General features: G+C 37.2%; 3 protein-coding genes across 3 annotated transcripts; all 3 read left to right on the top strand.

Moving 5' to 3' along the window:
* The first annotated feature begins 37,615 nt into the window (after positions 1-37,615).
* Positions 37,616-82,547, top strand: LOC150085253 (uncharacterized). Its single transcript, XM_090373116.1, has 6 exons — positions 37,616-38,099; positions 44,463-44,517; positions 44,685-44,766; positions 62,397-62,449; positions 80,769-80,887; positions 82,433-82,547. Exons 1-6 carry the CDS (start codon positions 37,707-37,709, stop codon positions 82,469-82,471), a joined length of 741 nt encoding a protein of 246 aa, XP_090229242.1. The 5' UTR covers positions 37,616-37,706; the 3' UTR covers positions 82,472-82,547.
* Positions 82,548-119,809: 37,262 nt separating this feature from the next.
* Positions 119,810-120,730, top strand: LOC150085254 (zinc transporter ZIP2-like). Its single transcript, XM_090374500.1, has one exon. The coding sequence runs from the start codon at positions 119,810-119,812 to the stop codon at positions 120,728-120,730; it is 921 nt and encodes a 306-aa protein (XP_090230626.1).
* Positions 120,731-135,993: 15,263 nt separating this feature from the next.
* LOC150085255 (zinc transporter ZIP1-like) lies at positions 135,994-136,953 on the top strand. The gene has a single exon (XM_090374501.1). It carries the CDS (start codon positions 135,994-135,996, stop codon positions 136,951-136,953), a length of 960 nt encoding a protein of 319 aa, XP_090230627.1.
* The last annotated feature ends 7,226 nt before the right edge of the window (positions 136,954-144,179 follow it).

Genomic DNA, 144,179 nt, shown 5'->3' on the forward strand with positions numbered 1-144,179 from the left:
ACAGAAAATCGACCAAAGAACACACGGAATTACAGAAAGTATACACGGAACAGGTATGGCCTTAGTTCCTGCTGCTCCTAAAAGAAAAAAAATAATAATAAATAAAATATTTGCGCCTGAAATGTAAGGTACCTCGTACATTTACTAACTTTTTTTCAGCCAATTAGGGAACCCCGAAAGCCGTTGTATCATAAAATAAAATTAATAGTCGTAAATTCATCTATTTTTATTGAGACTGTCTTACAAAACTTTTAAAAGTTGCTAAATTTTTTTTCTCTAAAAGGAGAAATTCTTTTTAGTCAATATTTTTTTTTTGTTTCTCATTCAGATTTTTCGGCTTACGTATCTCTTAATCCAGTATCAGCTTCCAAGACATGGTCGTGTGTGTAAGATAAGGTACATGTGTCGGGATGCCTTTCTCCTCCCCAAGGAAGAAGTGGCTGCACGTGCTGAAGTGCTTGTTTCTATCCAGCTGTGTGAGGTTCAACCGACAACTCCCCTAAAACCATTATTTAGTGCAGCAGTCAGCTAGAGCTTGTCGCTAACAACGGTTGTCTTGGAGACGTACAACTGTCTAATAGTCTGGCTTTCGAAGTCTTCTTTTATCGCAAGCAGCGAACTCAGTAAATCTTTCATCGTTTAGAGCAGTTGAACAGCTGCAAGGCTTCGTGTTTCTTTGAAACCTGATTAGGCTTCATGCTCGTGTAAAAGTGGGCAGAGGAAAGTTTAGGAGCAATCATATATTAAATTAGAACCAGCTGGATGGATATTTCTTCCACTAATCTAGACCAGTAAACGATAACAAAACCCAATCAATAGTCAGTTCTCCTTCTGTGGGTTTATTTTTCGGTCACTGACTATCCACTAACAATAAGTGCACCATTATTAATAATTGTGCACAATTTTTAATAATTGTTACCGTTTGAATCCAGTGGTTGGCGAAATTGGATGAATCATAAGTGCTACTCTTCGAGCGAAATTTTTTCTCTCCGTAAAAAGTTCTTTCATGCTTGTAACTACACTACTCGACAAAATTAACAGAACACGTCGAAAACATGGTGTAACTCGTGCAGCTTGTGATCAAGCGGGACAAAATTTGGTATGGTGGTGTACCATTAGAATAAGGATAAAATTAGGAGATGGCTATCTTCTTTTGGCGTTATAACCCAGTGTGGGGTCTTAGCCTTCTCAACGATGTTCCACAAATAAGCCCTCCCAGAAGTCAAACTTCTCCAACTTCTTATTTTCATGATCTTTAAGTCCTCTTCTACGTCATCCATCCATATTTTCTGTGGTCTTCCTCTTGTCCTCCTACCAGTAGTAAGAGGAAGACCACTTTCCATTTCATTATACTCTTAGTTGTCCTGGTGTCATCTATTCTCATAACATGTCCCAACCAGGAAAGTCTCTGGTTCTTCACAAATCTGACGATGTCCGCACCCTTAATTAGATTAAGTTCATGGTTCATTCTGATCCTCCAGGATCTATCGTCTCATTCGGACAGGTATAGGGAACATTTATAAGGGTTGTATAAGAATTACCAAAAAGGTCACGTTACAGAAGTCGATACAAGATCCCCGAAAATATGGCCATATGACATCAATACGGCTTATGATCTTCTCCAATGGCTAAATAGGCCTGACAGCGGTAAACGATGCTCAGTATGAGATTGTCTACAAGATTCTGTGGCAACATAATCTTATAGGCAACAAATCCCATTCTTCCACCTTAGGTTACCAAGTGACCGAGGACTTGGCTTTCGGCGTACAATGCAACGCCCAAGGGCGTCCTGCACATGTGCGATTTTATTTAAGTCTGTGATCGTGCTGGCAACAGCAGTCGTTGGATATCATCAGTTTCAATATTGTATTATCTCCAGTGGATGCGGGATTCTTTGTGGCCTTCACCACCGACGTAAATACAGGCGACTTCTGCACCCATACGACTTGCGCTTCGTCCTATGGGTGTTGGTCATAATACATTGTTTAGTACGTGTATAGTTGAGCCCGCCTCCTCGTGGTGTGGACGAGTACTGGAAAGCAGCCTTCGTAGTGTCATGCACCTTGCGCAAATATAGCACTACACTAATTTCTGGCCATTGTACAGGGTTTTGTTTATCATCACAGAGAACCATGGCAGAGTTGAACTAACGTTTAGGGGGCGCATAAGACAACACAAAAAAATATATATCATCAATTTCAAGGTTTTCATTTACCACTTGAGCTTGTCGTGCATGAAAAGAAAATCTTGGCCAATCGCACCCCTAAAAAAGTCTCACATAGTGTTCGAGGATCTGTTCTCAGTATCTCTGCGCAGTTACAGTACCGCTATCAAAACATGGAGGGGTGTGGTCGTTGATCATTATTCCGCCCCTCACGAGAACACTGCCTCCACTGTAAGTGTCCCTTTCTCTGATGTTGGAAGGATGGTACCGCATTCTGCGTTATCTCCAGATAAAATAACACCCAAGAACCACTTGCCAGACACAACTATAAATATACTTGTAGGCCCTTGCAGGAGACAGCAGTAAAACTGACAATAGCAATGCGGAGTAAAAATGGGTTGCCACATAAACAGTCGGTCTGTATGTGATATTTAACGGCACTGAAGATCCTTAGGTCGACGACGATTGGTGATGTGGTCTGCAAATGGAAGCGGACTGATGCTGAAGGAAAGTGACAGGAGAGCCCTGAAAAGAATCGTCCACTCGGAACTCAGGTCGACGTTTTCGCAGCACAAACAAGCCCTCAATGAGACGATTGGAACATTTTAGCACCAGTACCTTACGCAGGACGGTGCATAATATTGAATACTATGGTCGCGCTACCCTTATCTGAGTCCAACTGAGCCACCTGATTATACCAACCGTGCTACCCATGAGGACGCTGGGGAAGGCCCATACCTTTATCAGTAGGCATAACGCTCCAAATCGGACTGGTTTAACGACATGAGCATCGAAAGGTTGAAATGGCCAGTTGTGACCTCAATCCTTTAGAGAACCTCTGGGATGAATTTTAAAATGTACAAAAAACTGGTAGAGAATATGCTACGGAGACTAGAGGCTATCTTAAAGATTAAAGGTTTCAGCACTTTTTTTTTTCTTGTAAAAAAAGGTTATTTTAAGATATGCAGTTATAATCACCATCCTCTCCACACCGGTGGAAAATATCTGAATTCGAATCTCTTCAATTACGGGAGGAATTTTTATGGTTTTTTTTTTTTTTTTCAAACGTGGCTGAGTTAGTCTGTCTCAGGTGAGGGTAGCATGGTTTTTTTCCTTCCGGAAACTCGGGTTCGAGTCCCGTCAATGACGAAAGAAATTTTATGGACCTTTTTCACAACGTGGTGAGTTAATAGGTCTCAAGCGGCTGGCATGGTTTTTTTTTTCCCGGACACTGGAGTTTTTCGTCCAGAAAACAGCAAATCGACCACAGAAGAGACGCACTTTTAGAGACATTACATACGGCGCAATATGGCTTAGGTTGCTGATGCTCCTAAAGAAGCCCTTGTGGGTAGCACAGTTGGTAGAATCGCCGTCTTCCCTATATCAGGTGAAAAAGACTTGGGTTCGACTCCCGTCGATGACGTGAGGAATTTTTATGTGCATTTTTCAGTGTGGTTGAGCCAATCGGTCTCAGGCGAGGGCAGCATGGATTTTCATCCCGATAACTGAGGTTTTTCTTCCAGAAAACAAAATCCTTACAGAACACTTGCAGTTTGCAAAGAGTATATATGGAGCCATATGGCCTTAGTCGCTAATGCTCCTGACGAAAGCTGCTTTATTTTATCTGAAAGCATCTTGGACGAAAATCAAAACCGTTTAAATTTTTAAAATCGAACAGCTAGAACCGAAGTTATGAGCGATATAATGTTTTATGCTCACACCCACTACTTACTCTACCGAATCAACGTTAATGACTGAGTTAGCGTAATTTAGGAAGTTACGTCATTTCCGTCTCCCATTTTCTTTACCAATGGGTTTTACTTCAATTCGAAATATTAAGTATGAACGATGTAACGTTTTTATGCTCACTCCCGCTGCTTACTCTACCGTATTAAGATTAGTGACTGAGTTAGTGTCATTATGTGTATGTATTCATGTCTAGGGTGTGGGCAAGTGGAGCCGGACCTGGGTCTACTATACTGTCAGTGCATAATGCACTAAAATCCTGCTCCCGGATTGCCCAAACCTGGGAGCCAGCAAAAAAATAAATAATATATAAAATAATCCGCACTTAGGCATGTGAGGTAACCCCCTCAGGCCTTGAGTGCAGGAGAAAAAAATAAATAAAACTACTAAATTAAATAAATAATAAAATAAAAAAATTAAACCCGCATGAGTGACATATCCCGCCCTAGCCTACTGTGCTAATGCCCTGTAAAAAAAAATAGTGCGAGTTTAGTTACTGTTATTAGCGTCATTTGTGACGTGACGTCATTTCCGTCTCGCATTTTCGTTACCAGTCGGTTTTACTTCAGTCCGAAAATTTAGTAGATGCCGCAAAACGTATTTTCACATCAAAAAGATATGCGGTGTCCAGATATTAATGATAGGGTAGTGTATGTTTCTGTTTCCTACCTTGTCATCCATCTTTTCTTTGATGAATGACTATAGTTCTGATACAGACGATTTATTAGGGGCGTTCGTAGTTTATTAACCCTGCTCCTCATAAGATTGCCTTGTCACGTAGTCAAAAAAACATTTTATGAAAAAAGAAATATGCAAATTAATGAAAGTGTACTTGCAGTACTTGGAGATGCTTCAATGAGGAACCAATGCCTCTACCACATGTCCATTACAGAAATCTGGGACTGCACAAAGTAAATGAACCATTGGATTCGATAACGGAATATTGGAGTAATGATCGCCTCCATCCAGAGAGCGCACACATTGTACGCCCAGTGAATAATTCATTATTTTTCAATTTGACTCCCAGCGTTCCGAATGTTTCTTATGAACACCGCTGTACACGTAATTTAATGTCATCTTCGAATGACGAGAAATATTAAATTAATGAGACCCGTTTCCACGTGAGCCTTTCGTGTTTCGTGTTACAATGATTATATGTTTAATCAATCGAGTTGAAATTGCTTGATGGGAAAGAGGAGAAATCGAATTAAATTGAATATTACGCGGAATTTAATGGTGGAGAGATATCTTTAATTTTGTGGCCAGGATCTAGAATTAACATGAAGACGTAGTACCTGTTTTCTTGGTTAGAATATGTGGCTTATTTGTTTCCACTGCAGAGCATCCTGGAACTAGTGGTTTATCATTTGAAGAAAACATTCGAGTGGTGTTTGTAAAGTTCGTGGCTTGAGTCTGAAAGGATAGTGGTACAGTGTTAAAAGATTTCTGTACTTAATGTATAATACTTCAAATAGTAACCTACCAAGTTTCATGCAGTTAGTAGGTTATGTCAACAAAGTTGTGTTAATGAGGAAAGATGGACAAAATCAGTAGCCGTGTAGTCAAACAGTATTTGGGAAAAAAGGTACTGATGCCAAAGACAGTTCTTGAGAAGAAGGGTACAAAGTTGGGAGAAGGTGCCTCTTCTTATTCCATAGTTAATAAGTCAGCCAGAGACAAAGGAGCAGGCCAAACAGTGGAAACAATGCTCTTCTCTTTCTCTCTCTTCCAAAGAAACGAAATCGATTCCTTCTGCTGGCAAGGTAATGGCATCGGTTTTTGGGATACTGATGGGATGGGAAGGATTGTTTTCAGAAAGGGTAGACAGTCCCAGTGGCATAATACGCAGACCTTGTGAGGCGTTTTAAGCGTGTTGTTCCACCATGACAGTGCGCCTGCTCACAAATATGCGATCGCCATGACGACACTGCATGAGTGCATCTTTGAAATCGTGGACTATCCCCCATATTCATCAGATCTAGCACCACCCTCATTGCTGCGATGAATACATTTCTGGAGGCCCAAGACAAAACTTTTTAATAAAATTGAAACTTTATGGAATCCGTGAACCGCTGCATAGCTGGCTTAATTGTTTATGTTAACAATATTTTTTCCAGTATCTTCTCTTAAATGAAGAGTGTTCCAGTCAGAACATTTTCACCATCTTCAGAACAGTGGGTATGTCTTCCTCCTGACGCTAGTACCGCCACCACACGGCAAAACGTGGACTTTTATATGGCATCTCAACGTTACAGGAGACGCGTTGTACCAGGTCGCCAGGATTGCGTCCCGTAGATCTGCGATAGTCCATGGTGGAGGATCCAAACGCTGGATTTGTCGATCCAAGTAATCCCAGAGATGTTCTGTAGAATTCATACTGTTTACTATAATTACGAAACATCTTTCATGCAGCCGTCCTTTTTCAATTTAAGTGTATATTCCCCTTGTGTGGGTGTTGTCCGAGAAAGAGTAAGAATACCATCATCATTAAGTTTACTCAATCCATTTAAAGCCTTAAACACTTCAGTCAGGTCTTCTCGCAAGTGTGTTGTTTCCAAAATCTGCAATTTGCGTAACTGTAATCTTTTTCTTTGCGTTCTTCACTAATCTGGTTGCTCCTTTTCTTTGAACCCATTCCAATAGATCCACATCCTTCTTAAAGTCCTCGCGGGTAGTACACAACTCCAGATACAAGCACCGTCCTTTCCACATCGGCTAGAAAAAGGTCGGGGTTCGAATCCCGTCAATGACTAGGAGTTTTTATGGGTTATTTTCACCACGTAGCTGAGTTAGTCGGGCTCAGGCGACGGTTGCATGTTTTTTTATTCCAAAAAACTCGGGCTTTTCTCCCATCAAAACAGGCGCAGAAAAGACGCAATTCATTGACATAATACAATGGTGTGCAAAACTTAAGGACCAACACCATTTCTAAAGGTTACAACCACAAAATCTTTACTTAAGGTACTCTTTACTGATGAGAGTAGATTCAGTCTCAGCAGCGATTCTGGGGGTCAGCTAATCTGCCGAGAGGTTGGCACACTGTATCACCCGCAAACATCACTGAAAGGGATCGATATGGCGGTCGAGGTGTTCTCGTCTGGGGAGGCGTTATCCTGGATGGACGTACACAACTCCAGATAATGGAAGGCGGTACTGTAACCGGTGCACGCTACTATACTGAAGTAATCCTTTCCCCATGTGCGTCTATTCCCAAGTGTCATTGGCCCCGAGTTCGTGTTTATAGATGATAACATCATACCGCACTGCAACTGTTGATATGTTTTTGAAAAGTGAGGACATTGTTCGTATGGATTGGCCTGCCCGTTTACCGATCTAAATCCCATCGAACAGATATGGAACGCTCTGGGGAGACGCCTAGCGACACGTCCACATCCACCATAATGTTCACCAGCTGAAGATGGCGCTGACAGGAATGGACGATGTTACCGCAAGAACTTATCAACATCATTGTTCTAAGTATGGACAGACAGTGCAAAGCCTGCATCGACATTAGGAGTGGCCATATCTCCTATTGAGGACCACCTCTTCCCTTTGTTCCATCTTTGGCAGTGATGCATCTGTATCATGTTGTGTCGGTGTTGTTTCCTTCATGATTTCTGCACGTCACGAGGTTCCTTTGGTATGCTTTTCCCATATACAGGCCACTCCTATGAGAAGCTACAGGTGAAAACCTGTGTGGTCCTTAAATTTTGCACACCAATGTACATACAGTGCAGTGGTCTATCGTTGATGAGCCTAAAAGGCGCTTCCGTAGCCAGGTGGGAAGGAGCAGCAGTGCGTAGCACACGCTTCTTGATTAGACCGGGGTTCGAGCCCGTCACCACCAAATACGGAGGATGCGGAAAAGTCAGGGAATGACTACCGTATATCCCGGAGCAATATGGCCTTAGTTGCTAATGCTCCTAAAAACCAAAATAACAAATAACTGATGAGCCTAAAACCATATTATAACAACAATCCTTAAAATGAGGCTTCCATACCTGTATTCGGTACTCAAGATAATCGACTTTTCGATCTCCTCAATACAGCCCTGACCTTGACGCTAGTGTCTTGCACTTGTGGGTAGTACGGTTGGTAGGATCGCCGTCCTCCTCACACCGGGTGCAAAAGACCTGAGTTCGAATCCCTTCGATGGCCGGAGGAATTTTTATAGGTCTTTTTTCATAACGTGGCTGAGTTAGTCGTTTTCAGGCGAGGGTAGCATAGTTTTTTTCCCAGAAACTGGTTTTTTGTCCAGTAAAGAGAAAATCGACCTCACAACACATGCAATTTACAGATAATATGCATGGAGCAACATGGCTTTAGTGGCCGATGCTCCTAAACCCAATAACAACAATTAGTATCTTCGATTTGATTGGCTTACCTAATCACATGACAGCAAATGTTTTTCTGACGATGCGTGGTTGGCAAATGATGCATGTCACGAGTTATGCAACAGACGTCTCTTTATTCAGCAGCTTTTCAGAATTTGATAAAACCGTGGGAGTAGAAAATATATATTTTTAGTGATTATGTTGATAAATAAATGCAATTTTCAGGTCATCTTCCTGCTTGTATCTTTTTTTCCTTTCTCCTCTCTCTTTCTCAATGCCTCATTAACTCACCATATTGCGCCCTTGTTAGTGTCAACATGGATAAAAGATTATTCTTAGAATGTTAATAAATAGTCATCCTACATCTGGTGGCACATACTGGAACTATTTAGTAATGCAACTCTCACGTTGGTAGTTAAGGGACATCGAAGTTTCTCTTTCATTAAAGGTTAAGTTTTAACCATTTAGATGTGATTTCAATTCATGTATCGTACACCAGCAAATCATAGACTCAAATCATTCCCTCATCGCGTCCCGCTAAAATGTACGCCCCTATAGGCTAAAATGCCATCACTCCAATATTCTTTTTCCTTGAAATTTAAGTTATATTTAATAATTTAAATTTTTAATTTATTTGTGATTTTGCAGTTTTTGAAAATGTTATTGTAAAAATCATTTCATTTTATGACAAGTAAAAAGCATATCATCCTCCTGAAAAGTGAAAGGACCCGAGAATTTGTCTGATGTATTTAGGGATCGCAATGTACTGGGGTGGACCAGGATGCCAAGACAGTGCATTAATAAAATGTTTATTTTTTTAATTTATAGTTTGATTTATTAAATTATTTATTTAATTTTTTGTTATTTTATTTATGTAACTTTTTATTTCAAACAGTTCTCCATTTCAAAAATGTTTGATTCAACTCCACCGTGGTACTCAGTTGATATACAGAAATTCTGCAGAAAGGCCAAAAATGTGTGTAATACTGTGTTTATGTTGTTTAGTTGCTTCTGGCCTCTTGGCTACCAAGAAGCAACAAGCACCAGAGAGGTGCATCCTGAATCCCGTCTACGCCACAAGGAGGCGGGCCACAACTGAGCGCAAACCGCAGCAAACTTCGACTGTCACGTACTGAATGTCCAAACCATTCAAAATATGCGCAAATAAAATAAAATAATAAAGTAATAAAAATGTAAAAGTAAAAGGAATTGAAAAGTTTAAAAATGAATACACTTCGAGTCTTGGTATATTGTTAAATACATTCTCAATAATGTTGAGGAATCAAATCAGTATGCGAGGAATTGATAGTAATTCTCTCGTGGGTTGCACAGTTGGTAGGATCGACGTCCTCCTCACACCGGGTGGAAAGGACCCGAGTTCGAATCCAGTCGAAGACGCGAGGATTTCTATGGATCATTTCACAACGTGACTGAGTTAGTCGGTCTCAGGCGTGGACAGAATGGTTTTTCCTCCCGGAAGCTTGGGTTTTTCATTCAACAAACAGGAAACACCTGTTTGCCATATTGCACCACACATGTGGTGCAATATGGCAAACAGGTTCAGAGGGAGTGTTTGCTAATTTCGTTGTGTGAGGGGAATCATTCAAAACGAGAGATTTCATGTCTGCAAGGAAAGCAGTTAAGCTGTGTGATCAGTTGAAGAGCTCTTTTCAAATTGATGTCAGGTGACAAATCTGTTTAGTTCGAATGCGCAAGAAATACATTTCACTCCTCTGAAATTTGTCAGATACTATTTTAGAATTATTGTGGCTGGAAACGTGAGTACCAGGCATTTGTTAGTGGTGCCATCTTGTGGAATATATCCGAATGAAGTACGAGACTTGCGGCTGTGTTAAAAAGTACCTGTCTGTTCCTCCTTGATTTTTCAAAACTCTTTGCTGAGGCCTCATTTGCGGGTAGGTTATTTCAAGGTGTTCAAGAAAACTTAGGGGTCGTCCGAAATTTTTTTATGATTCAACAATATTACATCTTCTTGCCACTGCTTATTAAACTTCATGTACAGTGCTCTACGTATTATACAATAATAACGGATCGTACAAAATAAAAGCTGAATTTTCAACAAGAAGTGGTAGATCGCTTGACTCCTAGAATTTGAAACTCTTCAACAGAAGAAAATAGAATCAGTTTATTGATCTTTGGCCAGTGCACAGTCAGAAGTTAAGAAACACTGACATTAAGGATGCACTGAAATTATGAATATGAAAATAAACAAAAAATACATTTTCATATGCACTCGTGGGTAGCACGGTTGGTAGGATCGCTGTCCTCCCCACAATGGGTATTAAAGATGCGAGTTCGAATCCTATCGATGACGGGAGTAATTTTTATAGGTATTTTCACAACGTGGCTGAGTTAGTCGGTCTCAGGCGAGGGTTGCATAGTTTTTCCTCGTGGAAACTCATGTTTTTCATCCAGAAAATCGACCTCGGAACACACGCAATTTACAGACATTATACACGAAGCAATATGGCCTTCGCCGCTGATGCTCCTAAAACCCTCCAAAACAATATTTTCATATGATCAACGTATATGCTATTGATCCTATGACACGGTATTGTAAAAAGGTACGTGAAGAAAGTTACCGACTTTCTCAATTCCAAAGAGGTGAAATTGTTGGTGCACATTTATCAGGGGCATTGGTGACTAAAATTGCTGATTTAATGTATCCAGAGCAACTGTATCGAAAGTGGTGGTTGCATTCACCGAGTATGGAAACAAAATCTGGTTAGACAAATTGTGGCAAAAAAATCGAAGCAGACTGAAAGGACACTGAAAACGGATTCTAGCTTGAAAACAAAACTACTGCTTCAAAAATAACTGCAGAACTTAATGTGTTTCAGCAATCCAGTTTCTAGAAAAACAGTTCTGTGAGAACTTCATAAAGCTAAAATTTATGGCAGAGCCACTAATTAGTAATGGTAACACTAGAAAGAGGATGCTGTGGTGCAAGGAGCACAAAAACTGGATACTTGATGATTGGAAACATGTTATATTTTCAGACGAACCATCATTCATACTTTTCCAACGTCATAGAGAGTTTACTTTTGGCGAATTCCAAAGGAAGCGCATTATCCTGACTGTCTTGTGCCAACCATCAAAGATGGAGGAAGATCAACAATAGGTTTGGCAACTATCATCACCCTGACCGAGCGAATTACTGCCACTGATTACCTTGATATTCAGAATGATTAGGTTCATTCCACGGTGCAAACATTTTTTTTCTCACAAACAGTGCTGTATTTCAAGATGATAATGCTCCAGTACACGCATTCAGATGTGTCCCATGTTGATTTGAGGTGCAAGAAACTGAGGCTAAGCATCTCACATAGCCTGCAGAATCACCAGACTTAAACATCATTGAGCCACTTCTCCAAATATGGCCACAAATATGGCCATATTTGGAGAAGACAGTGAGAAGTTTCTTCCAACTTCATCACTCAAGGAGCTTGGAACGTTCCTCTTAAGACTTCTAAGTTCAAGATTTATTTGAATCTATTCTATGTAGAATACAAGTTGTTTTAAAACGAGTGGACTCCTCTCGTGTTGAAGATGTGGCTATGACTGTCGTGGATTTATCAAGTCAATCTCCATGTGATAGCGCAAGTGTGCCAGCTGTTTCTCGTGAACCGGACATGCCGTATTCCACTGTAAGGCTAGTAACGCGCCAGGTGTTGCAGTACTGTCCAAGATGCACATGCTACAGCAGCTAAAGCATGGCGATGCAAATATTCGTTTCACTTACGCACTTCAGTTTCTGGCGCGAATTACAGTGGATATCACTTGGCCATGGAACATCCTTTGGAGTGATGAAGCCCGCTTCTGCTTAAATAGACAAGTGAATACGCACACACAACTGTCGCATTTTTGGGCAATAGAAAACCCTCGCGTTATCCAAGAGGGCCCGTTGCATTCTCCAAAAGTGACAGTGTGGTGTGGATTTACGGCCACATTCATGATTGGGCCATATTTTTTTGGACAGGTAACACCGACTCGACCCTGCACCTGTTCCGTCACTGAACAGCGATATTATGAAATGTTGGAAAATTTCGCAATACCACAGCTGCAACAATGTGGCTGCCTTCAGGATACCATATTCATGCAAGATGGTGCGCCACCCCACATCCACCGTTGTATCCAAAGATTGCTAAGGCAACACTTTACAGAAGAACGGGTCATCAGCCGTTGTTTCCAGACATCTTGGGGTTTTTTGAAGAACCAGGTGTATCGGAAAGGATGTCAAACTCTGGCAGATCTGAAGGACAGCATTAGACGTCATGTGCTGGCTATTCAGTTGACATGTTACATTCTGCTGTAGAAAATGCTGTTCTTCGAATGGAAACTGTTGTTGGCCAAAATGGAGGACACATGGAATAATTGTATCGCTGTTCAAGTGATTTGTATTGCCACAGCGCCATATAGTGACAAATTTTGTAACTAATTTTTTTCCCCAATAAATGGCGAGCGCATTCTTTATTGTACCTGTTGTCCAAATTTCCCTTCAATACGAGCTTTAGAATTCGCTCCAGAGCCCTCTACATAGGGATACTTTAATTTTAACAACCCTGTATTATAAGTGCAATTAATGTTACATAACATAATTATACATATGGACTATTACAGAAATTTGGTTATTTCCTGACATCAATAATCAAGAATTATGTCCTGACCATTTTCAACTTATCAGGAGGGATAGAAATATAAAGAAACGTGAGGGAATAGCATTATTTATAAACAAAAACTTCATTATATTGGCACAATTGAATTTGGAGGATTTTGAGGGAATAAAGGTAAAATTGAATGTAGGTAAAAGTACTTTACTGTTGATGTTATTATATTTACCTCTACCTGTATTAGTTTCTACTTTAATCGAACTAGAGACATACATAGAGTCAATTATTAATTCTGTTAATATGGATATTAAAACAATAGTGATGGGAGATTTTAATGTAACTTTTCACTGGGACCCTAATAAAGGTATATTTGTTATGGAAAAATGTTATCAATGTAACCATCTACACTGGTGTGCAAAATTTAAGGACAAGTCAGGTTTTCACTGTAGCTTCTCAAGAGTGGCCTGGATATGGGAAAAGCATACCAAAGGAACCTCGTGAGGTACAGAAATTATGAAAGAAACAAAACTGTACAGAGGGACTTTATTCAAAAATGGCAACATAGCACTGGCTGCCATGATACAGGTGAATAACTGCCAAAGATGGAACAAAGGGAAGAGGTGGTCCTCAGTAGGAGATATGGCCACCCCTAATGTCGATGCAGACTTTTCACCGCCTGGCCATACTTAGAACAATGTTGTTGATAAGTTCTTACGGTAACATCGTCCATTCCTCTGTCAGCGCCATCTTCAGCTGGTGAACATTTTCTGGTGGGTGTGGATGTGCCGCTAGGCGTCTCCCCAGAGCGTCCCATATGTGTTCGATGGGATTTAGATCGGGGGAAACGGGTATGCCAATTCATACGAACAATATCCTCACTTTCCAAAAGCATATCAACAGCTGCAGTGCGATGGTATGTGGCGTTATCATCCGTAAACACGAACTCGGGGCCAATGTAGCATGCACCGGTTACAGTACCTCATTCTGGTATTTTGAATTGTGTACGTCCATCTAAGATAACGCCTCCCAGACGAGAACACTTCGACCTCCATATCGATCCCTTTCAGTGATGTTTGCGGGGTTGATACCTTGTGCCAACCTCTCCCCAGATTATCTGACGTCCAGAATCGCTGCTGAGACTGAATCTACTCTCATCAGTAAAGAGTACCTTAAGTAAAGATTTTGTGGTTGTAACCTTTAGAAATAGTGTTGGTCCTTAAATTTAAAAGACTTAATTTAATTCAAAGAAATACTCTCGCAACTAGAGGGAAAAACATATTAGATCTAGTATTTTCAAATTTTGATATTAATGTGAATTATGCAGAACATGATTATTTTAATTCTGATCATTTTGCGCTACATTTGGACTTAACATTGGAAATCGAGTCAAATAAATCTAAAGATATGAGTATTTTGACTTTAAAAATACTAACTGGAATATTTCTAGTATTACTATCTCTCATTTAGATTGGAACGAATTTTATGACATAAAAATGATAAACTATTAGATATCTTAACACATAATTTAACAAATATCTTAGAACAAACGGTTCCTATTAAGATAAAAAATGTTAAGAAACTCAGATACCCTATATGGTTTACTCATGATATAATAAAACTTTTGAGAATAAAGAAAAATTGCTTTAATAAATTCAAAATAATAGTTTAATAGATTACAGTAGATTTTCTTTTTTTTAGGAAAGAAGTGAAATATAGAATAAAAATAGCTTATAAAAAAATTTATCCTCAATAGAATTTTCACCTATTAAGAAAAATAATCTCAATCTATTTTGGAATCATTGGAACAGATATAAAAAGCAATCAAATATAGAAAAAAATACATCTTTTAATTTGAAAAATTATATTCATCAAATAACGATGTAAGTAATAATGAGGGAAATAATCATATCACTAATTTTGAAATTAGCCCAGATTGATTAATTGTAGTGATTATAGAAAATTAGTAAATTTTCTATAATCACTAAATTGGATAGTATACCAATGGGCTTTTGGAAAAATTGTTATTTTGTGTTAAGTAAACAACTGTTACACTTTATAAACACTATTTTCAAAACAGGGCATTTACCCAATAATCTCAAGGTCACTATTATTAGTCCCTTTTATAAGAAAGGCGATAAGAATAATCCTTCCTCTTTTAGATCAATCCACAAATCTAGCTCATGGGCTCACATCTGGTGAGTATGGGCTTGGCACACCCAGGGTCTTGAGCTGGATATCATCATTCCTCTCTTTTTTGGTGATTCCCTTCTATTTTTGACTCTCTCTCTCTCTCTCTCTCTCTCTCTCTCTCTCTCTCTCTCTCTCTCTCTCTCTCTCTCTCTCTCAGGGTAACTCGGGATTTTCTTTCTTTCTTTTTTTTTTTTTTGGCTGGTGCAGCATAAGCCTCAGGCTTCCTTGCACCATGTAGCTAATAATAATAATAATAATAAAGTTGTGGAATATATAGTTTATAGACAAACATGTTTTGTATTTATTTATAAATATTTAATTTTACTTTTATATGTGTATGTAATAATTGTATAGCAAACTGTAAATCACAAATGTAAGGCTTAATGCTGTTATTGTGATTAATAAAAAAAAAGAAAAAGAACATTAGTTCAACTGCACCATATGATGATACTTTTTCTGTATCATTTACATTCGTTGTATAATAAGCAGCAACTTTTATGCATGAGCCGAGGCATTTCGTTTCTGCGCATCCGCCATATTGTCATTTTCTCCAGTTAGGGCACGGCAACAAACATATAATATCCAGTGCTTCGGTATAATATCTGCTGGATTTCTGTTAGTCCGATTTAAGTAAATTTTGGAATGCCATTTCGATGGACGGATTAAGAAATAATGATTGCTATTTCTATTGGTCTGATTTTAATGAGGTTTAAGATAGCTCGACATTTTTTTACTAAAAGAGCTAAATATAAAATTTTATGAGAATCCATCCATTGAGGGTTGGTGGAAGGATGGATGGACATGGTGAAGACAATCGGTGCTTTATGCATATACGCTGTCGTGCCTAAAAATGTAACTTAACTTTCAGGCACCAAAGTGTTCTGTATTGTGAAAAGTATCCGAACACTCCTGGAATTTTTTAGAAAAATGAACCATACCTGCCATCCACATATCAGAATTAAGTATAAAACTAACTGTGTTAGCGTTATATCTAAGCAAAGCGAAGAATGAAGTAGATGAGTAACGGATAAGCCCAACTTTCGCCCGGATAAGAGCAGTCACACAGGGAGGCATTGAGTCCACTGGTTCACAAATCGTTCCACAGGTATTTCCATCCATACTTGCTGCACTGCTGTCTATAAATCTATCGCATTCCTGGGTGGAAGATCCAAAGCTCGAACGGATCTTTCAACGGCATCCCAAAGATACTCCACAGAGTTAATGTCCGGTGAACGGGTAGGTCATTCCATGGTGGTAAAATCAGCGGAATGCTCTTCTAACCATGTTCTAGTCACCACAGCTCTGCGGGAGGCGCATTGTCCTGCTGGAAGAGTCCATTGCCCTGTGGGTGCACGATGACCATGAAGGAATGCAGATGGTCTGCAAGGATGGACACGTAACCTTGCCCCTTTCAGAGATGTGTCTAGACGTACTAGAGGTCCATGTTCCTGAAACTAGTTAGCAACCTAACGGGCCTTATGGTATGGTGTCTTATTGTGATAGGCTCTGGATTTGTCCGCAGACACTGTCATCATGAAGAGGTGTACTTGGTCGGCGACGATAGAAAGGTAGACATTTCCATGGAGCAGTTGATTAACGGTAATCAGAAGACCTAGGACATGCCGCAAAAACAGTCCCGAAGCCACGCCTTTAGCCTGTCGAACACCAACGGAGCATCCAGGTGCCATGGCCTCATATTGCTTTCTCCAAATGCGCATACGCCCATCACTATGATAGAGTTGAAAACAAGATTCATCAGACCAAGCGACAGATTTCCACATGTCGGTGGTCTAGTGTTGGTGCTGATGTGCCCATGCAAGGAGCAATTTCTTGTGTTTTGCAGTGAGCATGTGTACCCATGACGACCGTTGACTGCCATAGCCTTTACGAGCTAATTTCCGACGCGTAGTCCATGTGGATACTGGTCTTTCTATTCCTATTTTATACTGGGTGGTTAGCTGAGCCATTGTGCTGAGTCGCTGCTGTGTCCCGTGACTTGACACAGGACGCTCACCACTGGCATCAACCACTCCTGCTGCCTACGTGTGATCTTTGGCTGGTTGTCCGACCGCTGTTCAGCCAGTCACGGTAGACTTGTGACACCACAGAGCGAAAGGACTGAACCATATTGGATGTTTTCGAGATACTGGCACTTTCACGTCTTTTCCTACAATCATTCCATGTTCGAAGTCGGAAATATCTCGACGCCGACCCATTCTTCTTCGCAGGCACTGAAAAATTGATCGCCACGTGTGCGAACTACAACCTTATATCAGACTTTGAGCCTTCACCAGTGTTACAGACCAGTCCATTCCTATAAAAGAGGGTGTTGCTAATGCAAAATGAACTGCGTGTATATTCTTAATAATATATCTACTACAGGAGTAGTAGTTCTTAATATTGTATGTATATTGAATGCACGTAAACATCGAAGTTAGCTTCAAATCGATCCAACTTTCTTTATTTTTTTCCCATAATAATGTACAGCCAATTGCAGTTATAATATTTAAACCTTAGAAATAGTTCAGTGTTTCTACCTTCAGATTTGATTTCGTGTGCAAATTATGTAATTAAATACCCGTGACCAAAGTAGATCGTTTATTATTGAGTCAAACCAGCCACACTTCAGTAATGTTGGTGTCATATTGCAAACCTTCGCACCGCGTGTGTACAGGCAACGAAAAGTGACTAAAAATATTCGACCTTCTTTCTATTCTAGAAGCGAACGCTATTTACATTTTCCGGTGTTGCTGTTTGTTTTATTATGCTACATCCCTTTGCATATTTTATAGTTCTTATAACTTGAAGGTTGACTGACATTAGAAATATGGCGTGTTTCGTATGGTGCTGCCCTCTAGTGTATTTAATTTTAAACAGGATACATTTATATTAAAAAAATAATAATTATAAATAAATAAAACCTTTGTTCGAAATTTTATGAGGCGTATTATTACTAACATATAGAAAGGTTAAAGAATTTGCTTTTTCATCGCTACTTTTCAAAATTTTTGAACTTCTTTGTCTGTTTTTTCCTGTTATTATTAATTAATATATTTAATAAAATAATAAATATAGTATTTGCAATAATATAGTCTGACGAACTTACAATAGGAATAATTGAAAGAACGCTTTAAATCTATTTGCGCTGTAAATTCTGCAGATATTAGTAAAAGTGGATTTCCTTGTAATACTTTTGTCGATAATTAAGTTTTATGATACATTTAAATGTTTTTCTTGGTCATTAGTTCATAGTTTCAATGCTGTAATCACACAAGTGTAACAGACTATTACATGTTGTTTATTTTTTCTCCTTATGGGATTTTTTCCACCACATGACTGCTCTGGTACTAAGTGCATGGGGGTGGTTTGTTATGTCCCGTTATTATTATTATTACTGTTGGTCGAGGAGCTCTCTGACTATCCTACACTTGTTCAGAATCGCAGATTTCTGGAGTTACAGTCAGCAGGGGCGGACTTTGGCCTAGGCAGACTGGGCAACTGCCTAGGTCCCGTAATTTTTTAGGGCCCGTAAAACGGTTTTATTATATATATTTTTATAGTATAAATTTTTATAGGCAAAGGACTCTTTTTAGCTTTCAACATAATATAAGATCTGTATTTTTATATTTAGTAATAGAAGACCTTTTTTAAACCATTCAACTGTGTCTTCCATTACAATTTCTGAACGCTGACAACCCTAGGTGGGGCCCGAAATGAGAATCTTGCCTAGGGCCCGATTTTTCCTTAGTCAGCGCCACTGCATATAAGTGTTCTCTGCAAGGCCTATTGCTGCTAGGTTCTTATGGAGACTCTTTGGAACCATGTCGATATTTGACACGGTAATCGGAATGATCCTTACTTCGTCTTGTAATACGGTACACGTTTTTTTTTTTTTTTTTTTTTTTTTCAACCGATATTTTTGCGATTATCCTTGCGTAATATTGATGTATTATTCTGGCGACTTGGTCGTGTCCGTAAGTATACTCCGTCTGGGTGATCACCCTGCACTTCGTAATGGTGTGCCGGATTATTTCTGGGACCAAGTGGCATCGTCCCCTTGTGTTGTCATCTGTAACTCCAGGGTTCTTAGCGATGTATTTCTTGTGATTGCTGGTCATGAATGACGAGCATGAATCCTTCAGTCACGGGAAAGAGCCTTCTGCTCATGAGCGGGAGACTCTTCCCCCGAGACCGACGATTATTATTATACTAATAATTACAGAGTAATAATAACTAGTTTGTAATAAAGAATTGAAATGATAAATTACCATACTCATTATATATTTGTTGGTCACTTTATTAGGCCCATTGAAATAAGGGGGGATTGTCTTGGTGTTAGTCAAACTGGTGTTCGCTTACGCTTATATTTTGCACGGCGACACACTTGCAATGTCGTCCTGTATCCTTCAGGATAGATGCAAAAACTAATTCATCAGACCACATTATCTTTCCCATTAGTCCTGAGTCCAGTCTTAGCACTCTTGACATCATTGCAGCTTTGGTTTTTCGATTCACTTCCAAGATCGACAACGTTCGTAGTGGTCTGACTGCTGTAATCCACTTTACTACAATGAATACTACAGTTATTAACAATTGCAATGTAATTACAATAAATTTGTTACAGGAAATTACATATATGCCAAACACTGCATATGTACATTGGTTAAACTCTGCAAACTAAATACAATACCTGTATTGAACTTTTGGGTGAATACATGAAAACAAAATAATAATAAAACATAGAACTTTGTTTCTACGTTCTTTATATTCTCAAAATTTTTGGACAGCCCCTCGTATTTCACGAAATACATAAAACCCGTAATACAAATTTAACACCTCTTCTAAAAATAGGTTTAATAGGTATTTCTCTTATTTATGCCTTCAAGGATTTTTATTTATGCGATAGAATATACAATGAATACTACAGTTATTAACAATTGCAATGTAATTACAATAAATTTGTTACAGGAAATTACATATATGCCAAATTGCAGTTATAATATTTAAACCTTAGAAATAGTTAGTGTTTCTACCTTCAGATTTGATTTCGTGTGCAAATTATGTAATTAAATACCCGTGACCAAAGTAGATCATTTATTATTGAGTCAAACCAGGAGACTTGGTTAAACTCTGCAAACTAAATATTAGCTGATAGGTTTTCTTTTACATATACAGTTTAAAAGAGTTTAAAGAAAGCACTACTGACTCCACCACCCTTCTGAGTGCACTCTGATTTCCTTTCAGTCAATTTCTGTGGTCTACTCTAACGTCTTCCTCTTTTCGTTGCACCATAATTTACATTTGGTGAATACGATAGCCACCGTTGATCTTGGGTGTTGGAATTTTACTGCAAGGAACAGATGACTTCGGTAGTACAGTGGATATAATCACTATCCTTCAACACTTTATAGCCACTGCATAGCATTGCACTTCCCCTGCAAAGAAAACCAGTTCGATTCCTTCTACTGGTAAGGTGGTGGTATCGGTTTTTGGGATACTGATGGAGTGTTGCTCGTAAATTGCCTTCACAAAGGCGAGACAGCCCCATTGGCATATTACACAGACTTTATGAGGTATTTAAAATACCACCTAAATGACTGCCATTTTCTCTCCGACAGTGACGTCATTGCTGAAGTGAATGCATTCCTGGAAGCCTAAGAGAAAGCTCTCCCCACAGCTGAAATCAATGGATGACGGCATCGATGGCAAAGATGTATTGTGACTACAAAGGGGTCTAAGTTGAAAAGTAATATGTTATGACGCTTCAAATAAACTTTTCGTACTCAGGCCACGAACTTTTCAAGCGCCCCCCGTAATAACAGGGTGGTTAGACACGTTCTCAAGAGGAGGAAAGACCAAAGACCTTGCCGAAACTTGAAGAAGATATGCAAGTTCTTAAATTTAGAATTTTAAAACTTAAAAAAAGACAGTATATTTCAAAACCGGATTTTCAAGGAATTTTTAGACCTGCACTGTGGGTACAGTATAGAAATAAATATTTTAGAACGCCAGAAATACTTTTAGAATTTTGCAAATCAAAGATTTCCTGCCACAACAACAAGTGCTTTTCTTTCATTTAAGTGTCATTTTTGCTACATCTTTCTTTAATTATAGACAGACTGGAAGATTCTTGTAAATTAAATTAAAAAATAAATCAATGTAAGATACAGAATCACCTTACATTTAAAAATATAAATCAAAATAATGTATAGAATCACCCTGTATTAAGGTCACAGACATAACATGCACCTTACGTGAAACTCAATGGAGCAATACTAAATGTTTCAGAAGTCTAACTTTGAAAATTCTGCTAGGATCAGTGCTCAGAATACAATTACGTTAGATTTTTCATAGCTTAATACTACTGTACTGGTGTTTCCTTACTCTTACAAAGAATTGGTTTCTACTACCCTCAACGACACAACAGAAGCCTTCCCTTAAGATTGATTAATGACAGTAAATTGGACATTTCCTGGACTGGAACTGTTTAATAAGGAAATAAGGCACTTTTACCATTCCACCTTGGAAGGCTGATGCGATTTTTGTTGCGTTACCCATATATTATAATAACATCATTTTAATATAGCTTGTAATCTTAACTACTTATAATCTCAGTAATCATAGATTAGTAACTCTTAATTAGGAGTTGCTGGGTAATCCTGTGTTACAGTAATTGAAAAACGTTTAATTTTTTTCTATTTCAGCCTACTCCTTTAAGTGCGATGCAACTTGGGCATTACCATGTGATTGAAAATAAATTATATTTTATTCTATGTATATTTTTATTAATTGTATTATATGTTGTTAATTTTTATTTTGTTTACTTTGCTTTGAAGTATCTCCATATGGTGTAATGCTAAAAATAGAATAATCGGAACTGATTCACTGAATTACTGGTGGTTTGGCAATGGTATATGGCATACTGGTGGTTTGGCAAATGACGTCATTCCATGATCAAGCAATTGTACCTTAAAACCCAACACCCATATACCAATGCCCGGTTTTGTACAGTACGAGATGTTTGCAAGGTATTCCCTTAATATATATATATGCAAAGTTTTAAGTTTCTAGATTTCATAGTGCTCGAGCGGTGGACCGGACATACCTTTATTTTATTATCATAGATTATTATTATTATATACATTGTATAATTAATTGTATAAAATAAATATAATATACATTGTTTCTTCAAAACGTTCTGGTTATTATTTACAAACCATTTCCTAAATCAATTATTTTTTATAATACTTCATATTTCAAAATACAGTAGTAATAACTGTGCGTATAATAATTTAATTGTGAACCTAATTACACTTTGTTTCATATAAACTGGCTATTCTCATGTATGTTTGATTATCCGAACTATTTCCGAACCAACCTTGGTCCCAATCAGTTGGGATAATCAACAGTTCTACTATGCTCAGTCAGGTCCTTTCTTTTAAAGTATCGATAGTGGTAAACTTTTAATAACCAACAATATTGAATTCGTTTTGCAAGTTAAAATGAGTGGTTTAAATGAAACATTGAAATGTTTTTAAGGGGACTTTCAAAAAAAGATTATGCACAGGCACTGTAGATGTACATTTTCTTCTGGATGCCTTTTATATAGATACTTCCATGGCCCCTGTTCTTCTGAACTGGCATTTGTGGTTGCCCCCTCTATCTTTCAAACCTGTTCGAACAGGTGCAACAACCAGTCAACGTCCCAACTTCAAACTCACAGAACCAACTTTTATTCTCCCTCATCTGGAACAACCTCCCTTCACACGTATCTACAGAGATCTAATATTGAAGTCTAATGTCAACAAGTATCTTTAATTTTCTTAACCTTCAACCCTTTCATGGGACTAAATATTACAGGTTCCAACACCTTTCGTGTTTGGGAGTTTCATAAAAAACAAAATCCAAACCGAGAGATTGGAATCTATGGCATTGTAACTGTTGCGCTGTTGAATCGACTGCAAGGAAAAAAGTTACAATGAAGTGTAGTGTTCTGCCATCGGTTGGAATATAAACAGAAATTTTAAATAAATATAGAATTGAATTAACTCTTTAGTACGGGTTAACAGTATAAAAAATAAAAGCGAAAACTTTTCAATTAATGAAAAATGCTTTAGTTCTCGTATCTGAATAATTTAATTAAGCAGCACAGCCTTAGCTACATCGAAACTCACCTCATAATCTGTGAGATACGTGGAGAATTGAAATAAAAGTTGACAATTAAATGCTAATATTTAAAATGATTGGAAGGAAAGAAATAGATGGCTAATCGTAACAACAGCCATCTACTAAGCGAAGAAGTTCCTATTAACTTTACTAATGAATATAATTACCTTGGCTAAACTCTTTCTCTCCTCTCCATGATCATCAGAAACTTGAAGTAGAAACCAAAATAACTTCTTAAACTAACCTAGAATTCTGGATTCTAGGTTACTTTGTGAAGAGTGAGACGTCAGTGTGCTTCAAGAGAGTCCTGGTGGATAGCACAGTTGGTATAATCACTGTCCTCACCACACCGAATGGAAAAGACAAGTTCGAATCACGTCAATGACGCGAGAAATTTTTATGGGTCTTTTTCACAACGTGGCTAAGTTCGTTGGTCTCAGGCAAGGGTTGCATGCTTTTGTTCTTCCCGAAACTCGGATTTTCGTCCAGCAAATAGAAAATCAACCACAGAACACACGCAGTTTACAGAGATATTATATACGGCCCCATGTATAATATCTAAGGATGCGCCTAAAACCCTACAACAACAACAACAGACTCAAGAGAGAGAACTCTTACGAAAATGTGTACAAACCCAGTCCTAACGTATGGACCAGGATTTTTGTCCCTCACAAAGAAACAGGAAGAAAAACTAAGAATATGTCAAAGATCCATGGAGAGAAGCAAAACTAAGAATATGTCAAAGATCCATGGAGAGAAGCACGTTGACCTTGTCGAGACAAGAACGAATCGGAAACGAAAAATTAAGAAGAAACACAGGAATTGAGAACATTGTCACCAAAGGCAAGAATTGGAACTGGAAAGGACATATAATGAGACGTGATAACACTTGGAGTAGAATAACCATGGACTCTATATCACTAAATGGACACGAAAGCAGAGGAAGACAGAAGGAGACGGACAGGTAAGATTAGAAAATTCACAGGACTCAGTTGGCCATAAAACAGTGCAGGCTAATAGAAGATGCAGGATTTTGGGAGAAGCTTTTGCCCAGCAGTGAAGCACCAATGGCTAGAACAACAATTTAAAATAACTTCTCTTTTTTAAAAAAAAAAAAGTGCACAATTCAATTCAGGTTCATTAAAATAATAAAACTAAAAAAAAAAAAAAAAAAAAAGTGGAAGGAGTTAAAATACCTTTAATCATTTGAATGCCATCTTATTTAATATGAAAATGCTTATAATAAAGAATAGAATGATATTAAAGAATATATTTGTGCTGACCAAATATATCCTTTCAGAGGCGGATTAGTAATTATAAGGAAATCCTGGAAATATTTTGAGGAAGTCTCCTAATTATTTATTTTTTTTTTTTTAAACTATAATCCTCCTCGTTTCCATTCCGTAACCAATAGCAGTATGGGTCACGGAATGTAAACTCTTACGAATGGCAGGTACATAAAACACTGGAAACGAGGAGAGGGACAGGATTGTTCAAGGAGAGTTGGAAAAATTCAGAAACGCAATTTTCGGTTTTTAGAACACTAGAAATAGAAAAAACTTATCCATTAACCCAGAAAGAAAACATTTTTACGAGACGTAATGCACTGTAAGATGATGGAATGGATTCATTGATGAGGCATTAGCAAAGGCACATGATGCAAGAAAGCAAGCTTATATAGCATCAGCCAAAAAAAAAAAAAAAAAAACCTTATTTTACCCATCCACTCGCTCCAAATGTTTGTCAAGTTCTGCCTTGAATCTATTTAAGCTATCAACTTCTACAACAACAGATGGAAGTTTGTTCCAACAATCAACCACCCGCTGGCTAAAGGCAAACTTCCGCAACTGTTCCACAACTGTCTTTCCTCAATTTGAATTTATGCCCTCTCAGGCGATTATTCTGAGAGAGGAAGAATCCCATCAGCATTGAGCATGTTCAAACCATTCAAGGCTTTATACATCTCAGTCAGATCACCTCGCAGGTGCCTGGTCTCCAGACACTGTAATTCGCAAAACTTAAGCCTTTCTTCGTAAGAGCAACCCTTTGTTCCATTCATTAATCTTGTTGCCTTCTCTGTACTCGTTCCAACAGCTCTATATCCTTCTTAAAATCAAGGTGTGGCCTGACCTAGGGGTGCAAGCAGCTGGATGTCGAGAAGGTAGACGCGATGGAGCTCATTCATGAGAATAATTTGTTTATAGAGTTCTATAAAGTAATTAGACGGTATACAGTCAAAGCTTTTAGTCCTCACAACATACAAATCAGCCAGTGAACACACACATGCACAAATAATACACCATTAACCAAGTGTCACCGCACTTGGACTGGAACGGTGAGTGTGCCAGAAGACCTCAAAACACAAACGACCGTAGTAAATGTATCTTTTTACCATTTTCTTCTTGAAATTCAGAATAATGTAAGATAGGAAAGTTTGAAATTTGTGAAATTATATATCCACTAGGTTTTCTTGCTCGGGGTCCAGGGACAGGAAGCCCAGGGTCCCGCGGCCCATTTCGTGCCTCAATATGATGCACTGGTGCTCTGTTTGTACTAGAATTATAGGTTGTGGGTTTAGTTTCTAATTTGCAGTCATGGCTGGTGCTAGTGTTTGTGGCGCCTAATTTTATACGTATCTTAAAACGCATGTATATGCAGTAGCGTATTTAGCAGTGCCTATTTTAGGTGGCACCTGTGGCAAGTGCCTCACTTGCGAACCCCTAGCCCCGGCTTTTGTTTTTTAAAAAAAGATATATAAATTTTGATATACACATATTTGCAAAAAAAAAATATTTTCGAAAAGAGAATCTGTAAATGCCTTCATTTTCATTAGTGCCTTAAATAAGTTCTGAATAATAATATTTAAAATTTAATTAATAAAGTTTTCCGAACTAATAATTTTGGTTGCTTATTATATTTTAGAATTTATCTTGACATTGAGACTGTTTAGTTCGTTGCTTTTTTAAAATTAATCAGTTCATTGGAAGAAGCCCTCGTGTACAGAACTGGTGCAGGAAAATCACCGTCCTGCACACCCCATGCGAGAAAGACCTAAATTCAAATTCCCTCGATGAAGTGAGGAATTTTTGAGCTTTTTTTTTTTTTTTTACAACGTGGCTCAGTCAGTCGGTCTCAGGCGAGGGTAGCATGGCTTTTTCTCCCGAAAAGTTTGGTTCTTGCCCAACGAACAGGAAATCGGCCACAGAACATATAATTACATACAAAACAATATCCTAAGTCGCTGATGACCCTGAAACAACAGTATATTGCAAGGTAATGCGCTACACGAGTAAAAAGAAACAAATCTTGTTTAACACTGTTAAATTAGCTTTTTATTATAGCATTATACTGAACGGAATAGCACGTGTTCGCTTATGTGAACTCATATAGAATAGTTGGGGTTTCAGGAGCATCAACGACTAAGGCCATATTGCTCTGTGTGTATTGTCTGTAAATTGCGTGTGTTCTGAGGTCGGTTTTCTGTTTACCGGGCGAAAAACCCGAGTTTCCTGAGAAAAAACCTTGCTACTCTCGCTTAAGACCGACTAACTCAGTAAGAGTAGGTAGTTTGCATCGGTCTTTACTGACGAAAGACCATGTTGAGAAGAAGCTGTGGGAGTGAGGCTGAGCCACATGTAAGTAGTGATTTCGCAATTACAGATGGCTGTTTATTAGAAAAACTTTTGTGCATAAAGACAAGTAAGGCCCCCAAAGTTGACAGCATATACCCGGTAATTTTGAGGAAGACCGTTAGGGTGTAAGGTGTGTTGAAGGTCTAACGGATCCTGGGGTTTCTCACATCTCCGCGTATGTTCTACGTTTCGGGAAAGCCTGAGATTTTTAACAAAGTGTATGGTTTATGTGGTGTGGTGTGGTGTGTTGTGCCCTTTATTCATCCGGCCTATTAGCCACCGGTCCCCCAATAATACCCGACGTTTCCACACCCTGCCACGGGGAGGCTGGCCAGGTGTACCTAGTGACATGTAGACATGTATAGTATCTTATGTAGGACGGCACCTGAACGAAAGTTCAACTCCGTCTTTGTACACCGTGATGGTTACAAAGCACTGTAACAGGCCAGAAATGTGTGTAACGTTATGTTCGTGCAGTGTGTGTGTTGTTGTGTTGTTTAGTTGTTTCTGGCCGTTTTGTCACCAGGCAGGCGATCACCTGGAAAGCCTGCCCAGTGTCCGTCTACACCACGGGGAGGTAGGCCACAACTGCGCATGTACCATGGCCAACCTCAACAGTCACGCACTGAATGTCCAAAGAGGATTTGGAGCCATTCAAAAGAACCCCGTGCCGGCAACAGCGCGCGCGCACACACACACACACACATTCCCAGGAGACAGGACAGCAGAAGACGAATAAATAAGGATGAGAATAGCATAAAGTAAAAATAAATAAATAAAATAAAATAAAATAATAATAATAATAATAAAAATAAAAAAAAAAATAAAAAAAAAAATATATATATATATATATATAAAACATAGAAATAAATGATAAAGGACATAGTAAGATGGGAAAGTTATTAACAACAACGTGCCATGCCTAATGGAAGATATGAGAAGAAAAGAATGTTAAGATCCTAATGAATTAAGTGGAAAAATTGGCTGAATTGATAAGCCAAATCATATTTACAAAAGCTAGAAAAAAGTGGTAATTAATGCATATTAAAAAGTAGTAATAAATAGAAATGAAATAGAAAAAAAAAAAAAAAAAATTTTTTTTTTTAGCTATCATTAATGATAACGTCCTTCTGGACTACTATGAAAATCTATTCATGTGTGCTTATAAGTCATTGTATCCATATGGTTTAAACAATAAATTTTTTAACAAAATTTTATTCAGTAATGGTTGTTTAAACACCAGCCACTGCATTTACAATCTATTCCATCTTAGTCATTTTTTCAATAATAAATGCAGACACAAACGTGGGAATAAGTCAAATAAACTTTTCCGACATACTCGGCATAATTTTCATGATATTATTTGCTCATGGGACAATACCATTCTCGATGTACATAAAATTTCTCTTTTTCTTTTCAACATCAAAAACTCTATACTAAAAGCCTTAACTTTGTATATTAATAATTTCAAATTCAAAAATATCCAACTTAAACACATCATTTCAGATATCTCTCTTTTTAGACTAGGCTCCATTACTACATATAGTAATGAATACTGTATTATTAAATTTACACATAAATGGTTTGACAAAATTCCTTGGCATCATTTGCTAAATCATCATAACAATCTCCTCCCATTTTATAATAATTTCAAGTTTAACATCCAGCACCGTTTCAATTATGAGTCTCCTATCGGACTCAAAATTTGCAACTATAAAACTATAGCCACCAATTTAGGCAATTTGAAACTTTCGGATCTTCCATGTCACTGTAATGATTCTATATATGCTCCTTTCAAAAACCAACATCATGGGCACATAATCACTGGCAATTTGGATATTGTCAAGAACATCCCCCTCAAATTGGCCATGGAAAAAGGATTCAAATTCAGACCTATTCATAAAGCCTATCTAAGAAATATATATAAGGACTTATATATTAATATCTTAAATTTCTGCAACAAATTAGCTCAAAAATATACGATACCCCATGAGGCATTCTATAACTGGATAAATGTGGTTTATCAAGATATTATAAAATCAGTTTCAAAATGTCACAACTTGTATAATAATTCACATATTAAACACTCTAATCTCAAAAATGCCATCTCAGATCTACAAGGAAAATTTATCATCACCCCTGTAGATAAAGCTTCTAACAACTTCGCAATCTTTTGTAAGCAGTTCTACTATACTACTCTTAAAAAGGAAGTCGACAGCAGTACCACATTTTTACGCTGTAATCTTGGCATTAATACGACCATCAAAAAACTTATAGCTTTGCATAAAAAACTACATACCAAAATGCGCAATTCTACATTACCATTCCTATATATGATTGCCAAGTTCCACAAAGATCCTGTTGGCTTTAGATTCATCACTAGTGCCAAAAAAAGCGGTTGTTATCTTCCAGGTAAACAATTTTTTAAACTACTAACTACCATCTTCATTAATATTCCATCAACCTGGATCATTAATAATAACCACAACATCATTAAAATCTTCAATTCTAATGCCAAAATCTTTAGTATCGAAACCTATGACTTTACTAATTTATTTACTTCCTTACCACATCATTTAATTATCTCTGTACTCAATCAATTATATCTTAAATACAAGCACGTTCTACCCGTGGATGAGATTGTCTGGAATAATTATATCAACTTATGTATTCTTAATAACTATATTTACGATGGCAGTAATACCTATAGACAATCAATAGGAGTTCCCATGGGCTCACCAATTTCCAGTATAGTTTCCAACTTATTTCTACATTACTACGAAGATCTTTATACTAATAACAATCCAAACCTTAATTTCTTCGCATTTAGATATGTTGATGATATCTTGATTTTAAATTATCATTTTGAAAATATTGCTAAATTGATATATCCTACTGAACTTACCTTAAACAAAGAAAATAATGGTAACCAACACGCAAACTTTCTCGATTTAAGCATTACTTTAAATAATTCACCTCTTCGTAATACCTTGGAAGTATTTGATAAAAGAAGTCAATTTAATTTCAACATTATTTATTTAACAAATTGGAACTCTAATATTTCCATTACAGTTCATAAAAATATCATCCATACACAAATTTTACGTCTTGCGTATCTTAGCAGCAATCAAACACTTTTTATCAAAGCTTTAAACGGCCTATATACCAAATTATGTTTAAATGATATTCCTATTAATTTTATAAATCGTATTATTAAAAATCTTTCTAACTTCATTAAACATAAATTCGGTTTCACTATATCTCATTTTGATTAGGGTTAACATGATAATTTGTACAGATGTATAGTTGTAAATTTAAATGGTGTATTCCCACCACTTTGAAAGTGATCACATCATATGACTTCTATTCTGAACGATGCTCATGTCTTTTCACTTTCTAAGTTACCTTTTAAGTTTTATCTATTTAATTTTTTCCATTATTTTATTTTAATTATTTTTGCTTAATTATTTTTAATTATTATTCGGACCTTTTCCTCACTTTTAACTATAGAGGGCGTCCATTATTATTTTTCTACTAAGCAACCTCTCCTTGTTTGTATTCTATTTATTAATCATGTTTATTATGCATTTTACTAATTGATCCTACATAATTTTACTAATTGACGCTACATAATTCTACTAATTGATGCTACATAATTTTAAAGGTATGTAATTTTATACTAATTTTTTTTTTTACATGTGACATTAACAAAATATTTCACAGGCTAGCAGTATTAATTTTCCTCTTCTACTAACACCTTCACAGCCAAGGCCCTCTCTAAGAGGTTGGGTACTTACGAACCCAGCTTGCCTAGTATCTTTAAAATCTTTTCCTTCTCTTTACGTCTTTATACTTTCTATTCTGCTTTTTCCGTCCGTTGAACTATTAGTGCAATACGAGGGCGATTCGGACATTCCTTCTTTTCTTATTCTCGCTATTTTCGCCTCCTTTTTTTACTACTATCTTTTTTCCCACCCATACCTTGTATTACTTCCCTTTTCTATGCTGCTGCCTGGTACACCTTTTAATTACACCTTTTAATTTAACGGTTCACTTAAAATATACACACTGCGTTGGGGCTACCTCACTCATGTCTATGAAGGTTTCAAAAAATTTTAATTTTTATTTTTTTATTATTTTATTTATTTTTTTTTTTTTTTAAATTTATTGCTACCTCCATCGGCATGGGTTTGTATAGAAACGCAGTATTTTGGTACATGATCGGGTGTAGTCCCCTGATGAATTACCTGATCTATGTACCAATTGTTATTTTCATTATTTTCATTTCTATTTATTACTACTTTTTAATATGCATTAATTACCACTTTTTTCTAGCTTTTGTAAATATGATTTGGCTTATCAATTCAGCCAATTTTTCCACTTAATTCATTAGGATCTTAACATTCTTTTCTTCTCATATCTTCCATTAGGCATGGCACGTTGTTGTTAATAACTTTCCCATCTTACTATGTCCTTTATCATTTATTTCTATGTTTTATTTTATAGTTGTATCCTGTTCTGTAGCCTTGCGCGTCCAGGTACATCTATTCTCTATTTTCTTTTTCTTTTCCTTTCTTTACCTTTTTCTTCTCCTTTCTTTACCTTTTTCACCTGTTTTATATACTATATATATATATATATATATATATATATATATATAGAAAATATATGTATTAAAAAAAAAAAAAAAGTAAAATAAAATCTTTATCCATTTCTTGCCCACATCTTTATGCAGTGCTGCCCAAAGTGGTCCACAAAGAGAAAAGGTGTATTGTCAAACAGAAGTAGTAATGTCATTCAATCATGATCGGCAGGAACAAATTCTAGATATAATTCTGAATTCTGTTAAACTGGAGTGGTGTCAGAAGTCTCTGGTAGATGACGGTATCACTGAACAGAGGTTTAGTTGAAGAGAGTCTTGATAAAGGATGAGTCAGAGAAGTGCAGCATCTGTTAAAATCTTTGCGAGGTCTTGAAAGCCACAACAATTTTGTATATGACGTCATCAGGACGACGAAGCAGCGCACAGTTGTATTATGATTTATGATGCATTTTCAGTTTGAAATCTTGAATTAACATTGAGGTTGAGAGACTTCCTGCGATTAAAAGCAGCATTGCAGAAGGTTTGAAGGGCCTGGAAATTGTTGACAGAAATGAGTATCTTCTCACCTTCGGGACACAAGTTTGGTATTGTTGCCTTAAGAGCCGATCTTAGATCCTCGTAAATGGAGCATTCAAAAAGTACGTGAGGAGAGTGTTCCGGTAGTCCACATCGACAGGAGACTGTATTGGAAAGTCTGAATTGGTAGAGTTTTGCGTTAAGCGAACCATGCCCAGTTAGTATGTAGGAGGTAAACATTGAGGGTGAAAACCATTTTCTGGTGGATGATGAGAGTAGTGCAGTTACGTCGGGAACGAAGTTTTTGGTGATAGCTCCTTTTTCGGTAGAATTCCATCTATTCTGCCAGGTGTTCACTAACAAATTCCAGCATCTGGTTCGCTCAGTTTTGGGATCAGTCTGAGGGTTAACAATGATTCCCTGAAATTCCGTAGAAATGCCTTTGCGGATGTAAAAGCAAAGCCCTCTAAACACAACATGCAAGTCAAGTGGTATGGTGCCTGCAAGAGTCTGTAAAGCTGGAGTTGATACTGTTCGGCAAACCTAGTGTGACTAGGTGTACCTAGTGAGGCTATTTTACTCTGACAGGTCCTGCCACTTACTTTCCTGAGATTTCAGTGGTTAGTACCTAAAAAAAAAAAAAAAAAAAAAAAAATGGAGAAGTCGCGAGCGTAGTTTTAGTTAGTTAAGGTTCTTTTAAACATCGTTTAGGATTTACGCTGAAAGTCTGTAAGGCCTAAAAGGTCGGGCATAAATTTTGGTTAGTCTTAAATTTTGACATTGGGCTGATTGCTATGTAAGATGACAGTTTTGGGTGGGGAGGCAGACGACTGGGGGAAGTAGAAAGCAAAGGCGTAGATAGAGAAGGTTACCCCCTGTTTATCATTGGAGCATGCCCATGCCCCACCGGAGGGAAGGAAGGGTGGCGGGGAAAGAGGGTTCTCTCCCTTGCCGGGAAGTGGAGTTTAAAGAGGATCCTGCAAGTGCAGGATCTCAGAGCCAGATGGCGCTCTAATCTAGCTCTGGGACATTTCAGTGTTGGTCTCTTTCAGGAATATTAGCAATCATTTCGACGCACCACATTCGCTGGAAAACAAAGATTCAATTCTCATAGTCTTACTACCTCCTTATTTCCCCACAATTCAATTTTCAAGTAGAAGTTTTCGCGTTCACATTTTTGATTCATTGGCTTAGTCTCTTCTCCCTTTTCCGATCCCATACTGCTAGCCATTACCTTTGTTTCCGAAAGCTCATCATCTGCCAGCCCAGCTATGTGTTCTATGGTCGTTTCTTAATTTTCTTGTTTACTTTCCACACCTTTTCTTGCCTAATCAGACTACTTTCTTACCGTGTTTTAACGGCGCTCAACTTCAAACAACAATCACGCCTGAAGTTGTTGATAAACAACTATTTACCCGAACCTGCTGTTTCAAATTCCTACCCCCATCAAATACACACACGAAAAAAAAAAAAAAAAAAACCCATAAGATTTATATTTACAGATTTTAGCAAAGCATTTGACTCGGTCCCTCATGAGTGGTTACTTTATAAGTTGGAACTGATTGAGAATACTGGAAAAACCTAAGACGGAATTCTGGATGGCTCCAGGCAGAAGGGCAGAGGGTTTTGATTAATGCATGTTCTTGAGATTGGTGTAACGTCAGAAGTGGGGAAAGCGTAATGTCGAAATTTACAGACGACATAAAGATTGGCAGAGTCTTTAATGATCAGTGACAAGCACTTGAATGGTCAGAGTAGTGGCAGGTACGTTTTAATGCAAGATCTTAAACGGGGGGGGAACAGCAACCCCAAAATAAATTATACACTTGTTGGGGTTGAATTGAAAACAGTTGAGGAAGAAAAAGATTTTTGAATTACGATGCGGGCAGATACGAAGTTTTCTGAGCAGTATAGACAGTCAGCCAGGAAAGCCCATGGTGTCCTATCGGTGATTTATCGAACGTTATCCTGTAGAGGTGGGGAGATCATAATCACGCTGTATAAGACAATTGTAAGACCACATTTGGAACACTATATTCAAGTATGGAGCCCTTATCTCAATGTTTCTTTTCAGATAAGGACTCCATATTCAAGTATGGAGTCCTTATCTGAAAAAAAGACATTGAGCTTTTTGAAGGGGTCCAAAGACAGGTAACTCGAATGGCAAGATCGGCAAAGGGACGACCGTTCAAGGAAAGATTTCAGTTATGTTATAATGAGAATTCCAGAACTCCAGGCATTAATTCAAATTACAGGGGTTGAGGTTTAGATTAGATTTGTATGACGTTTTCTTTTAGTCAGCGAATCGTTGATTGCTGGAACAAGTTTGCGTCGCAGGTACTTGAGGCGGACATGTTGCATAAATCAAATATCAACTTGGATAGTTATCTATAGGAGGGAAGCATATAATTTGTGTTTTCTAATCTGCTTGTTTTTTTGTAGTGCCGCAAAAACCTATAGCTTTCTTGCACTATATGGCGAATAATATTACTATTACTACTGCATTTTTGAAAGCTGCCTAATCAAGGGTATTTCAGTTTTGCTGCAATAGCATGAAGTTGACAATAGGCCATGCTCTTTTTGTGTCATCTTAACGGGCTCGTTCTTGCAGTGTACGTACCCGTTTCTACTTGTGTTATCCCAAGAACACAACCAACTCTTGATTTCCATTTTTGTGAATATTAAAATCCTTGATAATATTTGTTAATTTATACTTCGTATTATGATCTAGCGCCTTATGGTTAGTTCCTGTTCCCCTTGGGTGTTTGGAAGGTGAAATGCACTTGTCGTAGCCCTGGGAGCGACCTCGCCCGGGAAGAGAAATATTTTGTTATAGTTTAATTCGTCTAGCTGCTAAAGGCGGTCAGGCAAAAATTTTACTATAAACTTGAATGCCAGCCTCATGCATGGGTTTGCTCCACTTAAAAAACTATTTTTTAGGGTCACCCGGAAAATCACTTCATCTACCCGTGTGTATTGTGTCTGTAAATTGCGTGTATTCTCTGGTCGATTTGCCTGCTTTGCTGGACGAAAACCCCCAGTTTTTCCGGGGGAAAATTTTTGCTATCTACGCTTGAGACCGACAAACTCAGCCACGGAGTGAAAAAAGCCCATTAAAGTTCATCGACGTGATTCGAACCCGGGCCTTTTCCACCCGGTGTCGGGGGGACGGTGACGATACCACTGTGCTACCGCGCCCCACTAGAAAAAATCCATATTGTTTTTTTCATAGGGGTGTGGACTTCAACCCGTACCTGAATTAATCGTGGAAGCTACTAGACTTTATATACCGATTAAGAAATATCGTTCAAGGTTTAGGCCTAAATGGTTATCAAATGAACTAATGAGACTCGTGACAGAGAAGAAAAATGCATGGGATGCATATAAATTATCAGGCGACGCAGAAGCCTGTAGCAGATATAAGCTAGTCTGTAATCAGGTCACAAAGGAGGTTCGGCAGGCAAAGGCGGATTACGAGAAATCTTTGGCAAAAGATGCTAAGAAAAACAGCAAGGATTTCTTTACTTATATAAACTCTAAAAGGAAGGGGCTGAATATGATTGGTCCACTTGACATCGATGGTTCGACTGTTGATGATCCTGCTCAGATAGCAAACAAACTGAATGAGTATTTTGCATCTACATTCACACGTGAGGAATCATTACAGTTTGAAATTGGAAGAAGGTTATCAAATTGTAGCAGTGTGCTTAATGATTTTGTAATAACTGAGAGCAAAGTGGAGGAGAAATTGTTGAAGTTAAACATAAGAAAGGCACCTGGGGTGGATGGGATCTATCCAGTTATTTTAAAGGAGGCGGCAAAGCAACTAAGCAAACCCTTAGCCATAATTATGAGAGCATCCTTGGATTCAGGGGAGGTTCCCACGGACTGGAGATGTGCAAATGTATCCCCAATTCACAAAGGAGGTTCGAAGGGTGACACGAATAATTACAGACCAGTTAGTTTAACTTCTGTTCCGGGTAAAATAATGGAGTCACTGGTTAAAGATGCATTGCAGGATCATCTAGACAAGACTGCAGCAATAATTCAGACACAGCATGGGTTTGTTAAGGGAAAGTCTTGTCTGACAAATTTGATTGGTTATTATGATGTGGTCACAAAGGAACTGGATGCAAAAAATAATTTTGATATCATATACTTGGATTTCAGGAAAGCTTTTGACACTGTTGTGCATGGAAGACTACTGTACAAATTGGAGCAGAATGGTATTAAGGGTAAGTTGCTACAATGGATAAAAGGATGGTTAAGTGGGAGAAGACAGAGGGTGGTAATCAATGGGTGCTGCTCTTCGTGGACTAATGTTATTAGTGGAGTCCCACAGGGTTCGGTGTTGGGGCCACTGTTGTTTTGTATATTTATCAATGATATTGATGAAGGTATATCAGGCTTAATGTCGAAGTTTGCAGATGACACGAAGGTTGCAGGGTTGTTAATGACAGTAATGGCAGTGTGCTATTGCAACAGGATCTAGATAATTTGGGCAGATGGGCTAAGAAGTGGCAACTGAAGTTTAACCTTGACAAATGCAAAGTACTGCATATGGGTAGAAGTAACCCCAGAGAAACGTACCAACTGTGTGGTACTACACTTAAGGTGGTAGAAAATGAAAAAGACCTGGGAGTAATTGTGCAGTCAGATATGAAGTTTTCTGAGCAATGTAGACAGGCTGCTAGGGCAGGTCATGGGGTTTTGTCAATGATATATAGGAATTTTGCTAGCAGGGAAAAGGAGGTGATTGTCCCTCTGTATAAGGCAATGGTCAGGCCACGCCTTGAGTACTGCGTACAGGTCTGGAGGCCTCATTTTAGGAAGGATGTAGATTTGCTTGAGCGTGTACAGAGAAGAGCAACACGATTGGTGAGGGGAATGAAGGGATCCTCTTACCAAGAGAGGCTTAAGTTCTGCAAATTGCAGTGGCTGGAGACTAGGCACCTGCGCGGTGATCTGATTGAGGTCTATAAGGCCTTGAATGGGTTGAGCACGCTGAATTCTGATGGGATCCTCCCACTTGTTCAGAATACGAACCTACGGGGACATAAGTTCAAATTAAGAAAGGATAGATGTAGAATAGATGTGCGGAAATTTGCCTTTAGCCAGCGGGTGGTTAATTGCTGGAACAAACTTCCATCTGTCGTTGTGGAAGTTGATAGGTTAAATAAATTTAAGGAGGAACTGGACAGGCATTTGGAGGGTATGGTGTGATTTTTTTTTTTTTTTTTTTTTTGGCTGATGCTGCATAAGCTCCTACACTTGCTTTCTTGCATCAAGTGCCACTACTACTACTACTACTACCTGGGACCCGCACTGACTCTCGCAAAATCTAATTCAGATTCTGCTAATATTTCTTTTTGCTTTAAAATTCTTATACTTCTTCTATAGTTAAAACGAGGTAAAGCAAATACACTTGTGCATTATCTGAAGTTTTATTATTATTTCATGAACCTTATGGCAAAATGGCGTCTAGTGGAAATAGATGGCGCTATAATCTCTGTTTGAAGTATGGCTGGCGTGGTAATCTGATAAGCGCTTTTATGACAACAAACACTTGTTGGGACGTAATGCTTGATGGGTGTTCTAGTTCGTGAGCAGATTTCGTTTAAGTACAAAAGTTGTAGTATTAGAGAAGATAGAAGATTTTTATTAATAGAATTTCGCTGTGTATGTGTTCTCTTTTATAAACTGTGTTGATTTACTGTTTTTAAAATGGGTTCATCTTCGAATGGAGTTTCTAGAGGACAATTAAGACCTCATTTTGGAGGACGAACTCCACCTTTTCTACTTGCTGGAGTTTTAATTATGCTAGGAATATTAGGGTTTAGTTATTGGAGCCTGTCATCGCAATACCGAGACATACAATTAGAATTTCAAGATTTACAGGATCAAGTTCGTATTTCAGCTCAGAAAAAGAAAGTTATGGAAAAGCAAAATGATGCATTACATACTAAATTGCAAAACAGTGAGAAATCATTAAAGAATTTACAATCCAGTGTTGAGAAAAAGCAGCAAGAATTTACACAAGTTGCACAGCAGCTTCGACACACAGAAGAAGAATTGAATAGAAAAAATTCTCAAGTAGAACTTTTAAAAACCGAAGCGGTGAGTTCACCTAGTTATTTTAATTAGCAGTGGTCTTACGTGTGGCAAATGTGAATCACATCATTAAAATTTGCATAACTGTTTAAAACACGTTAATCCTTACTTATTAAACTAAGAATCTTAATGAAAGTGGAATTATCACTTGCACATAACGTCACAATGTAAAGTGAATTATTCATCATTGAAATGAGGTAATAAGATTTGTATGTGATTTAATAATATGCTTTCTTTGGTGGCTAGGTGTGTAAATAACTGCACAGATTTTTTTTTTTTTTTTTTTTTTTAAGTTATTGTTGCCATCAAAACCTCACAGTAAATGTGAACATTTAAATTAAAAATTTTATGTACGAAAGTATTACGTTTGACAATGCATTTAATGAAGTTAAAGTAAAAATATCAGCATTTCCTGTGGTATAATATGTTCAAAGATGAAAAAGAAGTTTTCAGTAATCATAGATGTGTTATTATATGAAGAAATCAATTAAGAATTTAGAGACATCTTAATTCTTTCACAAGACATTGATCTGAGGAAGTAGACTGTCTAGTTGATATAGAATAAATGTATGATAAATGTCACAATTAGCAAAATTATTTCAATGAATATGAAGCCAAAAACTGAAGTTATTACTTCAGCTTAGTGATGTTAATAAAATAACAAATAAAAAATTGATTTAAACTTAAACTAAATCACCCTATATGCCAGTTGACCAGCAGAGCCTTACAATTCACTGGATATAAAATGATAATAACAAGAGAACATTAAAACGCTGTCCATATGAAACAACTTGTTTTAGAATAGCGAAGGATTTTGGAGTGCTTTGATGGAATGAAATTAACAATAATGCTGATAACGTTTTGCACAAAACTTAATGGATGTTATAGCAAGCACAACTCATTTCAAAACAAAAATGACAGGTTGCCTGTAGCATATGCTTTTACTGTTCATTACAGGTGAAATAAAACAAGATGGTATGATTTTCCCAGATTATTTCGGATTAATCAGTTCAGTAATTTTTCAGGACAGAAAATTATGTAATCCAAAATTAATTTGGAATAATATTTATTTCTGTAAGTTGCAAACCCCAAAAACTTTAACAATCATTAAAGAGGTCAAGAATAAATTCTAAACATTTTTAAAACAAAAAATAGTCAAAATCATCTTGCATTGGTGCTTAAAAAGTCTCTCAAATTAACTGTTGCTAATTTCTTAATGGATAATGGATAGAAAATGGATAGAAGTAGCATTTAAATGTTTCAATATTAGTTAACTATCTCCTCATTAGAGAGTAATTGGTGCTGTCATTATAAGGATAATGAGCAACTTGGCCATTAACAAAAAAGAAAGAAAGAAAGAATTGAACAATAGCAACCAATATTCCTTCCAGACTGCATACGTGTATAGTCATGTACAACTTAGGTCCTTTCCATGTAGTATAACTGGTTTGACCAGGCTGAGTTCCTAGGGAATATGGTGCCTGGGTGCAAATCACAATTTGGCACCCCCTTTAAAATTTTCTTCATATGTATATGTAATTTCAGGCGCCCCTTGAATATTGGCACCCAGGTACAGTGCACCCCTGGCACCCTCGGTATGGCTCACCTCTGGCTTCAGGCCATGATTAGTAGATTGCAGTATTATATCACTGTGACCTGTAATCCTCTTGTAGATATTAGAATAATTCAGGGTAGTTTAATAATTCAGTCTGCTGAGTTGTCACAAACAGTGGGCTACCAAAGAAGTAAGAAATGCCGCAGATCATTGTTGTCCAACCTTTTTTTGTAAATATGGGCTAGATTGGCAAAACTGCAGAGAAAGTGTCTTTTGGGTCAAATATGTAATCCAAAATTTCTTTCTTTTAAACAATTCACTAAACTAGTGTTTCTCAACCTGTGTGCCATGAGTATGCTTCAGGTATGCCCTGCAGAAAATACGAATAAAAAAAATTAATAAATCCAAGTTTTATAATAAAAATTAATTCAAATGAAAAATTCGTTTATTTACAATGCACTGATACGAGCCCCTTCCAGCGGTCAATGTGATGTCACATTTTGCTTCCCAGTACTAGATCTGTTCACCTTTATTCAGCCGTTCTTATCATTTGAGAGACTTTCCCAGGTGCCCTGCAGTTATATAAGTGCAACTTGTAAGCAGCATAGTAAGAAATTTCCTTTTTGTTTTTATATCTCTAAAACATTCATTTAATTTAATTTGTTATAGAACGGGTATTTTCAATTATCTATCTGTATTAGCACATTCTAGAAGTAACTTTAATATTTTTCAAAATTATTAGCAATGGATAAAATTTTAGTGAAAGGAAATCAGAGGAGGCAAATTGATAACAACGAGCTTGGAAAAAATGACAAAAACAAAAACGAGCAACCAGCAACATCAAAAAAGCAGAAAACACATATAAATATGATGATGACTATTTGGTGATGAGATTTTCATATATTGGTACCCAAGATTGTCCTCTGCCTTTGTCTGGTATGTGGTTTAAAATTGTTGAATGAATCAATGGCGCCAAGTAAATTGCAGTGTAATTTTTCTATGAAACACGAGAATTTATCTTCCAAAACTATGGAATATTTTAAAAGATTGCAGGCCTCTACTAGAAAACAAGATATAGAATTTTATAGTATGGATAAAATATCTGATAAAGCTCAAGAACTGGTGAACTACTAAATATCTATTTAGTAGCTGAACTGGTAGCAAAAAAAAAAAAAAAAAAACCTCACTTGATTGCAGAAATTCTGATTTTAACAGCATGTTGGGTAATCGTGAAAAGTATTTTGGTAGAGGAAACTAGGAAAAAAATAATGACAGTACCACTTTTGAGCAGGCATGTAAAAGAAATGTCCAATGATATTGAAGAACAAGTTGTTCAACATAATAATTTTTGGCAATTGTTTGCATTGCAAGTAGATAATTCTACAAATATTAACAGGTTTGGTTTTGGTTATTTTTATTTATTTTATTATTATTTTTTTTTTTTTTAGGAGCATTAACAACTAAGGCCATATTGCTCTGGGGATATGTGGTGGTCATTCCCTGACCTTTCCGCATCCTCCGTTTTCGGTGGTCACGGGCTTGAACCTCGGTCTAATCAAGAAGCGTGTGCTACGCACTGCTGCTCCTGCCTACCTGGTTACGGAGGTGCCATATTAACAGGAAAGCCAAATTAATAGCATCTATCAGGTTTATCGAAAACGACACAATTATTAATATTTTTTTTGTTGTTGTTTGTTTTTTTAGGAGCATTAGCAACTAAGGCCATATTGCTCCGAGGATATGCGGTGGTCATTCCCTGACCTTTCTGCATCCTCCGTATTTGGTGGATCACGGGCTCAAACCCCGGCCTAATCAAGAAGTGTGTGTTACGCACTGCTGCTCCTGCCCACCTGGCTACGGAGGTGCCTGTTGCTGTTGTTGTAAAGAACTCGCTGGAAGAACAACGGCCCAGATATTTTCAAAGTAATGAATAATTATTTACAAAAGTGTGGTATAATATGGAAGTCATGTCGGCATTTGTACTAATGGTGCTCCCATAATGACAGGAGCACTAAAAGGATTTCTGAACGTAGTAAAATGACACAATTCAAATATTATTACAACATACCATTTTATACACAGAGAAGTTCTAGTAGCAAAGACAGTTGTACCCGATTTAAAACTTGTACTTGATTAAGCAGTTAAAATGGTCAATTGTATCAAAATTAGGCCACAAAAAAATACATATTTTCAGAAAATTATGCAAGGAACTGGAGTCTGGTCATTTTTCTTTAAGAATGCATACTGAGGTTTGGTGGCTATCAAAAGGAAATGTACTTATTTGTATGGATGAGTTGTGTGAGGAAATGCTCATATTTTTTTCACTGGAGCAATCAAAATTTTGTGATTATTTAAGCGATGAAATTTGGTGCTGTTAATTAGTTTTTCTAGCAGATTTATTTGAGCAGCTTAATAAATTGAATATCAGTATGCAAGGCCCAGAGTAAAATTTACTCACTTCTACTAACAAGTTGTTCGCCTTTTAAAGAAAAGTTGAGTATATGGAAAAAATAGGTAAATGAAAAAAATTTAAAATGATTTCCTTGACTTCCAAAACGAATTATACTAAATTAATGTAATAAGTGAAACAGAGCTATTAATGTGTAATTAATCACTCTTTTACCACGGGAGTTTTTAATATATATTTTATTAAGCATAGCCTAAACTAATATATATACAGTAGTGTGACATTTTGGGTATCTTGCCGACACCCATTGGTGCCTCCGTAGCCAGGTGGGCAGGAGCAGCAGTGCATAGCACACGCTTCTTGATTAGACCGGGGTTCGAGCCCGTGCGCACCAAATACGGAGGATGCAGAAAGGTCAGGGAATGACCACCGCATATCCCCGGAGCAATATGGCCTTAGTTGCTAATGCTTCTAAAAACCAAATAACAACAGCCAATACCCATCATCAGAACTATATTGAAACAGAGCTGTTAAAGACAAAAATTGTCCATTACTTTTCATCCCTTGATACCAAAAAATATTTGTAGGCAAGAGACCCATTTGCAACATGACTCCTTCCGATGTTAGAACTTAATCTGCAAAAGGAAGAAGAAGAAGAAGAATTGGCTGAAATCCGCAGCGATCAGTTGCTGGAAATTCACTTTAACAGCACTAATATTAGCAAATTTTGAATATTAGAAAAATTCAAAATGAATATCCACAGATTTCAGAAAAGGCAATTCAAATTTTATTGCAATTTTCCACTTCCTACTTGTGCGAAACAGGGTTTTCCGCTTTAAATGAGATTAAATAAAAAGAGAGAGAGAGAGAGACAAAAAAGTCGGTATAAGAGGAGCTGAGAGTAAGCCTATCCAAAATAAATCCTCATATTAAAAAACTGTGCGCTCTCATCAAACCCAACTGTCTCACTTATTAAAATGTTATAATTGTATATTTGTTTCTTTTTATATTTAAATATGTTAATTTTTTACATATTTTCTTTTAAATTTCATGTATGTTCAAAAAATAACGTTAAAAGCATTTAAAACAAATAATAATACAAATAAGTGTATTATTAAGTATACCCAACAGAAATAACTTCCAGTTTATGAATACATGTGTATATATATTATAAATATTATAATATATATATTATTTTATAATTTTTTTATAATATATATATATATATGAGTATAATAGTGATTGTAATGTGCTGTAACAACAAAAAGGTTGAGAAACACTGCACTAAATCATCATCCTAGAGATTTCCTGCTTGTTGCCCTGATATGTATCATAAAGGCTAAATCTATCAGCTGCATGTAATCATTAAGATCTGCATAGAATTTAAAAAAATAAAACTAATTTTTCAGAAGACCAAAAAGCTTTCCTGAAATAAAGTTTTCCTGCTTCACATGAAGCAGGAAAACTTTATTTTTTTTACTTGATTCAGCTATCCAACATTGTTGTGCAACATCTCTGAATTCTGCTTCATATCGTCAAGAAGAGTTTAGCCAGACAAGGTCAGAAGAGGATCCAATGGAGTTAACTGTTTTGATGATTCTGATGTGCTGAAATTTTAATACCTTAGTGCACAGTCTCAACAAATGTTGCTCAGTTGGGGGGGTAACCCCCCCAGTGCTGCTTGACAATCAATACTATTCACTGCAACCCCAATGAATGATGTAGTTGTATTTGTAAAATAATAAGAGAAGTTTACCTCAATATAGTACGTAGAACTACTATATTGGGATAAACTTCTCTTATTATTTTACAAATATTGATATCAACATAGAACATATTGAGCATTACAGCTCTGGTTCATACTATCTAATTAATTGATGTAGTTGTATATAATGAGCTTTTAAAAAGATGAATTTTTTATTTTTTTTTTTTTTTTGCAAAGAGCAAAAAAACTATTGTCATAACCAACGACTGGTTGTTGCTCAGTTCCTGCAGTTTTGTATCAGTCTTGCATACATGTGACTCTTCATAGTCTGAAAAAAGTCTTCACCTCATATTTTATAAAGAAAGATGCTACCACGGTAATTCTTAATTTTTCCGATCTATCGATGTATGCCCATTAGGGCTTAATTGTTTTTCCTTGAATTTTCTTACCCTAACGTTAGGTCCATAAAATGAAGACTTGCATTTTAACTTTTTATTATAGTGTTAGTAGATAATCAAAGCATTTCTCCCTCTCCCCTTTTCTGAGCTGGGTAGAAAACTAGCTAAATGAAGAGGCCTTAATAACTTTCAGGGTCAGAAAATACTCATTTGTAATTAGCTTAATTTTCAGTTAATCCATTATTTTCATAATTCAAGTTTTTATTATATTTGATAATATTTGTTGACGCAATTCTTTTTTTAGGATAAGTGCAAAGAGGAATCTGTTCACATGAAGCAGGAAAACAATGATTTGCTTGGTATGTCAGCTTTTCTGAATATCACATGGCATAATTTGACTGGATTAGTTTGTATTTATTGATCCATTATGGAATATGAAATTTCTTTTTTGCTGCTTGAGCATTTACATAATCTTGGATATATTTTTCAGAAAACTATCTGATTTATTTGTGTGATGTATTTTCAGAAAAGATTAAAGGTTTAGAAAAGGATATTTTATCACTGAAAGAGAACATAACTCTACTAAAGTCAGATCAACAGGCTAAAGTGTAAGTATATTGTCAACCATGTTTTGAATTATTTTTGCATACTAATAGAAGTACTGCTATTGATATTTGGAGCAAGGATTTTTTATTTTCATTGTATGACCCATTTTCAGGAATCTTTTATATTTGTGATATGCAGGGGATACTAAAATCATACTATTAAAAATTGATAGTGCCAAAACTTACTTTACATTATGAGCTTATCTGTATATGGAAGTGAGTAATTTGAAAAAAAATAAGGAAGAACTAAACAAATCATTAGAAGGGATGGACAGGTGAATGTGGGAAGTTATTTTATATATATATATATTGTATTGACATTTCTAAGTGTGGGTAGTTTCCGCCCGTATTCCCTGTCTGGCTATACAGCTAGTGGGAGGTAAAGTTAGGTAAGTACTTAGGACAGCAATAGACACTCCTGCCCTCATATTTCAATACTCTAATAGCTCAGAGTATTGAAAATGTTTAAGGGGAAGGATAGCAAATAGAATATGATTGTAGAAAATACAGTTGGTGCTCAGGAAATCCGGGTTTGTAAGTTCCCGTCCATATTAGTAATGGCCCTAGATTAGGTAGGTCGCAATTTGGAAAGAGTTATTTTTGTCTCTTTGTGTATCCAAAAATTTTTTTATGTCTACTCTTAATTTTATAATAACCATCAAGTATTAACAATAATAGCCTCACTAGCCTTAAGAGCGAGCCGCCTCTGTAGGTAGCCAGGTGGGAAGGAGCAGCAGTGCGTAGCACACGCTTCTCGATTAGACCGGGGTTCGACCCCGTCACCACCAAATATGGAGGATGCGGAAAGGTCAGAGAATGACGACCGCATATCCCGGAGCAATATGGCCTTAGTTGCTAATGTTCCTAAAAACCAAATAACAAACAATAACAAGCCTTAAGAGCTCCAATTTTTTGCAATTTTAAAATATTAACCATCAATTTTACGTTCTGAATAGTATTTACCATAATAGCCTTATTAGCATTAAGAACTCAATTAAAAAAAAAAAATTAATATATATATATATATTTTTTTAATATTAACCATCAATTTTATGTTCTGAATAGTTATTTACCATTATATTTACCATAATAGCCTCACTAGCATTGAAAACTAAATTTTTTATTAAAATCTAAAATTTTAAAAATATTCACTATAAAATTAACGTTCTGATTAGTTTTATAATAATAGACTTACTAGCTTTAAGAATTCAATTCTTTTAAATTTTAATTTTACAATATTAACCATCAAATTTGCTTTCTGAATAGTTTTTGACAAAAATAGACTCACTAGCCTTAAGGATTCAATTTTAATATATGTTAAATTTAAAGTTTAATATATTAACCATCATACTTACTTTCTGAGTAGTTTTACAATTAAATAGACTCACTAGCCTTAATAACTGAATTTTAAATTTAAAACTTACATTTTGAAAAGTTTTTACATAAAAATTAGAAATTAGTAGGTAACTGGCAGATATATGCTAAACGGTATCTCTTCAGGATGCCACACCGTTTCATTATTACAGTACATGTACTGAAATAGTGTATATATGCTGACATTAACGTTTCAATAGTTTCCTGTCCATTTTTTTTATATATATTTTATTTTTTAAATATTAGTGTTAGGGCCAAAAGTTTACAAATGTGGATTCATTTTATGTACAGGAACTGTGGCATCTATGTTAGGTTACCTATTCTTTAAAGTTATTGATGGTAGTTGCCGTTAAATTTAAGACAAAGGCCAATTATCAAGTTATCTTCCTGCAAGGACTTACCCATCCGCCCCAAGGCAGCATGAACCACAAAATGAGAATGATTGTTAGTTCGCCACCCTAGTCAAGGGCAAAGGTGGCGACCTCTCACGGTCCAAGATCTATCAATGTGGTAATGGTCCTCTACAATAATGTTCGCAGAACCAAACAAAAAAAAAAAATTTTGAAATGAAACTAGTTACAACAAAGTAATAAGCCACACAAAGCTGCCCTTCTGGAGGGTGTTCTCTTTTACATACTAGAGGGATTGTACAGTCCATGTAAGCAAAGATTAACTTTATTTACAAAAATATATACACCATATACAAAATGGTTCTGTCAAAGTTTGCTATTCTACCCATATTGTGTCATTTTAATTACTTTAAGTTTTTATCTATGAAACTGTATGGAATATTGTTCTTAATAAGCTTATCTTTTAAATTTCTGAGTTCTTCCATTTTAAGTCTACTGTTATTGCAAATTCTGATTATTCTTATGGCCTGTGAGGTAATCAGGTTTCTTTGAATTTTAATAGGTATGTTTGAACTCCAATGGCTAAGGTGTATTGTTTTGAAATTATACTCTTGTCTTTTATTGTAAATTCCTATTTCTATCTGGTTAGCCGCCTTAATATTAATAAATTATATGTCTAGAAATGTTACCTTAGTGTTATCTCTGTTTGTTTTTGTTAAGATTAGGTTAAAGGATATCATTATTATAGATATCCTTTTTGACCTCTTAAGTTGCTGTCTAAGGAGTGTCTATTGCTGTCCTAAGTACTTACCTAACTTCACCTCCACTAGCTGTATAACCAGACATGGAATACGGGCGGAAACTACCCACACTTAGAAATGTCAATACAAAAAATATTTACTTACTGCTTTATCTTTGCAGCCTGCACAGGATAGGCAAGTATGTGAGAACAATTGTAATAAGAATAATAGCTTACGAACCACTTGAATATATATATATATTCAAAGGGATTATTTGCTTAAGTAATTTTATTTTTTATTTTTTATTAAAAATATTTGTTCGAAAATACTTGCATCTACTTAATTTATCTAAATGTATGTTGTTTCCATAAGCAGTCCATGTCTGGCTATATAGCTAATGGGAGGCGAAGTTAGGAAAGTACTTAGGATAGCAATAGACACTCCTGCCCTTGTATTACACTAATAGCTCAGAGTGTTGAAGAATTTTAGGGGAAGGTTAGTGAAAAGAATATGATTGAAGAAAACACAGTTGGTGCTCAGGTAATCCGGGGGTGCAAGTTCGTATTAGTAACAGCCCTGGATTGGATAGGTTACTGTAATTTGGAAGGAGATGTCTTTGTATCTCTGTATATCCGAAATGTTATGTTATTGTCTACATTAATGCTTAAAAACCCTAAAGCTATTAACTATTAAAATTAAATATATATAAACCAACTAACATTAAAAACTCAAAATTAAAAATTAGAAGGTAACTGGCAGATATATGTGAAATGGTATCTCTTCAGGATGCCACACCATTTTGCTATTTCAGTGAATTGTACTGAAATAGTCCATATATGTCGCCATTAACGTTTCAATAGTATCTTGTACATATAATTTTGTGTTGGGGCCAAAAGTTTTTAAAAGAAAATAATTTATCTAATGTACAGGAAACTGTGGCATCTACATTAAGTTACCTATACTTTTAATGACAATTACTGCTAGTTAGAAATTAACATTTACTAAAAAAAAAAAAAAAAAAAAAAAAAAAAAATTATATAAAGTTGTTGCTAGGGCTTACCAACCCACATGTGGCAGCCAGAACCAAAAAGTGAGAACGATTGTTTGAGTTTGCTGCCCAAGTCGTGGGCATAGGTGGCAACCTCTTACGGTCCAAGACAAGTGAATGTGATGAGGGCAAACTACTGTAATGCTTGTGGAAAAAAAAAAAAAAAAAAACTAGCTAATGTAGCTAAAATAAAACTAAGATATAAGCCTATCATAAAGTTGCCCTCCTGGAGAGTGTTCTCTTTACCCGCTACAGGGAATGAACAGCCCATATAGGCAGAAATTATATTTATTTACAAAATATATACAAAAAAAAGATTCTGTCAGTATTTGCTATTCTTCCTGTATTGTATAATTTGTGATTCATTTTTTATTACCTTACTTAAGTATTTATCGATGAATCTGTCCGGAATGTTATTCTTAGTAGGCTTGTCTTTTAAAGTCACAAGTGCTTCAAATTTAAGTTGTTGTTGCAAATTCTTATTGCTTATGAGGCCATTATGTTTCTTTGTATTTTAAAGCAGCAACTGTCAACAGCTAGCAACTAACTGGCAACAATTGTCAACAGCTTAAAAGTATAGATAACTTAACTTAGATGCCACAGTTTCCTGTACATTAGATAAATTATTTTATTTTAAAAACTTTTGGCCCCAACACAAAATTATATGTACAGGATACTGTTGAAACATTAATGGCATCATATATGGACTATTTCATTACAATTCACTGAAATAGCAAAACAGTGTGGCATTCTGAAGAGATACTGTTTCGCATATATCTGCCAGTTACCTTCTAATTTTTAATTTTGAGTTTTTCATGTTAATTTGTTTTATATGTCTTTAATTTTAATAGTTAATAGGTTTAGGGTTTCTAAGCATTAGTGTAGACATTAACATAACATTTCGGATATACAGAGATACAAAGACATCTCCTTCCATATTACAGTAACCTACCCAATCCAGGCCCGTTACTAATACGGACAGGAACTTGAACCCTCGGATTACCTGAGCACCAACTGTATTTTCTTCAATCATATTATTTTCACTGTCCTTCCCCTAAAATTCTTTAACACTCTGAGCTATTAGTGCAATATGAAGGCAGTAATGTCTATTGCTATCCTAAGTACTTTCCTAACTTTGCCTCCCATTAGCTATATAGTCAGACATGAACTACTTATGGAAACAACATACCCCGAAAAAGGCCTCCGAGGTTGGGAAAACTCATGTCAACGAAATAGGCAACTCGTAAACCAACCATTAAGTTCAATTATTACTGTAAACAAAATGTTGATACAAAAATATAATAAAATGTGAAAATTATATTTACAATGAAATAAATAAAACTGATATGATCTACCATAAAATATTAAAATGTGATAACTGTATTTACAATAAAATAAAACTGACATAATCTACCATAAAATAATATGAATTAAAACATTGTTACAACAAAATACTATAAAACCTGTAGCTTTCAGAAGCGTCGGCTTCCTTCCTCAACAGTATCAAAGCTTCTTGCAATGCCTCCTTAAATAGCAGGCTCACGGTGCTTCCACACGTGGTTCAATCAGTGCATGGTCTGAACTGGAAGTGGAAATAGCTTGGGAGCGTGTCAAACGGAACCGTTCATCCATACTCAGGACAACAGTTTCAAAGAGGGGACGCATAAGCATGCCTCTGTCCCTATTAATAGTATTGATATTGGATGAGCAGATTCGCAAACTCTCGAGCCATTTACGGTCCCAGAACCAATGCGCCCGGTCAACAATAACCACATCCTCTGGGGAGATCCGATGCTGCTTCTCCTAAAAATGCTCAGCCACAGTAGACTTACTATAATCCGCGACTTTTATAGCATTTAGGTGCTCCCCCAGATGATCCTTGAACCGCCGACTTGTTTCACCTACATAACAATCCTCATAATCCCGGCATTTTATCATATATACAACTCCGCTGCTAAGATCCTTTGTTATTGGATCTTTTACCTGAGACATGACTGTCTGCAACCTCCGTCCTGGAAGCTGCACACAGCGTGTCTTATAGCTGCATAATATTCTAGTTATACGTTCAGTAAGGCCCGGATAGTAAGGAATGTATGCAGTGGCCACATGTACAAATGGTTTCCTATGGTTGGACATAACCCCTCTATTATATCTGTCCAAGATCCTCTGGGGGGTAGCCGCATTTCTTAAGGTCTGCTGTGACTCGTCTAATTTCACATTCTCTATCCCCCAGAGGTGGCACAGTGTGACCCTGCTCTATCCATTAGTGCCTTAACCTCACTATTCATATGTTGTCTAGTTTGTGCTGAGCTATAATGGGTGTATTGGCCTCTACAAAAGTTTTAAGCCTAAGGCCCATCCTAGAGACAAATACATCCAAAAATTGGAGGGTACCACCTGCTTCCACCTCTGAGGTAAACTGAATGAAATGGGAGAAACTATTAAGCCAATTAAGTGCATCCTCCTCTCTCCCCTTTGGAGTAACGGTAAAAGTAATGGAGAAATGGAGAAGTCAATTAACCGCCAACTCTTAAACTACTTAGAAACCTTCTGTCTGATCAATGATCGCCAGTATGGATTCCATCAGTGTCGATCCACTGGTGATACTCTGGCTTATGTTACCCATTTATGGACTAATTCAATGGAAAGGTTCGGTGAAACACAAGTAGTTGCTCTTGACATCTCAAAGGCTTTCAATCGTGTTTGGCATAAAGGTCTTCTAAGCAAGCTTCCATCTTATGGTTTGCCAACGGTTTTTAGTAATTGGTTATCCAGTTTTCTCTCTGATCGCTCACTGAGGGTGATGGTAGATGGCTCTGTCTTTTAACTTCTCCACTAATGCCGGTGTCCCCCAAGGTTCAGTTCTTTCTCCCACTTTTTTTCCTCTTGTATATTAATGACCTTCTTCCATTGACTGGAAATCCTATCCATAGTTTTGCCGATGATAGCACATTGCATTCCACTTTCCATTTTGAGAAACCTTGCCCTGCTCAATCAGCTACAACTTCTCAAAAACCTGCTACGAATTCCTTAAATGCCGATCTTCAGGTAATTCTCCAGTGGGGCAAAGACAATTTAGTTGATTTCAACCCGTCTAAAACTCAGTCTTGTCTTATATCTCGCAAAAAGGATTCTTCTGCTCCTGTGCGTATCTTTAGTGACACTCCAATTTCTAGGCAAAATGATATATCTCTTTTGGGAATTACCCTGACTTCTAATCTCTCTTGTCACAAGCACATTACAAATACCGTATTTCACCATGACGCACTCTTTTTCGAAAAATTTGGAGTCTAAAAACTGGGTGCATCTTATACAGTGGTTGTAGATTTTTTTTACTTGCATTTTCCGCTTGTTGTCTTTACGCTCATTGTTTCGCGCTTGTTACTGGTATATTAGGTTACGTTTTGCCACGTTCTGCCCAGAAATGGCTCGGAAAAGATTTTCGTACAGTGGTGAATTCAAGTTAAAAGTGATCCAGTTTACAAAAGTGAATGGAAATCGTGCTGCTGAACGTAAGTTTGGTTTTTCTCCAACTGAGAAAACAATCCAAGACTGGCTACGGGAAGAAGAAACCCTACTGAAAACGCCACGGCAGAAGAAGGCCATGAAGGCAAGTCAGCAAAATGGCCTGATTTAGAGAGGGAATTGAAGATATGGATTGAAGAGCAAAGGGCAATTGGAATTCCTGTGTCCACAAAGATGGTTCAGCATGAGACAAGATGCTGATTAAAAAGAAGTTAACTGATTTCAAAGGAGGACACAATTGGTGCTTCAGGTTCGTGGAACGGAATGGACTAAGCATGCGTACACACATACCAGACTTGTCCAAAAGATGCCTGAAAGCTATGAGCAGAAGGTCCTTGAATTTCATCATTTTGTCATTCAATGTCAAAAGACACATCAGTTTGAGTTGGGACAGATTGCAAATATGGACGAAGTCCCCTTCAATTTGATGTTGATAAAAAGGGGGTGAAAACTGTAACCGTGAAGACAAGTGGACATGAAAAGAGCCATTATACAGTTGTTAGAGCTTGTTGTGCCGATGGAACCAAGCTGCCTCCTATGCTGATTTTCAAACACAAAACAATGCCAAAAGAAGACATTCCTTGAGGAGTGATTGTCCATATTCATGACAAGGGTTGGATGGATCAGGATGGAATGAAGATATGGTTTGAGAAAGTTTGGTGCAGGAGACCAGGTGGGCTCTTACACAAACCTGCCCTATTGGTGCTTGATCAGTTCAGGGCACACATAACAAAAAACACAAAGAAGATTGCTGCAGAGCAAAAAACAAAACTTCCCGTCATACCTGGAGGCTTGACATCCCAGCTCCAACCACTTGATGTCAGCATTAACAAACCCTTCAAAGCTGCCATGAGAGACGAATGGAACCAATGGATGAAGTCTTCTGGGGACAATTTGATACCAGCAGGAAGAGTGAAGAAACCAATTATAGGAGAAGTTTGTACCTGAGTGAAAAGATCCTGGTATAATATCAAGATTGAGATCGTTGTCAAATCATTTAAGAATTGTGGCATTTCAAATTCCATAGATGGAACTGAGGACGAGGCAATATATGAAGACAGTGATTCGTCATCAGACACAGATGAGGACAAGCTAATGGATGGGAGTTTTGACAGTGATGAGGAGTTGTACGAATTTTATGATGAATAAAACTTGAGTTCAATAACTTTATGTAATACATTTTTTTTTTTTTTTTTTTTTTTTTTCAAATTCCGGGCCCCAAAATTAAGGTGCGTCTTATACGTGGGGAAATACGGTATTGCTTCCTCTGCATCTAAAAAACTTGGTTTTCTCTTTCACTCTCGGCGTTACTTTTCTTCCAAACAGCTGCTCACTCTGTATAAATCGCAAATCCACCCTGCCATGGAATATTGTTCCCACATCTGGGGCCCCCAAAACCTCTCTCAGACTTCTTGATTCCATTCAGAAGAGGGCAGTTAGGTTAATTAATGATTCATCTCTAACAGAGTCTCTCCACTCACTGTCTCATAGACATACTGTTTCTGCTGCATGCCTCTTCTACAGATACTTCCATGGGCACTGTTCGTCTGAATTGGCTTCTATAATTCCCGCTCTCTCTTTCAAAATAGTCTGAACACGTGCCGCCACCAGCCAACATCCATTTACTCTCCAACTTCAAACTCACGGAACCAACTTTTCATCTTCCTTGTTTATTCAATTCAACTGCCGTTTTCTGGAACAACCTTCCTGCATACGTATTTACTGAAAATTACAGTCTACAGAAGTCCAATGTCAACAAATATCTTCTTTCGTCTTCTCAACCTCCAACCCAAGCACGGTACTAGGTACTATAGGTTCCAATACCTCTCGTTTTTGGGGTTTACATAAAAAAAAAAAAAAAAGTGTCATCTACGTATCTCTTCCATTTCGTCATGGGAAACTGACACCCCTCAAAAACTTTATTTTCTGATTCTTCCATGGCCAAATTGGCCATGATAGCACTAATGGGCGAACCCATGGCTGCACCATGAACCTGCTTATACATAGTTCCTTGGAACACTATAGTGATGCTGGTCAGACAAAGTTCCACACCAGAACATATATCTTCTACATTTAAAAGCGACCTACTAGCCAAAGAGACATCATTATTCAACACCATTCTTACTCAATGTACTCCATGCATAATAGGAATGCACGTAAAGAGGGACACAATGTCAAAGGCAATCATGATTTCATTCTCATCTATAGTTTGGTCTTTCACAAAGTTCACAAATTCTTTACTATCCTTGATGATATAGCTGGAACGACCCACTATGGGGGAGATCAATTTAGCCAAAAACCCAGATAAAGCGTATGTAGGGCTTCCTATAAATGATAAAATGGGTCTAAGAGGGACCCCCTTCTTATGTGTCTTGGGAAGTCCATAAAATCTGGGAAGTCGACATCCCATAGCGTGCCAGGACCAAAATGTCTCTTTAGAAATTTTCTCTGCCTCTTTCTCTACTCAAATTATGTACAAAGTGCATACTTCTATCATTACGTTGTATTACATTTTCTCCCAACAACCTATTAAACTTCATAATCTGCCTCTGTCTGTAAGAATCCGCTATTCTAGTAACTTTATCTGAAACTAATCTTCTTATAAGTACCAAGTATCTTGAAGATACATTACTAGTAATAGTATCTAAGGATGCGGTTATTGTTGACTGGGCACATGGGTTCTGGGACCGTAAATGGCTCGAGAGCTTGTGAATCTGCTCATCCGATAACAATACTATTAATATGGACAGAGGCATGCGTATGCGTCCCCTCTTTGAAACTGTTGTCCTGAGTACGGATGAATGGTTCCGTTTGACACGCTCCCGAGCTATTTCCACTTCCAGTTCAGACCATGCGCTGATTGAACCACGTGTGGAAGCACTGTGAGCCTGCTATTTAAGGAGGCATTGCAAGAAGCTTTGATACTGTTGAGGAAGGAAGCCGACGCTTCCGAAAGCTACAGGTTTTATCGCTTTTAATTACGCTTAGGTTTTATAGTATTTTATTGTAACAATGTTTTAATTCATATTATTTTATGGTAGATTATGTCAGTTTTATTTTATTGTAAATACAGTTATCACATTTTATTATTTTATGGTAGATCATATCAGTTTTATTTATTTCATTGTAAATATAATTTTCACATTTTATTATATTTTTGTATCAACATTTTGTTTACAGTAATAATTGAACTTAATGGTTGGTGTATGAGTTGCCTATTTTGTTGACACGGAAACAACATACATTTAGATAAATTATTACAGATATATATATATATATATATATATATGGGATGGGACGAATTATTCCTACATTACAGGCAATTATTATTATTATTTTTTTATATTTTTCGGTTGCTTGTTAAAAGTATAGAAGAGTGTTTGTCATGCTGTGGTAATGATGTTTGATGATGCTTGATGCCAAGGTGATGCTTGATGCTGTAGGAGATGGGACTATTACCCAACCTGACATTACCGTGAAAGATACCAAAAAGATATGCAGACCTGTGTTCCAATATTATTTTTAAGTGAAGCTTCCCTAAATGCTAAAACTGGGCAGTTTGTACATTGTTTTCTTATATCCCATACCCTAGTTATAAAAATTTAACCCTGGAACTTAAGCTTCTAACCACCCCAAAAAGTTGTTGTGTGTACTTGGACATAATATAAAGAAATAAAATTTTAATTGGACATAATATAAAGAAACAAAAAAGTTTAATAGGCATCGCGCTAGTTTCCAAAACATTAATGTATGCAGTGAAGTCACCAGTGCTGATTCTGCCGCTGCAGAGAAATTTTGTGATGTGTTGGAAAAAACCCCTTCTAAATCTGCACAGCCCTCAACTTCCACAGCTGTGTGCTTATCAGCTGAAGAGTTAATTCTGGCAATGATGCCCGAAACTTAAAACTTGCTGACGTTATGTCTGTCTACTCTCTCTTATTGTAATTTTATAATTTTGAAATTTTGTACACTTTTGCAATTTTTCCTGTGCATGAGATAAAAAATTTACTAATTCTATATAAACGTTCATCTAATATTTCTTTTTTGCTTCTATCAAATTCAGCGTGCGAAGTCGTGAGCGTGGAATTTCCCTAAATGTATTTAGGGAAATTCCGACTTATGTAAAATTCAACTTGTGTAGCGTTCCATGGAATGTAATCCTTACATTAATCAGAGAGTGGCTGTACTATAGCTTACAGAACTAATGTCTCTTTTGATAAGAATACCCATTTGTGTCCTCGTCCAATCTTGCTGCTCTTCTCTGTGTCCTTTCCAACAGATCCGCATCTTTCTTAAACTAGGGTTTTGAAGCCTGTGTGTGATATTCAAGATGCAGCATAACCATTGCTTTATGTAATTGGAATAATCATCTCTTTATCTCTATTGGAAAAATTTGTATGTCATTGACAAAACCTCATGAGCTGTCCTTGGCAGCCTTTCTTAAAAAAAACAAATTGTTCATTTATTATAATAATAATAATACTTACTATGATTATACATATAAATTGAAATGATTAACTTTTATAAATTAAAACTTAAGAAAGTAAGGCTTAAAGGCTGATGTGAAACAAGGAATTCACAGAGCATTGTAATTTCATTACTAAATTTCATGGAAGGATTTATTCAGCCCAGTTCATATCTAAAATGTGACCCCAATTCACAAAGGAGGATCAAAGGCTGACACAAGTAATTATAGACCTGTGAGCTTAACTTCTGTTCCAGGAAAATTAATGGAGGCACTGGTTAAAGAAGCACTGCAGGATCATTTAGACAAGACTTCAGTTATAGCTCAGACACAGCATGGTTTTGTTAAGGGGAAGTCTTGCCTGACCAACTTGATTGGATACTATGATGCAGTCACAAAAGAACTGGATGCAGGGAATAACTTTGATATTATATACTTGGATCTTAGAAAGGCTTTTGATACTGTTGCACATGGAAGACTGCTACACATGGAAGACTGCTACACAAATTGGAGCAGTGTGACATTAGAGGCAAATTGCTGCTATGGATAAAGGGGTGGTTGAGGGGGAGAAGACAGAGAGTGGTAATCAATGGACACTGCTCATCGTGGACTGATGTTATTAGTGGAGTCCCTCAGGGCTCAGTGTTGGGTCCATTATTGTTTTCTGTATTTATAAATGATATTGATGATGGTATATCGGGCTTAATGTCCAAGTTTGCAGACGATACAAAGGTTGGCAGGGTTGTCCAGGACACTACTGACACTATGCTGCTGTAACAGGATCTGGAAAGGTTGAGCAGATGGGCTGAGAGGTGGCAAATGAAGTTTAACATTGATAAATGTAAAGTACTACACATGGGAAACAGCAACCCCAGAGCAACGTATCAACTCTGTGGTACTACACTGACAGTGGTAGAGAATGAAAGGGACTTGGGGGTGGTTGTGCAGGCAGGTATGAAGTTCTCTGAGCAGTGCAGACGGGCTGCAAGAGTAGCTCATGGAGTATTGTCAATGATATACAGGAATTTTTCCAGCAGGGATAAGGAGGTGATTATTCCATTGTATAAGGCGATGGTCAGGCCACACCTAGAGTACTGTATACAGGTCTGGAGACCTCATTTCAAGAAGGATGTAGAGCTGCTGGAACGAGTACAGAGAAGGGCAACAAGATTAGTGAATGGAACAAAGGGGTGCTCTTACGAAGAAAGGCTTAAGTTTTGCAAATTACAGTGTCTGGAGACTAGGCACCAGCGAGGTGATCTGATAGAGGTGTATAAAGCCTTGAATGGTTTAAGCATGCTCAATGCTGATGAGATTCTTCCTCTAGCTCAGAAAAATCACCTGAGAGGGCATAAATTCAAATTGAGGAAAGACAGATGTAGGATAGATGTGCGGAAATTTGCCTTTAGCCAGCGGGTGGTTGGTTGGTGGAACAGACTTCCATCCCTTGTGGTGGAGGTTGATAGCCTAAATAAGTTTAAGGCTCAGCTGGACAGGTATTTTGAACGAACAGAGGGGTGAAGTGGAAGTGGGTTTTTTTTTTTTTTTTTTGGCTGATGCTGCATAAGCTTGCTTTCTTGCATCAAATGCCTCTACTAATGCTAATGCTAATATAGGGTTACTGAAGCAATTTATATAAACTTGAGAAGATTGTATTTGCTTTATGCATCTTTTCACTCAGTTTCTAAGGTTATGTAATGCAGAACTCAAAAATGTTTCTGTCGGGCCACAGACAAGTTATTTAACTTTGGATAGCAAAAATGGCAGAACGATAGTCGTTGTTGAAAAGAAGCATGGATTGGTTTCAGAAATGTTCACAACTTTTTAGGGAACAATAAATATGCTAATTAAGAAAGTATTGTTGAAAATATATGCAATAAATTTCAAAAATTAGGGTATAAGATAAATTTGATGGTTTATATTTCACTCTACAGTCCTTTTTGGAAAATTTTGGTTGCATTAGTGAGAAGAGAAAAAGAGATTCCACCAAGATATAACAGAGATAAAAAGAACATACCAGGAAAAGTGGAACATGAACATGATGATAGATTACTGCTAGTATTTGAAAAGGGTCTGGAATAATGCATAAAGGAAAGACCAAATGGTTAGAATTTATTCCAAAAAAATCTGTTCACTTTTGTATTAATATTCTACTGTTTTCTTCTTTTTGAGCTGTTTTCTTATTTTGTTATTGTTATTTGCTTAAATTAAATAAAATCTACAAGTAGAAAACATTTTTCTTTTTTTTTCAAAGCTTGTAGAAAATCATACGTTACACTTCTTTCTATGCACTGCACACTGCCTTTATGTTTAGTTTTATGCAAATGTCTGATTACGTATTTCCCCATGCTTAAAATTGAAAAATCATATCTACGTATAGTACACAAGGCAAATGTATTACCTTTTTCAGATTTGGCATGACATAGCTGCCAGCTCTCCAGGCGCCTCCGTAGCCAGGTGGGAAGGAGCAGCAGTGCGTAGCACACGCTTCTTGATTAGACCGGAGTTCGAGCCCATCACCACCAAATACGGAGGATGCGGAAAGGTCAGGGAATGACCACCGCATATCCCGGAGCAATATGGCCTTAGTTGCTAATGCTCCTAAAAACCAAATAACAAACAACAAACAAACCAGCTCTCCAGATTTATGATGGAGAACCTGACTTTTCTTTCTTTTTTTTTTTTTCTTTTTTTTAACTAAATTTGACCCATTCTATGTCTTACCATCATAATATAGTTAGATGCTAAGAGGTTCTCATCTTTTTGCAAAATGATAGTTTTCTCCATCTTTTTCTTTTTGCAAAAAAATAGTAAAACTATGTTAAAATTGGAAATTTTAAAAAATTTTATGAATTTCTGCTTATTTTCATTAACAAACCAACCCTTGTATGTACTAGCCTACATTTCAAAATAGAAATGTGGGATAATAGCCTTATTCTCTACAACCATTTCATCTTACTTGTGTGGTGTGAAGCCAATACAGCAATTTTTCCAATATGGATAGGAGGTGATTATCCCATTGTATGAGGCTATAGTTAGACCACATCTCGAGAATTGCATACAGGTTTGGAAGCCTCATTTTAGGAAGGATGTGGATCTGTTCGAATGGATGCAGAGAAGAATAATTCAGTCAGAGGTAAAAAAAATACTTTTGCCAACTGAGGAAGACCTCAGTCTACAGATTGCAGCATACAAAAACTAGGAAACTGTGCAAAGACTTGAATGGGGGTGTTTCAAACAAATAAGCAGTGCAGTGCATAGAAGAAAATGCAAAGGATGTGGCATTTCGTAGTGATGCAGTTGTCGTACGTGCTGAATGATTATTTGGTCTTTTGTTATAGAATATAATCTTCTTTTGATCTCTGAGTTGTCCTGGTGTGGTGTTCAAAAATATGTTTCATGATAGTGAAATAGCAAAAAAATGTGTTTGAGAAAGAACAAAAGCAACAGACATTGTTAGTGAAACTGCATGTGTAGAGACAGAAGTAGTGATGACTTTGAAACACGGGCCATTTTTGATTGCTGCCATTGTAGATCAAAGCTACTAAAGTTCATGATTCTAGGCTATATCTGACCTTATGTAATATAAAAAATAAAAAAAAAAAAAAAAAAAAAAGAAGCAACTTGCTCTCACTGTCAGCAGTGGAAGGTGATGCTACATGGTTACAGCATTAGGCATCTTCTTGTAAACAACCTGAAAGCATATGGGATTCCTTTAAAAAACTGTGTTTCACTTCACTTAGTGTTGATAATATGCCTGTTATGGTAGGTATAAACTGAAGTATCAAGGATATTGAAAGAGGAGATTGAGCACTTAGTGCTCAGTCTCCTCTTTTTTGCTTTGTTTTAATGGACTGTCCTTGTCATCTTATTCATCTTTGTGCTGAAAAGGGGGCTGCATGCTTTCCTGTATGAGTGAATGAATATTTTATGGAAAATTAATACTACCTAGCAAGAATTGCTGAAAGAAAAAACAGATTTTGAGTGTTGCCTATCAGTGAAGCAAAAAAAAAAAAAGTTCAAGCACATATGTGTTGTATACATATCAGCTGTCTTTAGTTGTGTAACTAGATTTGTAGAACAGTGGCAACCTTTTTTAGTCTATTAAAAGAAGAGGTTAGAAGCATTGAAAAAAGTTGTTTGAGCATTTTTTGGAGCATTTCGAAATCCAAAAATTTCGAAAGAAGACAAATTGATGAACTCAAAAAGAACTTCTGAATTGCATACTTCTGCTAAAAGCAATCTTAAAGAGGCCAAGCAAACTGATAATTCTAGGTATGTTATCAACACCTGTGCAGAAAGTCTCATGTTCCTCTGTTCTGGCTTGAATAAAGCAGTTTTCTTATTTCTTTTAAATGTTATGCTAATTTTTTAAAATCCAAACATAGCTCTTCAGTCCATCATATTTCACATCTGTGTACTGAGGTCATTACTCCTGATACATTGAAGATTGTTATGCATAAATTTATTACACCAACACTTTTTAAATCTTCCATTTTCAATATTAGCATTAGTAGTGGCAGGTAATGAGGGAAAAAACTTATATAGTATCAGTAAACTCCCCCCCCCCACATTACCTGTCCAAAGTTTCTAATAATTTATCTAGTTCTTCCTTAAATTTATTCAAACTACTCACTTCCACGACACCAGATGGATGGTTGTTCCATTAATCAATTATCAGCTGGATGAAAGCAAATTTTCAACACATCTATCCTGCAACCACCCTTCCTCAATTTAAATTTATGCCCCCATATGTGTGTTGTCTGAGCAAGGTAAAGATGCCACCAACATTTAGCTAACTTAGTGAAGTTCATTATCATTCTTTGGTAATTGTGCAGAAGCATATCTTCTGCATATGTATTACCATATGGTATGCAGAAGCATATCTTCTGCACATGTATTACCGTATACAGAAGTATGCCTTTGACTAAGTCAGAAGGATGATTCTGACTTAGTCATAAGCATATATTCTGTCAAAGTTGTGAAAATTCTAAAGAAAGTGGGGAAGATTGTTCTTTTGTTCAGTGAGGAAGTATTTTAGCTGCTTGTGACTACATGGTATACAAGTTCCCATCCTTCCTTATTAAATTTATTCCCTCTTATGTATTCTGTTTGAGCAAGAGTAAGAATATGTAAGAAGCAGAAATAGTAAGAAAGAGTATGAACTTGTGGACCAGTTTGCAGTACTTTGTGGCATTGTTAAAGATGAAGAAATAGCTGTTTGCAGCATCAGTTCTGTCAGTTTCGGTGTGAGAACCTACAGACTGTTGTTAAAGAATAAAGAATTGATGTACAGTGATCCTTGGTTAGGCAACTGGCAATTGCATTGGAGGCTTTTCAAAAAAAAAAAAAAAAAAAAAACCTCTTCTTTTGCACTTTAAAAATTATCCCAAGTCATGCTTGCCATTTTAATAATTCCTCATAGCATTGCTGAGTATGAAAGAATATTCAGTGAGATGAGAAAAATAAAAACTGAGTTCAGATCAGTTTCTAGTGAAACTTTGGCAGTGCTCTTGACAGCAAAGCCTAGAGGGCCATTATTTGAACAAAACTTTGCCTCAGCATTTCTGAAGAGGGAAAATTCTGCAGCATTGTCTTTAAGTAATGAAAAATCAGTTGCTGTCTAACAGAAAGTCAAAATGGAAACCCACAGAAAGAAAAATCCTAGGTAAGCTAATACTTGAACATATATTGTATTGGTAAACAATCCTACATTCATATTTTAATATAAAATATGTACGTTGTCAGTGAAATTTAATTCTAGTGCAGTGTGGGAAATAAAAACCCATGTGCTTTTTCTGAGAAATCCCTGGTTTTCCTCTTCCTTTTTGCAAAAAAAATCTGTTTAACTCAGATTACATCATTATTACCATCTGTTGACACATAATGGGATTTTCTGTCTTGTTAGTAAAGTTTAAAGCAGCTGTTTATATTTTATGATATCAGTATTTCATACTCAGCTGGATGACTGAAGAGAATTTTCATTTGTGCTTTTAATAATTTTAAAGTATATGCCAATAACTGACAAAAAGAGTATGTGCAACTTTTTTTTTGTGTGTAATACTTAAATTCATTAATAAGCAATTTGTGAACATTTTTATGAACATTACAAGTACATTCTAATTTTACAGACCAGATGCTGAAGTTGTAGTTCCTGAAAATAAACAAAACATCATAATTAAAGGTAAGTTAATTAATACATAATGAAAATTACTTCAAGGCAAAATAATTGAAGTGATTAAATTATTTTTACTCTTGACATGTCCACTGCCACCTATATTTGAGAGAATGTCATTCTGTGTGTTGTAATTTTTGGATTGTAAAGGAGGATTTCCTTTAATATTCACCTAAAAATAAATAACAGTTGAAAAGTAAATGTCAAGAATTCATAGCTACAAGTGAACACTTACTTTGGGGCTAAGCTGTAAATCAGAACAAACCTCAAAATTTTATCCCATGTACATAAATTAACCTCAACACGAGCAAAGAACAAATAAAACTGTGTACCAAGTCTTGCTGAGGTTTAGTGCAGAGCTCATTTATTGACCACTTACGAATGTCCCCACATATGCATTATGGAACATCACTGGATGCTGTTCGACACATATACACATCAGCAGCAACAAAAGTGGTAAATGCAAAGCATTTTTAAAAATGAAGGGCATTAGAACCTATAATAAATTTCTTGATATTAAATTTCTATAGATTGGAAGTCTCCTAATTTATTTTTCCTTTAATGAAAATATCGTTGTTTTAATCTAATCCTTTCATTTATGTTTTTATCTGAGCACAAGGACTGCTTTGCCAGTGCTGATTAGTGAATTTTCATTGGACTTTAGTTTGTTCATTGGACTTTCTATGTGGGTCGAACTAATTAGAAATTGCTAGGAAATAGACATAAGAAATACCAGTTAAATATGGCTTTCTTCAAAGACCATATACAACCATACTGAAGTTAATCAGCATTTTCATCTTCATTTTATTAGTGGACTAGGAGAATCTCCTCATTGAATGAATGGTGCAGCCTTCGAAGCTTGAATAAACTATTGTCAAAACTGTGTGTTTATAAATGAATAGAGATTATTTTAAAAAAATTACATTTATTTCATTCCTGTGTTAATTTGATCATGGCCTCACATTCCTGAGTGGAGAGTGCAATAGTATAATAGTATGTACTTGCATTAGAGTTGATCATGGTTTGAATCCACATGACTACAGAATACACTTAATAATAGCCAACAGCAAATTCAAAATGGGAAGCATTCAAAGACCTTATCTTGGAAGCTACTAGCCTTTACATACCAACTAAGAAATAGTGTTCAAGGTTTAGGCCTAAATGGATGTCAGATGAACTAATGAGATATATGGCAGAGAAGAAAAATGCATGGGATACATATAAATTAATATGTGACACAGAAGCCTATGACAGATATAAGTTGATCTGTAACCAAGTTACAAAGGAGGTTAGGCAGGCGAAGGCAGATTGCGAGAAATCTTTCGCAAAGGATGCAAAGAAAAACAGCAAAGAGTTCTTTACTTATGTAAACTCTAGAAGGAAGGGGATGAATCAGATTGGTCCACTTGATATCGATGGTTCAACTGTTGATGATCCTGCTCAGGTAGCTAAATGAATATTTTGCATCGACATTTACACATGAGGAGTTATTCAACGAGGGGAATGCCAGAGGTGTATTCAACTCTGGCAGTAAGGTAGATAATCTTGTAATAACTGAGAGTAAAGTGGAGGAGAAATTGTTGAAGATAAACACAAGAAAGGCACCTGGGGTGGATGGGATCTATCCAGTTATATTAAAGGAGGCAGCAAAGGAAGTAAGCAAACCCTTAGCCATAATTATGAGAGCTTCCTTGGACTTAGGGGAGGTACCCATAGACTGGAGATGTGCAGATGTGACCCCAATTCACAAAGGAGGATCAAAGACTGACACAAGTAATTATAGACCTGTGAGTTTAACTTCTGTTCCAGGAAAATTAATGGAGGCACTGGTTAAAGAAGCACTGCAGGATCATCTAGACAAGACTTCAGTTATAGCTCGGACACAGCATGGTTTTGTTAAGGGAAAGTCTTGCCTGACCAATTTGATTGGATACTATGATGCAGTCACAAAAGAACTGGATGCAGGGAATAACTTTGATATTATATACTTGAATCTTAGAAAGGCTTTTGATACTGTTGCACATGGAAGACTGCTGCACAAATTGAAGCAGTGTGGCATTGGAGGCAATTTGCTGCTATGGATAAAGGGATGGTTGATGGGGAGAAGACAGAGACTGGTAATCAATGGACACTGCTCATGGTGGACTAATGTTATTAGTGGAGTCCCTCAGGGTTCAGTGTTGGGTCCATTATTTTTTCTGTATTTATAAATAATATTGATGATGGTATATCAAGCTTAATGTCCAAGTTTGCAGATGATACAAAGGTTGGCAGGGTTGTTAAGGACACTACTGATGCTATACTGCTGCAACAGGATCTGGAAAGGTTGAGCAGATGGGCTGAGAGTTGGCAAATGAAGTTTAACATTAACAAATGTAAAGTACTACATATTGGGAAACAGCAACCCCAGGGCAACATATCAACTATGTGGTACTACACTGACAGTGGTAGAGAATGACCGTTGCCCACACTATACCTCGTGGAGGCAGACCAGGTACACCAGTATTTTAGAAATTTACTATTTACTCTGGCAGGTCCTGCCACCTAATTTCAAGAAGGATGTAGAGCGGCTGGAACGAGTACAGAGAAGGGCATCAAGATTACTGAATGGATCAAAGGGTTGCTCTTACGAAGAAAGGCTTAAATTTTGCAAATTACAGTGTCTGGAGACTAGGCACCAGCGAGGTGATCTGATAGAGGTGTATAAAGCCTTGAATGGTTTGAGCATGCTCAACGCCGATGGGATTCTTCCTCTTGCTCAGAATAATCGCCTGAGAGGGCATAAATTCAGATTGAGGAAAGAAAGATGTAGGATAGATGTATAGTGTGTTTAGGGTTTAACGGCACCAGGGGTTTCCCTCATCTCAGCATAATATACATTGTGGTGTGATACAGAACACTTTAGAGGCCAGAGGTTTAAAAGTGTATGGATATTGTGGTGTGTAATGTTTTGTACCGTTCTTCATCTGGTCTTTTAGCCGTTGGGTCTCAAATGAGACCCACCGTTGCCCACACTATACCTCGTGGAGGCAGACCAAGTACACCAGTATTTTAGAAATTTACTATTTACTCTGGCAGGTCCTGCCACCTAATTTCCTGAGATTTCAGTGGCTAGGACCTAAAAAAAAAAAAAAAAAAAGTGGATGGGGGGGGAAGAAACGCTAGAAATTGGGTCAGGCCGAAAGAGATATAAGTTATACGCGTTATAGTTTATTTTTTTATTTTTTTTTTTTTTTTTAAATTTTTGTGTGGGGCTAGTGTAGTTTTGGCAAGGGTCAAACGCTAGTCATAAGATAGCTAGAGAGGGAAGGGAGACTGAAGACTGGGGGATGAAAGACAGACTTCAATAGTGAAGATAACCCCAAAAGTCGGCGGGGCAGGCCCATGCCTCACCAGGTGAAGATAGGGGATGGCAGGGGGGGGAGGGTACAGAGTAACCATCCCCTGCCAAGGGAAGGGAAAGAAAGTGAACCGAGTGAGGGTACCCGGTTCAGATCGCCTAATGATGTTTCGGCAGCAAACTGCATAGTGTCTTTGTCAGGTCTTCGTATGCCATTCCTGGGACATGTTGTCCCGTCCGTGTGAGTGGTCAAGTCCAGATAATGACTCCAGTTTAAGCCAGTGGTCAGATCCAGGTTAAGTTAATGATTAGTTTTTCAGATTGTAGCTGTTAGGTTTTTGTTTGGTTGACACATCTAAGGATCTTTTTTATGGATGACGAGTGGTTAGTTTGTGGGAAAATTCCTGCTAAAGTTGTGCGTATGTTCTTCTTCTAGTAAAAAGATCCTGCGCAAATGTGCGGAAATTTGCCTTTAGCCAGCGGGTAGGTGGTTGGTGGAACAAACTTTCATTCCTTGTTGTAGTAGTAGTAGTAGTAGCGGCATGTGATTCAAAAAAAGAAAGTGTATGAGCTTATGCAGCATCAGCCAAAAAAAAATTTAAAAAAATCACACCATTCCCTCCAAATCCTGTCCAGTTCCTCCTTAAATTTATTTAACCAATCAACTTCCACAACGACAGATGGAAGTTTGTTCCAGCAATTAACCACCCGCTGGCTAAAGGCAAATTTCTGCACATCTATTTTACATATGTCTTTTCTTAATTTGAATTTATGCCCCCTTATGTTTGTAATCTGAACAAGTGGAAGGATCCCATCAGAATTCAGCGTGCTCAATCCATTCAAGGCCTTATACACCTCAATCAGATCACTGCACAGGTGCCTAGTCTCCAGCCGCTGCAATTTGCAGAAGTTAAGCCTCTCTTGGTAAGAGGATCCCTTCATTCCCCTCACCAATTTTGTTGCCCTTCTCTGTACACGCTCAAGCAAATCTACATCCTTCCTAAAATGAGGCCTCCAGACCTGTACGCAGTACTCAAGGCGTGGCCTGACCATTGCCTTATACAGAGGGACAGTCACCTCCTTTTCCCTGCTAGCAAAATTCCTATATACCATTGACAATACCCCATGACCTGCCTGGCAGCCTGTCTGCATTGCTCAGAAAACTTCATATCTGACTGCACAATTACTCCCAGGTCTTCTTCATTTTCTACCACCTTAAGTGTAGTACCACACAGTTGGTACGTTTCTCTGGGGTTACTTCTGCCCATATGCAGTAGTTTGCATTTGTCAAGGTTAAACTTCAGTTGCCACTTCTTAACCCATCTGCTCAAATTATCTAGATCCTGTTACAGTAGCACACTACCATTACTGTCATTAACAACCCTGCCAACCTTTGTATCATCTGCAAACTTCGACACTAAGCCTGATATACCTTCATCAATATCATTGATAAATATACAAAACAACAGAGGACCCAACACTGAACCCTGTGGGACTCCACTAATAACATTAGTCCACGAAGAGCAGCACCCATTAGTTACCACCCTCTGTCTTCTCCCACTCAACCATCCTTTTATCCAGTGTAGCAACTTACCCTTAATACCATTCTGCTCCAATTTGTACAATAGCCTTCCATGTGCAACAGTGTCAGAAGCTTTCCTGAAATCCAAATATATGATATCAAAATTATTTTTTGCATCCAGTTCCTTTGTAACCACATCTTTTGTGGAAGTTGATAGCCTAAATAAATTTAAGGCTCAGTTGGACAGGTATTTCGAACAAACGGAGGGGGTGAAGTGGAAGTGTTTTTTTTTTTTTTTTTTTTTTTTTTTTTTTGGCTGATGCTGCATAAATTTGCTTTCTTGCATCATATGCCTCTACTAATGCTAATAATATTCTTCTCAGGTATCTAACTGTAAGCTCCTTTGATCTGTATAGGAGAGAGACCTATCAGTGAAATTACTGAAATAATGAAATAACTTTTTCCATTCATTTTGTAGATAACATTTCTAAAAGATAAGGCAGACTTGCCTACTCTGCCAGTTTAGACAGATTCCTAGTTTAGGCTTTTTGTGTTATGGTTCTCTCAATACAGACATACTTTTCCTGAGTGTGTGTGTGTGTACAACACTTTGTCATTATTGAAAGTGGTAGTGGTTACATTTATGAACAATGTGTATTTTAACAGTTCATTACAATATTTATTGAATAAAGTATTTAGGCATCCAGTGAATATACAGAGATAGAAAAATTAATGGAAACACCTGATATGAAGGTAGTAATGTTTGTTATTGCTCTATGACATATGAATATGCAGTGATGTTTTTTTTTGTTGTTGTTTTGTTTCTTGTAGGTAGTACTATCGAAGGAAAGATGAGAAAAGCTAATGTTGATTTATAGGTGATATATATTGGATGGTTGTTTTCTGCAGAAGCATGTTAGAGAGGCAACAAGAGGGAGTAACACTCTTGATCTGATTATCAGCAGTAATTATTCATGCATTAAGAATTTACAGATAAAGGAACCACTAGGTGGCTGTGATCAGTGTACTGATGTGGGATTCACTTAAAAATGTAACTATCATTAGGCGTAAAGGGAAGGGTTTTTGCTTTTGTAAAGACGACTACAGATCTCAGATTTTTTAGGTTCTATACAGTGGGACCAGCTAATGATGTTTCCAACGGCAAATTCTAAATGGTAAGCATTCAAGGAAGTAATTTTGGAAGCTACTAGGCTTTTTGTTCCAACTAAGAAATACTGCTCTAGGTTTAGGCCCAAATGGATGTCAGATGAACTAATGAGACTCATGGCAGAGAAGAAAAATGCATGGAATGCACATAAGTTGTCAAGCGACACAGAAGCCTATGGTAGATACAAGCTAGTCTGTAATAAAGTCACAAAGGAGGTTAGGCAAGCGAAAGCAAATTATGAAAAATCTTTGGCAAAGGGTGCAAAGAAAAAGAGCAAAAAGTTCTTTACTTATATAAACTCTAAAAGGAAGGGGATGAATCAGATTGGTCCATTTGATATCAATGGTTTGACTGTAGATGATCATTCTCAGATAGCTTCCGAACTAAAGAGTATTTTGCATCTACATTCGCACATGAGGAGTTATTCGAGGAGGAGAGGGCCGGATGTTTATCAAACTCTAACAGGGAGTTAAATGAGTTTGTAATAACTGAGAGCAAAGTGGAGGAGAAATTGTTGAAGTTAAACATAAGAAAGGCACCCGGGGTAGATGGTATCTATCCAGTTATATAAAAGGAGTTAGCAAAGGAAGTAAGCAAACCCTTAGCCATAATTATGAGAGCATCCTTGTACTTGGGGGGAGTCCCCACCGACTGGAGATGGGCAAATGTATCTCCAGTTCACAAAGGGTGACGTTGAGTAATTACAAGCTTGTTAATTTGACTTCTGTTCCAGGGAAAATAATGGAGTCACTGGTTAAAGAAGCATTGCAGGATCATCTAGACAAGACAGCAGTAATAATTCAGACACAGCATGGGTTTATCAAGAGGAAGTCTTGTCTGACCAATTTGATTGGATACTGTGATGTGGTCACAAAGGAACTGGATGCAAAAAAGAATTTGATATCATATACTTTGATTTCAGGTAAGCTTTTGTTACCGTTGCACATGGAAGACTACTGTACAGATTGGAGCAGTATGGCATTAAGGGCAAGTTGCTACAATGGATAAAAGGGTGGTTGAGTGGGAGAATACAGAGCGCGGTAATCAATGGGTACCGCTCTTCGTGGACTAATGTTATTAGTGGTATCCCTCGGGATTTGGTGTTGCGCCCATTGTTGTTTTGAATATTTATCAATGACATTGATTAAAGTATATCAAGAAGCTTAATGTCAAAGTTTGCAGATGATACAAAGGATGGCAGAGTTGTTAATGATACAAAGGATGGCAGAGTTGCTGCTGCAACAGGATCTGGTAAAGTTGGGTAGATGGGCTGAGAAGTGGCAACTGAAGTTTAACATTGACAAATGCAAAGTACTGCATATGGGTAGCAGTAACCCTAGAGAAATGTACCAACTATGTGGTGTTACACTCAGGGTAGTGGAGAATGAAAGAGACCTGGGGGTAATTGTGCAGTCGGATATGAAGTTTTCTGAGCAGTGCAGACAGGCTGCTAGAGTAGGTCATGGGGTCTTGTCAATGATATACAGGAATTTTGCAAGCAGAGCTAAGGAGGTGATTATCCCCTTGTACACTGAGTGATCACTGAATTATGACCACCTACCTAATACTTCGTAGGTCCTCCTTTTTCCCTCAGTACAGCAGCTATCCGACGTGGCATTGATTCAACAAGATGTCAGAAGCATTTGGAAGGTATGGCCAACTGAGCTGTGTGTAATGCGGCTAGCAATGTAGGTATGGATGTGATTGATGTATCCAGACACCTGATATGCCTTTCTATAGTGTCCCACAAGTGCTCTATGGGATTGATATTGGGAGAGTTCGGAGGCCAATCGATATGGTGGAAGTCAGAACTGTGTTCCTCAACCCATTCCTGCACATAAAGTGCCCAATGGCTCAGTGCATTGTCATCTTGGAAGACACCATCGCCATTTGGGAAAAAATGTAAGATAGTGTGTACACAGTCAGCAAGCAGTTGACAATAGCGGAGACGAATGATATGTTATTCCACTTGCACTAGGGGTCCAAGTTCCTGCCAGTGAAACATGCCCCACACCATACAACAGCCTCCAGCGTTGACGCCAAATCCGTACACGACCATCCATGGTGTGGAGTAAATAATGTGAGTCATCCAACCAGCACACCTTCTTCCAGTATTCTAATATTCAACTTGCATGCTCTTTGCACCAGGCGAGTCTTTTACACCTATGAACCTTGGTTAGGAGAGGATGCCGTAGGGGTTGTCTGCTGGTATAGCCCATACATGCGAGCGTGCAATACATGGTCGTGCCAGATATTGTTCTGGGTTGGCCATGTTGTATTGGGTAGTCAACTCTTCAACAGTGCTGCACCTGTTCGTCTGTACGAGTCGTCGGACCCGGTGCTCACCTCTAACATCAACCTTTTGCTGACCTTTGCAGTTTTGTCTTTGGATCGTTGTTTGACCCGCCAGTCCTGGTACACTTTTTTAACAGTGCCGGCTCTCGAACACCCCACCAGTTCAGCTGTTTGGGAAATCGAGGCACCAGCTCGTCAAGCACCTACAATCTGTCCTTTATCAAAGTCTGATGAATCCTACTTTTGCCCATCATACTCAGAATTTTACTACCTACTGAACCACTGACACCTTATCTATGCTACGTAGGTCGACTAACTCTGCACTCTCGTACCTCACGTGGTCAATGGGTCGCATTCAGTTTTCATAGGGGTGGTCATAATTCAGTGATCACTCACTGTATATATATTTATATACATATTTTTCATGTGTGGGCCCCTGAGGAGTGTGTATATATACATCTTTTCAAGGTTATTTCAAATATTCAAAAATTCTAAATATATTACACATATAGCAATTTCTGCCATCTGTTATCAGTGTTTTTAAGTAATTTTTTAAACACAATGTATAATAGATGGCAGCACAAAAAATTTTTATATCATTGTCCAGTTTTGGCTAACAAAAGCCAAAATTCTTTGGTATTTAGATCCAGAAGTTGAGGAATTGAATCAAATGATACAAAAATATATATAAGTAGTAGTATCCCATCAAAAAAAGTAATAAATTTTTTTTTAAATTTTTGCTTAATTTTGCGGTTTTTTAAATTGATTTCATTTTTAAATAATTTCACTCTAATTAGCTTTAGCAACTGATTTAATATTTAAAAGCATTTATGTATCTATATAAAGTCAATATCAATTTTATGAATTTTCAAAATTTCCTGAAAAACTCACTCCATGAAACTAATTTTAAAAACCTGCTTACAGAATAAAAGTTGCCTTTTTTTTTTTTTTTAGTTTTTTATATATTTATTTTTATTTAACTGTAGTTTTTTCAGAAATTGGGAACTTTTAATCCAGACTTTGACTATGGAATTAAATTGTCATTCACATATTATATAATTTTTTATTAAAAATAGTGTTAACTTAGAAGTAAAAATTATTTATAATTGAATTTATTATTTAGAATTTTATTGGAAAACAGGCCTTGAGCTTCAGCTTGGCATTTAGAAGTTTATTCATTAAGTTACAGTTATAAGTTCTAATTAATAAATATTAACCACCATGAACATTTACTGCTTTAAAGAGAATACCTTATAAATTTTGCTTTATCCAAAACGCTTCGTTGAAAATAATGATTAGTGTCACCATCCATTCTTTTTTTTCTCCGCTGTCACTACCACCTCTTCTAAGTAGTTTTACCATATCTGGCTATGTGTATATACATGGTACCAATTTGGCTATATGAAATTTGGTTTTGGAAGTCCTTATTAAAATTCATCAACCAAATTTAATTTTAGGGAACAGTGTACAATTTGAAATGGGAAAAGGAACTTTAGTTCATAAAGCATTCAAAACTTAAATTACACATAAAGCACTCAAAAAAAAAAAAAAAAAATCACTTCAGTCTCAAGAACAATTCTTGTTCTTGAGACCAAAGTGAGTTCAAGTTCTTGAACTTGTTCAGTCACAATGTCTTGTGACTATAAGGTATGTTCGTGTCAGACGGCACCTGGGATTTCTCCCATCTCCGCGTATGTTCGCTGTATCGAGGACAATACACTGTCAACCAGAGACTTGAAAGTGTGTGGGCCATGTCTGTGCAGTGTGATCTGTTGTGCCCATTGTTTGTCCGGCTTATTGGCTGCCAGGCCCCTGGTGGGGCCCGATGTTGCCCATACCTTGCCATGTGGAGGCTAACCCGGTGTCCAGAATCATGAAGAGTTGCTCCGGCAGGTCCTGGGATTTCAGTGGCTAGGACCTAAAAAAAAAAAAATATATATATATATATATATATATATATATATATATATATATATAAATAAAAAAATAATAATAATAAAAGTAAAAAATATAATAAAATAGTAATAATAAAAAAAAAAATATATATATATATATATATATACGCGTTTGACGTTAATTCTTAAGGAGATTGCTGGTTGGGGTTGAACGCTAAAAAGATGTGTTAAAAGGCCTAATAGGTCGGGCAGAATTTTGTTATTAAATTTAGCCGTGTGGGCTATACGTTAGATGAAAGATAAAAGTGGGAGGGAGGGGAGGCTGAAGACTGGGGGGGTAGAAGTAGAAGTAAGGGGTCTATAGAGGAGATGACCCCTGCTAGACAGTATGGCATGCCCATGCCACACCAGAGGGGAGTTTGGATGGCGGGTAGGGAAGAAGAGTTATCTCCCCCTGCCATGGATAAGGTATACAGTTAGAGTGGGGGGAAGAGACTGAAGACTGGGGGAGAAAGGCAGAAGCATGGGGACGATAGAGAAGGCGACCTCAGGTGGTCAGTGAGGCAGGCACATGCCTCACCAGGTGAAGAGATGGGTTGGCAGGGGAGTGTGTGTGTGTGTGTGTGTGTGTGTGTGTGTGTGTGTGTGTGTGTGTGTGTGTGTGTGTGTGTGTGTGTGTACTGGTTCAGGGTGGTTCCCAGGCAAATGCCCATCTCCACCTAAATCATTTAAAACAGAAAATCTGTAAAGTGGACCTGATAAATAAAAAGATAGCTAAGAAATAAGAAGACAAAACATATTTTTGAAAAGAGAAGTAAAGTAAAAAAAAAAAAAAAATTTAAGTTAAGTTCATAATCTAAGCTAATTTAAGTGTATAAACAAGAAATTTTGAATAGGAAAGAATAAAAGTAAATATAAGAGAGATGTTTGTGAGTGTAGTATGTTGTTTATGTCAGGTCACTTTGCCATCAGAAAGCAGCTGAACTCTTCAACTGCAATCTGATGCCCGTCCCTGGCACGTGGAGCCGGACCTGGTTCTGTCTTTAAAAGCTGAAGTGCCAAAGCGCAATTAAACACTCAACAGAGAGAGTGCTAGACTGTTGAGTGCCAGCTGTCCAGCCTTGGGCCGCCAAAACCCAAGAACTGAACAACAGCCGAACAAAAAAAAAAAAAAAAAAAAAAAACACTTAAGTGGTCCATGCCCAGGAGCCCCAGACCCGACCAAAAGCTTCCAGGTCTGAAGCTCCCAAGCCCTGATGCAATCAATAAAGATTCTGGTTGTAGACGGCCAATTCAATGTCCGTGAGGTTTCGATAGATTGTTTAGGGAACACAGCATTTGCATACTCTTGTAAGGCCTGAAAGTTGTTAACTCCTTGCACCAATCTATGTACATTATCTTCATTAAAATTAGCTATCTGTTTTCCCAAAAGACACCGTTCAGCATTATAATAAGGACAAGAGAACAAAATATGCTGCCAAGTCTCTGCCGCTCCACAAGAACACCATGAATCCGGCTCCATCCCTCGAGAATACAGTTTATCTCTGATCGACCCATGACCTGTTAGCAAAAAACTGATATACATAGACGGACAGAACCACGACGACACCGGTTTAGTAATGGCAAAATCTGCCACAGGAATGATCTTCCTGGTTATCTCTCCCACCTCTGAAGAACTCCACCGTGCTCTCCATATTCCGACCAACCCAGTCCAAATTCGAAGTTTCTCCTCCTTAACTGTAGCTGTAAGATTCAATGACATCCCTAGATATTGTGCAGGAATACCTTTCCGCATCGCATACATCATTCCTCTATAGACCACATATAAATCCAGAGGTAACAATCCAGCAATCACCTGAAGTGCCACCGTAGACACAGTCCGTGGTGCATACAAATAAGTCAGTATCATAGAACGTTGCAACGACATTAACTTACGTTGGATTCTGGCCTTGAACACATCCGCAATCCATACACCGGCAGCATAAGCAATAATTGGTAAAAAGATCGTCTTGTAATATAAACTCATAGTTTTTTTACTAAGACCCCATTCTCTTCTTGAAATTCGTACAACTGAGTAAATAAACTTCTTTATTTTGTCATTCAAATGTGCAACATGTAAATGGAACCTCATCCTATCATCCAGTATCACTCCCAAGTACTTAATGTTGGACACAAAAGAAATTTGCCTTCCGTTTAACACTACTCTAGGTGGGCGGTTATAATTAAAATGATTTTTAAATACCATGAATTTAGTTTTTGTAGATGAAATTTTCAACTTGTTCAAGGCAGCCCAATCAGCAAGGTCCACCAAAACTTCCTGTATTCTATGCTCCAACACAATTCTAGATCCACCCGGGACCCCCACAATCAAATCATCCGCGTACGCCACACAGAAACAACTTATAGCTAGAGACTTCTGCAACCACTGATCCAGTACGGCATTTCAAAAAATTGGACCCAGCAGAGCATGTCTCCTCTCCCTCCTGCCGGGGATAGGGAATTTAAGATGAATAGGGTAAGGGTACCCCATTCAGCTCGCCATATAGCATTTGGCAGCGAAGCTGCTAGTGGTTCTAGTCCGTTTCCAGGAGCGATCGGACTGAAGCATGATCGTTCATGGGGTGGTTCCCGTCCATTCTGCAGTCTTTACCGTCAAAAAGTCCGGGTTTGCTTGTCGGCGTATGTGGGGTCTTTCTTGTGACATTTCCCATCCATGTGGTGTTTGCGTCAATGTTGTTTATAGAGTCATTTCTCATTTATTCAACTTTAGGTCCACTTCAGGGTTTAGTTCCTTGATGATCAGAGGCCATTGGGTTCAGGCGTCTTCCGTGGGATGATTTCCTTCGAGGTTTGTTCATTTCCTTATTGTGTCAGTGGTTGATTGCGGTTCGCTGCGATAAGAGCTCTCCGTCTTGTGAACAGGGCCAGTGCATAGCTGGAGAAAGCCTGATATTCTTCCCTGGTGTCCAAGATGTGGTGCTCCTGGCCGTATGGTAGATACTGTATTTTGGTGATGAATGCACTACGGAGGTCGTCATACAGCTGGCAATCATGCATGAGGTGCTGCCAGCTCTCCAGCCCCCCGCAGGTGCAGGTAGGATCTTCTTGTATTCCAAGTAGGGATAGCTTTGCATTCAGAGCTCTATGTCCTGTCAGTAGGTATGTGACTTGTAGGCCCGGGGTAAACCAGGGTGGGAAGTTCGGAAAAACCCGGCCAATCTTGGGCAGAAACGTTCTGGTGATTTCGCCTTTTTGCAAGGTGGCCCATCTATCCTGCCACACCTGCTTGTTTGTTTGTTTGTTTGTTGTTTGGTTTTTAGGAGCATTAGCAACTAAGGCCATATTGCTCTGGGATATGCGGTGGTCATTCCCTGACCTTTCCGCATCCTCCGTATTCGGTGGTGACGGGCTCGAACCCCGGTCTAATCAGGAAGCATGTGCTGCGCACTGCTGCTGCTGCTCCTTCCCACCTGGCTACGGAGGCGCCGCCACACCTGCAGCAGGTGAGCATGCAGCTTTTTCTTTTCCATAGTCTTGCTATTGATGATGTCGGTGGTGAATCCCAAACATGTCTGTGGGATACCCTTGTCCAGGTGGTGCGTGAGGCCCCGTTGAATGATCTCTTAAGTCCAGTGGAAGGACACCAGCAAGGACTTGCAGGGCATGCATGCTCACTGTGCTGCAAACTCGAGTAATGGTCAGAAGAATTGATCGGTGAATCGAGTCAATGATTCGTTTATTGACAACAGTTGTGGCTTTTTGATACCATGCGCCAGATGCATACGTGACTATTGGGGTGAAGATGGTTTTATAGAAAAGACATAGCACCCGTCTGTCTAGGCCCGAGTCTCTGCGAGTGACTCTGGCAACCAATGCAGTGTATCGTCTGACTTTTGTACGCAAATATTTCAGGTGGTCCTGAAATGATAGATTCGGACCTAGAATCATGCCTAGGTACTTTAGCTGCTTTGAGAATTTAATTGTTTTCTGGTCGATCTTGATTTGTGGAGGCCGCCTGAGGTTGAGGCACCCCTTGAGCAGAATGGAGTTTGTCTTTGCAGGGGATATTCTTAGTTGATTTTTCTTTGCCCATTCCTGAAGGGTGGACAGAGCCCGGTTTGCCAGTGTCTCCAGTTGTGTCCTTGAGTCTGCTGTCACTGTCAGTAAGAGGTCATCAGCAAAGGCCTGCGATTTTACCTCGTCAAGGTCTATAGCTAGGAAGGAGTCCATTACTATGTTCCACAGTAGTGGTCCAAGGACCGAACCCTGTGGACAGCCACAAAATGTATTCTTGGAGAGGGTCCCATAGGGAGCAACAATCCTGATGGATCTGTGTGTGAGGTAGCTCTTGATGACCCTGTAGAGGTTGCCTGGGATCCCAGCAACCCGAAGCCTTGCCAAGATGCTTGGCCACCAAAGTGCATCGAAGGCCCCAGCAAAGTCCACGGCAATCACGAGGAAATACTTCTTGGTGCATCTTGTTACTTGTTCTTGTAGGTGTATTAAGGCATCCACGGCTGAGCGACCCCGCCTGAAGCCAAACTGGTTGGGTGAGGCCAGGCCAGCCCTGTCATAATATTGCTCTATTCGTCTATAGAGAAGGCGTTCAAGTAGTTTACTTGCAACTATGAGAAGTGCAATCGGTCTGTACGATTCTGGGAGGTGTGGTGGTTTGGTCGGATTTTTCAGGCTTAGTTTGACGTTTGCTTTCTTCCACGAAGTCGGGAAGGTGCCACAGTGAAGACAGAGGTTGAGCAACAGGTTCGGGGAACACTCTACTGTCTTTTTGATGATTTCGGGCTCCAAGAGGTCTGGTCCAGGGCATTTATTTCCCCTAATGAGGGTGGCAGCACTCTTGAGCTCCTCCATGGTGAAGTGAGGTTCTGTCGTTGCTGTTTGATAGCTTTCATTTTCTAAGCAGAGTTGGATCTGCTCTGTTGTCTCCGGTTGTATAGCCGGGTGGAAGACTGTGTCCAGGATATTGGAAATGGTCTGCTCCCAAGTTGTGGACATGCCTCCTTGGGTCAATGTGGCGGCGGCAATAACTTCACCTCAGGGGAGTTTATTCATGGTCAGTTTGTAGACGATTCCCCAGGGGTTCTCGTTTCCCATAGCGGAGACCATGCGCTCCCAAGATTGCTGTTTACAGCTTCTGATTTGGGCTGTGTAAGTGTTCCTTGCTTCTTTGTAGCGTTGTCGGAGTACTTCAACCTCTGCCGTCGGCCAGGAGCGCCTGGCCCACTGAAAGGCCTTTCTTCTGGTTTGTGTTTCTTTCTGGAGTCGTTGCAGTTCTTGGTTCCACCAGGGCACAGCCCCAGGGGTTGGATTTTTCTTTTTAATAGCAATGTCGCTTGTGTGTGTTATGATCTCTGTTACCTTGCTTTGGAGGTGATCTGGGTCTTCGAGGCGCTCAAGCTCACTCTCTCTCTGTTGTATGCTGGTTTTTAAGGTACTTTGGAAGAGTTCCCAGTTTGCTTTGGATATGGAGTATCTGTGAGTGGTTTGTCTAGCTGCCGGTACCCTAGTCAGTGATCTGTTGAGTTGGAATGTAATGGCTCGATGATCAGATGTTGTCCAGGCCTCTTGGACGGACCAGTCGGTAGTATTATTAGCGATGTTCCTGCAAGCCAAGGAGACATCTATGGTGGCCTCCCACAGTGTATTACTAAATGTGGGCAGATTGTTTGGTTGGTTTAACACTGTCAACGTTGAATTTGCAAGGAACTCTTCCAATATAGTTCCGTTTCTGGTTCCATGTCTGTCTGGCGTGTGACTATGCCACATTGGTGACCGGCAGTTCACGTCTGCACCTATTATAATTTTTGCATTGGGAAGGGTGTCAGCAGCCAGTTGGAGGTATCTTGTGGCGAAAGTTATGTCTTCGCCCGGTCGACAGTAGAGGGCAATAACATAAAATGCCCCCAGAGCTGTGGTGAGGTGGGCACATGCAGCCCAGGCTGTGCAAAGCTGTGTGATTTTGGTCACCATAATATCCTGATTTCTGACCGCGACTGCGGCCCAGGGGGTGTCGTCCACGAATTGTACTATCTTGTAGGTCAAGGGGTATCCCCTGACTATCTTCATGTGTGAGTATGGCTCTTGTATTATCATGACATCTACATTCTCCTCTACAGCCTTGATACGGATCTGATCCGCTACTGCTCTGGCCCTCTGTGCGTTGATCTGCAGAAATTTTACCTCTGTAGTATTGTATCCTCTAAGGCGCGTCCCCATAATCCAGCCTGGATTGGAACAAGCTCTTAATCTTCAGGTAGGTGGGGCACTTGTTATCCCTGATTGAGTGGGTGCAGTCCAGCTTCAGACTCTTGCAGTTGGTGCAGATTGGGTCAGTACTCTTGTTTGGGCAATCCTTGTAAGTGTGGCCTTTTGCCGAGCAGTGGCCGCATGTGGGGTCAGTCTGGGTGCAGGTGTGCGTTGTATGCCCATATTTACAGCACCTGAAGCATTTGGGTACAGCCACATGTTCACGGAAGCGGTGGCTGCCCCAATTTACATATACTCTGTTCTGGGTGTTTAATACTTTCCATGCTGCAGGCACAAGTTCAATTATCCAGTTTCGTTGAGTGCCATTCTTGGACTTGGTTGAATATTTTGGTGTCAGCAGTTCGTCCCTTCTGTGTTCTGGGAGAGCGGACATCAGGTTTCTTTGATAGATTTCCTCTGTTAGTTGGTCCGGGGTCAGGTCTTTATCCAGGTCATAAATAACTATTGAGGTCCCTTTTCTTTTAGGGGTAGTCGCTGTGAGCCCCAGCTCAGTGATTTTGGTATTAGTGATAATTTTTTGTGCTTCTTCCCTTGTTTCTGTCTCTACCAGTACTCCGACATTTCTAGTTTTCCTGACCGACTTTATTCTGGTTGTCTTGAATTCTTCTTTTAGGCTGGTCATGATTTGCATCTTTAATTGTTCGCTTGTTTGATTTTCCTCAATGGTTGTTGGTCGGAGTACCACCAGGTGTGGTTGTTTTGGCAAGGTCTTTTTTGTTGTAGCAGGTACACTGCTTTTTATTGCTGATTCACCGGCTGACATCCTCAGCGCTTCTGCATAAGATGGGGCACGCTGTTGCATTTTGTTTGCCCCACCATCTAGGTATGCCTCCAGTTTCACAGCAGTTGTTTCATATTTTAGGTTTGTCTGGTAGAGAATTGTTTCCAACTTTGTCCAGAGGGAAACAATCTGTCCCCTAACTCCAGTGGTTATCCGGTTGTTAGTCTTTCATCAGATCCTCAAGGGCGGTACGCAGGATTTGAGTTTTTTCCAACAATGTGCCCTCTGGCCAGGAGGGGTCCAAGGGTGCAGAGGCCTCTGGTTGTTTTTTTCTCCACAGTCAAATCAATTTGTGGGAGGGAATTCTTCCGGGTTTCCTTTGGCTGAGCACTCTGGCTTCGCGTTTCTCTGTCAGGTTTGGGCGTGTCCAGCTTCTTCCACTTCTTTTTCGTGGCTGGTACAGTCCTCATCTCATCAATCGCTTCCTGCATGCTGGTGTTCTTGAATTCCATCATGCTTCATGGAATGGAAACTAATCCACCACTTTAAAACTATGCAGTGCCCCCAGAATTGGATAATGGTGCCAAGATAATTTTTTGCAGCAGGATGAAATCTGAGGGATGAAAATCTGCGGGATGAAAATCCGCGGGATGAAGGGCAGTTGCTGAGTTGCTTTGCTGCTGGGATGCAGTGTTTAGTTCAGAGTCTCGGAGTTTTACGAGTGGGGGGGGAAGTCTTAACCCCTAGATAGAAGAATACTGGATGATGAGCTTGGTTTATTGTTCGTCCTGGGGAGCCATTGGGAGCACGGCACTGTGCATATTATTATATACATATATGTTCTCAATATCTTAAATGTAATGAAATTAATAACTTCTATTTGTTAAATTTTAAATGAAATAAATTTAGTACCAATAAATATTCTGGATAAAGATCTTGTCTTGTGACTAAAGGTATACATTTTTGTATGTGTTAGTTTGATTAGACTTGCATTCTTCAGTTATTTTATTTCAAAATAAGTCAGATTTTAAATAAGCCAATATATTATGAAACATATATGTACATTAATATTTTTGGTTTTGCATGCTTTTGTTTACTGTAGACAAAGCCAAAAAAGATAAAGAAATTAATCAGGGTAGCCTACATTTAAAAGAAAAACAGAAGCCAAAAGTTGAACCACCCCTAAATCAGGTTGATAAGAAAAATGAAGTAAAAGACCAGGTATGCTGTATTAATTTTCTTTTTAAGAATTATTAAACTAAAACAAATTCAAAGATCTGAAAAATTACATTTCTCTAGTTGTAGAAGCTTGGACAAAGATGTTAAAGGCATTGCACATTTAGTTTAAGGAATTTCATAGCTTCATTTCAGTAATCCTGGTTTACCTTGCCCTCCCTAATAATGTAAATAGCATTAGCCTTTACTGAATGGATGTTAACGATTGTAAACCATTCAAGCAGGATTTTAATAATTGGTAATTTTAACTTAGCTTACACGAATAATTGATCTATGTAAAATCTTTTGGTTGAAGAAATTCAGCTCCTCGATATTCACTTTTTCCTCTGCTTCCCCCCCCCCACCCCTCACTATACATGAAATACAACTGTATAGAGTTTCTTATATCTATTGTCAGGGTCGCATTACGGTGAGATAGGAGGGACTTTAAGTGATTGGGGTCCTGTGAACCTGAATTTTTTTAAGTGCTACTCAATGGGAAAGCTGCACTGACAGTATGAAAATTATATGTCATCAAACAAAAGCTGTTCAAGTTGATTCATGACACTTCCAACAATAGATATCTCAATAGTAATTTTATGCTGACACTTTTTTTAAGGAACCTGCATTAAAATGCATAGATGAAAGATGTTTGGTGGAGGGAAAGATGAATCAAAATAGGAACAAGATTGCTAATAAGCTTCACCTGACATCGCATGAAGTTTTCTTGGTATAATGCTACTTTCAAACATTCACTAAAAGGTTAATCTTCCATTTGTTCTAAAAGATGAGACTGCTATGACAGCCTATTTCAGGACCAGCCACTCCCTTGTTAGATAGTAGGTGGTCTGTAATCACAACTTGCCAAAAAAACAGTTATAAAGAAGTTGTTTAATGTGAGTTGTTATATGGTACACAAAATCAGTGTTCAAAGTTGTAATATTGTTAAAACTATCTGTTTTACCTAAGTGTTGTCACCAGAGACCACCTGCTATCTGATAAGGGAGCAGTTAGTACTGAAACAATGTCATACACTTCATCTTTTAAACAAATAGTCAATTTTAACTTAATTAATCAACTCAATCTTTGATAATTTCTTATCAAAGTTTGCATTTGAGACCATGATTTTGTAATTTGTTGAGGTTGAAAATTGACCACATCTGTATATACTTTAAATTGACAGTTTTCAACTGTTACACAAGACTTGCATGCACCCCTCATACAGATATGTATAACAGATGTCTGAAAGCATGTGACAAAGCAGGATTGCACATGCAAGGTTGTTACTTGCAGCCCTTCACAATACTTGAATAAATGCATCATTTTCAAAACTTTTTTTTTTATAGCCCCTCCACACTGTATCTGATTTATTACATAGCATCCTATAATGCTCAAAGTACTTTTCTGTAAAGTCAAATTGTTAACAAATGAAATTTCATTTTGGTAAATATTATATATTTTTAATTGAAAAAAGAAAAAGCAATTTTTATATAGATTATGAATTTCATTGATTATTTTTGTTTATTTTATTTATTTATTTTTTTATTACAGCCACTTGACCCTGATATTGCTCCACCGCCTGCTATATGATCCTGTGTATATAGTCTGGTGGGACCAGTGTACATAACACTTCAGATATCATGCCAGGTTAATTTTTTAATACTAAACGGGTGCTTGTTGACATATTTGTTTCTACAGAATGTTATGCATTTCTGTGATAAATTATAATATGGTGTACTAAAACAAAATTTAAACTGTGTGATATTTTGTTGAATTTTTACATGGAAAAAATTGTTTTATTACATTTAATTGTGGTTCAGTCTATTTCGGATAACAAAAGATTTAACATATGCTAAATACAGCATACAGTTTGATAATCATGTGGTGATTTTTGTCGCTAATGGATCAGTGAGATAGTACATAGGCAAAATGGCAGGTTAAGGACAAAATTGAAGTTAGTAAACCTGTTGAATGTATATTTGTTTTTCTGTATTAAAATATCTCACAAAATCTGTAAGATAGAAGAATTTTTGATATTGCTTAAAGATGGCAGAATGAAGCCACAGTTTGCTTATTAGCTAATTCAGATGCCATCCATTTGTACATAACTTATACATCCAATTCAAAGAAAATTTTAGTAATTAGGAGTTGTGAAATGGCAGCTGGAAGTGCCATCATAAGGTGACATTTTATGGTCCTTGCAGAACTGTCCTTTTGCAGACAAACTGTAACCTTGACTAGTTAATTGCATATCTGAGGTGTGATCATAAAGTTTGGAGACTGAAGTAATATTTGGAAAATGAGGCATACTGGCTATTCAGACAGATTTTTAAAGAAATCTTCTTGAACTGTATACACTGATTCTACTGCTTCTGCAACTTCTACATGCGATGCATTCTTGATTGGTTTCTTTCTTTTTGAATTGCTAATAGTTCCTGTGTCACATTCTGAATAATTTCCTCAGTCTTTTCAAATTTGTGACTTTAAGAGAGGAAGGAAATGCTTTAAGCTTGTAAAATGGAAAAAAAAAAAAAAATCATAGACAGCTAAATCCAATTAGTATGACTGGGGAACCACGGTAATGAAGTGCTTCACAAATGGAAAGTGTGAACATGCAGGGACATTGGTATATTAAAAATGCCAATTTTTGAAGTTTTTTTTCCTTATAAACACCATTGTACAATCAGCATAGAACTGCTTTGTAGTATTCCTGTTTTGCCATGTGGGGCAAATTCAAAATGAACAATGCCCTTTGAGTAAAAAAAAAAATAGAATAAGCATGATATTCATGTTTGATTGAGAGTGTCTTGCTTTTTTGAGCATTGGTCTTTCACAGGGTCTTTCACTGACAGGTTAGGCTTTTGTATCTGGGTCATAACCATACACCCATGATTTGTCACCAGTAACGATGGAAGAAACAAAATTTTGGGTCAGCAGCAGCATGTTGACAGAGGATCCGGGAATGCAAAAACTTGTCATTCTCTCTGATCATCAGTGAGGGATGTGAGGCACAAACTTTGCAAAAACATGTCGCATTCCTAAATCTTGTGTCAAAATTGATTGGTATGTCCCACTAAGAAATACTAATGTCGTCTGCAACCTTGCAGATACTTAAACCTTAGTCACTTCTGATCACAAACACAAGCAGTTGAATCATTGGATTTTGAAATTAAAGGGCAACCAGAGTGAGGATCATGTTTAATGGACATGTGTCCCCTTTTTAACTTTGGAAATCACTAAATATTCTTCAGAAGACACATGCATCTTTCTGAAAGCTATTTTTTAATATTTTGTGAGTTTCTGTTGCACTTTACTTTAATTTGAAAGAATTTAATGCAAATTTTCTGCTTGGTAAAAGTATTCATTTTAAAATATGGCATAACACATAAAACACCTTCCATTCAGTGCATGGTAATTTAGACTCACTACAGATGAATGAGTGATTTGTGATTCGTGCATTATTATGTTTAGGTGAGTCACCAAAATGTTGCAACTGGTCACAATTTGCTATGACACCACAACTCCAAGTACAGAGTCATTCCCTGAACTATTTGATCACATCTTGTATGTGCAGGTTAGTGTAAATTTGGAACAAATTAGTTTTTTATTCTATTTTGCATTACTGTTTATAAATGAATTTTAAGTTGCAAATTAGTTTAGATTGGACTGTTATACATAGATTTAGATATACCCGGTATAGAGCCAAAGATATAGCTCAAAAAAATTTCTTTTTGTACATTGTATACTGTAGAGAACTTTTATTTTGGTTTCAAAAACAGCAAAAGACAAGTCTTTTGCTGTTTTTGCCTTACTTGCCTTGGGCATCAGCTGCAGAGTCTAATAGAGATAGTACTAATATTAACTGGTACTAATGAAATGTATACTAATACTAATGAAATTGGCCAATTTCATTAGTATTAGTATACATTTCATCAGGATCTTACTGATCCTGAAAATGGCATTAAAAATATGCTATTTTCAACTTCTGTTTTACAGTGAATGGAATTTGAATTCCAGTTATTAGATTGGTATTTCATAGGTTGTTTTAATTTCCAGCTGTTGTGTAACTGTGATCCAGAATGTATGCTAATTTAAGCTAATGTTACAGCATTATTTGAATTTATTTATTATGTGTTATTGTGTTTTTTTTTTTTTTTTAAATTACAAAATGTGTTGTCTCAGTACCTGCTTTCAAGGATAATTTATTATTAATGAATATGGAATGTTCCAGGGTAAAATGAATTTTACAGAAATTAATTTTACTGTGAATTTTAAGCTATTAGAAAGTTATAGAGGTTAACTTTCAATGATGATGTTCCTTATAGGCATTCTAATTATGAGGGTAAGTAAATTGAAAATGAGATTTTTTTTTTTTATCGCTACTGGTACTTTATTTTTCACAAAAAAAAAAAAAAAAAACACCTCTGCTACTGTTTTGGCATTCATCTCTGTATACCAGATTTTTTTTTACATTCTGCCTATGAAAGTATTTTGGTTGCTGTTAGCACCATTGTTTGTTGGCTTTCTTTACTTCATTGTCTGTGTGGAATCTGTGTCCTGCCAGATCATTTTTAGGCCTACAAAAACATGAAAATTGCAAGGTGGCAAGTCCTTGCAGTAAAGAGGATGCTAATGAAACTAGCTTCCCAGTGAAGTTTATGGATAGTTAGAATAGCATATTTAGACCTGTATTTTTATAAATTGTCATTATTAAATTGACACCATTTACAATGATCTGTCATAATAACATTGCCTGTCATGATAATGTCATCATGGCACATTTTCATTTTATTCTTTGAGCAGGGGTTATCCTTTAGAGAATTCTTCCTTTATGGTAATGATTTCCATTTCCTTGTGGACATATCATATAGTTGTCAATGCAACCTTTTCCATATAGCAGTGAATTTCTGCTGGAGAGGTTCTCTCTGCTGTAAGGAAATGAATAAAAGTGTTATTCCAGCTTGGACTTTCCTGTCACTGTAAACTCATATTGTCTCTGCTGCTGCACATCATTCCCTGTCAGAACAGAATAAAAACTTTCAGAAAGAATAAAACATAACTCTTGTGCTTTGTTCTGTTTTTCATTAGAAGCATTGGTACTAATCCTGAAATTTACACTTTTGACAGTAAATTTTACCATTTTCACCCTATTCTGTAATTTAAATGAGAATATTTATTCTCATTTTCATTTAACTCACCCTTATATATCAGATAATTAACTGTGTGGGCTGTCACTATATGTAGAACAAAACTATTTTTGTGCCCTGAATTTTGCTTCCATCTGTAAGAAAAGTTTTAATAGAGTAGCATTTTCTAGATTTAGTATATACACATTTATCGCTTAATAAGAATATACTCAAATAATGTATTCTCACTAAGAGATATGTATGTATATGTATGCTGCAGATCCCCGATATTCATGGGGGAAGAAGATATGTTTTTAAGAAACCTTAGTAGAAGTGAAATCCATGAACACTGAAACCAAGGAATTAAGGGGAAAAGGGAGATAGGGTCTCAATTCATAAACATTTCCAAAACAATAAATGGTAATGAGGCACCAGACAGTGCTATGCTTACCTTTTAATGTTCATAACAATGTTGAATACTTAGTTAAGGATGACAACATAGATGGTAGCAGTTGAGATTGAAATGTAGAAGCTTTTTTCAGGCATAAAGATTAGATTTCTGAGCAGTATCATTGGGTTCCTCCAATGACATTGCAAGGAAGTGAAATTACTTATCTGAAGTTTGAAAATGATGCTCGTGTATGAACGGTAATTGATACCTGTAAAATGTTTTTCTTCGTGTTCAAGAAGAAAAACATTTTTCTTCTGCACAGAATCACAAAATAATCACAGCTTCAGTATCTCTCTTTATATTCTTATGCTCTGCTCCATATTGGAGTCCCTATCATTTTTATCAGTATGTCCATCCTTTTTATCTCTGCCAGTGCCTGCAAATTTAACTTTTTTTTTTTTTTTTTTCCTCTTCACTTTCACTTAAAACTAGCATCTTTTCACCACCAGATTCACACTAGTTCACACTATGTGCTTATATGGCCACTTGGCTTTTATGTATTATATTATGACCAATCAGAAAATGTATCTCTTCACTTGGTTTTCCATCCACAATGCTTAAGGCTTTTTCCTTTTTTGGGACCTTGATTGTAAGAGCGTGTAGCCAAGTGGTCTCCATGGCAATGCAGTAGCACATGCATTTGAGTTGACTATGTGGTTCAAGCTTACATGACTATTAAATATGACTAATGATTTGATTCATTGGCAAAATGATTAGTTAGAAATCTTTTGATCTTTGTAGTCATACCAGAATATGAACAAAACATAAAAAAAACAACTCAGTGGAGTACTCATCATGATAACTCTTCTGCTTTGTTTTTTTCCCCTCATAATGTGGCAAAGTCATTACTAATATCCTTTAACTTGAATGCAATTAATGCATTCAAGGAAATCATTGCATTATGTGAAAACTTGTGTCTTGAAAATAAAATTCTCACAGAAAATAATAAAACAAGATGGGTATGTTCTGGATTAGACTGCTAGTTGTTTTTTTTTTTTTTTTTCCACCTCACTTCATATTTTACTTGTGAGGCAAATAAAATATAATTTTACATATAGGCAAATAAAATATGATTTTACGCAACTACCAGTGTAGTTGTGTAAAATCATATACAGTACAAGACACTACTAATTCTGAGGACCATTTTTGCCCTATTCAGTAGAGATTTCTAGAATTTTTAATGCAGAAATTGATAAAAAATATTACCTTCGAAAATATTGAGTTACTCTTGGATGAGTAGAATGGGTTTTCAGTTAGAATAGCAGTAAAATAGTTGGGGTAGACATTTTGATCCACATTGGTTAAATATATTATTAACTGAATGAACATGCATAAATAATTTTTAACATTCAAAAATAATAGTTACTTTCCAACAAAATACTGAGAATTATTAGAGAACTTAAAATTCATGATTAATAATATAAAGGATACAATTCAAATTAAACCCTTCAGTTTCTGATAAAGAAAACCTCCATCATTACATGGTTGGCCTGGAAAAAAAATGAATTCACACTCACTGTAAAAAAAAAATTAATAATTGAAATGAAACAAAATTACAGTAAATCAAGATGTAGTAATGTTTGAGATAATGTAATTAAAAAACATAAAATAGGAAAAAAAATCTGCATATTATTTGTAGTATCGTTCAGAACACAAAAGTACACGGAAAAGATCAGTGTTTTTCAATTCAGAATGCTTATACTCATTATCAGCTATTTTGTAGTACTATCTCGTTTTGAAGTCTTTGCATAAATAGTACAAACTCCTTTTCTCTGGCTGTTGTGGAGGTGCAGCTTTATATTCCTGTTTCGCTCAGCTTTGCTCGGGAGGCTCTCTCATTTCCCAGGTAGTATTGTATTTTCAGCTCAGTTCTATCATCGTGTTAGTGCCTTCAGTATCTGTGGGAACTCTGAATAAAACTTGAGCATAGTTACCCTCTTTTTTTCTAGGTTATGATAATATAAAAATATCATCCAAGTTTAATGGCATGATTTTATAGACTACATCATTTCTCATGCCTGCTGGAATGCTTATAAAATTGTCTTCTGGCATGAATATTCTTAGAACAAACTTTTTTTCTATAAACTACCATCTTTTCCAGCAAAAACATCTTGAGTGTTATTAGTAATAGTGTGTTGATCATCTGCTCACTTGTCTGAATGCTTTGTTTATTATCACACAGTAGTGAAATAAGGATTGCCTTTGTCATCATATAAGACCTTACTTCGAGGTTTTCAAATACATTGGCAGAGTTTTCATTTCAGGGCTCTTCCAGTAGCATTTGTATTTTATGATCATGTTCATTGCTCACTTTATAACTTGTCCCATTGGCACTTATTCTCTAAATAGAAGATGAGAAATACCAAAATGTACTAATTGCAGTTTCTAAAGTACAATAAAGGGCAGAATCTAAAAAACTAAATAATTTAATAAATAAAAATATGAAATGAATAAATTGCAATTGTGAAAGGTATTAAAAATGTAAATTGTGGAAATTGTTTGAAACAACTCTATTACTTTTACATGATGTCACCATCTGGGTTCTCTCACAGTATTGAAGGCTGCAACAAAGAAAGTAGCAGTATATTTCCTAAAAAAAAAAAAAAAAAAACCCAAGGTCCACTGATATCTAGCTGATACAGTAGCAAGAAGTAGGGAGTAGAGATTAAGTTACCAGGATTACTAACAAATTTCTTCATAAAATAGCTATTGGGAAAACTGAAATGTAAATGCTTGGTCTCAGATCACATCCAGTTATTTATTGGTTATGAATAAATAAAAAAAGAGGGTAAATTGATGTGTGCCATCCTTTATTTTCCTTAAACCTTGGTACAAGTCGACTGATGCTCCAACATTGGACTGTATGCATACAATCTTTTCCGTGATTCTCCAATTTACATACAGATATATTCCTAAGAATACAATGTTTCTACGTGAAAAAGCATATGTTATAATTTGAGAGATACCTGTAATTCCGTAATGCCACAATCACTATTCACCAGCCTATTCAGTAATTCAAACTTTTCATGTAATATCATTTTTTTTTAGATTCACTGGCTACATTATCTGTTGCTTTCTTTAAAGGAGCTATGATTATGTAGTGTACTGTAACTCTTTTCGAATAAAATGTGTTTACAGTTATATATTAAATTGATTCAAAGTGTGGGAAATGGAGTCTCATTATTTGTTTATAAAATCTTGGTCTATATCTGAATAACTATACATACTACAACAAAGTTGACCAGGTACAACTGTACCTGGTCAGCAATAGATGACCAATTAATTCTACTCAGAGGTAGATTTTTAGTTTTTTTTGTTTTTTTTTTGTATTGAAAATCATTCATTCTTTCTGGGAGAAAGTTAACAGCATCACTAGACCTGAGATCATCTGTGTATGGGGTGCACAAACTGCAAGTTGAACAAAAATGAATTAGTTAGGATTAGACATGAATAAGCAGGTTATAGTATGATCTATTGAATTTTTGGGTAAAAATAATGGGGCATAGTAGTAGTACTTCGTTCACGAAATATACTTGACTTCTTTTTATAATATAAAATTTTACTAATAATTTTTATTATAAACCAGAGCTATGATGCTCAATATGTTCTACGTTGATTTCAATATTTGTAGAAGAATAAGAGAAATTTACCTTAATATGATATGTAGAACACTCCATATGATACTCTCCAGAAATTAAAACGAATATAAAATTAATGCAAAATGATTACAGTAAAAATAAATTGAAAACAATTAAATCAATTGAACACAAAAAATAAATTTTTAAATTGTGTTCAATTGATTTTTTAATTGTTTTCAATTTATTTTTTATTGTAATCACTTTGCGTTAATATTATATTTGTTTTAATATCTGGAGAGTATCATATTGAGGTAAATTTCTCTTATTCTTCTACTAATCATTTTTGAAGTAGAAGAACATACACTGATGAGCCAAAACATTGACCACCTACCTAATATGATGTTGGTCCTCCATGTGTAGCCAAAACAGCTTGTACCCAGCAAGGCATGGATGCTACAAGATTTCTAAATGTGTCTTGTGGCATCTGGTCCCAACACGTAATAAGCAGATCCTTTAACTCCTGTAAGGTCCATGGTTGAGATGCCGCAGATCAGAGTTGCTGTTTCAACACAAACCACAGATGCTTAATGGGATTGACGTCTGGGGAATTTGAAGGCCAGGACAATACCTGGAAGTCTTTCTGATGTTCCGTGAACCAGTCTCGAACAATCCGGGCAGTGTGGCATGACGCATTATCCTGCTGAAAGATGGCACCGCCAGAGGGGAAAACCGTTGCCATGAAAGGGTGTACCTGGTCAGCAATGATGTTTAGGTAGGTGGTAGATGTCATAGTGCCCAGCACATGGATGACTGGACCCAGGGTATCCCAGCAGAATGCTGCCCAAAGCATGACACGCCGCCACCTGCTTGTTTTCATCCCACAGTGCATCCAGGAGGCATTACTTCCCCATACACAGGTAAACGACATACACATACCTGGCCATCTACATGGTGCAACAGGAAACGTGATTCATTGGACTAGACTACCTTCTTCCAATCACCGAAGGTCCAGTTTCGATGCTTGTGAACCATGGTTTGCATGAGCGCTCGGAGTGGCCTGTGGCTATGCAGCCCCATTTTCAGCAGGGTTTGATGTACTGTGTGTTGTGACACATTACTCCTGTCACCAGCATTCCAGTTACCGGCGAGTTGCGCCACAGTCGACATTCTGTTTCCATGTACCATCCAGGAGAGCCTTCGCTGACCTCGAGCATTGATGAGCCCTGGTCGTCCAACACCTCACCGACGGTTCGTGGTTCCCCCTCCTCGGACTACTTTCAGTAGGTACTAACCACAATGCTGACCGTGAGCATCCCACCAGCCATGCTGTTTTGGATATGCTCTGACCCAGTCATCTGGCCATTGCAATTTTGCCTTTGTCAAACTTGCTTAAATCCACTGCCTTTCCCATCTGAAGAACAAGAGTAACACTGATTAATGGAGCTCAGTATCAGATGTTTTTTTATATACCGTGTCCTCACACGCACCGTAGTTCACTTGCAATTGTTTCGATTTGCATAACAGCTGTCTGGTCATAATTTTGGCTCATCAGTGTAAACTGTAATTTTTGAAGAAAGCAATAGGTATATAGTGCTGTGTTCAAAAATATTAGAGGGCATAGTACTGTCATACACTCTGCTTTATAGTACTGCAGCTCTGATTACCGATTATTAGTGGTGGTGGCAGCAAATGATGCAAGGAAGCAAGCTTATACAGCATCAGCTAAAAAAATTTAAAAAAAATACCACTGCCCACTTCGTCTATCCATCACCTCTAATAATATGTCTAATTCTTACTTAAATTTATTCAGACTACCCACTTCCACAACACCAGATGGTAGTAGATCATTTCTAATAAACAGTTATTCTCTCACTGAAAGCAAATTTTTGCACATCTACCCTGCAGGCATCCTTTTTTGGTTTGTCTTCTTGTGTGTGTTTTGTATGAGAAAGATTAAGAATACCATCATCAAGTGTACTCAATTATATAAAGCCTTAAATGCTTCAATCAGGTATCATTGCAAGTGCCTAGTTTACAAGCATTGCAATTTGCAGAACTGAAATCTTTTGTGGTAACTGTATCCCTTTGTATTTTCTGACTAAAGTGATTGCTCTTTTCTGCACTCTCTTAAAATGATACTTCCAGACCTGTATGCAGTATTCAAGATGCAGCTTGACCATTATGATAATAGGATAATCACCTCTTTTGTCCCTGCTGGCAAAGTTCCTGTCTCCATTACTAAGAGAATTTCATGTTGGACCGTATCATTATGCCTGAATCTCTTTCATTCCCTTTAATCTCATACCACCTAATTGGTATGTTATCTACGATTACTGCTGCCCACTACCTTGCACTTACCAGTGTTAAACTTCAGTTGCCACTCTCAGCCCACCTGCCTAATTTTTCTAACTGTGTTGCAGTGATTCCTTGATTCCTGTCATTAGCTATCCTGCCAACCTTTGTATCATCTGCAAACTTACACTAATCTTCATATGCCTTCATCATTATCATTAATAAATATTGTAAACAGCAAGGGGCCCAGCACTAAACCCTGAGGAACTCTATTAATAATATTAGTCCATACCAGTAACTTGCCCTTAATGCCACGCTACTCCAGTTTGTACAGAAGTCTGGAGCAGTGTCAGCAGCGTTCCTGAAATCTAAATATATGAAATCAAAATTGTTTACATCTAGTTCCTTTATTACTGTGTCATGGTAGCTAATCAGATTGAGCAGACAGGATCCTCCTTCCTTAACAAATCCATTCTGTGATTTCCATATGAATTCCATTCCTTTTAAGATGATCCTGCAAAATTTCTTTAACTACTAACCTAGCACATTATTTTCCCTGGAGTTAAGCTTACAGTTGTTCACATTGCCATTTGTAAATAGGAGAGACATTTGCAGTTCCAATCCATAGACACCTCCCCTAAATCCAAGGATGCATCCTTGGCCAAAGGTTTGTTTACCTCTTTTGCTGCTTTTAATATAATTGGATATTAGCATTTTTTAGCATTAGTAGAGGCATATGATGCAAGAAAGCAAGCTTATTCAGCATCAGCCAAAAAAAAAAAAAAACCACTACTCCCATTTCACCCCTCCGTTCGTTCGAAATACCTGTCCAGCTGAGCCTTAAATTTGTTTAGGCTATCAACTTCAACAACAAGCGATGGGAGTCTATTCCACAAACCAACTGCCCGCTGGCTAAAGGCAAATTTCTGCACATCTATCCGACATCCGTCCTTCCTCAATTTGAATTTATGCCCTCTCAGGTGATTATTCTGAGCAAGAGGAAGAATCCCATCGGTATTGAGCATGCTCAAGCCATTCAAAGCCTTATACACTATCAGATCACCTCGCCGATGCCTAGTCTCCAGGCTCTGTAATTTGCAAAACTTAAGCCTTTCTTCGTAAGAGCAACCCTTTGTTCCATTCACTAATCTTGTTGCCCTTCTCTGTACTTGTTCCAGCAGCTCTACATCCTTCTTGAAATGAGGCCTCCAGACCTGTATACAGTACTCAATGTGTGGCCTGACCAATGCCTTATACAAGGGAATAATCACATCCCTGTCCCTGCTAGAAAAATTCCTGTATATCATTGACAAGACACCATGAGCTACTCTTGCACCCCGTCTGCACTGCTCAGAGAACTTCATATCTGCCTGCACAATTACCCCCAGGTCCTTTTCATTCTCTACCACTGTCAGTGTAGTACCACAGAGTTGATACGTTGATCTGGGGTTACTGTTTCCCATATGTAGTACTTTACATTTGTCAATGTTAAACTTCATTTGCCACCTCTCAGCCCATCTGCTCAACCTTTCCAGATCCTGTTGCAGCAGCATAGTATCAGTAGTGTCCTTAACAACCCTGCCAACCTTTGTATCGTCTGCAAACTTGGACATTAAGCCTGATACACCATCATCAATATCATTTATAAATACAGAAAACAACAATGGACCCAACGCTGAACCCTGAGGAACTCCACTAATAATATTAGTCCACGTTGAGCAGTGTCCATTGATTACCACTCTCTGTCTTCTGCCACTCAACCATCCCCTTATCCATAGCAGCAATTTGCCTCCAATGCCACACTGCTCCAATTTGTGCAGCAGTCTTCCATGTGCAACAGTATCAAAAGCCTTTCTAAGATCCAAATATATAATATCAAAGTTATTCCCTGCATCCAGTTCTTTTGTGACTACATCATAGTATCCAATCAAATTGGTCAGACAAGACCTGCCCTTAACAAAACCATGCTGTGTCTGAGCTATAACTGAATTCTTGTCCAGATGATCCTGCAGTGCTTCTTTAACCAGTGCCTCCATTAATTTTCCTGTAACCGAAGTTAAACTAACAGGTCTATAATTACTTGTGTCAGCCTTTGATCCTCCTCCCAGGTGCTTAGTTTCAGCAATTTCTTTTCCACTTCTCAGTTATAACTTGGTGTACTTCTGGTATTTCCATTCCTAAAAACTTTTTCATGCCTGATTGTTGATGCAAAATATTTATTCAGTTTGTCAGCAGCCTATCATCAATAGTTATGCATATGTAGTGGACCAATGTTGTTTGTCTCTTTTTATACTAGTACTATTTTATGAAGGAGAGCAGTGGTCATGGACTACAAAAAAATAAAACAGCAAATCTTGAATCCATGAATATTGAGATTGTGAATTCTAAATGATTTTGGATTGATCAACTACTGAAGAAAATAGTGCAATGACTTAGTACTGTTCCATAGAGACTAATACCAGGGTTGCTTTGAGTATGTAATTTCTGAGACTCACACTCTGAGTCTCAGAAATTACATACTCAAAGCAACTCAAATTACAGAAAATTTGTTCGTGCAGCCATTTCATAACCATCATTGGATCCTGGTGTTTCATAAAGTTGTCCCCTTCACAAGCGAGCCTTCCAGTTTTGGAAATGAGTGGAAGTTTCTGTAGACCAGATATCAGCTATTGCCATTAAAGTTTCAGAATTAAAAAAAATTCTGTATCAAGTACATAATGTGTCCTGCCTCCAGCATATTTAATGTGTTTTGCATTTAAGAGTCATCGGCAGACATTAAAAACATTTTTAATTTTCAAATATTAATAAAATTCGTGGATAATAATATAACAGTTTTTATTTTATTAATGATAATTACATATCGGTTACTGAAAGTATTGGTCTGTGATGACTAAAGTAGGGTATATCATTTTTAAGTTGAAGAGATTTTAATTCACAACTAAATACACCATCTATAGTTGTTCCATTACGTGTAGTATTTATCAAAAGATCTGATGACATGTCCAAGTTGAAAAATGTTTTCATAAATGTGCAGAACAATTAAACACTGAAGCTGGAAAACCAGCCTCAGAGTTTAATTGTAAAGAAAAAATTACATTCAATCTGAAAACACCAAGTAACTTGAAACCAGATTCGTTTTTGAATTAATGCATTTCCCAGTTTCTGAAAATTTTTTTTTTTTGTATCTTAAAACCTTAATATTTCTGTTTCTAAATTCCTTAGTTTTCCAACGATATGCTATACGTCCACATTATGCCGTTTATTTTGTGAGAAAATTCCTTGATCGTATGTTCATATTTTCCACTATCCTGGAAAAACTACTGCAATTTTCAGAGGTTTGAAAGTTTTTCCTCTAGTAGAGCCACAATAAAGCTCCATGCCAAATTTCATTAAATTTGGTCCTGTAGAAGATAAATTAAACTGGAATAAATATTCATAATGCTTTTAATGTCACAAAATTCACCTGATTTTCTCTTGTTTACTACTTTGAAATGTGCTGTTTATTTTCGATTTTGTTTCTTACCATACCTTAAGGAATTCTGATCTGTTGGTATCATGCTTGAATCAGCATAGTTGTTTGAGTAATTGAGTCATGATGATTTGATTAATGATAACTCCTTATGAAAACTTGTAAATTATATTACTTTCAATGTCTGTGTTATGATGAAATTAATTTTATTGGATTATTTTCAGATGATTGGTTAATTTCTGACTGATTTGTTTTATTTTTATTTAGTTTGCTTATTTAATTTTAATTTATATTGAAAATAGTGTGGTATTCCCTCTAACAGAAAAAATGACTTATTTTTAAAAATTCATTGGCTAACAAGATCAGCTGTTATGCAATATTGATGTATTATATTTTTATTTTGTATGATAGGAAAATTAATTTTGGTAAATTTATTCAGTAATATGCAGTAGTATCTTTCTTAATTGCTTATATTTATAATATGCAGCAGATTTCATTCCAAAATAAATAAAACTTTAGTTTTTGTTTATTTTTTTAATTTGCAAAATTGAAAAGTTTACATTTCTTTTATTTAGAATATGCTGTATATTCAATGTCATTTGACTATTCCAGAACACATTTACTTCAGGTTTACAAAGGAACTGGATGCAAAAAATAATTTTGATATCATATATTTGGATTTCAGGAAAGCTTTTGACACTGTTGTGCATGAAAGACTATTGTACAAATTGGAGCAGAATGGTATTAAGGGGAAGTTGCTACAATGGATAAAAGGATGGTTAAGTGGGAGAAGACAGAGGGTTGGCAGGGTTGTTAATGAAAGTAATGGCAGTGTGCTACTGCAACAGGATCTAGATAATTTGGGCAGATGGGCTAAGAAGTGGCAACTGAAGTTTAACCTTGGCAAATGCAAAGTACTGCATATGGGTAGAAGTAACCCCAGAGAAACGTACCGTGTGATACTACACTTAGGGTGGTAGAAAATGAAAAAGACCTCGGAGTAATTGTGCAGTCAGATATGTTTTCTGAGCAATGCAGACAGGCTGCCAGGCAGGTCATGGGGTATTGTCAATGGTATATAGGAATTTTGCTAGCAGGGAAAAGGAGGTGATTATCCCTCTGTATAAGGCAATGGTCAGGCCATGCCTTGAGTACTGCGTACAGGTCTGGAGGCCTCATTTTAGGAAGGATGTAGATTTACTTGAGCATGTACAGAGAAGGGCAACAAGATTGGTGAGGGGGATGAAGGGGATCCTCTTACCAAGAGAGGCTTAAGTTCTGCAAATTGCAGTGGCTGGAGACTAGGCACCTGCGCAGTGATCTGATTGAGGTGTATAAGGCCTTGAATAGGTTGAGCACGCTGAATTCTGATGGGATCCTTCCACTTGTTCAGATTACGAACCTAAGGGGGCATAAATTCAAATTAAGAAAAGACAAATGTAGAATAGATGTGCGGAAATTTGCCTTTAGCCAGCGGGTGGTTAATTGCTGGAACAAACTTCCATCTGTCGTTGTGGAAGTTGATAGGCTGAATAAATTTAAGGAGGAACTGGACAAGCATTTGGAGGGAATGGTGTGTTTTTTTTTTGGCTGATGCTGCGTAAGCTCATACACATGCTTTCTTGCATCGCATGCCACTACTACTACTCAAGTTAAAAAGCTATTAGCTAAAACCAGGTTTCTATAACCTGTGGTCCATGTTGAGATTTTTTGAAGCCACAGAATCAACAAATCTCTAGGCAAATTTTAATCCAGTATGGCACTATAAGTTGCAATTATAAATTAAAATAATTTTTTTGAAAAGATAAGAGATAAAATTCAATTTAAAATGAAGTACATTGAAGAATCAGTTTCCTTGATGAAATCCAAAGGATTTGTGTTGAAAATCACTGACAGATGTTAATTGGGTACATCAGTTGACAGTTGCAATTGTATCAATATCTAATACAATACAAATATTGTATCAGATATCGATACAAGGTGCAGCTAAAATGAAATGGGAATCATTGCTTATGAATGCTTTACTACTGTCCATGTCAACAACATATCCATATCATGCCATAGCTTGTTTTTTTCCTGTAGAGATCAATATTTCTTTCTTTGCAATTGGTTTAAGTTTTAATTGAACTATGACTCTTTAAGTGAATCAGTGTTTTAACCCTTCGGCAGAAAAATTTTAAAAAAATGAGCGATCGTAATTTAGAGCAAAGAATTGTTATTAAATTTTTGGATTCATTGATAAGGTGCCTGCATAGCCAGGTAGGCAGGAGCAGCAGTGCGTAGCACACGCTTCTTGATTAGACCGGGGTTCGAGCCCGTGACCACCAAATATGGAGGATGCGGAAAGGTCAGGGAATGACCATTGCATATCCCCCGAGCAATATGGCCTTAGTTGCTAATGCTCCTAAAAACCAAATAACAACAACAACATTTCATTGATAACAGGAGATTAATCCTGGATCTTTCAGTATGATCCACAAACCAAGCATCAGAGCATGCATTGGCAAACTCCCTCTTCTCCCTGTTTAAAGAAAGCAAGAATGTCTCAATCAAAAATCAAGTCCATGATTGTTGTTTTCTTTGATTGTCGTGGTGTTGTTGATCATGAATTTGTCCTGCCAAATCAGACTTTTAATCAGACACTCTGCATTGAGATTTTAAGATTTCATGAAAAAATTCAAAAGACGTGGCCCAATATATACCCGGACAGATGGTTTTTGCATCACAAGAATGCACTGTCTGTCACAGTGAAAGAGTTTTTAAAGAAAAACATGGTTACAACATTGGAGCACCCAATTTATTCACCAGATCTGGTGGCATATAACTTTTTTTCTGTTCCCAAAAATTAAAATCCTCCTCAAAGGAAAACAATTTGAAGACTTAGCTGACATTCAGAAGAACACTACACAGCAGTTAAAGGCAGTATCTTCCAAGGACTTCTGTTGCTGTTTTAGATCCTGGAAATTGCAAGTGGAGCACTGCATAGATGCGGCTGGAGAATACTTTGAAGAGGTAAACATTAAAATTGTTGTATTTAAAATAATAAATGATTTTAAAAATATTTCTTGTTTCTTTTTAGCGACACCTTGTATGTATTAATTTAACATAAAGAGAACAGGTTTTTGACTAAATAAACTTTGTATAAATTAAAAAAAAAAAAAAAAAAGTCAAATCGAGATTTATTTTTCTGCTCATGCTGCTCTTGTAAAAAATTCTGTTTTCAAAAGTAGGTGTCTCGTGATTTGGATTGCCCATGGTTGACTCAAATAGTTCTTGAGTCAACATGCTTTTCTTTTATGATAAGCATTGCAAAGAAATTTTCATAAGAAATCAGTGCCATATTTGAAAACACTGCATATTTTCGTATGCAAACCTTTATTTTCCGTAGCTTACTACAAAGAAGTATGTTGTCTTTAAGATAAAAGTTTAAAATACCAGGTAAATTACCTTAAAATGTTGCCATTTTTCTTTGAAAGATAGATTTCTGAGTCAAATCTAGGTAAAACTCTTAAAAGATTAGTAATGTTAACATTGCTGTAATTGCAAAGCATTTTTAAAAGTGAAATATAGAATTGTGGAAGTTGGTTTTACAGGAACTCAATTCATTATGTAATGCAGAGGAGAGGATATTTTAGCAGAATGCTATTTATCAACTATTCAGTTATAATTTAGATAAATATTTTAAATACATATATATATATGGCATTTATCATTATATTAAATTTTATGTAGAAATAAGGCAATTATTAAATGTTAAGTTCTATATGAAACTGTATGTAAGTAGTTCTGCTATACATAGTTTTAATTTTTTATTTTTATTTATTGCATTAAAGCTAGCTGCAGTATATTTTACACCATTGAATCTAACTGCAGTGTAATCTCCTGTGTATCTTTCCTTTGAGCAAATACTATTTTTTTTATTTTTTATTTATGGCTTAAAAATCGGTACGAGAGTAGCTAGCAGTGCATTCAATTCAACAGCAATTAGTAAGTCACTTATCTTCTGTTGTGTTTGTGTTGATTTTAATTCAAAATGCCAAAAAATATAAAATATGTCAGTTTGCTTTCATGTCTTTTGTAACTGAATAGTTTAATGTGGCAGTGCAGTAGCATGTGCATTTAAATTGACCATGGTTCAAGCAATGTGTGGGTTTGAACCATGGTTTAATGTTAATAATAGTGCAATAACAGCATTAGTGTTATATTGATTTTCATTAATTCAAAATATACTGGCTTAACAATTAACTGGTGCAATATAATGTTAATTTGCATTAACATTATTGTACCAGCTAATGATGCATTACAGTATTAATGCTTTAATGTTATACTGGTGCAATACAGTGGTTTTTATCCATAGAGGTCTTTCAACTTGTGATGTTTTTGTTTTTAAAATACTTAAGCTAGTGTTTTAAATATTAATTTGTTCTTTGTCCTGCAAGCAACAAATATTCTTTATTATATTGGTTATTTAGGTGTAATTCAATTTAGCTCTAATTTTAACAATCTTAATATGAAAAACAATTGCAGCATCACTTGAGTAAGTGCCCATTTTAATTGTTTCATTCTTTTGATTTCACTGGCAAGGGTTCCTAAACTGCTCTGGATTCTGGAGGATTGACCAGGCTTCCACGAATTTATATGGGGTATAAATTCATTGAAATTCCGATATTCTGCTATTCTTTGATATGGCTGATATTCTGAAAGTCAAGAATTATTAACTTTTTGAATTCATTTACCTATAATGTGTTGAATGGTAGCATGTAATGATGGCATATTAATATAGTAGTAGTATGAACAAATGCTTACTTATTATAAATGAACAACATTTATTTAAAAAGTTTTATTTATTTTTTAAGAGTGTTTATTTAAAAAAATGATTAGACATTATTCTAAAAACTGATAAATTAACCTAATCCTTAATTATACTTAAGTAATTTATGATTACCTTTATTTTGCTAGTATATATAATATGCTGAGTTGACTTTTTAACTGTTTAGCAGATTTTTTAACGGATTGAATCCAAATTTTCCATATCTGAATTGAGATAAATGTCCAAGAATCAAATTTTGGAAAGTTGGGAACTGTGCTGTGGGCAAGGTCATTGGTAAACAGTGACTGTGTATATCAGTGATATGATGAAGTATGAGTAAACTGAATTAATTTCTTATTTTCATAATGATTTTTTAATTAGCAGTTTTTAGTGCCTGTGATGGTACTTGTACTTAGCTGAAAAGCACTGTTCTAGATCTAAACTGATTAAAAAAAAAAAAAATCATGCACACTTGTCTGGTGAATTCAGTGGTGAGATTTCCCACTGGTTCTTTCTGTGTGGATGATTCACACTTAAAATGATTCACATATAAAAATTAGAAATTTTACACAAATTCACATTTTAAACATGATTTTCTACAATATTTCATATATGTGTCCCATCTGGTTTTTTTTTTTTTTTTATCTTATTTTCTTTGTAGTATTTCTGTGGAGCTCAGGATAAAGATTTTTTTTTTTTTTTTTAAAGATTAAAAACCTACAGTTGGAAGCCTCTGCAATCAACTTTTCACACTAACTAAAACAGTAACAATAATATCTAGCTACCATAATTGTTTTCATTCATTATTTTCTATATTTACATATTTGTACAGTGTAGATGCTGTATTTGCCTACATATAAAATAAAGATAGAATGATAGCCAAGATTTTGGTGTGTGCAGATGCCTTGAAGACATAATACAGTAGAACCTGGATAAGAAATTCCCTGCATAAGAAGTTTTCCCTGTACTAGGTTCGGTTTCTTAAGTCCCAATTTCACCTCTGTATATTGTAATGTATTACTTTCCCACATAAGAAGTTTTCCCGCACAAAAGGTTCGTGATAAAGAATACACTGTGTATTATTATAATGACTTTTTCCCACTTAATGTTTTTTAAATATAGAAATTCTTTATTTTTATATTAAAAAATATTAAACAATATAAACATTTTGGTAATCGAACAAGTTAGTGCCAAGCATCATTTTAGCTTGTATCGTAGTAACTCACTGAAGTAGGTGAAATGGCATCATTTTTGATATATCTTATATTGTGAATGCCTTCACAATGAATTACCCTGATATTTCACTACTTCCAATAAGTAATGCTTTGCCAATGGAGAAGACTAATGTTACTTATTCTTGGTGAATACACCACCCAGGGGTGGTGGTATTTGCTGAGATTCTACTGGGAAAGTGTTGGCTATTCGAGAATCCAGTGCCGAAGCGTTGCTTGTTTTAGGTAGTTCAGTATCAGGGCAACTTGTTGTGAAAGCATTCACAACATGGGCGCTGGCAGCATGGTGTAAGTGCACCACCTTAGAATTTCGAAGTAATACACAATTTTTAATATTTTCACTAATTTATAGAAACATAAAAACAATATAAATTCTTTCTTTCAAAATACAAGTACTTCTCCCACTGATCACAAAATGTTGGCTCTGCTGTACACATAAATTAGCCAAACTTGACTTGATTAAAACATTGCATGTATTCGAAATTTGGTGAACAAAAAATTTATTCCCACATGCACCACCTTGCAAAATATCCTGTGGGTGTCCACGATTCCCAATATGAGATTTCCCATAAACAGTGCCTTTTTTTGATGTAATGGAAGTGACATATTGCATTTGTTTTTATCGATATCCATAATTGGATAGCGTCGACCATGTGAAGCCCAGTGAAGTATTTCCTGTTAAGTTCTCATTTTTCTGAACAGTTCTGAATTACTTAGTGGATTGTTGCTCTGTCTTATTGTAATTTTAACTTTTTAAGGTATTTTGAAACTCCAAAATAGGATCGGTAGGATCGTCGTCCTCCCTAAACCTGGTGGAAAACACCTTAGTTCGAGTCCTGTTAATGACGAGAAAAATTCTGTGAGTCTTTTTCACAACGTGACTGACTTGGTCAGTGTAAGGTGAGGGTTGCATGATTTTTCTCCTGGAAAATCAGGTTTCTTGTCCAGCAAACAGAAAATCAACCACAGGACATATGCAATTTACAGACAATATATACATGGAGCAATATGGCCTTAGTTGCTGATGCTACGACATTTTATGCTAGCATTAGCATTAGTTGAGGCATATGATGCAAGAAAGCAAGCTTGCTTATAGAGCATCAACCAAAAAATAAATAAATAAAATTTTAAAAAAATAAAAACCTTCCAATTTTACCCATACACTCCAAATGTTTGAATAGTTTAGCTTTAAATTTATTTAAGCTATCAACTTCCACAACAACAACAGATGAAAGTCACTTCCAGCAATCAACTACCCGCTGGCTTAAAAGCAAACTTCCACACATCTATTCTACAACCGTCTTACCTCAATTTGAATCTGTGCCCCTCGGGTTCTTAATCTGAGCAAGAGGAAGTATCCCATCAGCATTTTAGCATGCTCAAACCATTCAGGGCCTTATACACCTCAATCAGATCCCCTCGCAGGTGCCTAGTTTCCAGATGCTGCCACTAGCAGAATTTAAACCTTTCTTTGTAAGTGCACCTCTTTGTTCTTCTCACCAATCTTGTTGTCCTTCTCTGTACTCGTTCTAGCAACTCTATATCCTTCCTAAAATGAGGCCTCCAGACCTGTACACAGTACCCTAGGTGTGGCCTGACCATTGCCTTATACAAAATAATAATCACCTCCTTGTCTCTGCTAGCAAAATTCCTATGTATAATTGACAAAACTCTGACCTGCTCTTGCTGCCAGTCTCCACTGCTCAGAAAACTTCATACCCAACTTCACAATTACCCCTAGGTCTTTTTCATTCTCCATCTCCTGAGTGTAATACCACACAGTTGGTACGTTTCTCTTGGGTTACTGCTACCTATATGCAGTACTTTGCATTTTTCAGTATTAAACTTCAGTTGCCACTTCTCAGCCCATCTACCTAACTTTACTAGACCTTGTTGCAGAAGCATACTGTCTTTACTATCATTAACAACCCTGCCAACCTTTGTATCATCTGCAAACTTGGACATTAAGCCTGATATACCTTCATCGATATTAATATATACGCAAAACAACGATGGGATCAGCACCAAACTCTGGGGGACTCCACTAATAATATTAGTTCACGTAGAGCAGTGTATATTTCCACTGGTGCAAAACTTAAGAACCAACACTATTTCTAAAGAATACAACCACAAAATCAAATGAAACAGCCTGTGGTGATTTTCATAACTGGCCATTCAGTATAAAGCTGGTGTACATGCAAAAATTTGAATCGTGATGAGAGAACTCACATAAACAGATAAAAGCAGCAGTTCAGCAGTTATGTAGAAATTACTGAATAGTGAGTACGATTGTTCAATTATAGATGTTCGATTGGTTTCATACAGTGCTACAGACAATAAAATGGCCAGTAGACAACATCTGGATAACTTTACCCGAGGTCGAAGTGCAAGGAGTGGCTGCAGAGTTCAGTATTGCCCATAGCATCATCTCACGTGAGTGGTTGTCTACAGAAAACAACGCCCAATGATGACTGCTATATACTCCTACAGGCCAAGAGGGATGGATGGCGGGATCCATTGCAAACCAGCTGCACAGGACACAGGATATCACAGTTTACTCTGGCCAGGTGACTCCACAAAGGTGGACTATTTTCCCAATTGCCAGTACGCTGTGTCCCTTTAACACCTGCCCATCGGAAACACTGTTTACAGTGGTGCATCGAACACAAGGACTGGACAGCAGCGCAAGGGAGTAAGGTACTCTTTACTAATGAGAGTACAGTCAGTCTCAGCAGCAATTCTTGACTTTAGTTAATCTAGCAAGAGGTTGACACAGTATCACCACACAAACATCACTAAAAGGGATCAATATGGCGGTCAAGGTGTTCTCGTCTGGGGAGGCATTATCATGGATGGGTGTACACAACTCCAGATACTGGAAGGCGGTACCATAACCAGTGCGCGCTACTCTACTGAGGTAATCCTTCCCCATGTGCGTCTGTTCCGAGGTGCCATTGGCCCCGAGTTCATGTTTGTGGTTGATAACGCCACACCACATCGCACTGCAGCTGTTGATATGCTTTTGGAAAGTGGGGACATTGTTCGTATGGATTGGCCTGCCTGTTCCACCGATTAATCCCATTGAACACACATTGGATGCTCTCGGGAGATGCCTAATGACACGTTCATATCCACCAGAAAGTGTTCACCAGCTAAAGATGTTGCTGACAGAGGAATGAACATTGTTATTGCAAGAACTTATCAATAACATTGTTCTAACTATGGACAGGCAGTGCAAAGCCTACATCGACATTAGGGGTGGCCATATCCCCTACTGAGGACCACCTCTTCCCTTTGTTCCATCTTTGGCAGTGATGCATCTGTATCATGGCAGCCAGTGCTATGTTGCAATTTTTGAATAAAGTCCCTCTGTACTGTTTGTTTCCATTGGGTCGGTATTGTTTCCTTCATCATTTCTGTACGTCAGGAGGTTCCTTTGGATATGCTATTCCCATATCCAGGCCACTCCTGTGAGAAGCTACAGGTGAAAACCTGACTAGTCCTTAAGTTTTGCACACCAGTTTATTACCATTCTCTGCCATCTTCCACTCAACCATCTCTTTATCCATTGCAGCAACTTTCTGTTAATGGCATACTGCTCCAAATTGTATAGCAGTCTTCCATGTGCAACAGTATCAAAAGCTTTTCTGAAATCCAAGTATACATCAAAATTATTTTTTGCATCCAATTCCTTTGTGACTACATCATAGTATCCAATCAAATTGGTCAGACATGACTTCTCCTTAATAAACCCATGTTGGGTCTGAACTATTATTGCAGTCTTGTCTAGGGGTTCCTGCGTCACTTCTTTAAATAGACTGCATTATTTTCTCCAGAACAGAAGTTAAGCTGACAGGACTATAATTATATGTATCACCCTCTGAACCCCCTTTGTGAATTGGGGATACATATGCATATCTCCAGTCCATGGAGACCTCCCCTGAATATAAGGATGCTCTCATAATTATGGCTAAGGGTTTTCTTACTTCCCTAGCTGCCTCCTTCAATATAACTGGGCAGATTCCATCTGCTTTTTTATGTTTAACTTCAACAATTTCTCCTCCACTTTGCTCTCCGCTATTACAAAATCATTTAGCTCCCTGTTAGAATTTACTAAATTTCTGCCCTCCCCTCCCCTTCTTTACAGAATTCCTCGTGTGAATATAGATGAAAAATACTCATTCACTTTTTCAGCTATCTGAGAAGGATCAACTGTTGGGCCACCATCAAGTTTAGAGTTTACATAAGTAAAGAAGTCTTTGTTGTTGTTCTTTGCATCTTTTCCAAGGATTTCTCGTAATTAGGCTTCTGTGTCACCTGCTAAATTATATGCATCCCATACATTTTTCTACTCTGCCACGAGCCTCAATTAGTTCATCTGACATACATTTAGGCCTAAATCTTAAACAGTATTTCTTGGTTGGTATGAAAAGCCAAGTAGTTTCCAAGATTAATTCCTTGAAGTCTTCCCACTTAGAATTTAAAAACTGCCTGAGACCACTGTAGCCACCTTTACAAAAAAAAAAAAAAAAAAAAAAAAAACCCTTTCCCTTTACCCCTGATGGTAGTTACATCTTTAAGTAAATCCCACATCAGTAGACTGTGATCACTGTCATCTAGTGGTTCCTTTATCTGCAAATTCCTAATGCATGAGTCATCACTGCTGATAATCAGTTCAAGAGTATTACACCCTCTAGTTGCCCCTCAGACATGTTGCTGTAGAAAACAATTCTCCATAAATCCACAAAAGTCTTGCTAGTGTGCGAGTAACAAACACAAGTTTCAGTCAATATCTGGAAAGTTAAAACCCCTGTTACAAGACATTCTGATTTACTGGCCCACTCTATTTCTCTGCACAATTGTTCGTTGTACTCATCAGAGTCTTTAGGCCTGTTACACGCTCCTCTCATTTTCCATTTCCCAGTGTTTGTCACACCAAACTTGCTCAGCATTGTGCTGTCCACCCATTTCAACTGGATGCACTTCCTTAGATTTTGTTTCTTAACTAACAGCATAACCCTACCCTGTCTATCCACATTGTACTCCCCAAATTCCAATTCTGCACTGTTTATATCTGTGTGACACCACGGCTCTGATATCCCAACATCTGCCTTTGATGCCTTGATCAGCACTTCAAAATCATCAAATTTATTTACTATACTTCTAGCATTGGTGTTCATGCAAGTATACATGCACCTCTTCTTACTCTTAGTTACCCTAACACAGCCCATGTATTTACTTGTTCCACGATGACTCCCAGCAGCTCTTGAAATCTCCAGCAACTTGCTCTCTAGGCTGCTGCTCATTAAAATAGAAGCAGTGCAAGAATCGCATTCGCCTCTGCCTGTGGCTACTGTTAATCTTTTAATCTGTAAATCCCCCATGCTAGTAGTTTTGCAACCCAGCTAACACTGCCTCTATAGCATCAGCAAATATTCTTGCACCCTTTCTATTTAAGTGTATCCCATCCCTGAAGAAGCAGTCTCTCCTGTTAGCAAGCACAGACCATGCTGAAAAAAATTCTACCCCATTAGCCTTGCACAATCTCTCCAGGGCCGAATTGATTGACAAGGCTCTCATCATATACTCCCTCCTATTGTGTCTGGCAGGATTGCAGACACTTTGAAATGCAACCCTAGCTCACGACTTTTTTTTCAACATTGACTCATACTTGCTTAGTAAATCCGCAGATCTACACTTAATGTCATTAGTGCCAGTGTGCAATGATATCACCTCTTGTGCCCTTAAAAGATGATATCTACTCTAAAACGTCATTAACTTTTACCACTGGCAGACATATCCTGGTCCTATTCCACTTAACCGTTTTGCACAATATATTTCCCATTTCTCTGACAATCGAGTCACCAATAATAACTAGCCACTAGTTATTGTGGGTCCAGCACATTCTGCCCTGAAGGCAGCCGCTGTGTTGCCTGCTGCATAAGAGTGAGCTATGGCTTTGAGTTGGGCAGCTTAGAGCTTGATGGCCCCATTTTAATTCCTTCAAGGACATCCACCTGACTTCAAGCTCTCATAGACTCCCATCAGAACGCCGAGTTGACGCCTAATTTCTTCACATTGTCTGCAACTAGCACAGAGAGAGAGAGAGAGAGAGAGAGATCTGCAAACGTTGCATTTTGCAAATTTTTTTAGACTGGTGCATTGGAGAATCGTACCCTTTGGTTCTCCTGCGAACCACAGCACTTTTGCTATTTTGCACACGTTGCTTTGCCGCTCTAGTCTGGGGCTTGATTTCCGTTTAAATACAATTTAATTAACAATAAAAGTTAAAAGTATTTATAAATTTAATTGATTAATTGCCAATAGTATACTAAGCTAACAGAATCCTACTACAGTGCTACGTATTAAGCTATGTAGTTTTACGTTATGCCTTACGCTATCAAGTTCGAGATATACGTACTGCTATTCTGTACAACACAATGACAAGTTTCGAACAGTACAAGTTTTACCGCCAGGTGGGCAGGAGCAGCAGTGCGTAGCACATGCTTCTGGATTAGACCGGGGTTCGAGCCCATCACCACCAAATACGGAGGATGCGGAAAGGTCATGGAATGACCACCGCATATCCCGGAGCAATATGGCATTAGTTGCTAATGCCCTTAAAAAAAAACCAAATAACAAACAAACAAGTTTTACCGATACTAAGTAATAACCCACAAAATCTCTATCTAAATTCAAAATAAACTATAACCAGGAATATAAAGCTACTTACCAGGAGAGGCTTAAGTTCTGCAAATTGCAGAAGCTGAAGACTAGGCACCTGCGAGGTGATCTGATTGAGGTGTATAAGGCCTTTAATGGGTTGAGCACGCTGAATTCTGATGGGATTCTTCCACTTGTTCAGATTACGAACCTAAGCGGGCATAAATTGAAATTGAGGGAGGACAGATGTCGAATAGATGTGCAGAAATTTAGTCAGCAGGTGGTGAATTGCTGGAACAAACTTCCATCTGTCGTTGTAGAAGTTGATCGGTTGATTAAATTTAACCTATCAACTTTATTTAAATTTATTTAATAAATTAAATAAACTGGACAAACATTTAGAGTGGATTGTTCTGTATTTTTTTTTTTTTTTGTCTGATGCTGCATAAGCTCATACACTTGGTTTCTTGTATCACATGCCACTACTATTACTACTACTACTTCTAGAAAATAAAGTGATATTCCAGTTAAGTCAATAAAATGGTAAAAATTTAAGGAAAACTTCTCTATTAGCTGGAGCTGTAAAAACTTTGGACGCACTGAGCTAATCTCGTTCCTACTTCTATAGAGATACCACAATGGTATGGTTCAATATGGTCTAAGTTGAGAATATAAAAATCAACAAAAAAAAAAAAAAAAAAAACGCATGACAAACTTAACCAGTGCCGGATTAAGGCATGGGCCTGCAGGGCTCTTTCCATGTGTGCCATTCTTTAAGAGGCACCAAATTTTACAAATAATGAAATATATATCCCTGGTAAAGGGGTCCCCGAAAGATCTTTCTGCCCTTTTCACCAAATATCTTGGTCCGGTCCTGACTTAACTATACTTAAGTGTGCATCAAATTTTGATTTTCTTCTATCACATACTATACTCGATTTTAGAGTAATGCCTGAACAACCAAAAGCATTCTAAATAAGTCCGTAAATTTCGAAAAATGATCGGAGCTCCTGTTCGAAATTTGCAGCAATGTTTCCATGGGGGGGGAACTGGAGGGTACATACTCAAACGAGCATAAAATCGTTTCTTCTTGAAACACGAACTGTTTTTTTGGTGTTTTTTTTTTTTTTTTTTTTTATTTATATATATTTATTTATGTAAGAGGAACTATGAATACCATTTGTATCTAAGACCTTCACAGATAAAATTATATGCTAGAAATTTGATTTCGAGATGACTTTTCTTTCTAAAATATCAGGGCCGGAGCTAGGGTGCTCAAGTGAGGCACTTGCCACAGGCGCCGCTAAAATATGCGCTACTCATATATACGTGTGTTAAGATAAGATATGAATTAGGTGCCGTTACAAGATTTTGCCTCAGGTGCCACAAACCCTAGGGCCATCTCTGTGCCTGATCATTTGAAAGTATGTTTCATAAATGAAACATACTTTCATTTTAAAAAAAAAACTACAGTTTTTTTTTTTTTTTTTTTAGGTCGGGAGGAACTGGGGCAACGGATAATGGAATTGGTTTTGAGTCTGAAACGTTCCTAATTACCAATGATACATACACTGGAAATTTGGTGCCCATCTGACTTCTCGAGTAATGTTGAATATGAAATTTTGATATATATACTTTTCTACCAAAAGAATTAGGACATCTCTAATCAATATAGTGAAGGATGCGAATGAGAAGTATTCAAATCAGGATCAGGCTTAAAGTGTGCAGTTGCTTATAGAGTTTCAAAGAATTATATGCCATATAACCCTTTGAATCGTTAATCTTAATCGTTATATGCCATCACAGCAATTTTTTCATTGCACACAACAGGCAAACATCGCAAAGTTAATTGTAACCGATATAATTAAAAGGGTGAAGCATGACAACGATGAAGGCATGCTCAAAGATTCAATAGGCCAAAAAAATTAATGGATAGTTTTCCGATCCCTAACGAAAATTATGAAATCGATACTTGAATGAATGCTGCTCACAAACCCCCACATCGCCAGACGTTTTCACTTATGTGTATTTGTAATTCCCTGTTTATGGTGGCCCACAGGCATGTGCCTATCTCCACCTAATGTCTCTGTGAAGTAAAAATCCCTGTACAATGGGCCTGACATAGTATTAACACACACTACAATATTCTAGTATGTGTTATCCGTGTCAGGCCATTTTGCCACCAAGGAGCAGCTGTCTCCTGGACGGCCAATTCCCGGCGTACGTTCGATGGCATGTGGACCCGGCCTGTTCCAATAGTCTGCTATAGCCCCAAGTCCCGCATCCACTGGCGGGTGTGCCATACCAGTGGATGCCAGCAAATCCCGTACTCAGGATGCCCAATCCTGAGTACCAGCAAAAAAACAAAAAAAAAAAAAAAAAAAAAAAATATATATATATATATATATATAAATAATAAATTAATTTTAAAATATATATCTATATAAAAAATGGTAATATTAAAAATAACTAAAATTAAAATAAAACAACAAATATGGGTGAGAAGAGGGGGGGGGATTTTAAACCCAAACTATGGGTACAAGGAAAAAAAAAAAAGAAATATTACTGAGTGGCTTGCAGCAATTGTGTTCTTTTTCTAAAGACACTAAGACAAAAATGTTAAAAGCCATTAAATCTATCTCTATCTGAGACAATTCTGATTTATTAACATTACTTATTAAAACTGTTTGAAACAACAGAGATCTTTCTTCAGTATACAGATTACAATCTAATAATACGTTTCCAATCTTCAATTCCACAAATACAAAAACTATCTGTCGCTATACCCAACTGAAACAGTTTTGCATTTAATGATCTATGCCCTGTCAATATAAAAGAAGCCGTCATAGCTGGGAAAAACCTATCTAATTTTTTGTTTAATGACAAATAGCGAACATCTGGCAAAACGTATTTGGTGACTAGACCACTCGTATTGTCGTTCCACCTACATTGCCATATATTATATAATTCATTTAAAATTCTTTTTGTCTCAATTTTCATATTAACAGATGTATTAGAATTTATTCCCATAAAGCTAACTTCCCTACCCTTCTTTAAATGATACACAATCCCTCTATATATCACATGCAAATCCAGCGGTAACACCCCAGCTATCACATGAAGGGCATTCGTTGAAACCGTCCTACATACTTGATTAATTGCTAATAACATCGTCCACTGTATGGAATTTAATTTATTTTTTATTCTAACAATGTTTGCCCTCCTATACCAAATACCAGCAGCATATGAAACAATTGGCAGGAAAGTAGCCTTATAATACAATCTAAGGGGTTCTTTTTTATTTAACCCCCCATTCTGTTCTGGTTATCCTAATCATAGCAGCACTAAAAGTTCTTACTTTATTCGCTAATTTTTCTACATGTTCTGTAAAACTTAACTTATCATCTATAGTTATTCTTAAATACTGGTCTCCAAGACCAATCTTGAAGACCCCGGAACACAAATTACCAAGTCATCTGCGTATGCTATCAAATGACAGTGTTCAAGACTCCGAGAGAGAGCCACTGATCTAATACAAGATTCCAACACACAGGCCCCAGTACGGAGCCTTGGGGACATCCGCGGTATACCAGTGTGTCGTAAACTAAATGACGTGCCCTTACTGATATTTTCCTATTTGTAAAATAATTTCTTATTACTTTGTATAACTGTTATGAACAACTCATCTTTACTAACACATTTAATACACTCTCCCACCACAGTGAATCAAACGCCCCCTCGAAGTCTATGAACACCGCCATAACATATTTATCAGTAGCAGTATCACAATAATGAACTAAGTCATATATAGCGTCTTCAGCAGATTTTCCCTGTTTAAATCCTTATTGATTTGTTTCAAGTGTACAATTAACTTTTAATAATTCATTTAATCTTATGGCTAAAAGTCTCTCATATATCTTCCCTAGGTTGGCCAATAAAGATATCGGCCGGTATGCTCTAGGCTCGGAAGGATTCTGCCCTGGTTTCAGGATCATCTTTAAAATTGCGAACTTCCATATTTCTGGAAAAACTGATTCTAAAAGACATTTGTAAAACCAATTTAACAATATTTCAGGATAAATTTCAAACATCTTAACTATTACTGTATTTTCTACTAAATCCCAACCAGGACATTTATTTAACCTAACCTGTTTCATAACTGATTGTAACTCTATCATATTAAATAGTTCAGTTTCAATAGACGTATTATATTGTAGGGTCATTCAATTTTGGTTTATCATATATTACTCCAGCTGCATTTAGCAGTTCTGATTTAGAGAATTTATCAATATCACTCTTTTCTTTTCTTCAAATTCCAGAACAACCAACCCCCTTATTTCGAATTGGCCTCATTTTCAGTGTTGCCAACTCTTAATAATATTTCCCGCTAGCCGCATACTCAAAATCCGCTATTTTTAGCACTTGACCCGCCAAATTTTTTAAATTTTCATTTGTTTGTACTTTGTAGTGAATAAAAACAAACAAACAAATAGTATATATAAATAGTTATTTATTTTTCTGTTTTTAATATAAAATCAATATCTAAAAATCTAAATTAATTTCGAAATTCAATACCTCCTCATCATATGCTTCATGTGTACCTATTTTGCGAAGCACTTCTTCAGGTAAAACATAATTTTTACAACACTTTTCAACTCTTTTGAGCCCGTATCGTACTGATAAGATTGCATTAACCGTGCCAACACTCATTCTGTTGCGTGTTTTGTTTTTTACTAGATTTAAGTTGCTGAATATTCTTTCCACATCTGCATTGGATAATGGCAAAATTAAAATACCCAATGCAAATCGCTAATTTCTTTAAATGGATTTTTACCGCTTTCATCTCGATATTTCGAAACTTCTGACCTCTTCATTGTATTGTTGATGTTTTCCCATTTAACGAGAGTAATGTTTATATACTGTTGCTCAATTTTTTCAATTTCTACTTCAGACAATTTTAAATTTTGTAATAAATTTATCAGTGGTTCTTTTTGTTGCTTTAATATATTGTTAACTGAGATTAATGACATTTTTTCTAATTCTTTTATGTTGTCCGGAAGGCGTTGTTTTAATTATTGATACAAATCAATCAAGAAATTACGGCATCTCTCTCTTATTGAAATTTCATCTGTTGTTGTGATAAGTTTATTTATTATTAATTCATTTATTTTTCTTTCAAATTGGTAACCTAAATATGGCTTAGGGTCTAAATAATTATTAATGTCCTCTTCTATCCTTTCAATATGTGTATTTGGCAAAAACATTTTATTGGCAATCATCGACAATAGCATGTTTAAATCATGTAGTAATAATGTAGGATCGGCAGTATTTGATTCAAAAGATTTGTTTACTCTTTGTACTTCAGATAAGATAGGTTTTAAAAAAAAAGATATGCTAAATTACTTTCATCTTTGAACATTGAATAAAGAAGTTCTGCAGTATAACATTTGTCAGTCAAACGAGTTATTTCAAAATGGGCTTTTAATTCAATATACTGTTCTAAAATTCTTGTTATAGCAACTTCAATGGATAACCACCTTGTTTGACACGAATGAACTATCTTTTTTGGATCTGCACAATCGTTTATGGCACTGTATAAATATTTGAATTGATTTTGTCGGCTGGTGGATTTACTAAACGCACAATTTTGAATTGCACGAGGGTTTCTAGGAATACAAATATCGTGCTATACGAGGACTGACTATACTAAGATATTATTACACTGTGGTTATTAGAAATACTTATTACTCTTATTACTTATTGCTCTGTGGTTATTAGAAACGTTGAAAGAGATGTCCGTAATTCGGATCGCATTTCTTGGAAGCCAAACAAATACGACGAAGAAAAATTATCCAATGCCATTCCTTCGCTGTTTCAAAAAAAGGCGTCATTAGAATTTTTTCCACATTTTTAGATTTGATTCAACAATTTAAAGCTATGACCCAATGATCAGGTCGTTTGACCGCGAGCGTAACTACGTAAAATTGTTGGGGTTCTCCTCAGGGAAATCCAGAATAATATAAAACCGATTCTTCGCTTTCTAAAAAAAAACTATGAAATATGATATCCCTACTATTTCAATTATGAATTATTTTTATTGTTAATTAAATAATTAATTGAACAATTAATTTAATATTTCTTAAATGAATATTTCTTGATATAAATGTTACATTGCCAAAATACATAAAATGCTAAATATTTATACTCTTCCCGCTAAAAAATCCGCTATCCGCTATTTCATATTTTTATCCGCTAAACCTGAAGCAATTCCGCTAAATCTAGCGGGAAAACCGCTAAAATGGCAACACTGCTCATTTTATGTATTTTAATCTCCTTATAATCGTTTTTAAGAGTATTAACTACTGCCTCCCTTACCTCCTGACTATTTTGCAAACTGGAATTCTCACCTGCTCTTATTACCATAATATTTTGCTTTTTACACCCTGTGTCGTCCAGAATCTCTTTGAGTTAGCCCCTTATCATAAATTTCAAATGATCTACTCCTCCCTTCCCCCATACTGCCCGATTTAAGTTTATCGGCATACGTCATAGTTTGTTCTACTAGTGGTTGACCTTTAACAATGGCGTCTATTAATGAAGCCTTAGAAGAGTTATTTTATTCGCCTCATTTGTTATGTAATACACGACCCGTTTCTTTAATTTAATAACTAATTCATAGATTGAAGTAACAACTTCGGATCTCATTTGTTGTTCATATATATTGCTTACTATTATGTCGCTTTCCCTTACGCTAATTCCAATATCTCTTCTCGAACCATCCTCATTCATGAAATCAACTATTCCCTCCAACTCAGTAACTTGTCCCAGATCTACCTCACATTCCACATTTGTTTGAGACTGCTCATCAACAACAGAATTTATAGGCGAACTCTCAAGACAAACTATGAACTTGATGTGTTATTGTTTCTACAGATTGTTCAACACTTCCCCTTTGCGAACTCGAACTAGACTCCCTAATTTCCTCTGTATAAACAGATTGAGTAATATTTTCTTCCTTAGTCATAGGAGTTTTAGATAATCTGCCTTTACTATTTTTATTGTCCACCTTTTTTGCTAATTCCACCTGTCTAGACAATTTAGAACTTCTCAGCGTTACTGGGGGCAGGGGGGAAACATTTTCCCCACTCCCCTTTACACCTATTAACTTCCTTCCTTGACTTCTATTTTCCATTTTGTTAGGAGGAAATAATTTTCGACAAATCTAATATCGATATTTCAACTTATAAATCAACAATTACTCGCAGCAGACTAAAGTTTTCCCGCCAAAACAGCAATGTCAACTCGACGATCGTTACCACATGGCGGCCATATTGTACCAGCCTGTGTGGTAACTATACTTTCATAAAATAGAAGTTTCTCAGGAATAAACACAATTTACCTTCAAGTTTCAGCTGAAAACAATATATAACTCCCTGAATGACACTATGCTATCAAAGCACAATTCAATCTTGATTAACAACAGTTGCACCGGATATTTCGCGGAGCACAAAAAAAACACAGCCACTTAGCACTACTCTCCAGGTCCAAATCCATTTATGCTTAGGCGACTTTGTCGTGCTAGGTCCGTTATACGTAGAAACAGGTCATATGAATGATAAGTCGTGTTATACAGTCTTTAGATCAGACGGCCTAATATGAAGAATACTTAAGAATCTACAGCGAATGGAGTTTGATTGAGGTCGAATCAGGCATGGCACAAGGTTTCCTGTGGTTTGGACTCGGACTGTTGTTCAGAGTGCTAAAAACCATCAGTGTGGAACTGTACAGTACGTTTTGTACAATTCCGTGTTGTCCACAGTCTGGAAGACCTATGGAAATGGATCCTCCATATTCCAGCACAGTAATGCACCATTTCATATAGCAAGCAGTGTGAGGACTTGGTTTTAACAAAAAAATCCAACAGCTTGCCTGACCAGCCTGGAGTACAGGCCTGATTCAAATGGAAAACGTTTGTGATGTTTCATTTGATTCGGAAGCATTCAAGATGCTATCAGTACAATCCCATTTTATGTGGCACACTATGGTCACAGATGCTGATGTGCCTAATAAATCAACAAACAGCCCATTTTCTAGTTGAACATGCGAATAAAGGAGGATTGACATAAATTTTTGCTATGTGCTACAAGGAACTGGTCGAAAGTGTTCAAAGGCTGATCGACGCTGTCATCGGGGCGAAAGATTAATTTACCCTATTAATTTATTCATTAAAACTCGTGTTTTTCCAAACATGATGTTGCCCGACTATTTCTTGTAGGGTAGTATAGATAACACGAGATACGTATGGAGAAAAATAAGTTCTGTTGGCCTGATTTTAATGAAATACAGTATAGGATCGACGCAGGGTCGGCCACAAGCATTGAAACGGTTCTGTTGAACTGGGTCCCGCGCTCAAATGGTCTAAATAATAATGTAATCCGCATCTTTTCTGCATTTCTATCAACGCCTACCACCGTCTTACCCACATTATCATCAGTCCAAGAGCGCTTGCGCGAGTCGATTTGAAAATTGCTAAAAGTAGAGCGTATACTTCAATCTCAATGTCTGTGGTTGCTGGTTCCTATTATTATTTATTCATGTTCCTATTTTTATTAGATTACTGCAATTTTTAAACAATATTGATTAATGTATTGAATAGTATTTAAAGTTTTTTTTCTGTATAATATAAAATTATTTCTTAGTTACTGTAAAATTTGAAAAAATAAAAAAATCAGTATTACAAAAACGGACCATATAAGTTTTGCACAAGGTCCGCAAGTATTTCTTGCAGGGCTCCACATTTTTTTGGGGCCGGCCCTGAATCGACGAATATTTCTTGACGAGCGAAAAATATAAAATGTCACAAAAATCCATTCTTTGTTGAGTCTAGTTTTTATATGCTAAAGCCAATAAGCGCTTTACGTATTGGCGAAAGAACATAAATTGGGGTATGCATTTAAACTTCATGTTTGTAGCTAATTGGAAGAATCAGAAGTGCTTTGGCTATTTGCGTTATATATGTCACGTGGTAACCGAATGTAAAATTGAATTTAAGCCAGGTTTATAAATCTAGCGTAAATCAATTACCACTCTACGAGTCTACGCCATTCATATCACTGACATAGTCGATGTTTTATGTGTGTTATCCTCTTGTGCCTCAATACTTTTGATAACGCAGTGCATATGCACAAGAAATATTTAATGTATTCCTTCAAATTATTCAGGTGAACAAGATTCCTTTGCTGAGTTTACCTCTGCGTGTGTCTGATGTTTTCACGCAAACGTGTCACAAGGTATGCATAATATGGTCCTGTGATTGCCTGGCCTTTCTAAAGGTAATCCACTAGTAACAATCCATCAGCATCCCAAAAACCGATGCCAACACCTTGCCAGCAGAAGGAATCGATTTGTCATTCTCTGCAGGAAAGTAGAGCTGTGTTTCCACTTTTTGGACTGCTCCTTTGTCTCTGGCTGTCAGTGATGGAATCCGGTCTCATCCATGGTAACAAACCTTGCAAGGAAGTTTGCTGTATCTGATTGAAAACGATGCAAATGTTCACTTGACAACTTGTGCTTTTTTTGATCTGCTATCAACAACTTTGGGGCCTTTTGTGCTGACAACATTTTCATAGCGAGAACCTCTATTATTATGTCGTACACACGTCCAGATCAGATCCCCAAGTTGCAGGCAATGTACCGAACTGTCACTCATCGATCACTTATCACCAGATCATGCACACTGCCACCAACTTTTGCAATGATGGACGTTGCGGATATTTCACAGCTAAGGTCGTCTTACAGACTCTCTTCCCTCATTCGCATTCTGCCACCCACTTCTTAACCATGGAATAGGAAGGAAGATCCTATCCAATGTCGTAACCATATGCTAATGAATTGCCTTTGGCGTCAGTCCCTTTTTTCCCAAAAATTGGGTGACTTCGCAATGACTGTCCTCATTCACACAACTTTGTTGACAGACCCGTAATTTAAAAAAGGAAAAGACATTATTGAAACTGCATGAAACTTAGTAGGTTACTATTTTGGAGCATTATACATTATGTACAGACATTTTTAACACTATACACTACCCTTTCATTCTCAAGCCAAGAACTTTTCAAACGACCCTTGTATTGCGGACACAATATGCTGACGCCTCATAGCCTTAATTGCTATGGTACTTAGTACGAATTAGCACCATTCGGAACAGTTTTCAACCAGAAAAACAGCGAAACAAGTCATAAAAACTACGAAGTTGACGTAACATATAATGATACTTAGTTCCTTGGTGCAAAATCTGAAGTCTCAACTCGTCCTTATGGGCCAAGTTATGAAGAAAACCAACACTTATATGCAACTTTGCGGCGAGATAATACTGAGCTATCTGCCAATTTTAAATTTTCCAAAGTCAGCCTTCCTTCAAGAGTACTAACATGATTAACCTTTGGCCTGGCCTGGTCTGCCCAGGCCAGGAAACATCGAAATCCAGTAAATTGAGATCCACTTGCACAAGCAATCAATAAGAAAACCATGTATACTTCAACGAATATGTAAGAAGAGATATACGTTCCTTTCTCCCAAGATATGGGCTCCGAATTCTGCCTGGATGGGGGAATTTTTTTGCACTGTGGCTGAATTACTCAATCTCAGAAACTCTGATTTTCCCCCCCAGCAGAATGGACGATACAGCCATAAAACAACCATACAACAGACCATACGACTATAAGGAACACTCAATTTGCAGGCACAATACACTAACGCCCCATGGCCTTAGTTCCTTACCCTCCCCTGCAGAAATACTAAAAAAAAAATCTGTATAGTTTTCTATGTGCTGTGATTTACGCTCTCTTGTTACAATATTTTTTTTTGATTTGGCAAATGTGATCAGCTTAACTTTTTAGAGGAAGAGCGAGCTTTATGACTGTATAAACTATCATATTGAAGGAATAATCATAAAACTTAACGCACATTGAAGATAACCTCGCCATATTGAATAATGGGGTTAAGTAAAACATACAGGGTTTATCTAATACTTCAAGTGCCTAGAAATTGGAGTGGTAACTGGAAAAACAAGATAAAGAAAAGCAAAGATATCAGCGCTGACTGTACAATGTCTTTATTTTCGTCTTGTTCTGCACACGTTTCGTGATGAATTTACTGTGGACTCGCGTTTTAATTCTAGCCCTCTTATGGATAGGAACGCTGTTTAGTGGCGTGCTCCCAGTGCTTTTATTATATTGTATGAGCAAGAAGTGTTGTGGCCACAAGAAGAATGTTAATATAAATAGGAGCAATGCTACAATTTCTTTCCTAATGTTCCTTGGTGGTGGAGTACTTTTGGCCACTTGTCTGATTCATATGTTACCTGAATCCAAACTGGAATTTGAAATTAAAATCAACCAGAATAAAAGCTTATCAAATGGAGATATAAATGCTTCTGATGATAATCATCACAAAGAATATCCAATTCCAGAATTTATCATGTGTTGCGGCTTCTTTCTAGTTTACTTTTTAGAACTGCTGTTACATCGGCTGTTACGACATAGAGTGCCCTTGGCAAATGATTCTCATGTTGAAACACTTGCTCATTATCATTCATGCAGTTCTGTGGAATGCAAAAATTTGGCTGTATCTGTATTACCTCAATCCCAAAAGCGGTTTGACGAAAGCGAGAAGTTATCCAAATCGTCTAATCTTGATTATTCCTCTACTAGTATCAGTGTGTTGGATGTTAGACTACCATCGAAACGCCCTAAATTGCACACAAAGGTTAATTTCAGTGGTTTGTTTGCATTGGCTGCTTTATCATTCCACTCCGTTTTTGAAGGAATGGCAATCGGTCTTCAACCAACTATCCTGGGTACGTGGAGTTTGTTCCTTGCTATTGCGCTTCATAAATTTCTTGTAGCATTTGTAATTGGACTTCAGGTTCTGGCTGAAACATCAAGGGAAGGAATAACAATTATTTATATGGTTGTCTTCTCAGTTATGACTCCTTTGGGAATAATTGCTGCAATAATAACAGGATTAAATTTATCAGGAACCTCTCAGAGAACAGTAGGTGTTTTAAATGCATTAGCTGCTGGTACTCTATTATATATTACATTTTTTGAAGTATTGCAAAGGAAAAGTGATTGCAAACTTTCTGGCCTACTACAGCTATTAGCCACTTTTCTTGGATTTTCCTTTATGGCTATTGTCGAATATATAACTTTGTATTTTAGTGCAATGTGATTCCACTTTCAGAAACTTATTAAAACGCAAAGATATGCATTTTTTAAATATTAAGTTAGATGCTTACCGTCGAACTTTCTTATTCCTTACGAATGCAAAAACCTTTTTCGTATTCCTTTACCAAAATTTCATCAAATAAGGTTTTATCAAAAAATTATTTGATGAAATTATTAAACTGTAACTTGTGTGTTCGGATTTTAGCGAAATGACTAATAATCACAGCTAAGCTTTTTATTTCTGGGCTCATTCATCAAATTAAACGTTTACTAATCAAATGTAAAAAAAACTTTTAAAGAGGAATCACTGCATTTTGTTCCTTTGTATTTTTTGTTACCCGAATGTACTTTTCTTGATTTCAACTATATTTTATCAGAACACGAAGAAGTAAAGAATATGAACAATTTGTATATACAGTGTAAAAACGATATTACTCTGTCATGGAGCAGCTTATTTTTGGGGAACTACTGTTAACCCCTTTTCTTGCGGAAACAGCAGTTAAGAATTCGTCATTTCGAATATGTTGTGAAATGTTTACCGTTTTGCACACCTACAGACTCGTATAGGTGTGTAAATTTTATTTTATATATTAACTTTGTGTGCGTTATAATCTTGGCACTTATTTCCACAGTGGATGATGTTTTTAATTTTTAATGTAATAAATTTATATGCAAATGAAATGTATTTCATTTCCGTATAAATTGGTGGCACTGCTGGGAACAGTTTCTTTTTAATACCTTCCATGTCTGTAAACTCTTAAAAATGTCCGTTCCAAATTTTAATTTTGTGCAATTAACTGTTTCCATTTACAGGATCAAAAGTTATGTAATGTAGTAGCAGTAGCGTTACTAGAGGCATGTGATGCAAGAAAACAAGCGTATAAGCTTATGTAGCATAGGCCAACAAAAAAAAAAAAAAAAAAAAAAAATTTCCACCACATCCATTCCTCTCTAAAAGTTTGTCCAGTTTCTGGTTGAATTTATTTAAGCTATCAACTTCCACAACGACAGATGGAAGTTTGTGCCAGCAATCAACTACCCGCTGGCTAAAGGCAAATTTCCGCACACATCCATTCTACAACTGTCTTTCCTCAATTTGAATCTATGTCCCCTCAGGTTCTTAATCTTAGCAAGTGGAAGTATCCCATCAGCATTGAGCTTGCTCAAATCATTCAAGGCCTTATACACCTCAAATATGCAGAACTTAAGCCTTTCTTGGTAAGAGTACGCTTTCGTTCCCCTAACCAATCTTGTTGCCCTACTCTGTACTCGCTCAAGCAACTCTACATCCTTCTTAAAATTTGGCCTCCAGACCTGTACGCAATGCTCAAGGCATGGCCTGACCATTGCCTTACACAAAGGGACAATCACCTCCTTTTCCCTACTAGCAAAATTCCTGTATATCATTGACAATACCCCATGACCTGCTGTGGCAGCCTGGTTGCATTGCTCAGAAAATTTCATATCTGACTGCACAATTGGTGTGGTACTACACCCCAGTCTTCAGTCTCCCTTTCCTCTCCATCTATACGCTAGCGAAAACCCCACACACCTAAATTTAAGCATGTCAAATCACATTTCGCCCATATTTTGGCCTTTTAAAATTCAAGGTATAGCACCCTTGAATTTTAGTTAATTTTTTTTTTTAGATCCTAGCCGCCGAAATCTCCAGAAAAACTGAGTCTACTGGGTTCCTGGTCTGCCTCCACGGGGCGAAAGTGAGGCAACGTTGTGCCTCAGCAGGGATCCAGCGGCTAAACGACCAGATGAACAACGGTACACGACATCACACAAATACAAAGCCTACACACTTAAATCTCTGGCATTCCCAGCGAACTGGTACACCCACAATGGAAGCAACGCGGAGGTGGGGGAATCCCTGTTGCCGTTAGACACTAATTCACTTTCACTTCACCTCACCACACAGTTGGTACGTTTCTCTGAGGCTACTTCTACCCAGATACAGTACTTTTCATTTGTCAATGTTAAACTTCAGTTGCCACTTCTCAGCCCATCTACCCAACTTTTCTAGATCCTGTTGCAGTAGCACACTGCCATTTTTGTCATTAAAAACCCTGTCAACCTTTATATCATCTGCATACTTGGACATTAAGCCTGTGATATACCTTCATCAATATCATTGATAAATATACAAAACAACAGCGGGCCTAACACCGAACTCTGTGGGACTCCACTAATAACATTAATCCAAGAAGAGAGCAGCGTCCATTGATTACCACTCTCTGACGTCTCCTATTCAATCACCCTTTTATCCATTGTAGCAACTTGCCCTTAATACCATACTGATGTAATTGTAATCATCTTGTAAATAACATTAATATAATTTTATTATATTATACGAATTATTCGTATTTGTTGTGATTAATTTCGATTTAGTGAATCACAAAAGCGAATCATAAATCACCAGCAGAGGTCGCTTTTATACCTTTTACTGTGTAGAATTTTATGTATTCAATCGATCAAGAAATATTGTTAATTACTGATATTTTGCATTTAATGCTTAGCATTTAGATATATTGTCATTTACAAAAAAAGAAAGAAAAGAAAACACATTTTAAAACAATTTGTTAATCAAGAATCAGATTTTATATTTGTTAACGCTTTATAAAGAATTTTTAAAGTTTTTTTTTTTCAATTAAGGTATTTAATCCTATTTTTATTATGTTTATTTTACTGTATTATTTAAAATGTAACAATATCTGTATTAATCACAACCATTCCTATCACTTTTTTCTCATTTGAACATTTTCTTAAGTAATCAAATAATCAACCTTTGCCAGATAATTTCGTTGAAATATGTTCGATATTTTCAGAAACGTTGATTTGAATAAAATCACTAAAACTCAACTAAGTTTTATTTTAAAACAGTATGTACACAAGTCGTCACTAGGTCTTGTAAATATGTTTGTTGATTGTTATACAGCAAATGAATCTATTAAGCGAAATTCTTATATTTATATATAAAGTAGGTTCAAATGAAACCTATTCGGAATTCCATAGTGAATATTGAGTCATCCTAGCCAGATATCCATCAGCAGAGTATACCACGATGTCAGTTAGATATGCGATGTACATCGCATATCCAACTGCAAGGAAAACTTGCATGTTTTTGTTTTCCTTGCAGTATGATATATATCATTTATCATTCATAAAATTCCGATGTTGCCCAATAGATATTCTTTTCTTCTTCGATCACCAAATATTCCTACTTCTAGACTTTAAGGAACCTGAAGTTACTATCAGTGCTCAGAGGTATGGAGAAAAATGCAATGTCTTGGAATTGCGCGTCGCAACATATTCGGTGACTCATTTAGACATAGCAATGCATGAATCCACTGCAGTCAGTCGGAATTATTATTATTATTAGCCCTATGGTGCAAGGAAGCCTGAGGCTTATGCTGCACTAGCCAAAAAATTTCTGAATTACCCTGAGAGAGAGAGAAGTAGAAGGGAATCACCAAGAAAGAGAAGAATGATGATATCCAGCTTGGGCCCGACCCTGGGTGTGTCAAACCAATACTTACCAGATGTGAGCCCCTATTTGTAACTATTGCTTTATATTACAGAAGGTTCATCCCACTCCAAGCTTTGGTGTGTGTATGTGTGTGTGTGCGGCTCGTTGACCAACTACAGGTCATAGCATGAAATTTTTACAAATGCTTATTGTAGGGAATTTCCTGTATCAGTAATTATAGATTCTGATCACCTGCTTTTATCAAAAAAAAACTTTCTTTGTTAATATTAAATCTTATTCTAATTAATACTAATACAAACAATGTTAAAAATACCGCCTAGACTAGAATTATCGGTGAAAAATATATTTGAAAAAGCAATATTCATTGACGACCAGCAAAAGTTTTATGAGGCATAATGTCCTTCCCTAACAAAAGAAACTCGAGAACGATGTAGGAGTTCTAGAGACAAATACTGGGAATGTAGTGTAGTAGTAGTGGCATGTGATGCAAGAAAGCAAGTGTATGAGCTTAGGCAGCATCAGCCAAAAAAAAAAAAAAAATTAAAAAAATCACACCATTCCCTCCAAATGCCTGTCCAGTTCCTCCTTAAATTTATTTAACCTATCAACTTCCACAACTACAGATGGAAGTTTTGTTTCAATAATAAACCACCCGCTGGCTAAAGGCAAATTTGTGCACATCTATTCTACATTTGTCTTTTCTTAATTTGAATTTATGCCCTCTTAGGTTCGTAATCTGAACAAGTGGAAGGATCCCATCAGAATTCAGCGTGCTCAACCCATTCAAGGCCTTGTACACCTCAATCAGATCACCGCGCAGGTGCCTAGTCTCCAGCCACTGCAATTTGCAGAACTTAAGCCTCTCTTGGTAAGAGGATCCCTTCATTCCCCTCACCAATCTTGTTGCCCTTCTCTGTACACGCTCAAGAAAATCTACATCCTTCCTAAAATGAGGCCTCCAGACCTGTACTCAAGGCGTGGTCTGACCATTGCCTTATACAGAGGGACAATCACCTCCTTTTCCCTGCTAGCAAAATTCCTACATATCATTGACAAAACCCCATGACCTACTCTGGCATCCTGTCGGCATTGCTCAGAAAACTTCATATCTGACTGCACAATTACTCCCAGGTCTTTTTCATTTTCTACCACCTTAAGTGTAGTAAGTACCAGACAGTTGGTACGTTTCTCTGGGGTTACTTCTACCCATATGCAGTACTTTGCATTTGTCAAGGTTAAACTTCAGTTGCCACTTCTTAGCCCATCTGGCCAAATTTTCTAGATCCCGTTACAGTAGCACACTCTCATTAACAACCCTGTCAACCTTTGTATCATCTGCAAACTTCGACACTAAGCCTGATATGCCTTCATCAATATCATTGATAAATAAACAAAACAACAGTGGACCCAACACAGAACACTGTGGGACCCCACTAATAACATTAGTCCACGAAGAGCAGCAACTATTGATTACCACCCTCTGTCTTCTCCGACTCAAAAATCCTTTTATCCATTGTAGCAACTTCCCCTTAATACCATTCTGCTACAATTTGTTCAATAGTCTTCCATGTGCAACAGTGTGAAAAGCTTATCTGAAATCGAAATATATGATATCAAAATTATTTTTTGCATCCAGTTCCTTTGTAACCACATCATAATATCCTATCAAATTTGTCAGACAAGACTTTCCCTTAACAAACCCATGCTGTGTCGAATTATTGCTGCAGTCTTTAACCAGTGACTCCATTATTTTACCCGGAACAGAAGTTAAACTAACTGGTCTGTAATTACTCGTGTCACCCTTCGTGAACTGGGGATACATTTGCACATCTGCAGTCCGTGGGGAATTTCTCCTCCACTTTGCTCTCCGTTATTACAAAATCATTAAGCACCCTGGTACAATTTGATAACCTTCTGCCATTTTCAAACCTTAATAACTCATCATGTGTGAATGTAGATGCAAAATACTCATTCAATTTGTTTGCTATCTGAGCAGAATCATCAACAGTCGAACCATCGATATCAAGTGGACCAATCAGATTCATCCCTTCCTTTTAGTGTTTATGTAAGTAAAGAAATCCTTGCTGTTTTTCTTAGCATCCTTTGCCAAAGATTTCTCGTAATCTGCCTTCGCCTGCCTAACCGCCTTTGTGACTTGATTACAGACTAGCTTATATCTGCCATAGGCTTCTTAGTCGCTTGATAATTTATACGCATCCCATACATTTTTCTTCTCTGTCACGAGTCTCATTAGTTCATTTGATAATTTGATAACCATTTAGGCCTTGAACAATATTTCTTAAGTATGAAACTTTTAGTAGCTTCCACGATTAATTCCTTGAATGCTTCCCACTTAGAATTTACTGTTGGTGACATCGTCAGTTGATCCCACTGTACAGAATTTAAAAACTGTCTGAGACCACTGTAATTAAGTAAGTAACTGCTGCCATTATCAATCAACTGCAGGATGGAAGCCTCTTCAGCGATTCATGTTGAGGGAAATGGACCATAATCTGCCACGCTGGTCCAGTGCGGGTTGGCAGATCGACAGTATTTAGCAGTGAGGAGCTTGAACTGACCACTGCGCTATGGAGGCCTCTTCAGTCGGAATTAGAGCACGTTAAACAGAATTTGTTTTTTGTGTTCCGTCGCATTTTAAAATGAGTGATTTTAATGAGCAGAAAATTCCCTAATTTGAAACAAATTTTGATGTTAATTTTGTTTCAAATTTCAAATATGGAAACGTTTAAGTCACGGTCCCAGAATGAAGTGCTCAACATTTGTAGCAATTGCTATTTGAATTTATTGTGAATTACATGTAAAAGTTAATAGACGGTGAAGTCTATAAATATATAAAGAATTTTTGAAATCAATTTCAAATTTTTGAATTTGAATAAAAATTCAAATACGCTGTTTTCATTTCATTGGCATTTTATTTTTAGTGTTGGCGCACGTATTTTTTTGCCGGCCCTCGAAAATATTTCGCTATTTATAATACTTAACGCGCAGTTTTGTAAACCACTGAGCTAATTAAATGCCCTGTGTAGTTTTTATGCTATTAGCGATTCTGATTACAACATGATTAATCACAATAGAGATTAAGATAGAAAATAGCTTTTTTTTAAATAATTTTTAAACTGCATTTATTTAAATTAATAAATCACTCATTTAAACTGCTATTCATTAGACAACTTTGAACGTTAGACTGCATCATACATCGTTGTCCCATGAAGGTTTTTAATGCGAATGACTGCTCTTGATGATTTATCAGTAAATGAGATAAAGATGACAGTGTGTACTTAGAAACTAAAATATCAACGAAAGGAGTGAGAGTTTCCTCTGCATTGTTTTTTGATACGATATTCGAGTAAACCTGGTTTATCTGCTCGAACTGACATGTTAAAACCTTTATTACTGTGAAAGTCCATGACACAAATGTAAGTAAATAATACCACAGTTAACAAATTTCCTGAAAGCTAACTAGGTCAGTCACCATAGAAACCAAACATCTGTATCAATTAATAGAAAGAAAAAAAAATCTTAATATACAGTACTTTAACGACACTAAATTTTCAGAGTTAAGAGTACTTACTCATAAATAGACTGACGTCACATTTTCAATAGAGAATCACGTATCCAAAATGCTGGAGGAACCTTTCTGAGGACAGGTAAAAGGTGGTGGTTGTAGGGGTTTAGGAGCATTATTGACTAAGACCATATCGTTCCGTGTATATTGTCTGTAAATTGCATATGTTCTGAGGTCGATTTTTAGGGCGGAAAAATCATTTACCCTCGCCTGAGACCGACTAACTCAGCTGCATTGTAAAAAAGGCCCATAAAAATTCCTCCCGGACTTGAACTCAGGTCTTTTCCACCTGTTGTGGGGAGGAATCCTACCAACTGTGCTACACACCAGGGTGAGGTAAAAAGAAATGGTTGATAAAAGAATCATATCGATCTTGGCCACGTGGGATCTATTGTAACGTAATTCAAGCAAGATTTCTTTGACATAGTAAGTAAAATAATTTCTAGCACCTTCAAATTGGCACTTTTATTTTCAATAATAATCTTACTGGAGAACTATACATTGAGTGGCCACCTTATTAGGTGTACCTTCCCAATAGCTAGTATGTCCTCTTTGACTCTTAGAAAACAGCCTGCATTCTTTGTGACAGACTGAACTGGCTTCAAAAGCATGTGAGAGAAATGCTGCTCCATATATAGATCCGCGACCAATTGAATGGATGTGGATGTGTACTACGAAGAGCTCATTCAACTTCATTCCACAGGTGCTCAATTGAATTGAGTGCTGGTGATGTAAGATCTCATTTCAATTGGGATCTTAGATCACCAGGACTGAGGCATCTCAATGTTACCTTGCAAAGACTTACTGCCTTCGTAATCCTCTTGCATCGAGAAGCTGTTTCCGTCTACAGTTGTATGTGGAGACATCAGCGCGAATATAGTGTCCGAGATGCTCATACTGTCGGGTGCACCGACTACCATCCCACTTTTAAAGTTACTTAACTCTTTAGTCTTGCCCATTCTCGTACTGATTTGCACACATGCAGCATCCCTGCCCTGGCGGTAGCACAGTTGGTATAATCACCGTCTTCCAACACCGGGTGGAAAATACCCGTCTTCAAATCCCGTCAATAATTCGAGGAATTTTTATGAGTCTTTTTCACATGACTGGGTTAGTTCGTCTCAGTCCAGGCTAGCACGATTTTTCTCCCGGAAACTCGGGTTTTTCGTCCAGAAGAGCTATGAGATTCAGCTAATAAACGATGAGAGTGTTCTGAATTCCCTTACTCAACATTTTTCTACTCCTAAAAGTCCTATTTTTTAGAACTGTATATGAATATTTTTTTCTACAGCCTAAAAATTTTATAATTCACTCCTGACAATCAACTACAGTATAAATAAAAGGGATTTCTCCTTCACATCCCGAAGGGTTCGGTATACAGTATAACAATAGGGTATTCTCTTATATAAATTCCATTTCTCGATATGAAACAGTTTCACCGAACTCTCTAGCAGTCAGAAGACATTTTAAAAAAATTAAAATAATATATATCTGCATAAAAAATTAAGTTTTTCCATGCTTGTACAGTGGCGGACAAAAAAACTGCATCACCTTAAAAAAGTAACATTTGTAGTGAAACGTATAAGATATTGTTTGATTACAGTCATTTTGTTTGTCGCAAAGCAAAGGGCAAAGGTATTGCGTCAGATAACGCTTGTATTGCATCAGACAGTAATTGCAAGGTATTGCATCAGTCGTTTCTATAAATACAGCGTTGGAAGGGTATACACGCTCATTAGTATCCTGCTTGCTGAGGTGTAAGCATAGCTACATATATTTAGTTGACGCAAGAAAAAAAAAAGTAGCTGTTGCTCTGTTCCAGAAAGAGCTTTCTACGTGTGATATCGCTGATAAAATAGGCTGTCAACAGTCTCCCGGGTGCTGAAATTAAAGCGTGATGTGAAGAGAACACCTGGATCAGGCTGTAAGAGAGTGACTACGCCTTCCCAAGATCCATATTTGAAACGGCTATGCCTTCGTAATCGGCATGCTAGTGCTCCTGATCTAAGACTTTGAGATGGCCTCTGGTGTTGAAACAAGTGCATGAACATGAACTATCCAAAGACGCCTTTCGGAATGTGGTCTGCATGCCTGTCGACCCAAGAAGCCTTTGTTGACCCAACAAATGAGTTGCTTGGGCTAAAACGCCTGTTTCATGGACAAAAGAGCAATGGGACACCGTCATCTTTTCTTACGAACCGAAATTCAACCTGCTTGGCTCGAATGGTCTGGGGATGGATAACAAGCAAAGGGGTGGGGCGAATTAAGTTTATTGACTGAACGGTGAATGACCGAACTCTCTAGCAGTCAGAAGACATTTTAAAAAAATTAAAATAATATAAAGGAACCTACACTACACCTTGGAGGAGAGCCCGAAATCCGTTATTAGGGATCACCACACAAACGTCCAAAACTGCATTTTTCAACAGGACTCAGCATCTTGCCACACAGCAAAATTGATAAGTGTTATGCTATTATGATTTAATAATGAGTTTGTCTTCTTGTCTCACAAGGCTTAAAACATACATCAATGTTTTCCCTCCTTTTTCTCCCTTAAGATGCAGCCATACCTCAGAAATGCTGGCATTACAGTGCTGAACTGGCCTGGTTTTGTACTATTATCGAAAATTGGGTGGTACATAATGTCTAAAATTGCTCAGAAGAAGCCAACAAGTAAGATTCAGCTGCAAGAGAGCATTGTAAGGGTGTGGTACCATTCCGTAGCCCAGTGGTCAGGAGCGGGAGTGCAGTAGCACATGCTCCTTGAGTAGACTGGGGTTCAAGCCCCTGACTGCTAAATACGGTCGATCTGCCAACCCGCACTGGACCAGCGAGGCAGATTATGGTCCATTTCCCTCAACGCGAATTGTTGAGGAGGCATCCATCCTGCAGTGGGTTGATAATGGCTGCAATTTACCTTTTACCTTTACCACGAAATTGGGCAACCGTATATCCAGAAGTTGATTAACTCTATGACCGATCCTTGCAAGACTGTAATTGCAGCTGGAGGAGGAACAACAAAATATTGAGGACTTATTTTCCTGATTTATAGTACATAATACTATTACGTTAACTTGTCATTTCAGTTTGTACACATAAATGCAATAAAATGTATGTTTGGTTGTCATGATTTTTCATTAATTACACATTTTTCCCTTTGGGAAGATATTTATGGCAATTAGGTATATCAGGTGGAGTCTTTTTATTGGATTTCATTCACAGAGATATATATCCCATCTAACAAATGCATTTCGAACATTTCTGCAATCCACAATGCAGTGCAAAACACATTATTTGCAAAATCACAAGTGATGCAGTTTTTTTGTCCTTCACTGTATATTATGTTTCAGTACATAACAAAATATGTCAGCACCATTTGTCTTGAAATGAAATTTTAGATTTTCACTATTGATGCCTGCAAGTCAATATGTTATTCGTTAGATAATTCCTTCTCTTCATCCTCTATTAACTCCTCCACGTCTCCAACTCCTCCATTTTGACATCAACCTCCAACTGAAGTAGCTCTGCAACCTTTACAATCTTATCTGTAACCTCTTCATATGATTCGTCTTTTTCAAATCCTTCGAAGCCTTTTACGTGCCTTGGGCATATTTTCTTCCGTGCACCATTTATACAACTTTTAGTAATTTCCGCCCAGGCCTTATTTAATGTTTAAGATGGCGTGGTAAATATTGTAAGATTTCCAAGTCTCTCAACGTAAAATTTTTCTTATCGTCTATTGCAGACAATGCCTGAGCAAATGTTGTGCGTAAATAGTATACTTTTAAATTCGAAATAACACCCTGATCCATAGGTTGGATGAGTGAAGTCTTGTTTGGCGGTAGAAATATGACTCTTACGTTCGAATTGAAATCATCTAGATGAGTATGATGTCCAGGAACATTATCTAATAGAAGCAAAATTGTGAAAGGAACGTCGTTGTCTTTACAATATTTTTCAACCTCGGGAATGAAGCAGCATTTAAACCAATCCTCAGAGAGATATTGTTATCTATGCTCTCTGGTTCGATCGGAAATGCACGAGTAGGGTGGCTTTATTGATGCCCTCAAATTCACGAGGATTTCCAGAATGGTACACAAGCAGTGGTTTTAATCTGTAATCTCCCGCTGCATTAGTCCCAAGCAAGAGTGTGGCATTGTATTTTCCTCTTTGGCAATGTATGTTCGATCCGGCATTTTTTTCCAATACAGAGCAGTCTCGTCAATATTAAAAATTTGCTGCGTTGAATAGCCGCCTTCATCAATAATTTTTTCCAACACATCACAAAATTTCTCTGCAGATTCAGAATCGGCACAGGCGACTTCATCGCATACTTTAACGTTGCGGAAACCAGCACGATGCTTGAACCTGTTAAACCACTCGTTGCTTGCCACGAACTTGGATTGGGGTTCACCGTACTTATCCTTTAGTGTGTTTTGGTCTAGTTGCTACCATTCTTCAACCAAAATATCGTTGCTGCGACAAAATATGTGGACAAAAAAAAAAAGAAAGAAAACGAGTTTTTGGGAGACAGACCACGAAACCCTCGCCTAAGACCAACAATCTCAGTCACAGTAAACAATCTAATAAAACTGTTCTTATTATTGACGGGATTCGAACTAACGATTTTTGCGTCCATGGTAGTGCAGCCATCTGCAGATTTTGTCGTAGAATATCTTCCTATGGTTAAACTTATTCTTCTCGTTGCTGATTTTTTTCCTCTACTGTCCATTAGTCACTGTCTGCGTCTATAAGCGAATAGCTATACCGATGTTCCTGTTGCATGAACCCTCATAATCCTGCCTCTCGTGAAGTTACTCATATCGCTTACTACATGATACACCTTCCACTGAGGTTGTTGTGAAGTTTTAGGAACATCAGCGGCTTAGACTATATTGATTTATGTATACTGTTTGTAAATTGCGTGTATTCCGAGGTCGATTTTATGTTTTGCTGGACGAAAAACCCTAGTTTCCGGGAGAAAAATCATGCTACCATCGCCTGAGATCAATCGACTCAGCCACGTTGTAAAAAAGGCCCATAAAAGTTCCTCACGTCATCGGCGTGAGGAACTTTTATGGACCTTTTTTACCTCCTCTGTCATAGTCATCGACGGGACTCGAACTCAGGTCTTTTACACCAGGTTTGGGGAGGACGGCGACCCTACCAACTGTGCTACCCACAAGGGCAGAGCTCTCATGAGGTTGCTGATATCGCTTACTCCAAGTTACACCTTCAATGAGTCTGCGCGGTAGCACAGTGGTATCGTCACCGTCCTCCCCCACACCGGGTGGAAAAGGTCCCGGTTCGAATTCCGTCGATGACGCGAGGAACTTTAATGGACTCTTTTCACTCTGTGGCTGAGTTAGTCGGTCTCAGGCGTATATAGCAAGGTTTTTCCCACCAGAAACTGGGATTTTTTATTTTTTCGTCCAGCAGAACAGGCAAATCGATCAGAGATCACACACAATTTACAGACAAAATAAATATATGGGTAGATGTAATCATTTACGGGTGACCTTAATATCATAATTTATTTTATTATTTTTTTTGGTTTTTTTTTACAACTTTAATGATCCATAAGGCACTGCTATTGCTTTATTATTATTATTATTGCTCATATTATTTCTCCCTGATTGGAGGTTTCACCTCGTGACGGGTATTGCTAACAAGTACACAGGGTGGTTGTTGTTATGTCTGGTGTTACTGTTGGTCGAGGAACTCTCTGACTATCCTACAGGTGTTCAGGATTGCGACTTTCTGGAGTTCCTTGTAGGTATTCGCTGGGAGACGTATTGCTGCTAGGCTGTTATGATTTAGGGTCTTTGGCACCATACCTGTGGTTGACACAATGATCGGGATGGTCGTTACTTGTTGCATATGCCACATCTCTTTGATCTCCTGTCTTAGGTTCGTGTACTTCCTGATTTTTATTCCATGGGTTTTCTGCAGGTTGTCAGTGTTGGGTAACGCTATGTCAATCAGATAGGTAGCCTTTTCCTTCTTGGTCCTCATCGAAGATTCGGTTTTAATTTTCCTCTGGGAGCTCTCTTTGTATTGGTGTAGTCTCTTGCTGAGTGCAAGGAGGTTCTGCTTCAATGTGTCCAAGTACTCTCCTGTTCTCTGATTTTTTTTGTCTCATGTTTGCTGTGGACTTTGTCTCTCTTGAGGATGCTCTTCAGTTTTCCAATTAATTTCTTACTCCTATTGCCCCGTTGGTACTGGATCGATTGGCCTATCTTGACTCTGAATTCTTCTTTCCCAAGCTGCCAGTTGCGTCTGTTTTCGGTTTTTCTACTGCTAGTCTCTCCTTTCTCTTCCATTAATCCTTGTGGCTGCTACCGCAGCACAGTACACGGCTGTGTGGATGGCCTCCACTGTTGCACCATTGCTGTCGAGGTAATGCGTTATGTATGTGCCGATTGAGGTGGTCTGTGACTCTCCACAAGTTTCTATTCGGCCTCTGCTTCAGTATCACATGAGTCTTTGTGGGGGGGTCCATTCCTTCGAATTCTGTTAGGGCCTTCTTCCACTCGTCCTCTATTCTGGATATCATGACCTCGTCTGTTTCCACTTCAGCTGTTGTGGGTTGTATTTCTTCTTGCTCTTCCTCCTCTGGTTCCATATTCTTTATCATTTGTAGTTGATCGCTCATGTCTTGCTTGATTTTTTCCAAGATTGCAGGAGCTATCAGGTTCTTCGTGACGATAGTCCTTCTCTGGTCCGCTATTCGGTGACCTGAATATCCGGGAATCGTTCTAGCCACTTGGTATGTAGTCTCGCCCTGTAAGTTAGAATATCGTTCTCCATCTTCGTTATTTTGTAGTATGCTTGCATGATGTATGTATTCATTTCAATGCTCCACTTCATTCGTTGGTGTTTTCTCCCTTCCTGGGTAGTCACTAGCGTAGTTGCGCAGGAAGCACTTCCAGTTTTTGGTAACCATACTGGAGACGATGTCTGATTTTTCTAACCGACCCCTCTGTCTAATGCCTGAACGCGAGTGACTTTATCCTGCGCCACACCCGATGCAATATGATTAATATTTCTCTGCGACATCATCCATCTATGGAGGTGGAACTATTTAGCTTTGGCTTATGTCCAGTGGTAGTTCTCAGAAGTGACACCAGATGGCGCCACAATCTGTCTTATCCGCCACTCCGACCTTGGGGCAGGTAGGTCCCTTGGAGAAACTTTCACGATGTTTATTTATTTATTAATTATTCTAATTTATTACTATTATTATAACTTCTGCCAAGGCAGTACTCGAACCCGGGTCCATCAGGCTGGCAGTCAAGTGTAGTAACCACTGGGCCATCGCGCCCCTTAAATTATTGTTATTATTAGCCATATGGTGCAAGGAAACCTGAGTCTTTTGCTGCACCAGCAAAAAAAAAAAAAAAAAAATTCTGATTTACCCTGAGAGAGAGAGAGAGAACAGGAGTCAGAAGTAGAAGGGAATCGCCAAGAAAGAAAAGAATTATGATATCTAGCTCAGGACCCTAGGTGTGCCAAGCCCATACACACCAGAACCATTAATTTAATGGCAATTATAATTTAAGACATCGCAAATTTTTTTGAGTTTTTTTATTTTTTTGGTAAAAATAATTACTTTTCGGTACTTGTAAAATAAACAAGAATTACATTTCTTTGACGTTGCCATTGTTTTTGAGTAGAAAAAAGCAATGGAAAAAATGAAAAAAAAAATAGAAAAATGAAAAAAGAAAATAAATAACTCTATCCGCTAGAGCTTCATATTAATTTTAGTAAAACATATTATATAAAATAATAAAATAATGTTAACGAATTACATATCAGATTATCTGTTATTGTATAACAGATAATCCGAAAACAACTTAAATGTTGTCTGGCACAACCAAACAATTTATGTTGAGTAAATGCATTAACGAATATGCAATGTAAAAATATCTTTTTAAATAGTACTTTAAAAATAATGGAAATACCGGTAGAGTGAAGTTATATTATTAAAAAGACTACATACCATAAACAACGTCATCATTGTACCTGTAATAAAAATAGAGTAAAACGATTTTTTTTCTCTTCAGTTCATTGGTTAATTTTTAACAGCTTTGTGTACAGTGACAAAGATGGCGCTAAAGTATAAATAACGAAACATAAATTATTCTCTCTAACATTTGTTTCATTGCGGGAGAATGAGCTAGTAATGGATGTATTAATAGCAAAAATTGTGTCGCTTTTTCTGCTACTCGTTGGGACATTTATAACTGGAATTCTGCCCATTTTCATTCAGAGAAATCAATGCAACTGCAAACCTGGGAACTGTACGTGTTCATCAAGAAGGAATAAGGTAGTAACATTTCTTTTATATTTTGGTGGCGGGGTATTGATTGCAGTGACATTTATCCATTTGTTACCAGAAGCACGTGAGGGGTTTGAAGATATTTCTAAATCACACGATGAGAATGAAAACAAAGAACCTGAAGAACACCACGAACACCATGAAGAATTTCCGCTACCAGAATTTATTGTATGTTGTGGATTTTTTTTAGTTTATCTCATAGAAGAAATTGTACACACAATATTTGGACATGGCCATGGTTCCAAGTTGAAAAATTCTACTGTGGATAATACAAAGGCCGAGTATTTAAATACAGAAAATGAAAATAATAATCATTCTTGTGAGAACAGTGAAATAAGTCGAAATTTTTCTCTTTCTGGATTGCTTACAATAATAGCTTTATCTTTCCATGCTGTTTTCGATGGGTTTGCTATAGGTTTACAGCATACAGAATCGGGAACCTGGATGATGACTATTGCTGTTGCTGTTCATAAATTTGTGATAGCTTTCGTCATTGGATTAGAGGTACTCGCCGAAGGTGGAAAAAAACTTCATGTAATTATTTATATGTTAGTATTTGCACTCGTCTCTCCTTTGGGAATGGTGGCTGCTATTGTGACCGATATGAACATATCAGGAAGCTCCCTTTTAGTATCTGGAATTCTGAATTCTTTAGCCACTGGCACTGTATTATACGTTGCCTTTTTCGAAATTCTTCACAGGGACGAAATTTGTAAACTGCACGGGTTAATAAAGCTCCTAGCAGTTTTTGTAGGATTCACTTTAATGACTGCTGTACAGTTTGCATCAACTTTCATTGGGTAAGGGATCTTGGATGGAAACAGTAAATCTGTATTTTCACTATGTAAGTAAAAATGTATTTTCACTAAATAAGAAAAAATGTATTTTCACTTTGCATTTTATTTCTTAAAATGATGGCATGTATGTTTTTAAACAAGTATTTTTGTTGCAATAAAGTAAAACTGCTGATCACGAATAAAATAAATTTAAATTGAAAATTATTTGCTTCAAATCCATGTGTCTAATTCGTTTGCTAAAACAAATTTAAATCTTTCCTTGTAATGTGTATTGTTTGATATATTTTTTACATACCTCTTATATATTTACTTAAAATAATATTTAATAATTGCACATGCCACTAATTTATGTATTTTGTTATTTTATGGATTAAACTACCGAGACATGTTATTCTTTTAGATCAGATCAATAATTATTCTTATTAGTTTTAATTATAAAAAAAATGTGTTTAATAATTATTTTTGTTTTAGATTTATACCATAATTTTTTTCATGAATTTTCCACCAATTTTAACAAACAATTCGCATTATTACACAGTAATACATTCCCTTGTAAAAGCATCGACAGTACTGGCAAGGCTTGAATAATAAATTAAAGCTAAGCGGAAATGACGTTTGCACCGGAAGTCGACCTGCTGAGGTAAAAGCCACCTGGAATACCAAAATTTTGTGACAGCTTGCCAATCTCTGACGTCACTACTGAGTTTAATTTCCAGAATTATTTTACTGCAATCCATAAACGAAATTCAAAACAAAATTTCAAGAATAATATTTACAATACATGTTTATTATTGAAAGAATAATGTTTATAAAAACGTTGTACATAAATTGCAGACAATATCATCATCTAATATAGAACAGAAATCGATAAATTTTAAAGATTTGAATGGTCGACTAATATCGTTGTTGGAAAATAGCCTAATATTATTTTTTTTTAATTTTCGCTTATTTACACTGTGCATGATATTACAATTATAGAATTCCTATAATTCACTTGGTGTTTAGAAATAAAAATGAGCTGATGATGGTGTTGTTATTGAGTTTTAGGAGCATTAGCGACTAAGGCCATATTGCTCTGTCTGTAAATGTTCTGTGGTCAATTTTCTGTTTGCTGGACGAAAAACCTGAGTTTCCGGGAGAAAAAAAAAACCATGCTGTCCCTGTATGAGATCGACTAACTCAGCCACGTTGTGAAAAAGGCCTATACAAATTCCTCTCGCCATCGATGGGACTCGAACCCAGGTCTTTTCCACCCAGTGTAAGGAGGACAATGATTCTACCAACTGTGCTACCCACGAGGGAAACGATGAGGCGATTAATTTATTTTTATCGATATTCACGTGATAACAATTGAGGTCATCGTACACGAGTGCAATGTCTGTAATTTGTGCACATTCCATGGTCGATTTGCCTGTTTGATGCAAAACTGTGCAGCCCATCCCAGAGACTTACTAACTCGGCTAATGAATTCCGTGCAGTAAAAAAAAATTCAAAACTTAAAATTTTCACAAAGGATTTGTATGAAATAATAATTTTGAAAAGTCTAGAATTTGTGATAGGAATGAATCATTCATATCACAAATTCTAGAGAGGGTGATGTACACGTGTGCAAATCATTCCGAATGATTGAAAAGTTTACTTTCCTATATATTTTCTGCCCTCACGGCAGCGCAGTGGATTTATTCACTATCTTCCCAAACTTGGTGGAAAGGCCTCAGTTCGAATTCCTTCAATGACGTATGGAATTCTTATGGACTTTTTCCAAACGTAGCTGACTTAGTCGGTCTCAGGTGAGGATTGTATGATTTTCCCAGGGAACCTTGTTTTTTGCCTAGCAAGTGGCAAATTAATCACAGAATACACGCAATTTATGGACACAATATATTGATATATATTGATATATCTAATGTTTTGGTTATTACTTGTAGTTTCAAAAGCCACACTAAAAACAACTGTTTTTTTTTTTTTTTTTTTTTTGATTGACAGTCGAGAGGTTTGTACACAATAAACACATTCAAAAACACATGAAGTTTGATTTGGTATGAAGATTATTCTTATCTGTTTTATGGCTAAACAATAGCATGAGACTTAGGGCCTTTGGTTTCTTGGATGTTTGTAACACTTTTTGATCTGCGTCACAGTAATCTTTTTCAACTAATTGCCTGATATTTATATTTTATATTAAATAATACAATACCCCTTAATTTTAATCTGCATATATTTGTATTTTGACATTAAATTTGTTTAATCAAATATCTATACAGCCGAGTTTTATTTAACTTGGTTAACTTTTGTGGCCTCGATGACCATGGACCTGATTTTGCTCTACATTATATGAACGACAGACCTTATTTTGACCTCTTTTTTTTTGTTTGCCAATTGCTATATGCTGTGGTCAGACTTACCCACCTGCTAATGTCCTAATATATTGTTTTTCAGGCCGCATAGAGGTAGAGGTTTTAAAGGTAGACAATGAAAAATACTTGGGGGTAATTGTGCAGTCAGATATGAAGTTTTCTGAGCAGTGCAGACAGGCTGACAAAGCAGGTCATGGGGCCAATGATATACAAGAATTTTGTTAGTAGGGAGAAGGAGGTGATTATTCCTTTGTATAAGGCAATGGTCAAGCCATGCCTTGAGTACTGCGACAGATCTGGAGGTCTAATTTCACGAAGAATGTAGAGTTGCTAGAACGAGTACAGAGAAGGGCAACAAGATTGGTTGGTGGCGCCTCCGTAGCCAGGTGGGAAGGAGCAGCAGTGCGTAGCACACGCTTCTTGATTAGACCGGGGTTCGAGCCCGTCACCACCAAATACGAAGAATGCGGAAAGGTCAGGGAATGACCACCGCATATCCCGGAGCAATATGGCCTTAGATGCTAATGCTCCTAAAAAAAAAAAAAAAACCAAAAAAAAAAAAACAAGATTGGTGAGGGGAACGAAGGGGGTGCTCTTACCAAGAAAGGCTTAAATTCTGCAAATTGCATGTCTGGAGACTAGGCACCTACGAGGTGATCTGATTGAGGTGCATAAGGCCTTGAATGTGTTGAGCAGACTCAATGCTGATGGGATTCTGAAGTGTCATAAATTCAAATTGAGGAAGGACAATTGTAGAACAGATGTGCGGAAATTTGTCTTTAGCCAACGGGTGATTGATTGCTGGAACAAACCTCTGTTGTTGTGGAAGTTGATAGCTTAAATAAATTCAAGGAAGAACTGAACAAACTTTTAGGGCGAATGGTTGTGTGAAATTGATTTTTTTTTTTTTTTTTTTTGGCTGATGCTACATAAGCTTGCTTTCTTGCATCATATGCCTCTACTAATGCTAATATAAATCATGATCCTGGCATTCTTTAAATAATCATATCTTTTAAACGTCAGCTTCTACATACTGTTGTTGCATTTTTCGGTATCCTATCTTTTAAAAATTTGTTCGGAATTTTTGTTGGCATTTGATTAGTAGTTTAACAATACGATGTGGTGGATCACCAACTGACTCAGGTTATAGGTATCCGATAACTGATACAGACCGTGACAAATCCAGCTTCGCATTGTTTGTAATCTTGCAGGTGGCCTTGAACATGTGCCTTGAAACCAATCGCAGATTCTTCAATTTCTTCTATTGGCCTTCGTCTAGTTGCACCAAAGTCTGGCTAATGTGTTCTGGTACCTTAATATAAGCTGTTATCAATGCGTGAGCCGCGATTTACCATGTTGGTCCAACTTTTGAAAAAAAATTATATCCTCCCACTCAAATTGTTCAAGTGTACCTAACGCGTATCGAAAGCAACAGACACCCTAGGTAAGAATGACGTGCAGAATATTTATCTTTTTTTTTTTTCCTTTAATGGGCCACCCATTCAGCTTCAAGTTTCTCACACCTTCACTGGGACTTGGGTTCGTTGGTAAATGTGCTGGGTAAAGCCTGTAGTAGAAAGGTTTTGGTGCTTTGTGTGATGAGTGATACATACCACTAACATAAATATTATTTAGAAATCAGTAGTAGGATAAAATTTTCACCGCACTGAATGCGGAAATAATAGTTATATTATTTCAGCAGTTAGTTACGGTTGGAATGACGATGATAGGACATTGTCAAACTTGTCATTATCGACATAGCCACTTGCTTTATTTAGCCGTCTAGGTGTATAGAGACCATATGTAGAAGATGTTATTAAAAACGAACAACATCGAAAAATTTAATCGGAGCTCAATAGATGCCACCTAACTGGAGTACCAGGTCCCATTCGGATGCCCCAATGTAGTAGTAGTAGAGGCATGTGTTGCAAGAAAGCAAGCTTATGTAGCATCAGCCAAAAAAAAAAAAAACATTTCACATATCCATTCCCTCCAAATGTTTGTGCAGTTCCTCCTTGAATTTATTTTAGCTATCAACATCCATAACGACAGTTGAAAGTTTGTTCCAGCAATCAACTACCCGATGGCTAAAGGCAAATTTCCGGACATCTATTCTACAACTGTCTTTCCTAAATTTTAATTTATTTCCCCTCAGGTTCGTAATCTGAGCAAGAGGAAGAATCCCATCAGAATTGTGTCTGCTCAACCCATTCAAGGCCTTATACACCTCAATCAGATCACCTCACAGGTGCCTAGTCTCCAGACACTGCAATTTTCAGAACTTAAGCTTATCTTGGTAAGAGGACCCCTTCATTCCCCTCACCAATCTTGTTGCCCTTCTCTGTACTCGCTCAAGCAAATCTACATCCTTCCTAAAATGAAGCCTCCACGCCTGTACGCAGTACTCAAGGCGTGGCCTGACCATTGCTTTATACAAAGGGATAATCACCTCCTTTTTCCTACTAGAAAAATTCCTGTACATCATTGACAAAGCCCCATGACCTGCTCTGGCCCCCTGTCTGCACTGCTCAGAAAACTCATATCTGATTGCACAATTACTGTTTCCAGGTCGTTTTCATACTCCACTGCTCTGAGTGCAACACTTGGTACGTTATTCTGGGCGCCTCCGTAGCCAGGTGGGAAGGAGCAGCAGTGCAGAAGGAGCACACGCTTCTTGATTAGACCGGGGTTCGAGCCCGTCACCACCAAATACGGAGGATGCGGAAAGGTCAGGGAATGACCACCGCATATCCCGGAGCAATATGGCCTTAGTTGCTAATGCTCCTAAAAACCAAATAACAAACAACAAACAAACGTTATTCTGGAGTTACTCCTCTCAATATGCAGTAATTTACATTTGTCAATGTTAAATTTCGGTTGCCACTTCTGAGTCCATCTGCCAGGCTTTTTTTGCATACTTGGACATTAAGCCTGATATATCTTCATCAATATCATTCATAAACATACAAAACAACAGAGGACCCAACACCGAACCCCAGGGACTCCATTTATAACATTAGTCTCCGAAGAGCAGCGTCCATTGATTACCACTCTGTCTTCCCCTACTCAACCACCCTTTTATCCATTGTAGCAAATTGCCCTTAATACCATACTACTCCAATTTGTAAGTAGTCTTTTATGTGCAACAGTATCAAAAGCTTTCCTTAAATCAGAGCATATGATATCAAAATTAATTTTTGCATCCAGCTCCTTTGTAACCACATCATAGTATCCAATCAGATTTGTCACGCAAAACTTTCCCTTAACAAACCCATGCTGTGTCTGGATTATTACTGCAATCTTGTCTCGATGATCCTACAATGCTTCTTTAACCATTATTGTCTAACCATTTATCTAACTGCATAAGCGAAGTAAGTGGACATATGTATACTGGTGTTCAAAAAAGTGCTTCACCCCTTAAAATTGTAATTGTCGTCCGAAAAACGTAAATATATGGCAATATTTCTTACAGATTGCATCAGATAAGATTTACGCGCGTATGTGATGACGTAATATTGCATCATCTGTTACTTTCAGCTATATAAGCACGCTCTGCAAGAGTTGCAGTAATTCCTTGCTTGTGTCAGGATTGAGAGTTGCGTGCAGTTGACGCCACTAAGAAAGAGTGCTTTTGTTGCTTTACGTGAGAAAGGATGTTCTTCCCGTCATATTGCTTATAGAGTGTCTTGTAATCCATCGACAGTGAGTAGATTTCTTTCAAAACTCAAGAATACTGATTCTGCTGATAGGAGAAAAGGAACCGGACGCAAACGAGAGTCTCTACGCCAAGCGCTTATGGCTTAAAAACCGTAAGGCTTCTTCGCCTGAGCTGAAAAGAGAATGGGAAGAACATACAGGATTGGTAGCAAGTACAGTAACAGTCATAAGACACCTCTTCAAAAATGGACTTGTAGCCCGTCGTCCTAAGAAGAAGCCCCTCCTCAAAAAAAAAGAAAAAAGAAAAAGGCTCGATTAATTTGGTGTCAAGGGCATGTCAAATGGATATGTGTTTTTGTAAAGGTATGCGCCTAGAACGTCTGTTCAACTCCCCCTCGTGTCACTGTGAAGAGCAGAATCGACTGTAAAAGGGCCAGAAATGTGTTGGTGTAAGTTTGTGTGTGATCTGTTATGTTCTGACCGCTTGGCTACCCAGAAGCATCAGTCACCTGGAGAGATGATTTTAGGTACTCGTCCCACCACGGAAAGGTGGGCCAGTCCCAGTAAAACACATATAGTCTGAAAAGGGACTCTGACCCACCTGGTGTTGCCAGGGTCGTCTGGGGACTCATTCCAGACGAACAGACAAAACAGAGAAGAAGAAAAAAAAAAAAAAAAAACCACCCGTGGTGCAGGTTATGAAAAAAATATAATAATCATAATAATTAATAAATAAATAAATAATAATAATAATGATAACTAAAAAAAAACTACACTGGAGTGTGATTCAAAACAGAACGCGAGGAGAAAAAAAATTTACACAAGAGAGAGAAAGAATATTGGCATAGGTACACTACAGAGAGAGAGAACCGGAAAAAATAAAATAAAAATAAAATTCAATAGAATAACTACACTTAAGGAACAACTAAAAAAATAAATAAATAAAATAAAGGAAGAAGAGAAAAAACATAAAATGAAGAAGAGAAAAAATAAATAAAATAAAGGAAGAAGAAGAAAGAGAGATAAAGCCTTTATCTAATTTGATCCCCGAGCAGTGGAAGTCAGTTATTTTATCTGATGAGAAGAAACCCCAGGGGCTCGCATCTGGCGAGTATGGGCTTGGCACACCCAGGGTACTGAGCTGGATATCATCATTCTTCTCTTTTTTGGTGATTCCTCTCTCTCTCTCTCTCTCTCTCTCTCTCTCTCTCTCTCTCTC

Source organism: Mastigoproctus giganteus, chromosome 5, assembly GCF_048544385.1.
Source record: "Mastigoproctus giganteus isolate SK-2022 chromosome 5, ASM4854438v1, whole genome shotgun sequence".
NCBI classification, from domain to species: Eukaryota; Metazoa; Arthropoda; class Arachnida; order Uropygi; family Thelyphonidae; genus Mastigoproctus; species Mastigoproctus giganteus.

Excerpts from the sequence above, each read along its gene's own strand:
- LOC150085255 (XM_090374501.1), top strand. The coding sequence starts at position 135,994 with ATGGATGTATTAATAGCAAAAATTGTGTCGCTTTTTCTGCTACTCGTT.
- LOC150085254 (XM_090374500.1), top strand. The coding sequence starts at position 119,810 with ATGTTCCTTGGTGGTGGAGTACTTTTGGCCACTTGTCTGATTCATATG.
- LOC150085253 (XM_090373116.1), top strand. The coding sequence starts at position 37,707 with ATGGGTTCATCTTCGAATGGAGTTTCTAGAGGACAATTAAGACCTCAT. Across the intron at positions 38,100-44,462 it reads AACTTTTAAAAACCGAAGCG|GATAAGTGCAAAGAGGAATC; the intron begins GTGAGTTCACCT and ends TTCTTTTTTTAG. Across the intron at positions 44,767-62,396 it reads TCAGATCAACAGGCTAAAGT|ACCAGATGCTGAAGTTGTAG; the intron begins GTAAGTATATTG and ends CTAATTTTACAG.